Source organism: Alosa pseudoharengus, unplaced genomic scaffold (genome assembly GCF_046254945.1).
Source record: "Alosa pseudoharengus isolate Yale_2024_CS ecotype anadromous, Long Island Sound unplaced genomic scaffold, YU_APseudo_1.1 YU_APseudo_1.1_scf_12, whole genome shotgun sequence".
Classification (NCBI taxonomy): domain Eukaryota; kingdom Metazoa; phylum Chordata; class Actinopteri; order Clupeiformes; family Clupeidae; genus Alosa; species Alosa pseudoharengus.
In genome coordinates, this window is record NW_027468587.1 from 16,613,944 (window position 1) to 16,742,163 (window position 128,220).

Genomic DNA, 128,220 nt, shown 5'->3' on the forward strand with positions numbered 1-128,220 from the left:
ATAATAAAATTAAAACAAACCAATTATAATGGGATTTCTAGATTAAATATTCTTGGGCAGTTCGTGGGTAATTTTTTAAATCTATTTGTTTTTTGTGTCATTTTGTTCCTTCCTACTAGTGTTTTTTCTTTTTTTACTGATTGTAAAAAATTTAAAGAAAGAGTTGCAATAATATCTAAAAGACTCGGGGAGGGGAAAACGTGGGAATTGAAGTACTAGAATTGTTTTGGTTCAATGTAAATAATAAAAGCTTCCCATTCCGATGTCCTGCTGCTAGGCTTCAATCAGTTTATTTGCGTTCGGTAGCATCCAGTGTGTTTGTGTCTATGAATAGTGCCCCGAGTGCAGCCCAACATCGTAAAGCACTCATCCACACGCTGTGTAACTGCTCTGCTTGTAGCACTCTGCTCAGGCCAGAGTGGGGACTCCAGGTTGCTGTCGGCTGGAAGTAGTGGTTGTGTCCCCTGTGGATTCACCTGATGTGCATCGGCTATGGAATTGTTCCTTTTTTTTTTTTTACTTTCTTTTGGTCCCTCTTTCATCGACTCCCTCCGAAGAGAGAAATTATTCACACATTGCTACATGAGATCATTTTTACATCTTTTTAGGTGTTTGTTTTGTTTGGTTTTATTTTTATTTTATTTTTTCACTTTTTTTCCACACACACACAGTTCCAGGGGGTTGCCTTTGCTCTGGTTGTCATAGTGAAATTGATCTTAATTGTTTACTTCTCACAAGTTCTATGTTCTTTTTTTCCTTGTGTTCTCTGCTTCTTATTCTGCATCACTGCTTTGGCTTGGTGTTTGTAGTATGAGGTTGCAATGACAGAGGGACAGTATAACAGTCATTCAGTTACTGCAGTGGAAGGACGACACTGGCCTTGGAAGCCGACTACGGAACATCAATATTGAAATCTCTTAAAGACGACGAAGAAAAAAAACACGGAAACTCCAAGGACTCAGAGACACTCTCTAGGGTATTTATTTACACAATGCGGAAGCTAACAGAAGATAGCCTTCCACCACGAAATGCAAAAATTGTATTTTTGTTTTTCTAAGTCAAGGTTTATTCCTTCAATTGTAAAAAAAAGAAAGATGGATGCTGTCTGAGAATGAAATGATGCCTTTGTGATTAAAGGAGTAAATGAACGTGTTTAGTCTTGGAACATTTTTGTTTTCAATAATTTTTTTCCTAGATCTAAGGTCATGGAAAGTTGGTGAATTTAAAACTTCAATGGACAAGCCTGTTTGTAAAGTGGTGGGATATGATTGGGTCAAAAATATGAATGTTTAGTGCTTGTCTTCTAGTTTGTTAAATATAATACTGTGTTGTGTTTACATGGTGATTATCCATGTTTTCACTCAAGAACCCGGTTAGTTTTTTGATTTGGTCAACAAAAAATAAGAAATGGACAGCACAATAGCACAATTGTTGACTTGAATGTTGATGTTATCACAGATGTCATGGAGTTGGCGCCTATGTGATGCACTTTGTTGAGTGTTGGGGCCCACTAGGTGGCAGCACAGCGCTACTATAAGCATGCCAAATGGAACTGAACTTTGCATTTGATAAGAGATGTTTAGAGCCACAAATTGGGAACAGAATTAGCTCCGTGCCAACGGAGAAAGCAGTCAAATGACCCCATATTCTATTCCCTGGGCCAAACACATGGAGAAGTATAAAGCATATCACTATTTAAACTGTAGATAGCCTGAAAGACACTCAACATGAGTAATAAACACTGTAATTACACATCTAACAGTGGTAACAACTACTAAGACTAATGCTGTTACTCAACTATAATGAGCACAACATTGGTTAAGAATACTCATAATCCTCTTATTTATCTGTAGGATGAAGAGAGCACAATCCTTATGATGGCCAAGGCATCTTTATTTAAACAAATACACAACTTAACCCTCTCACTCACATGGTATAATTTGCTGAATATGACAGTGGCTGATCTGAAAAAGTGAATGTGATTTGCATAGGTTCTACAATGGCAGAGTGCGTTTGGTCAAAGCTCTGTACATGGTACATTGTGTAACTATGCTTCTCATTCAGGTAAAACACACACGCTCACACACACATACACATTCAGTTAATCCTACTGGAACAAGAGTTACAGGAGGAATGAGTGTCTGCAATATCTAACATTTCTCTGGCCTTCAGTTCTAAACCTCTCTCTGTCGTCACACCGTGTAAAAGTGCTTCTCTGTCTGAGTAAGGCTGGACATTAACTTGTACAGTAGTGTCGAACTTTTCACAAAAAGTGTTGCAGAGCCAAGATCATGTCCATAGTGAATATTAGTTACTAATCATATATCAAAATAAAGCAGTAAAAGTAGTAATAACCATAATACAATCACTGGCACTGGGTAATTTAGTTTGCATTCTGTTTCCATGTACATTTTTTGTCATCTTTTGTCAATTAAGGATTGAAAAAAATCTTAACAAAACTGAAAGCACAGACCATCCTTATAATCCATCAGCTAAATTGGAGAATGGTAGACAGCAAGCAGGTCAGCCATTACAAAGACTGACCGGCATATGGCCTCCTCGGTGGAATCCAGTGACTTCTTTTTAGCTGCAGACAGATCCAAATGGACTGAGGGGCTAAGAGTATCCCTGTGAATGCATTTGTTGTCACGCTGCACTCCAGATGTCTGTGCTCTTACGACAGCAGAGAAACTGTCCTTGAACTTGAAACAGCAATGCTATTCAATCAGTATGAACGCAATTTAACAACTATTTCTGGGAATGTGGCATGTAGAGAGAGAGAGTTTATGAATAGAGATGAGATTAAACCAGTCTGAGCTTTAGTAGCATGTGCAGGGATTACTTGTGAGCCCGCAGTAAATGCCCACAATTCCCAGTCAATCTTCTAGACGTGCAAGCCCTCAAACATCTTTCTTCTAAGGCTCTGCTTTGCGCATAACTATGGAATGATGACCTAACCCCGTGGTTCTCAAAGTGTGGGACGGGCCCCATAGTGGGGAATAGAGACATGACAGGTGGGGCGCCATGAACAGGAGGACATTAGTTTTTTGTGCCTATCTTTACAGTTTTTTCTGATTGCTTAAGCACATTTTTTGTAACTGGCTTTTTTTGCAAAACTCTACACACAAATAGCAAAACATTGTAGTTCTCTTGCAAAAGCTAACACACCTTGCTTAACTCTTCACACCTTCATAAAAATTGTGTTTTTGTAAACAGTAAACACAAGCCATCACAATAAGCACACAATGTGCCAACTACACACTGATGGTATGAATAAAAAACACATCTGGCTTTTGCTTTCTCTGTGCACAAGGTAGACTGTGTCAGTTTGAGGTCATACTTTTGTCATAGTTCTGTAAGGGATCCAAACTTCAAGTATTGGTGTTTATTTACACACATCAAAACAAACACAAGTGTGTTTTTCCAAGTCAAAACACAAAATAGCAATTTCACTGAGACAAAAAAATCAGTCTACATCGTGTCGTCTCTCTTCTCACTCTTCCTGCTCCCTCCATTGTGCCCATTGTACATTACCTGTGGCTTAGTTATAGTGCTTATGATTGTAAAGTGAACTAATTATCTAAAACAGTTTTCACATGAGAAAGTATGCCAGAGGGTTGGAAAAATAGTGTAAATAATAGCCATACATCTGTATAGATTTGCTAGGAGTGTGTTGATCATTTGGAAATTGAGTGTAAAGCAGTGAGTTGTGTTTACAGTTCCACAAAAAGAGTGCTGTGCAGTGGATTATGCCTACAGTTGTGCAAAGTGTGTGTTACAAAATTGCAAACTGAGTGCAAAGCAGTGTTTGTGTTTTTAGTTTTGTGTGAGTGGTTTTGCGATAAGTATTAATAGTTTTAGAAATTGTGCTATAAGAATCACGGTTGTGTTTAAGCATTCAGAAAAAACTGTAATAGTGCCTTTCTTTTTGGACATGGAAGATCATAGATTCAAAACAAAATAGCCATACACGGACATAGGAGTCATAGACAGGCCGACATATGAATTATAACAACAAATTAGATCAGCAGATTGAGACGGGAAATGGAACCAAAATGCAAAAATAATATTTTAATGTTACCATTTAACCAGGGTGATGGGGTCAGGTGGGGCTTGAAATTTCCCCACCTCCAAAGTGGGGAATGATGGAAAAACTAACCCTACCACTGACCTAACCAAGCCGTGTGTTAGTGAAACAGCATCTTGAGTACAGGGACAGAGGACTAATACTGTTTTTAAAAAGTACACTGGTACAGTCTCCTGTTCAACTCTCCATCACATGGAAATACAGTAATGACATGCGTGGAGTCCCCCCTTATAGGATTAGGAGACGGCTGATTGAATTATGGTACTTGGTTGGCCAAGCCCTGGTTCACCGGATGACCATTTCAAGATGGCATATGTTGCGCTGGCATCGATTCAATCGAGCACCTTGTTCACCTCTCCGCTGTCTTCACTGGCTTCTCTCATGCTTTTGCCCACAGAGGACCAGAGATGTGGCTTCATCATTATCATCACTCCTACATCAGAGGAGAACACTTCCATTACCTGAAGAAAGGTTCCTCTGCAATATGGTTTATGCTTTTGTTGTTCTTTCTCCTCCATGACCATCTGATTGAATTGCTCATCAGAGCCTCTCTCTCTTTCTCTCTTTCTGTGTGTGTGTGTGTGTGTGTGTGTGTGTGTGTGTGTGTGTCTGTGTGTGTGGTGTGTGTGTGTGTGTGTGTGTGTGTGTGTGTGTGTGTGTGTGTGTGTGTGTGTGCCCTCGAGCACCTATGGAGTTGGCGCCTATGTGATGTCAAACATCTGGATGTGCTAATTAGCTGTTGAAGCTGGGGATTAGGAAGCTAATGACTCTGTGCGTGGGTGAAACAGAAAAACATACAGTACTTTCTCAGCCCTAACTTTCCCCAAGTCCACGTCTGCTTCTGCCTGCCTGATGACCACAGCAAGGCTGCATCCACACCGTAGCGAACCTGTAAGGCCTCTGTCTGTGCCTTGGATCACTGGCCTTCCTAAGAATAGCCAGTCCACACAGGCCTGCCCGTCCAGTTGAGATGACAACAGTGACTGCATGTTTTTTAGGGTTGTATGAACGAATACCATTGAGATTTCCATATTTCAAGTTATCCTTAATATCTCCTTCTATCACACTTTAAGTTTAAAATGTGATCAGTAAGCGTGGCTTATATAACACTGGACTGCATGGGGTATGAGGTGACATTCAACATGGCCACCCTCTTACAAACACCTGGTGGAAAAAAAATAAACAATACTGCTATTAAAACAATCTGTAAATATATTCCTGCCATTTGCAGCCTACATGTTATGTGTTCCTTGTCCTCTGCTAATGTGTTCCAGGAGGGTCTACACCAGGGTAATGCGTATATGGATATTCGAGCTCCCTGCTCATTTCTGTTGGTTGAGGCTACTTGTTTGGCACTAGTCACTTGGAGCTACACACGTGAGTTTATGGGAGAGTTGGGTGGCCATCCTGCTGGTGTCCCTTTTGATGTGCCCGCCTGGTCTCCTTTTCTTCTGGTTGGCCAGCCCTCCCTCTGTAGAGCCGCACCCCCTTTGTGGGCTGGGTTACGTGATTGACAGCTGGAGTTTGGCGTCTGCCCGTGGTCCCCGTCAGTGAGCCTTCCACAATGGATTGTGATACACCCAGCCACCTCCCTAAACGCACAAATCATGCCAAAAAAGCGAGAGAGAGAGAGAGAGAGAGAGAGAGAGAGAGAGAGAGAGAGAAAGAGAGAGGCATTCAGTGGTATTAACATCCTTTATTGCAAACTTATAATGGAACCAATCGTGTCTGGTTACATATTCACACAAGACTATTGCTCAATGATGAACCATAACCATGGCTTGTTTGAAATTCTGTCGCCTGAATCTCGGTGTTGCTCTGTGCCTGTTTTTCAGAGGCATTAGGCTGTGAGGGGACAGGCAACAGCGACGGGGTCAGGGGACGTGCAGGGAGTCTGAGCCCCATCTGCTTATCTGCCCCAAACCACCCCACAACACCCCACACCCCCCCTCTCTCCTTTCAGCTGCTCCCACCACTTCATAAACTGCATTTCAGTATGGTAGCATTACACTTGCACTGTGTACTGTATGAGAGCACTGGGACTGCATTACGTAGTGTTGTTGTACTGTATATATATACACATTATTATGGCATTCCGATTCCCATGACTGATCTTAAGGGCGTTTGTTAAGGCTGTCCTTGACAAGGACAACAAGGAAGCGAGGACCCTAGGACTTACTTATTTGCACCATCACCATGACACTCATAGAGCACCTTACAATGCACACTGAATTACAGGCTCAGTCCCTGCCCTGTCATGCTTGATCATCCTTAAGCACACTATGTTGATATTTGATTTAGTTTATATAGTATGTTTAGTATTTAGTATTTTAGTATCATGTTTATCTTCTACTGTCTCTATTGTACAGTTGAGTTTTTTTTTTATTGTATATTACTTTTTCTGCTGTAAGTGCATGTTGTGTGTGATGTCTGTATGCTACTGAGACCTTGAATTTCCCCTTGGGGATCAATAAACAGGCAGACGACATGTCAGAACGTTTCATAAAAAGAGCCTACAAACCAGATATAGTAGCTCAAGCACGGTCCAGAGCTCAATCTTTGAACCGTCCTGACACCTTGATTAAGAGGGGACGGAAGAGGAACACACAATCTCGCCCTATTTTTGTTATACAACATAGTACAGAGGCTAACTTGATAAAACGAATCATTCAGAATAACTGGGCCATTGTTAATTCTGACCCTACCCTCCAACAGGTCTTTCCTGAACCCCCCCTTGTTTCTTACAGGAGGGCCCCGACCCTTCACAGTTTTCTTCCCCCTGAGAAGAAGGAGAGTTGGCTTAAGAGACCCACGATGCATGAATTGCCCCCATTGTGATAATGTCATTCCTTCAAAAACATTTGTGGATTTCAAATCTAACAAAACCTACAAAATAAGAGATTTCATAAATTGTAACACCACATTTGTTATTTACCGTCTATCCTATACATGTAAGGTGTTTTATGTAGGGCGCACAAAAAGGCGTCTATGTGATCGTTTGGCAGAACATAAATACGCTATCCGGACAAGCAACCCTGATTATCAGATGGCCCAACACTTTGCACAGGTTCATAAAAAAGATGATTCTCTATTAAAAATAGAAGGGTTAGAACATGTAAGGCCTTTGGAGAGAGCGGTGATAGGATCCGCAGACTCAACCAGCGCGAGACATTTTGGATCCATCAGCTGGATGCGTTAAGTTATCCTGGCTTGAACGAGGACATAGAATTTAAGTGTTTTTTATGATGTTGTAATATAAAGTTTTGCTCTCTTTCATGATCTCATGTAGTTTTGTCTTGTCTAGGATTTTCCATTTCTGGGTGTTCTAATAATTGATAATTGATTTGGTTTGTTTTCTTCTCTCTTTTTTCAGATAGTCTACGTTCTCGGTTTGTTTTTTGGTGTTGTTGTGTGTGTGTGTGTAGTTTTTGATTACTGTGTGTGGTTTTCTTGCAGACCTGTTTACTCATTAGGCAAATTGATTATGTTAGATCTTATTGAGTTAATGAAATGATTGTATTGTGGGTGGGACTTAACTTATAAGTCTGTGGCATTCTCATTCATGTTGCTACTTTGCACTGAAGAAGACCATGTTCGGTCGAAACATGTTGGCTCAATATTTTAAATGACCTAAGCCAGATTCAATAAAGGCTTTTTAAAGAATTCCTTCTCCTCTTATATATTTGAGTGCCTGGGACCTGCTATTGATATTGCTTTATCTATCTATCTATCTATCTATCTATCTATCTATCTATCTATCTATCTCTCCGTCACCTCTTTGCTGAAGTGTTTGGGCTTCCAGGGCGTGTTGGTGGCCGCTCGCTGGCGCTCCTCACTCCGCTGACGCTCCTCCAGCTGGTGCTTGTGTTCCGTCGCCACATCCATGTTTCCCGACTTCAGCGCCGACGTCACGTTCTGCCATAGCCGCCTGTCAATCAAAGACACAGCGGAGCTTTATTGGATGAGGACACAAAGAGCCAGCCCTGTTTGTGTTTACAGTTTTTCTCAGTCACTTTGGTGCTTTTCTCACATCACTATTAACATTTGCACAGCAGTTAGTGCATTTCTCAAAACAATTAGTGCAAACTGCAAAACCTAGTGGATAACCTGCAAAAGCACGTCACTTGCTCAAAATGGATACTCCATTCCTCAAAAGCAAGTATTTATTTATGTCAAGGAAACTGCCAGTGTCATCAAAATGAGAAGTCTTGACACCATCGTTTATGAACAAGATAGTCAAATGGCTTTGTCATGTTTTCATTATGACAGTTTATGCTCTCAGTGTTTTCCCATGCAAAAAAAGGTCAGAACTCGGTGACACTACCTGAAAATGCTCAAGACAGCACTATACAGTACTTGTACAGCCATTTGAAAACTACAGTAAAGTTACAAATTGCTGTAGTTAGGGAAGTAAGTGAGTACAAGACACTGAATATGTACGTTTCACAGTTTTACTGTGTATGTTTTTTGCAATTCTACAGCATTGTGACAGAATTTGATAACTAGTTCACCAATTTTGTATGTAATGACTCAAGCAATGAAATGAAGACTATTAGTTTTATTGGGAACGACTATTCAGCATCCATAAGTATAGTTAAATTTGACTGACATGACAAAGCAACTGACACATGTTCAAAAGCATTTGCAATTTGTTCAGAGGAAGAAGAAATTGCTACTATGATGTGCACAAATGACTAAATATTGTGGAGGTTGAACTAATAGTTATGAGAATTTTCATTCTGATCTGAGAAAAGCACCAAAGCGACTGAGAAAAACTGTAACAGAGGACCTGCAGAGCCTAATAATGACTAGATGTGTGGAATAGTGTGAAAAACCAGAGACTTTATAATGACTTAGGTAAAACTAACAATGCATCAAAACATAATAGTTATACGATCCATATCACTGTTCTACAGTCATTTAGTTGAACACCAGTGCAAACTTAAACAAAGGAAATGGGCCAATCCAAAAAAAAATCACAGTCAACTACGCTCATATGAACATCAGTTGGCCATGCAATTTATTGGTGACATTGGAGAGTAGAATTTTTTTTTTTTTTTTTTATGTTTTTGTTTTTGTTTGTGTGAGACTTTGTGTTTTGTTTTTGCTTGTGTGAGTTTCCACACCGGCAACTGCATTTCTGATACACAAACAAAGCTGCCCTGCACTTGCAAGGGTCATGTCTGCATCTACAGTATAATCCAGAAATTGTAGCTTGACCAGTGGGACTTTGGCCATGCTGCTGACCCCATGTCCATCCATCTATCCTTTCCGCTGGCCAGAGGAGCCACATGTAACCTGATTAACCCGACCCAAGCACCACCCATGCACAGCGTCCAGTGGATCAGATCAATGCCCCAGTGGACAAGTGGAGCGCTCAGTGACTGTGTGGCTTGGTGGGGCTCGTGTCATGTCACTCACTCACACTAGAAAGAGACGCTGCCCCACATGGATGTGCAGATGAACTGGGGGGAACAGGGTCGCTGCTGCTGCTGCAGGGTTCCAAAGCAGCCCTCCCTCCAGAGCTGGTTCCCCCCTGGTTTTAGATCCTATTCGATCCTATTGGATTAGGCATTATGCGAGTACCTCCCAGGGCTGATAATATTATCCCGCTGCGCGCTCTGACGCTCGTGTGATTATGCATTATAGTCGCCGCCCCCGGACCGCCCAGTCCAGCAGAGCTCTCAGCCAGGGCCCCTGTACAGTCCACCGTCCGTCCACACAACCAGCTCCTGTTTCCAGCTCGTCTCTCTCTGTGGGAGCGGCGCTAACGTTGTTAAGGGAGCAGCAGAGCTCATTTAGGATGAGGGGCTGTGCGTGTGCTGACTGCTACAGGAGGAGGTGCCCTTGTGTAAGAGCTTTGCCAAGATTTTGTGTGTGCGTGTGTGTGTGTGTGTGTGTGTGTATGCCAAGGGGTGTTACCAAAAATGTTACGAAAACTCACAGAGCTCACTGATCACGCCATCCCCTGTGGAGCCCGTCCCGTCATGCTATCTGACGCTGTCGGTGGAATTAGGAGCACGACCGTCTCTCTCCACCCGCAAACCTTACCCCCCCCCACACCTCTTCCTCCCTCTCTCTCTCTCTCTCTCTCCTTCAACCCCCCTCCCCTCCAAACCCACAGGACTGGGCACTACCCCTCTCTCTCTCCCTCTCTCTCTTTCAAACCATCATCTCCTCCACCCCCACCCACGAGACTGGGCACTACCTCTCTCTCTCTCTCTCTCTCTAGCTCTTTCAGCTTGGCAGAAAGGGTGGTGGAGGTGGTGGAGGTGGTGGTGGTTGGTGGTGGGTCTGTCTAGCGAGGTCTGTGCTCTCAGTAAAGTTTAATTAGCCGACTCCAGGAGAAGTCTGAGGTTGCTAATGACCGTCACACACATCTGAGCTTGGGCAAACTCGCCGACTGACTGTGTGGCACAACGAGCGTTTGAATGAGGTCAGCGCTAAAGCTTGTCACTCTGTTGTAAGGGAGTTGTTGTTATCCCCCAAAGTGATTACAGCTGGATTTTCAGCTGGAAGAAAATATAGCATAATATTATGCAGGGATCTAGGAAGGGGGCAGTTGTGTAATGCTGATGTAAGAGAAAAGAAAGCATGCTCAGTAGGGAGGAAAAGACTTAAGTGAGAACCGGGGCCTTACATATGCAGTGTAACAAATCCTCTTTGAAGCTTGTAATATAACAGTCACACAATATTGTTGATGTATCATAGCTATAATCATAAATAAACTATGCGCTAAATATGCCTGATACAGTAGTTTAAAATGGCCCAATCCTCACAGTACAACTATTAGTATTGGTGCTAATCTGAAGCACTTTAAAACAATATGCTCACAAACTCAAACCATTTCAGTACAATAAAGGTCCTTCCTAGCCATGTTCTCAATAGCCCAAGATGGACCATCTGGATTCCATAAAGAACGTAACCAGATGAGACTTCCCTCAGGCTCTCTCCCTCACCTCGACTCATATGGCCCTTGCTTTTCCGTGGGCCTGATCTTCTTTTTGATGACTGGCAGCTTGCAGGTGTCAATCACTTTGGTCTCTCCGCTGCTATAGGTGAACTCCAGGGTTCCGTTCCATTCCCCCTGTGCCTTGCAGACGATGGTGCCAGTGGAGTTCTGCTTGACCTCCGCCGTCACCCTGTCACCACAGGACACAACGTCTCTGGTCACCAGCAGTGAGATTAATGGCTACTGATGTCATACTCAGCACTATGACAATAGGCATTTAAATTGTATAGAGCTGAACTACAGTGTATTTAAACACACACTATGTTGTATTGTAAAAATGGCATATACAGAGCAGATACACACATGCATGCACACAGAAACACAAAATGACTGACTAACCAAACTGTTAATAATGCACTCACACAAGACATATTCACATGTGTACACACACACACACACACACACATACACACACACACCTGTGTACTTTGCCTCCGTAGAAGGGTTTTGTGTGGAAGGTGACGGCAGCGGAGTATCCGCTTTTGGCACAGGTGATGGACACTTTGCCTCCCAGTTCCACCCAAGGCACAGTGAGGATGGAGCGGGCGTAGGCCGAGGGTAGCGTGAACACGTACACCTCATCATGCTCCAACAGGTGCAGCGCCCCTGAGAGAGACAGAGAGAGAAAGAGAACAGCGAGGTTAAAGATAGACTCCAGCACCCTTAAATTATTACACCCTTAAATCTCTTTTCAGTTCCTCTATCGTACACATTCCGAAATTTTCTTAATGAAGAAATGCCCACATGGCCTTAACATGGCTTAAACATAACTCTACACCCTCTCCACACAGTCTTTACCTGCTACTGGCTGCTGCAGCTGCATGTTAGCTACAGTAGCTTATTACCACCCCAAGTACTTAGGATTGGTTCTGTACCCTTATGAAACAATAATGGACAGATGTTTATATCGGCCCACTTGGGCTGTGATTGGTCGGAACTTGGATCCAAACAGAAATCCTCGGCAATGACATTGACTGCTTATTTTCCTCATGATATGTCTTGTAAAACATAGCAGACATCACACCATGTTAAAAAGGTTTACAACTTGATTTTCACGGGGTCTTTAATCAAAGAGTATTGGCAAGTTACAGTCCGGGCGATTAGTATTGCTCGGCATAATATGACGTAAAGCCACAAAATGTGTGTCTGCTAGGGAGTGGCAGAGCTCGTCACTTACATCAAAAAAATCTCATTAAAAAACGGTCCAGAGGTTGTCACATACTCTGATTGGATATCAACTGAAAGTTCTAACAAAACTAAAGGCCACACCATTCCACATCTCAAAAAGTTCAATCACATCAGCCAAAAGGACATTCTGAAGTAAACTCTTCACAGCTGGATTGCACACACAGCAACACTCTCTGAATCTGCAACCAAGGAAATACCCCTTGAGAGCTTAAGAATCACGCAAGGGTCTGAGAGAGATAGAACCCATCATCGAAGGTCATTTCAGTGGAACCTCCCAGGGTTCGGAGTGGACATAAGGTCACACTGTGCTGTGCAGTGCTGGACAGATGTACTGGTCCAGGTCTGTCTCTACGGGCCTGGCCTCTTCTCATCCACCCCTCCCCACCCCTCCACCCTCACCTCCACACTGAGCCCACAGCTCCAGTTACATAACAGACAGCTGTGTTGTGGCAAAATCTGCTGCAGGCATATGTCCAGGTCTCACAGATACACATCTGTTTCACCATAACAGACGTGGTGGAGGGCGAGGGCCAGGGGTTGTGGATGAGGGGCTGGATAGAGGGTGGTGAGGGTGGGGGTAGGGGGGGAAGTGGGTGGATAGAGTGGGCATGGCCCGGCTCCATGCCCCCTGGCACCGGCTGGGTCACAGCGGGGGGGTCCAGCCTTGGCAGCACGTGGCAGGCAGAGATGGTGTGCTTCAAAGCCGCAGCTAGCAAGAGGGCGCTGGCTCAGCATATCCAGAGCAGTCACTACGGGCCAGCTGCAGGGTGGACACACTCAGCACTAAACTCGCTGAGCCCTGGGCGTGATGTGCTGCTGATGAGGAAACTGTGTGGTATCGAGCCAAAATGACCAGTGCAGGAACACGTCAATTATCATTATGTCAAAGGACACCATGCTTTTTCTGTGCTCGTCCTGATGTGAATGTTTGTGTGTGTGCTGTGTGTGTGTGTGTGTGTGTGTGTGTGTGTGTGTGTGTGTGTGTGTGTGTGTGTATGTGTGTGTGTGTGTGTGTGTGAGAGGAGATCACAGGTGCGAGAGCAGCAGCTGGGCCTTCACATCCTCTCATCTTCTAACGCAGCGCGGTGAACTGCACTGCTCAGGTACGCTGGGTCAGACCCCCCCCCCACACACACACACACACATACACAAAGCGCTCGTCTGTTGTGTTCATCAAACACCCAAATCTCTCCGAAGAAATATCGTCTAACACTGAACAAATACCCACAGCAACCAATAGCTGGCACAAATAACTGGAACAGATCAAAAGAATCTGTCAAAAAAAAACCTGGAACGGATCAAAGCCATATAACAGCATGGTCAAATGGCAGGTATACAAATATAATTACACAACTCAGAAATGAGAACAGTTTGGCCCAAAAAAAGGGCAGTAAATGACTGAAGATGCACTGAATACCAAAAAAGGCACCAAACCCTAAAGCCAAATAGATGAATCACACTCATGTGGAGTAAATAATCACACCAACATGTTGTGTCCTCTTATGTCTGGAGGTTATGAAATGCACAGATGAAAGCACAGCAGAGTGGTGGCAAAATAAACAGACAAATAATAACAAGGCAGCACTTTCGGAGACGGTAATGGTTGCATGATTCCATTACTGAAGGCTGCAGACGCAGATCCCCTTTAAATCCCCTGTAAACTTCCCCCTCTCATTAGCATCACCTGATGCACTCAGGGGGAATCAGCACGTTCCATCTAGTTAGTAATTAATGCTGTCCTAATTACGACTCGCTCCTAATTGGCTAATGTTGGCGCGCGACGGCTGTTGTTCCTGTTCCCGCCGTGATCCGGGTTCACTGAACATCTGTGACGCAGCCAGCGAGCGGCTTTTGGGTTCGCGGCTGCTGCTGCTGCTGCACGCGCATGCCTGCGTGCCTCCGCTAGCTCCAGAGCCAGGGGTGTCGGCGGCTGTCCCACCGAGCGTGAGAGAAAGCGCAACCATTTAGCGTCCTGGTGCTACGAGGCTTGCAGCGCTTGCCGGTGTGTTGAGTTGAGTTCGCCTCAGCGAGAGAGTGACTGACTGACAGATGGAGGAACACAATGTCTGCACTGGAAAATACCCCCGACCCTCTAAGGGGGGGGACGAGACCATCTGATCCAGGAACAGCGTCAGCCGTAGAACACACGTGTCTAAAAGCATCAGGAACTGCAGCCTTGCTGTTCTGTCCAAACAGTGTGGGGGAAATATGAGGGCCAGAATAACTCATTTCAATAGAACAGAGTGCCTAAATAATGTCAAATTCCCACCACGTATTATTACAGTTCTGTTCAAGTCAACAGATCAGTTCATGTGGTTCTCTCGCAGCCACCTACCTTCTCCCACCATGGACACTCCGATGGACATCCCCATGAACTTGCTCTTGGTCCACACGTGCGCGTTCACACACATCCTGCGTTCTTTGCACTCGCAGTAGAACCCCGACACCGGCGGGTGGTGAGACACCTGCTCGGCCACGTAGCGTAGCCGGAGACGGTCCCCCGCTGCCGTCGCGTCCCCCGTCCGCCCCGCCTCGCCCGGCCCCGAGGCCGCGCTTGCTGGCTGACCGGCGGCCGGCGCGTTGGTGGTGGTCCTGAGGGGTCGGACGCGCTCCCGCGGCACGTCCCAGGTGCAGCGGAAGCTCTCGCCCAGCACGGGGTTGTAGGGCTTCTTGGCCACGGCGCCCTTGCGGCCCTCGTGGAAGGAGGTCAGGTAGTACTCCACGAAGCGCACCATGCGCTCCTCGGGCGTGGCGCCGCCACCGATGGCCAGGAACAGGTCCGGGTGAGCCATGAAGTTGGCGTACATCTCCAGCAGCGAGCGCTTCTCCAGGATGAAGGTTGGCAGCACCACCTAGGAGAGAGAGAGAGAGAGAGAGAGAGAGAGAGAGAGACAGAGAGAGAGAGAGTGTGAGAGAGAGAGAGAGAGAGAGTGTGAGAGAGAGAGAGAGAGTGTGAGAGAGAGAGAGAGAAAGAGAGAGAGAGGGGGGGGGGGCATGAGTCTGAACCAGTTTACACAACAAGTCAGATGCCCTGGCAGAATTCCCGTAGAGTAATACTAAGTGTGGCTATAGACAGCTGGTGTTGTAAAATGCCAAGGGCTTGATTCATTGGTCTGAGCCTGACTCCCTGGCCAGAGCCTGTAGTATAACCTCCAGCTTCCTAAATGGTCTGGAGCTTCAGCAACCCCAGCATATCAGACTGAGGGGTAGGACCGAACACAGCCCAGTGTTTTAGCCTTCAACATGGCCAGAACATGCAAATTCAAACAAACAAACAGAAAAGTGGAAGCAGTGTTAAGAGAAGAGAGCCGCTCAGTACCAGCAGAGAAAATGAGTACATCGTCCAAATACTAGAGAATGTAGGTCAAATACTCTGTATGCATGTAAAAAATGATGATGTAAATACAGTTTGTGTATATCAAAAACTGTATTGTGCCTAGGGGTGCGTCAAATGTAAGGTTCAACTGAATTATTGAATAACTGAAAATAAATCTGCTGTGATATATAATCCTCTCTGTCCAATACTCATTCAGTTGTTGTCCATGTAGGAGATCTATTTATTCCCATCGTACGATGTTGGCAAGTTATTCAGGTGTGCTCTGCATTAACATACCTGTGTCATGCGTTATCCAACCAGAGTGAATGAGTGAGTAAAAGGAGAATAGAGAGTGACAATAGAGAGAGAGAGAGGGAGAGAAGAAAGACTGAAAGAGAGGAAAACAGAGAAAGAGGGAGAGAGAGAGAGAGAGATAGAGAACTACAGTCCTCTCCACTGATCAATAGGCCAACAGCAGTGCACTAATAGAGAGAGACAGCAATCTGAAGCTCATTTAGCCTGCAGCACCCGGTGCTCGTGTGACACCGGCCGGTGCCTTTATCCAGTCAATACTAGGGTCATTCCACCTTCCTCCAGAGCCTCTCCCCCTTCCCCACCTCCCCTCCAGCCACAGAGGGCAAGCGGCCATACTGTCACCCATCTCCACCTCCACCTCCACTGCCCTGATACACCTGCATCGATCTCCAGCTCAGGGGCTGTATAGTTAACTGCAGCCCAGTAAATTCAAAAGGCCCATTCAGAACTCAGCCCTGTTTAGTCTACTGAGGAGTCCACTAAGGGAGCAATCGGACAATACAAATAACAAATAAACCAAAAGAGTTCAATACAAATAACAAATAAACAAAAAAAATAATAATAATGAAGCAAATGTTGAATGGAACTATGGCAAGGAATCTTCTTTGTGAAGAAGCAAGACAAACGCTAGCCATTAAGCGATTCAGCCTCCTGAAGGTATCAGTTTGAAGACTGAGGATTGGCAAATAGAAAAAGGCTCAGCCATCAGGAGCGATCTCTATCAAAGTATTAATGAAAGTGATGAAATAGGATATCACTCCCTCTCAGCCCATTAAGTACGACAGGGCTAGTTATACAACCGGTCTTGTTCTCAGCAGTCAAGATAGCTTTAATTTCCCCTTCAGTCTGGCTTGTGTGACACCAAAAGGACTTGCTGGCTTTTAAATGAGAACAACGCAGCCTTATCTGTGTAATGGATGAGCTTAAAACTGTACAGGATGTGCAAAGGGGCAATTCTAACTTATTATGGACGATCAGATCTCTGTCAAAGACCTTCCGCTGCAAAGCTAGAGCACACCTGAGCACTCGGGGGGCCAATGCACATGCATGCTCAGTCCCTGAGCTCAGCTGGGCGCTGTGCTTTTCTGCTGATTGTGCTTATTCACGGGGAAAAGAGGGTGTGTGTCTCTGTGTGAGTGTATGTATGTGTGGGTATGTATAAAGAGATGGAGAATAGGAGACATCATCTGTGTATATACATCTGTGTGAGTGTGTGTGTGTTGTGTGCATGTGTGTGTGTGTGTGTGTGTGTGTGTGTGTGTGTGTGTGTGTGTGTGTGTGTGTGTGTGTGTGTAAGAGAGAGAGAGAGAGAGAATTAGAGAACAATGTAAACTCATTGTAAAAGAACACAGAATATGTGGTCACTGCACGACAGGTGAGGTTGAGACAGAGATGCACTTCCTCTTACAATGTAGATCCTTTACATAAGAAGCCTTTTCTTCAAATTTTCTTCAAATAATTCAGGAATTCCAAATCTGAATGCACTTAATGACGTATCAAAGTTAAAGATACTATTAGGGGAAGGAGATAGGGCATATCTTGCTGCCCAATATGTATCAACATGCTACAACCTGAGGGACAATGGGTGACCTATACGGACAAACAAACACTCTCACACACACACACACACAAATGCACCATCATATACTACAATTTATTTTACTTTATTTATTTATTTATGTATTTTATTGTTATGACAATCTATGTATATGTATGTGTGCCCAGATTTATTGCATAATACTGTCACTGCTTTGACGATATGAGTGACCTTGTCATGCCAGTAAAGCATTTTGAATTGAATTGAATTGAATTGAATTGAATTGAGAGAATTAGTCAGAGTCTGTGTGGAGGCCTGGGTCTTTGTTGAAAGCCCTGCAGTAAAATCAGTCACACAGGGCAAATCATTTGTTTCTGTGTTTTTTTGTCACCATGAGCGACTTAATGTGGCCATTGTTACAGTGCAGTCAGACAAGATAAGCAGTCTGATACAACGCCAAAAAGATTAGCCAGGGAAATACCCAATTAGACTGTACAATTTTAAATGCTTTTAAAGAACTAAAGCCATTCAGCAAGTGGGAAAGAGCGTGAGTGGGAAAGAGAAAATGATGTAGTGACAGAGATAAGACTAGTGATGGATTATCTAAAAATGAAACTGGGTAAATGTGTGTGTGTGTGTGCGTGAGTGCATGTGTGCGTGCGTGCGTGTGTGTTTGTGTGTGAGAGAGAGAGAGAGCGAGGGAGAGAAAAATTGAACAAGGGAAGCAGAGATACAGAGTTTCTAGGATTACCTAAAAGTGAAGGACAAACAAAAAAAGCCCAAAATCCCACAAATCACACTGAAATCATCACAATCATGACCTCCAATCCTCTAATCTCATTTCAGATCCACAGCATTCGTGCACCACTCTCTCTCCATCCTCCCTCCACCTTCTCTCTCTCCACCCTCCATCCTCTCCACCCTCTCTCTCCACCCTCCATCCTCTCCACCCTCTCTCTCCACCCTCTCTCTCCACCCTCCATCCTCTCCACCCTCCATCCTCTCCACCCTCTCTCTCCACCCTCCATCCTCTCCACCCTCTCTCTCCACCCTCCATCCTCTCCACCCTCTCCCTCCACCCTTACCCTGGTGAGGTCCATGCCCAGCTTGAGCTGGGACAGCAGGTGGAGGATGATGCTCCGCTGGTCATCCAGGACGCCCAGGTCCTCCTCCTCATTGTCCTCCGTGTCGGTGGTCTCCTCGCTGGGGTCCACCGCCTCAGGGCTTGGGTGCTCCTGTGAGAAAGAGGGGGAAACATTTTCCTCAGGACATCTGTGATCAGTCTTGACTTGGTTATATGTGAAGAATGCATTGTCATGGTGAACTAGGCAATGAACAAATGAGGCTATAGGCCATGAGGCCATTCTCGGACAGTGGCCAGTGAGGCCAAAACTACCAACAAAACAAAAATAACAAAATGCCAAACTCCTTTGTTGTTTGTTATTATTGTTAGAATTGTCTTTTGTTGCTTTATCTTGATTCATTTTCGATTTCTGTTCCACATATTTGTGTGTGTAATATGTACAGTATATGTAATGTGCGTGTATGTAATTGAACTTTGGCAATAATTTGCCAAAACAGCTTTCTTGAATTAAACTGAAACTGAATTGTTTGGCAATGGGGAAGAGTCGGTGACTTCTGTGCAGTAAAGCCCCTGCTTTGAAAGGGCAAATGTATCATTTCAACTTCTCAGCTCACCACTCTGATGGTATCCATAATGTGAGAGGGCAAAACTCCTCTCCTCTTACCACCCCAACTCCCTTAACCCCCAAACAACCACCCACTCAACACACACACACATACACACACACACACACAAACACACACACACACACACACACACCTACATCCCTTTTAATCTCGAGAAAATACCAAAAATGCCTCTGACACACTGAGAGGGAGTAGAGCATTGTATGCCTCAAGGCAAGCAGTATGAAGCGGGCAAAGACTGAACTCCTCTGGGGGTACCTGCCCTGGGCTGGCCTGTGGGGTACTAACTCCCCTCTTCCCTCCTCTGGGGGCAACTGCCCTGGGCTGGCCTGTGGGGTACTAACTCCCCTCTCCCCTCCTCTGGGGGGAACCTGTATCCCTGGGCTGGCCTGTGGGGTACTAACTCCCCTCTCCCCTCCTCTGGTCTTCCAGCCTCACCACGGCTTCCCCTTTATCCACGCAGCTAGCGTAAGGGAGTAGATCAAGCATGAAATTAGCCACACGTCCAGAGGAAGAGCGATAAATGCTCTTTGATTAAATCAACAGAGAAAGCGGTTTTGTTGGCTGTAGCAAGTGAGCATAAGAGAGCGAGAGAGAGAGAGGTGGAGAGAAAGAAAGAGAGAGGGAGAGAGAGAGAGAAAGAGAGAGAATGGGGAAAGTGCTCATCTGTGAACTCCTGAGCGTTAATTGCACTATCCCTTTTCCTACTCTCTCTCTCTCTCTCTCTCTCTCTCTCTCTCTCTCTCTCTTTCACTCTCCAACTGACGCCTCTTATTTAAGACAGTCATTACCAGTAATTTGAAGAGCAGAGCGAGGAGAAACAAAAATATGGCCGAAGCCATGGTTCCTTCCTCTCTCTTTCTCCCTCTCCCTCCATCTCCCTCTCTCTCTCTTTTTCTCTCCCTCTATCTTCCTCTCTCCCTCCCTCTCGCTCTCTCTCTCTCCACCACTGCTGCACTCCTGAAGTGCAGGCACAAGGTGCTCTTAGTCAGGATTAACTAATGTGTTTGGTCTCTCCCACGGTCACTGTGCTGCGAGCCGTGCATTGTTCCTAATGCATAATGTAAGGAAGCGTCCTAGAAGCGTGTGCCCCAAAGCACTCTGGGTAGAGAAGAAAAAGCCTTGCTCGCTCGCTCTCACAGGACTCTAGCCCTCCCTCACCACCCCAACTTCCTATACACACACACACACTCACACACGCCCACACAGGAACACACACATCTCACCATGTATGGTGCTGACAGATGATAGAAGATCACATGACCAACGGACTAACTGAAGCATCCCACAGGATCATTTAGAGGATTTTTTCCCCTCCCTTCACCGTATGTGAGCAGCGCTAAGCAAATTCTTAAGAGACGCCAGATGGGTAGACTCAACTACAGCCCCAATATGATTACAGGCACTGGGTTGAATAATAGTGCTACATTATGTCACCAAGACAATGCTATTTTTATCAGACCGAGCCCCTTCTCCACTTCTGTGTCTTCTCCCATTTTTGGCAGAAATCACAGCATCATCCTTTTCTCATCTCTCTCTGTCTCTTTCTCTCTCTCTCTCTCAATTTCTCTCTCTCTCCGATTCTCTTTCTGTCACTATCTATCACTCACACTCTCTAGCTCTCTGTCTTTTCCTGCCTACATATTTCACACAGACGCACAGACACACACACACCACACACACACACACACACAAGCATGCAGACATATGCACATATGCACTAGCACGCACGCACACACACACACACACACACACATTTACACACCTCCTGTCTATCAGCTGGTTGGGAGGGCCCCTGGTGCGCTCCTGGGGAGCAGGTAGGGGGTTCAGTGAGGCGGACAGGAGGAGATGATAGAGGGGACCGCTTCTCCTTCAGCCCCAGCTCAGCTCCGATCTGCCCTCTTCCGCCTGAATATTTCATACACTACAGGAACATGGCCATGTGCTGATCCCCCGCTCCACCCCTCCCTCTCTTGGTCTCCATCTCCCCCTCCCTTGGTCTTCATCTCCCTCTCTCTCTCACAAGCACATTTTCTAAGTGAACCTACGGTTCTCTCTAACGCTAACATATCTAACACTCAATAACTTGCTCTCTTTATATTGGTTGTGAAGTCATAGCAGGCCATATTGAAGGTCAGGTCAACTACATAAGCTAACAAACTCAAACACATACATACACGCAAACTCAAACAAACACACGCGCACACACTCTGTGAGAGAGAGAGAGAGAGAGAGAGAACTCTAACTGGCACCAGTCAATTAATCAATGGAAACAAAAAGTATGGATGTTTAAAGCTGCGGAGCAGAAACGAATCTCGATTTCCACCAATCACCAGCATTCACACTCATTATGAGCTGCTCTCATCCAATGGTCAGCCAAGTTTGGGTTAGTCTACTCACTCCAGCACACTGCTGTTTGTGACTCACTCAAAATGCCACTGGATTCACAGTACAACGCTTATTGTATCAGCTATATACCACATGAATACTTTCATCAACACCACACCTCCAAATATTATATGATAACTTATAATATGTACAAGTTCAGTTCCACTTTCACAACCAAACACTAATATATACAAATACTCATAGGGTTTAAGCCTTTCATGTCTGGATAAAGTTATGAGGTACAGTTCTGGATTAAGTTATGAGGTACAGTTCTGGATGAATTAGGTACAGTTCTGGATTAAGTTATGAGGTACATTTCTGTGTTGTTTTCCCATTGACAGCATACAGACAGAGAACTCTGCAGGCACTGGGTCACTCCTCCCTCTGTGAAAGCAGCTCTTTGAGTTTAAAAATAACGTTTAGCCATGTCACTTTTTCCAGCACGGCAAAAACTACCACCATATTAGCTCACAGACGGATGATGATGAAAAAAAAAAACCCTTGCACAAACCCAGTCTGGACTTGTCTGCCTGGTGCAGCCGTCCCTCTCTACAGTCAAACCTGACCAGAACTAGCTTAATACCCTAAGGCTGTCCTGTCAATAACAAAATCAGCAAGCTAGCTAACTGGCTAAACACAGCAAAACAAGTAAGCTATCGGAATCAGCATGCAAATTCCTAAACATTTGACACAAACAACATAAACGAGTATGGAAAACTCTTACACTCATCTCGAAGAGAGTGCCTCACTGTCCTCACCAGGAAGTTTCTGCCGAGCACGGTACGCCTTCAACTCAACGCTGTCCAACTCTGCCCTTATCTGAGTGCCCACATGACCCCTGGGCAGGAAACTGTGCCCCCCGCCCCTCACCCATGCCCTCCACCCTTCCCCAAATACCCACCGACCCACCCCACCCCCTAGACCTCCAGGAGACACTCACACTCACGCTCACACTCTGGCTGGAGGCTGGCGGCGGTGGCGGCTTGCTCACTATCCAGCTGGACTTCATGCTCACCATCCAGAGAGAAAGAGAGGGAGAGGGAGAGAGAGAAAGAGAGAGAGTGAGAGGGAGAGAGAGGGAGGGAGAGATAGAGAGAGAAGAACGAAGGAGACGACAAGAGCACTGACACTGTGAAACAACACGGAGTGCTGTCGCCACAGAGACAGTGAGTGAGTTTGTGTGTGTGTGAGAGAAATAGAGAGAGAAAGAGAGAGAAAGAAAGAGAGAGAGAAAGATGGATGAGAGGAAATAGGTTGAATGCTCAGAGATCGTGGCTGCCTGCTACACTTCCAGTGGGAAGATTAGCAGTGATGCTGACAATCCTCTCTGGCCATCCCACTCTAAAAGCATCCCCCTCCTCTCACCATACACACACACACACACACACACACACACACACACACACACACACACACACACTGTACCCTCCTCCCTTGCCTTGGCTCCACCCCTGTGATGACGTGGGCACTAGTCAGTAGGCGAGAGGCTCAGCTGGAAGACCTCTGTGGTACAAAGCTCTAAGCCTCCCTCATCGCCTCCCTCACTGTCTCTCTCTCTCTCTCTCTCTCTCTCTCTCTCTCTCTCTCTCTCTCTCTTCCAATACACACTCCCTCCATCACTTTTCCCACTGTTCTTTTCCCCGCATTCTTTATTCTGTTCTTCTACACAGACCCATGCCCATGTCCTGTAGAACATACATTATTCCATACTCTTAATGGCTTCCCTTTAGCAGCCTGTAGCCGTGTGAACTGTCAGATTGGTATCCCTGAAGATATATGCTATGATGAGGGAGTATCCTACTATCCCACTTTCTCTCTCTCTCTCTCTGGACTTTTCTGTCTCACCAGTGACTCTAGTAGTTAAAGAAGTAGCAAGGCTCGAAAGAGAGGGAAGGAGTGAGAGAGAGAAAGAGATAGAGGAGAGGGAGAGAAGGAGTGTGTGAGAGAGAGAGAGAGAAAGAGAGAGATATGATGGCTCCAGTGATCCCTCACACATGAAAGAGTCCCAGAGTTTCACTCCGGAGCTTCGCACCAACAGTCTCTCATGAGGCTCCTCCACCTCTCTGCTGCTACCTGTCCTCCATAATTCCCATCCAAGCACAGATCCCCTCCACCTCTGAGCTACCCTACGCTAAGTCCTTCACCCACCCAAGCATCCATCCATTTCCCACAGCTACTGTACCTCAGCTTCCAGGTTCTCAGGGAGGCCAAAGGCTCCTTCAAACGACCAGAAACCTGCAGACTTTACCCTGCCGCACCTCCAGCACATATAAGCTGTCAGCTCCAGCTTGATAACATATGCAGCCTGCATGGCACTATATGTAGGGGGCTTTCTGACTGCATTAGAGGGAAAGTGACTAGTAGCGTCTAGGCAATCTGGGAGAAAACTTCACCCAACCCAAGACAAATTGCAAAAAAAAATATTTTCGTTGTATTCAGTTCATGAAACCTTCCCATATCACATACCAAAAGTCCATGAAAATCCAAGTGGTGGAACACTGACTAAATCGGCATCATTTGTGCATAGGTCAAATGCCAAAAACTGTACTTTTGTCAGTTTTACTGAACTTAAAGTACATGTGATATGTGAAAATTAGGTCATTAGGCATGAAACATGGTACACTTGTACAGTTTGAGTTGGTTTGTCTGGGTCTGTCACAGTTAGCAAGGTTAAAAACAAAATATGTTGCAATTAGTTTTGGGTCGGAGTTGGACCTTATTTTGCCTGGACTATGGGCAGCATTATCCTGGGTGCAGAAATATCAGGACTAACTTTCTACCATTTCCATGCCAGTGGCAAGGCACAATGTTTACGTGACTATTCATTCAATAGTGGACCTATTGCCCCAGCAAATTGTTTTTTTTATTTTTTTTTATTAGGTCAACACAACAAAGGTCGATGCTTTTATTCCTAAAAAATATTTTAGTACCTAAATGCTGGTTTGGACAATAAGTTATTTTAACAATGCTATGCCCATCCTTTATCCTTAGCATTATAAAATGTGCGTTTTGCACTGGGATTAACTAGGCCATAGATTAATTATTGAGATTAAAATAGAGCCTTGGATGTGTACAAGTTTGCATGTTTCTGTTATAAAATCCCTTTCATAATACAGAGTAGAGGACGTATGCTTCGCTTTCTAATTAAAATAACCAAGACCAACCAACTTTACCATTTTTATGCACTTCTCCTAGTCACATGTCCCCAATGTGAATAGCAAACACACTTCATCATTTTTGATTCAGCTAAGTATTGGCCCTTTTTCTTACCCTAAAAAGCCTTCTGACCAAAAGATGGACCCTTTTAACACTTTTAATCTAATGGAGGAGAGCAGAGCCCTAAGCTAATGTACCCAAGAAGAGAGAAGAGTGCAGAGGGGAGTAGGAGTAGAACCACAATTCTCAGCTGATAGCACGTTTTCATTCAGGAGCAAGGCTATCATGGCCATGAAGGTAATCACACACAATGTGTTCTGAGTTTCGTTTTTATGTTCATGACAAAAAGTCTGTCAATGTGTCTAGGCCGGGTAGCGGTCTGTGGTTCATCACAGTTGAAAAATTAAAAAATACTGACCCCCTTCAATAGGTGAAGGGCATTCATGGTCATGTTTGACTTCTGTTTAACTCAAACAGGATAGATAGATAGATAGATAGATAGATAGATAGATAGATAGATAGATAGATAGATAGATAGATAGATAGATAGATAGATAGATAGATAGATAGATAGATAGATAGATAGATAGATAGATAGATAGATAGATAGATAGATAGATAGATAGATAGATAGATAGATAGATACTTTATTGATCCCCAGGGGAAATTCAAGATTTCAAGAATATGTTTGAGTTCTGTTTAACCTGGGCTCTGCACCCATAGCAATGGACATTCACACATGAGAGAAAGAGGGCCTCTATATCACAACATAACAGAATTAACTGTGTGTGTGTGTGTGTGTGTGTGTGTGTGTGTGTGTGTGTGTGTGTGTGTGTAATCCCTTTGGTATCCCATGACATGATTTTATCCCTCAGGCTGATCTGCGACGAGCTGCCCAGCACATGACTACTCCACCCCCCGAGCCCTTCGTCAAAACACTCCTCAACTGCTCCTCAAGGAAAGAGAGGGAAGAAGAGTGTGTGTGTGTGTGCGTGTGTGTGTGTGTGTGTGTGTGTGTGTGTGTGTGTGTGTGTGTGTGTGTGTGTGTGTGTGTGTGTGTGTAAGAGAGAGAGAGAGAGAAAGAGAGAGAGAGAGAGAGAGAGAGAGAGAGAGAGATAATGCAGGGTGCATAAAGAGTTATATAAGAAGAGAGGATGACCTTTGTCTTAGAATCTTAAACCAGCCAGATCATACACAGGGATTTCTTAAGTATTATGGATTACATAGCAATCATTACAGTGTAGTGTCTATTTGTGCCATCTTGGATCACCGCATGTATACTGATAAAGAATAACAGCTACAAGAATAAGATAAGGAATAGGGAGTGTGAGAGAAAGGCAAATTAAGAGTGTGTGAGAGAACGAAAGAGGTAAAAAGTAAGAGTGAGAGAAGCAAAGAAAAAGTGTGTGTGTGTGTGTGTGTGTGTGTGTGAGAGAGAGAACAGAGTGCAAAACAAATTCCAATCAGTTTGTGATAACTACTTACCAGAATTTAAAGATAGAAACCCTGATTTCTGTGACTTACCTAACCCAAATGAATTTCTATACCTGTTGGGAGAAGACACGGACAGCTGTATTACTGCTGCCCAATATGTCCTTGCCTGTCACCAGCTGAGAGACACAGTGATTTCTATATGTGGACACATGTCCAATTCTGACACACAGACACACACACACACCTTTTAAATTGAAATGAATTGATGAAAAAGAGAAAGAGAGAGGAGCCCAGTAAAATGCACAAACTCAATCCAATGTACAGATGGGCTACAGACAGTTCAGAAAAATTCATACAAGCCTTAAATTCACCAAAACTAAATAACAAAATAACTAACTTTACTAAAAAACCCTTCTCTAATGATAAAAAAAATGTCAACATGGCCGTTCAAGAGCTGAACCTTATTTTCCACACGGCTGCAAAAAATGCTGGGATAAAGAAAAGCCAGAGAGCAAAAACCAAAAAAAACAAATGTGATAAATGGATATGGATAAATGGTACTAATATGAGAAAAGAAGTAAGACAACTGTCAAACCTAAAACACCGTCACCCCCATAACACAGATTTAAGACAACAATATTGTCTGACCCAAAAAAGTTACAAACAAACTATCAAAAGAAAAAAACAGCACTACACCAACAAACTTATCTATGAGATCGAAGACTCTATCAATAAAAATCACTTCTGGGATATGTGGAATAATTTGAGCATAAAAGAACCAAAAAAAGTACCCATTCAAAATGGTAACATTTGGATTGAGCATTTTCAAAAGCTTTACAGTGAAATACAATTAACAGAAACAAATCAAAACCAGATCAAAGAAAAATTGCAAACTTTTGAATTGGTATTTAAAGACAACCAAAATCCACTGGACTTCCCCATTTCCAGTGAAGAATTATCACAAAAAATTAGATCTTTAAAGCCTAATACATCTTGTGGGCAAGATAACATCAGGAGTGAAATGCTTAAGGTGAGCACACCCAAGATGCATAATGCAATGCTCAAATTATTCAATCTTGTTCTAAGTTCAGGCTGTTTTCCTGACATCTGGAATCAAGTAATGATGATTACACCAATTCATAAAAGTGGAGACAAATAGGACCCTAATAATTACAGAGGTATCTGTGTGAACAGTAATCTGGGGAAGGTATTTAGTAGCATATTGAATGAAAGAATCCAAACCTTCCTTAACAAGCACAATACCCTGTGTAAAAACCAAATTGGCTTTCTTCCAAACCATCATACTACAGATCACATTTACACCCTACACACCGTAATCAACAAATACGTAAAAGATAAGAACAATGGGAAAATATTTACATGTTTTGTCGACTTTAAAAAAGCATTTGACTCTATTTGGCACAACGGACTATACTACAAACTTTTAGAAACTGGTGTAGGGGGTAAAGTATATGATGTGATCAAATCAATGTATTCAAACAATAAATGTAGTGTAAAAATTGGCAAAAAACAAACAGAAGTCTTCACACAGAAACGAGGAGTGAGACAGGGCTGCAGTCTGAGTCCAACTCTGTTCAACATCTACATCAATGAGTTAGCGGTGCAGTTGGAACAGTTTGCAGGCCCTGGACTCGCCCTCCAGAACACAGAAGTCAAATTTCTGCTCTTTGCAGATGCTCTGGTCCTCCTATCCCCTTCTGAACAAGGCCTCCAACAACACTTGGACCTGCTGGCAAAATACTGCCAGACCTGGGCCCTGTCAGTAAACCCCACAAAAACAAAAGTCATGATTTTTCAAAAGAAACCCAGATGTCAGGAACAGCCGTAGCCTACTGGTTAGCACTTCGGACCTGTAACCGGAGGGTTGCCGGTTCGAACCCTGACCAGTAGGCACGGCTGAAGTGCCCTTGAGCAAGGCACTTAACCCCTCACTGCTCCACGAGCGCCGCTGTTGATGCAGGCAGCTCACTGCGCCGGGATTATTGTGTGCTTCACCTCACTATGTGTACACTGTGTGCTGTGTGTGTTTCACTAATTCACGTATTGGGATAAATGCAGAGACCAAATTTCCCTCACAGGATCAAAAGAGTATATATACTAGACACACGTTCACTCTTGGTGGCGTCCTAGAGCACACAATGCAGTATACTTACCTCGGTCTGGCCATTACTGCATCAGGAAGTTTCAGCATGGCAGTGAATGCACTCAAAGAAAAAGCCCGCAGAGCCCTCTATGCAATAAAATCTAAATTTTACAATATAAATATATCAATATCAATCTGGTGCAAATTATTTGACAGCATAATACAGCCTATTGCGCTGTCTGGAAGTGAAGTTTGGGGTCCACTCAGCATGCATAACTGCATGGGACAAGCATCCAACAGAAGCCCTACATGCAGAATTCCAAATTCCAGAAAACACCAAACAATGCATGTAGGGCAGAATTAGGCCGTTACCCATTGGCAATACCTATCCAAAAACGAGCACTGAAATTCTGGATGCACTTAAAATCAAGTCCCAAAAATACACTTAATTTTGAGGCCCTAAAAACCCAGGAACTGAACCCTGATAAGAGCCCCTTGTGCCAACTGGTACTGAAGCTCACTAACTCCATAACAAACACTAATATACAACATGCTCAGAACAGTACTGCTTCAAAATCAGCAATTAGTGTAAAAAATGTAATCAAACAAGCAGAAGAACACTATTTGAAACATTGGAGAAATCAAACTACCAGTCAAAGCAGAACGAATGTCTATCTGACCCTAAATCGAGAATATAAATTGGCAGAGTATCTCGAAGAGATACAAAGCAGAGGCAAATCCTGACCAAGTACAGTCTAAGTGACCACAATCTTACAGTGGAAACAGGCAGGCAGAGGAAAACCTGGCTGCCCAAAGAGGAAAGAAGATGTGGTCACTGTCAGACAGGGAAGGTTGAGACAGAGGAGCACTTTCTTCTTCACTGTGATAAATATAAAGACATAAGAGATGCATCTTTCCCTAGTCTTAAAACATATTACCCAAACTTTGAAGCCATGGGCACACACGAAAAACTGGCTATCCTTTCAGGAGAGAGATATTTAGCCCCTCTAGCAGCAAGATACATTTCACACTGTCATAAGCTGAGAGACTCTAGCATAACTTAATTTTATTTTGTTTCATTTATTTATATTTATATTCTTATCCCTATAGAGAATATATTGTCCTGTTCTAAAGCTATGCTTATCTGTACATGTATGTACGTATATGTGTACGTATAGGCTATGTGTGTCTGTGTATATATGTATGTATATATATATATGTGTGTGTATGTGTGTGTGTGTGTATGTATATGTCTGTGTTGTTATACTGTGATATAGTGTACACTTATGTCTATGTCTACACATAGACACTTAGTTTTTCTATGTCTTATTCCATGTTCCCTCCATACTTTGTATGACTGCTTTGGCAACACAAATGTCTTATTTGTCATGCCAATAAAGCATTTTGAATTTGAATTTGAAATGGAGAGAAAGGGAGAAAGAGAGAGAAACAAGCCTTTAGCCTGGTATGTAAGTATAGAAGAAGCTTGTTTGTGTTGGTGTGGCCCATTCCCCACAGAGAGAACAGAGAGTGGACTACTAGAGCAGTGTTTTTCAACCACTGTGCCGGGGCACACTAGTGTGCCGTGAGAGATCATCAGGTGTGCCGCAGAAAATTACCCAAATGTCACTCACTGGTCCAGAAAAGCAACTGTTGCATCAAAGAATTTATAACGACATGCTCTCATTGATTGTATGATTGCACTATTTGTGGTATGCAGGCATTGTACAACAGGGGCCCCATATCCAGTATTCACAGAATCATCACATATCCAGTTCATAACAACAATTAAATTAGATATAGTCACGAACAAATGAAACAGAGTGCGCTTGTTTTATTGAGCAGGTCTTGCATAGAAGCCATAATAAGGCCATATCTGTGTATTATTTGAAATTTTAGGCTATAGTATGTTAATTTTTTCTTCACACAGGATGTTAGTGTGCCGTGGGACATTTTAAGTGTCAAAAGTGTGCCGTGGCACAAAAAAGGTTGAAAAACACTGTACTAGAGCACTAGAGCCATGAAGCAACCCAACACTCCCTTATGGTACAGGCTAGCATCAATACAGTAAAGTCAACAGTAAAGAAGCTGAAGACGCGAGTTAAAATAATAAAGACACCCCTTCAGGAAAAGCGATATAGGCTATGGGAAATAATGGGAAAAGTTCTTAAAGAAGATGACAGTAAGTTATGGTCTATGTAGGCCTTCTTCTTGCAAAGCCATTTAAAAGTATGACAGCCAAAACGGGCAGCCTGCAGTCTACCGGTATAGGTTTGCGCATGCATAAAACTTTGTGTTTGTGACTTTAAACAGTGGATGTGCTTTAGTAAAGCTTTGTGCTTCATTCAGCATTATAAACCATTTCTTACGCTAACGTTTTGACCAACAATGTATCTCTCTTGCCTACCTTGCCTCACCATTTCTGTTTTCGAAAGAAAGATGTATGTCCATGGCCTTCAAATCTTATCCTTGTGTTCTAATCCTTGGTGGTTGCGTGCGTGCTTGCGCTCTTATTGTCATTCTCTCTCCTGCGCAAACAATAAATAAGCGGGTTGGATCGCGGGTCGGGTATAATTTTGTCCTAATTAATATTCGTGGTCCTAGTTGCGGTCGGGTTGATTAAAATATCGGGCGACCGCGGGCCGCTTGTGACCAAACCCGCGCAACACTGACACACACACACATACATATACTGTACACACACTAGAGCCATGAAGCACCCCAACACACCCCACACCCTTATGGTACATGTGCACTCATGCATACCGACACTCTCGTTCTCTCTCTCTCACACACACACACACACACACACACACACACACACACACACACACACACACAAACAGACTGACAAAACACGCTCACACACACACACATGTATTGTATACAGATGCACACACACACAGACTCATACAAAAGCACTTGTACTCATACATGAATTAAGGCAGGCACTCACTTTTTCCCTCTTAACACCACCCCAAACACCTCCACCACAAGCACGCACTCATGCCCGCACGCACGCACGTACACACGCACGCACGCACACACACACACACACACTGGCCCGGTCTCTATTTCGGTCTGTATTTCCCTATTTCTTTAAAATCTACATTCAACATAAGTGGTGTGTTCAGCAGAGAGAGAGAGAGAGAGAGAGAGAGAGATAGAGAGAGAGCACATGTAGAGAGAGAGAGAGTGAGAGAGAGAGAGAGAGAGTAGAGAGTATGCAGCACAAGCTCCAGTGACCCCAGGCTCTCATCCACAAATAAACCGCTTCAGCTCCCCAGAGTCGCCGACCCGCTGCACGACCACGGGAACCAGAGATAAACGAAGAGACAGAAAGAATGAACCAGAGATAAAGGAAGAGAAGGAAAGAAAGAATGCACAGATCGAAAGAGAGGAGCTGGGAAAGAAAGGGAAAAAGAGAGGGAATGGTTGCAATTTAAGGGAAAGGCCACAGAAAAGAGGAATCGCCTCAAGTAGGGAGTGTTTGGGATGCTGAATGTCATGGGATGTGTGCCAATGTGTGTGTGTGTGGGCAAACATTTTTACATTTTCACATGCACTCGTGTTGTTTTGGAGCTTGACTTCCTGTCCCGTTGGAGTTCTGGCAGTGATGCTGGCAGAGAGGAGGAGGGGTGAATGTGTGTGTGTGTGTGTGGGGGAGAGGGGGGGGGGGGGGGCTTTAATGAATTAATAATCAGCTGGGCCGTCCTTATGGGAGTGCTTACGCACAACGAGCTGGAAGGTTCCACACGCCTGACATACCACATTATATACACCCTGAGCCAACTTCACATCAGTCCACACATTTAAAAAAAGCCTGCAACACTGCCATGCTGCATCTGTACAACCTGCTATGGAGAAACATGGTCAGAGCCGGAGATGGGCATCCCGGGTCATGAAAGCATGAAGCATGAAGCAAGTCCACCCCAGCATCTCACACCAGCCATGGACACAGTTATTGTTAAAAGTGTCAGACTGTGTGAAATATGAATGGAGTGAATCCAAAAGCTTCTAAATGTCTGGTTGCAGATGAAGGCTGGGAGAGGCCGAATAACATGACCAGCCACAATACATAGCAGCAGTAACAGCACTACACACACACTGTCTGAGTGCAGGAAAGCACAGACTGCTTTTGCTATCCCCCCTAAAAAAACTAAAAATGCACTGGAAAGTGCTTGTTTTTAAGCAGTTCTGACAGAAGCAGTTGTTTCGTCTCCAAACACACAAACACACACAACGCAGCGGGCCTTGGAGAGACAGACAGGCGGGGCTGGGATCCTGACACAGTCACACACCAGCGAGTCGCACCGCGCGTGTGTCTGAAGGGGCTGAGCTTGACAGGCTGCAGTGTGTCTCTGTGAGGCCCCTCACTTATACTGCAAACACACACACACACACACACACACACACACACTTTTTGTCTCTCTCATTCTCATTTTTGTCTCTTGCGTGCATGTTCTCACTCCTTGTCAACAGTGTTGTGTCAAACTGTCAAAATAATCTTAGTAAAAGACGAAGGATTGAGTCTTGGATGTGGCCCATGTATAATAACCTGCCTATGCACACCTCCACACAGACACAGACACACACACAGACACACACACACACACATACAAAGATATGCATTTTCACACTACTGTCCATTTTGAGGATTTTATGAATGTGAATAAATTAAATAAATAGGGTATTTCTATATTATGTACAGTATGTATAGCATATCTATTATTGCAAGTTTTATCTGTATTATAACATTTTCTACATGATCAATTTCTACAAGAACTTACACATATATACCAGTTGTAAATGAAAATTGCTGTTGTGTCTTTAGGACTACATAACAATAAATGAATCAATCTCACACACAGGTAAAGTTCACTCATGATTCATCATTTAGTTTACTTTCAGAATGCAACATAAAGTATCACTGTGGTTAGCGAATTACCAATGGGTATAAACATATATATGGGGGAGTGATTCCACCTAAAGAAATAGATCATTTTAAACACTACTAACATAATTCATGTGTTATTCACATATGTTGTCCTGAAATCCATGTCAAGAAGCAATCAACTTATGTGGAGCAGAGCTTAAAATAACTCTAACCCAAGCATCCACTTATCTACATTACCCTCCCATCCTCCCTGAAAATAACCCCCCAATTCATCCAAGCGTCTCCAGTGCCACTTCTGACTCCTGGCCCCCGGCATGTTATGCACTTAAGCATGGAGCCATTGTACAGACCCTCACGGCACAATCCCCACTTCCCCACCATGAGCGTCCCAGAATCCTCTAGCATCCTCTACTGTTCACGAGTCACAGTGCAAGATGGCACAGCTAGGAAAGCCATCATTCAGTGCGTGGGTGGAGTGTGAGTCTGATTAAAAATTGACTGAAAACATCACAGGAGCACAGAGACGAAACTGAATGGAATATAAAAGAGAAAGAAACTTGGAATAGAAGAGAAAAAGCTGTTTGGGGGCAAACAAGTTATTCTGCTGCCATAATGTCTACATCCTACCAATCCCTATGTGTGAGGATTTAAAAGATAGGTACAGTACATACTATACACCTGTAAACACTTCACCTCTACACTACGAATCCCTTATTTGTGAGGACTTAAAAGATAAGTACTGTTACGACCCCCTGTGCCCCTTCAGGTCTGACATGGCCATTGCATGGGCAATGCAGCCCTAGCTTGCCCAATTAGCTAATCATACACACCTGGTGAAGGTGTGTGGGTATTTAAGGGGTTGTTTCTCTCTCTTGATTTGGACACTTTTTCAACCTCTGGGTTGTCTCTCTCCCACTGGCACTTTCTTTCTATCTTGGAACATCATACTGACGTTGGCATACACGTACCCACATGAACACCCTTGCATACATGCTTTTACTTTCCCCTAGACATCTTTTGGTAATGCTTATTTATTGCTTTTGGTTAGTTTTAAATAAATACTTTATTGGTTAAAGTTATCTCTGTTGTCCCGACTCCCTCTTTATGTTGCGGCTTAGAGCCGGATCGTAACAGTACATACTATACACCTGCAAAACACTTCACCTCTACACAACTAATCCCCATTAGATAAGTACATACTATACACCGGTAAACACTTCACCTCTACACAACTAATCCCCATTAGATAAGTACATACTATACACCTGCAAAACACTTCACCTCTACACAACTAATCCCCATTAGATAAGTACATACTATACACCGGTAAACACTTCACCTCACTAATCCCCATTTGTGAGGATTTAAAAGATAAGTACATACTATACACCGGTAAACACTTCACCTCACTAATCCCCATTTGTGAGGATTTAAAAGATAAGTACATACTATACACCGGTAAACACTTCACCTCACTAATCCCCATTTGTGAGGACTTAAAAGATAAGTACATACTATACACCGGTAAACACTTCACCTCACTAATCCCCATTTGTGAGGACTTAAAAGATAAGTACATACTATACACCGGTAAACACTTCACCTCACTAATCCCCATTTGTGAGGACTTAAAAGATAAGTGCATACTATACACCGGTAAACACTTCACCTCACTAATCCCCATTTGTGAGGACTTAAAAGATAAGTACATACTATACACCTGTAAACACTATTCCTCTGCACTACTATAGCTACTCAACAAGTCACCTCTACACACATACACGTCTCCACTTTTACATACTACATGTGTATATGTGTATGTGTACACATTATCTACAGTATATACTGAGATATACACCATATACCATATGCGGTATGGAGAGAGAGAGATAGAGAGAGAAACACATATACTCTGTTGAGGCTCCTGGCCTACAATGATAAAGCATTATGTTTTTTGTAAAGATTTATGAGCCTTTCATCTGTTTTACACTGAGTTTTATGGCCTCCTAACCCACGGCCAAACATTACACGCCACCCGGCAGATGGATCACTGGATTCACCCGCTCCACTGCTTCCTGTGTTTATTGTGCTTTTTATACGACTAAACATGCTGAATGATGTTTGTGGCTGCTAACGCAGATCACAGAACAGTTAAAGCATGTATCCTAATCTACCAAGAGTTCCAAGAGAATCTATCCAGATTAAGGTTAAGTCAGGTTTCATGGGCTTGTCACCACTGAAAACATGCAACAGAGATTATTAGTAGAATTTACTTGTAGGAGCTGGAGAACCTGTGTTGAGAACCCAGCGGTTCTCATCATGAACCGTGATATTACAGTATTAGTAGAATCTACTTGTAGGATTTCGAGAACCTGTGTTGAGAACCCAGCGGTTGTCATCATGAACCATAAGATTATTGGTAGAATCTACTTATAGGAGCTGGAGAACCTGTGTTGAGAAGCCAGCTGTTCTCATTATGTACCGTGACTGTAAGAGTTATGAATAAACACATCTGCTAATACATATGATAAAGGAGAAATTATTTGCAAATTGATCATCAGCGTTGATAATCAGTTTGCCTAACAACATCTCTGTAGAGTGTGGCTGGCATAAAAGAATCAAGCCCTGATATGACTCATTATATGGTTATGGTTATTATGGTTATGGTTATTATGGTTATGGTTATGGGACTTTGCAGACGCCTTTGTCCAAAGCGACACACAAATACAAAAAACAACATAATATTTAAAATATAACAGGGAACAGATTAGAATGTTGGTCAAACTATAATAAGGAGAATAGCAATAATAAACAACAATGTCAATTCAATCAATAGCCTAATAAAATAAGCAATGAAAATGAGGGGAAAAGCAATCATAAACAATAGTGTCCATTCAATCAATAATATAAAAAACAATGACATGGTAAGACTATATTAAGGAGAATATCAATAATAAACAATAATGTCAAATTAATCAACAGCCTAATGGAAATAAAACAATATTATACAAACCATAACGCATAAGAAGCGCTTAAAGAACTAAGTGCATGTTGAACAGGAATGTCTTTAAACCCCTCTTAAACGACCCAAAACTACCACAGGAACAGAGAGCACTGGGCAATTCATTCCACCAGCATGGAACCACTGAGGAAAAGAGTCTTGAATTAGACCTAGTGTTTATGACTGGTTGACATAACAGACGCTCATCAGAAGACCGCAGTGGGCGGTTGGGGATGTATGCCTTGATTATTGAATTAAAATAACTAGGAGCAGATCCAGTCAGTGTCCTATAGGCCAAAGTGAGAGATTTAAATTTAATTCTGGCTACTATAGGGAGCCAATGGAGAGTAACTAGGAGAGGAGTTACATGTGTCCTCTTTGGCTGATTGAAGACCAGGCGTGCTCCAGCATTCTGAATCAACTGTAATGATCTTATTACACAAGCGGGTAAGCCAGCTAATAGTGAATTACAATAGTCCAGCTTGGAGATGATCATGGTTTGAACAAGAAGTTGTGTGGAATCTTGTGTCAGATAAGGTCTGATCTTCCTAATGTTGTAAAGCATAAACCGACATGATTTTGCGATAGAAGCTACATGCGCATATATATTAGTGATGGATGACAGGCCCACGTCACCTAAATGAGTCCCATTAACTACCAGAGGCTCTCCAGCTAATGAATGGAGATGAACAGCTAGATGACATTGGAATCCATTACAATGCCAATGAGGGGCAATTTGCATAGCTTTGTAAGGAGATGATACTTCTCACTATATCATATGCCAGAGTATTCATGGACTCTAATAGCTTTTTTTGCGAAAGTCCAACAAGTACTTCTCATCCCACACAATAGACTCCAATGCAACTTCGCACATATATTGTAATAGTGAAAAGCACTGTCAACACACAATTGCATGCTATTTATCTATATTTTAGGGTATGTCTGTATACTGATAATGCAACCACCTGACAGGTTCCAAAGGCCACATTAACTGCCATCTCCTGGTGGTGCTATCCAGACACCGCTGTGACAGATTGCCCCCTCCTAACTCCAGTAACTCCATCAAATCCAGCAGGGTGCAGCAAGCTGTATGTATGAACCCCAGTGGCCAGCCTCTCCCTCTATCATTCTAATTTCTCTCTATCTTCCTTTTCTTCCTTTCTCTCTCTCTCTCTTTCTCTAACTCTCTAGTACTCCCCCTTACTATCCCAGACTCTCTACCATTCTCTCCTTTTCTATCCCTCTCACCCTCTATATCCCTCTCTCCCTCTCATCCATCTCTCACGTGCCGAGGCTAGGCTCAGATTGATGGGGCTCATTTCATCGGAGCGGCACTGCCATGAGCGCTCTGGCACATCAGCATATTTCACCGTCCTCCCCAACCCCGCCCCACAGAATCACTACCATCAGCCTGCATGGCTAACGGCTAATGATCAAATGTGCAGTGTCTACTCCGACTCCGACTTAGAATGCAACAGATAAAATGGATTCATTGGTCAACCACACAAGCATTCTACATGTAGCCTATTTATAAGTGGCAGCATGTCTCACGCTAACATGCATGCATGTGCAAGTAGTATAACAGTAACATGCCTGCATATGCTGTGCAGAAACAATGATAAATTGTGGCCTTTTAGAGACGTGACATCAGTCTCCACCCTCATTTTAAAGACTATTAAGGGGCAGAGGATAAATGGTACCAGAGCCGATTGTCACCGATAAGCCATTGGCTTTGAAATGGAGGCAATGGCACTAAACTGTCACCTTCATTGAAACCCAGTTTTGGCAAACCCTGTGCGAGGACAGGTTTTTTCCCTGAATAACAGCAATGTGGAAATGGCACTGTGCCAATTAGTTCCCTTCAAACAGACAGCAAAGTGAAGCTCCAGTGAAGAGGAGCCACGGTGTTGGGGAGAGAGAGAGAGAAAAAAGAAGAGATGAAACAGAGTCTGGAAGAGAAAGTTTCCGAGAGAGTGAGAGTGATGACTCATCCTGCAATAGTTCATGTAGTGAGGGGGATCCTCAGTTAGAAGCGAGAGAGAGAGAGAGGGAGGGAGAGAGAACAGAGAGAAAGAGGGAGCAGAGAACAGAGAGGCAGAACAGAGGAAACTAAAGCACACCCAATTAGTTCTCTTCTCTCCCCAGAACAATGAAAGTGGAAGTTTGCCAGCTGAAGACAATAGTACAAAAAAAGGCAGATGCATGAATGAAATAAAAAAAGAAAGAGAAACCTGAGTCTAGAGTCTTCAAAGACCTGTCAGCCTTTGAGGGCATATTTCAATTATTTTTCAAACTTCTACTTTCCCCATAATAAGCCCTCTATGGTCCCCTTACAGATGGCAAGTGCATTGCCTGAATGAATTCAAGGACAATTCTACACGAATTCAGCAGAGACTAGCCTCTGCAGGGGCGTAGATTTGCGTGGGGACGGACGTGTCCACACCAATGTCAGATTACGACTGAAATGTCCCCACCAATATTCAGGTTGAAGTGGGGGGGGAAGCGCTCACATGCGCTACAAAGAGTTAAATACTTTCTCACTTTGCTGCGGATCATCTCGTACAGATCGTGTAATTTGCAGTAGCCTATAAGGGTAAATCGCGCTGATTTGAAGTTACCTATAATAACTACCAGTGAGACGCAGGAGACGCTGCGCTTCAGCTTCACTTCACTACAAGGCATATGAAGTGCGTCCAAATTCATCCATTCTTCTCTGTTGAACTCCTCGAGTAGGCTACTCATCACACATGTGTCACATGAAAGAGCCTTTTCTCAGCTTTTAAACGGTGCTATAGCCACTATTTGCTGTGATAAACAGTTCGCGAGAAAAATTCACTTCAAGAGATTTAATAATTATTCTGCTTAAATGGGTCAATGCATGATTTCATAACAGACCAAATAGAAAATAAATGTTAAATATAGCCTACATATGTATACATATTAAAATCAGATTATGTGCTACACAGTATAGATCAAGTTGGACAGTAGCACATTTTAATCATTTTATATATCTATAGTGGCTGGTGAAAGAGTTGAGTGGCTTTTCCTTTTTTTTTTTCGGGGGAATTAGTGGGTAGTGTCCCCACCAAAGCTCAGACCAAACCTACGCCCTTGAGCCTCTGACAAGCAAAACAGAGCAGAGGGAAATAAACACAAGGAGCAACATCATTAATAATGCATCAGGCAGGAGGTGATTTACTGTGGGAAGCTAGAGAAAAACTAAAAGAGCTTGCTTTCTCTCTTTCTTGCTGTCTCTCTCTCTCTCTCTCTCTCTCTCTCTCTCGCTCGCTCTTTTCCTTCCTACTTAGAAAATTTGATTGTCTAGGGGAGTGGGAATAGCGTAATGTCCAGAGCATGACGTCTTGAATAGGCTACTGATTGGATTGTAGGAAGAAGTATTTCCAATGGATAGGAAGTAGTAGCCTAGTATTTGATGCATTGGGTTTGTACTACCTCCATATTCTACTACTCTTCATTCTATTCTTACTGTTCTGTTCTTACTCTTTTATGTTTTTTTTATTTTTATTCTTATATGTTAAGTGAGTGTTGTAGCCTAGAAATCTAGACACACCCTAGCGGCAGCAAATGTAATTTGCAGACAGGGTAGTCTAGCAACTCTCCGTTGGCTTGTGAGCTGGAAAAATGAAAACTTCTATAAGGCCAATCACATTATGTATAGAGTCGGCGACGGTTATGCATGAATTTCCTGCTACTTGAAAACAAAGAAGATGGATGCTGCTGCTGGCGAACAGCGGTCTTTGAATCGTGACTCGAGTTAAGCTTTTTTTAAATTAGCAAAAGTTTGATCAACTAGCCAACTAGCTCTGCTGGTGGGAAAATGCATGCAACTCATGAGTTGTAGCGCTATCCTATTGCGTGCTGAGAAAATTTGAAAGACAAGCGTTTACCCCGCCCCTCAGATTGAGCACTGCCAATGGTAAGTTCCCAGACCCTACATCTTGATGTGGGTCTAGCTCGTCAGGCTATGAGTGATGTACTTTGAGAGCAAAGATCAACCGGAGTCAAATTCCTCGTTTGTTTACGCAAACCTAGCCAATAAAGCTTTTTTTATTCTGATTCTGATTGTATGTGTTGCATATTCTGTGCTGCATTATGTGTTGTAAGGGTGTAGCATTGTAAAGAATTCTCACTCCTCAAACCTCTCTCTTCTCCCCTCTTTTTTTCTCTCTCTCATTTACCTCGGAGGTCTGCAGTGGGTCCTTGTTGCGGGGGGAGGGGGAGCGGAGGTGGGTCATGCCGGGGGAGGAGATCGCTGTCGAGCTGCTGCTTCGCTTCTGATCGGCGGGGGCCGTCTTGCCACCGCTCCACCCAGAGACGCCGTCTGGAGATGGAATTACATAATGAGTGTCTGGGTCCAACCACACAAACACACCCTCACGGGCACTCAGAAAGGAGACTTAACACACACATACATCCATTAATATACACATATACACACACTCTCTATCTCTCTCCCTCTCTCATATACACACAGACACTTAGACACACATCACACACACACACACACACACACAGAGAGAGAGAGAGAGAGAGAGAGAGAGAGAGAAAGAAAGAGAGAGAGAGAGAGAGAGAGAGAGAGAGAGATTATCCTAAATGAAAATGATGACATATGCATGCAATCCAAAATATGGATTGTCCTCTGGGTTAAGATGATGCTACTAAAGATGAAGATGATGACGCCACTTCTGCTGCTCACAGCCAATTCTATCAGTAGCATCACAGTCTTCATCACACTAGGGGTCATCCCCACTGCCCTAACAATCATCGATTCGTTTTCAGTTCATTTTATCTCATCCATGTCTGTTTCTTAATATCGTCAGTCCTCAGTCCTCTTCTCTTTTCATCTCTTCTTTTTCAATTTCACACTTAAAGCGATGGTTCGGAGTAACTTCACCCTAGGGTCCTTTGCACCATGACCCGAGTCAAACACCCTCCCAGAACCTGTTTTCCCTTGGTCGAACCCTGGTCGAGTAGCTCTCACAGAAACGAATTACTTTCTGCAGGCGTAATGGAACCAACCTAGCATCTCGTAAATTACCCCACTAATAATGCCCTGAATGGTACGAAACTTCTACAGTAGTACAACTATGTTCTTTACTCATAAAACGAGGCATTGAAAAGTTTGTAAGTACACTTGCCTGATGGATGCTACTATCTCCTACTATCTGCTACTATACGCTGCGTCGACGTTACTTCCGTGATTTGGGAAAAGCCTGTAAAAGTCCTGGCAATTCGGTGGTAGCATGTCCTGACAGACAAACCAAAGTATCGTAAACTTGTAAAGTGTATAGACAGGTTATGACAAGGCCTTTTTCTGAAGGAAGGACACATTGCCTGACTGTGTTCCGGTAGCGTCAAATCAGTGGGTGAGTTCGGTCTTGCAGCGCTGCACAGATCGGGCTGAATCTTAGAATACGAACATGCATCACGTCTAGTCAGATTTGCACAGCGCTGGAAGAAGTCCAACGCGCCGACTGATTTGACACTACCGAATCAGAAGTAAATTTTGATGTGTGTAACCCGTTATCAACCACAAATAGACCTCAGGTTGTTTTAACTCCGGAACTTCCATTTAATTCCCTCTGAATCTTCTTCTCAATCTCCTCCTCACTATTGTTCTCATCCTTCTTTATTCATGGTGTTGAGTGTCATGGCCGCTTCATGAACAGTCTTTCATGCTCACCTGCAGGCAGGCTCTGGTTCTGGTTCTGGTTCTGATTATGATTGTGGTTGTGGCTCGGGACCTGGTTGTGGGCCAGGTGCTGGGCGGCCTGTGAGACATTGTGCTGCAGGATGTTGAGGCACTCCCCCAGGCAGCTTAGCGTGGCCGCCGAGGTGGCCTTCAGCAGCAGGAAGTCCTGGTCCAGTGAGGACATGGGTCCGCGGCTCGGCAGAGACTCGATGTTGTGGACCAGGTTCTTCTGCTGGTCCTCCGCCTTGGACATCACCTGGGACACACAGGGGGAGGGGGGACACATGATGACTATGGGTGATGTCTGATGACAACCAATCGGACAGAAACAGTATGGTAAGGGTGGAAGAACCAATCAGAGAAAAAGAATAAGTGTGATGAGGGAGGAAGAGTCAATCAGAGAGGAACAGTTAGTGTGATGAGGGAGGAAGAGCCGATCAGAGAGGAACAGTTAGTGTGAGGAGGGAGAGAGAACCAATCAGAGAGGGACAGTTAGTGTGATGAAGGAGGAAGAGTCAATCAGAGAGGAACAGTAAGTGTGATGAAAGAGGAAAAGCCAATCAGAGAGGAACAGTTAGTGTGATGAATGAGGAAGAGTCAATCAGAGAGGAACAGTTAGTGTGATGAAGGAGGAAGAGCCAATCAGAGAGGAACAGTTAGTGTGATGAAGGATAAAAAAGCCAATCAGAGAGAAACAGTAAGTGTGATGAAAGGGGAAGAACCAGGGAGTAGATATTGAGAACATGGGAATATCAGATATGGTTACTTGGCTCTATGAAAGTTCTACATAGTCACTGAATGAAGTACTGACTCACAGTACTTATGGGAAGAACTGCTAAAAGCCCAATTATTGCTGTCTTCAAAACAAAATTCAACTGAAACAAATTACCTGACATACATGTGCAGTGTTAATAGTGGAACTAGTGGCCTTAGCATCTGTTCCGTTCCATCAGAACCTCTGACCGTGGGCTGTGCACTGACTAATCCTGTGAAGGAGACCTCTTCCTGAGAAACACTAAATGCTGCACTCATAGCCAGGAAGCATTTGGAGTCCAGCCAGAACACTGATTTACTGGAAGGACCACAAAGAGTGTCTATCTGTTTAGATGGAAAAATGTGTGTGCAGTGCTGGCACACCGGAGCTAGTTGTCTCGGTCATATTGAGGGGGTGTGTGTGGGTGTGTGTGTTTGTGTGTCTGCGTGTCTATGTATATGCATTTACATTGTGCATTTGCACGTAAGCGAGTATAGGCTTGTCTTTATGTATGAGGTAAATCCCTGCTTGCTCATTGCCAGAAGACAAAGCTGATTGTCAAATTGAGGGACTATTTGCAGCAAACCTCCATGATAGCTGTGACTCTGTCTGTCAGTCATGTTACTGAGAGACTCCAGAGCTTCTCAGATGATCCTTAACTATGCATATTCAGTGGAATACAGAGAGGGAGTCCTCCAGTGACTCACTCCATCTTTCCCACAATGCAACAGTGGGAAAGAGAGGGAGAAGTGGTACGAAGCGTGAAAGAGCAGAATTTAATTACTGCTCCTGGGGCTGATTTGACCCCCCCCCCCCCAATCAATCTCTCTCTCTCTCTCTCTCTCTTCTCCCTCTAGGCCCTCTTCACTCAATTCCATAACAACACTATTACAGCAGTGCTGCTCCATGTCACTCAGGCCCATATGCCCATTGCATTAGCGGTGGCAAGGTGGTGTGTAAGACGTTAGAGCCCCCAGGGTCACACTTCCGGGACCACACAGGCACCCTTAGTGTCTGTGACTGACAGGTAAAATTTCAGCACTTTGCTCTTTAATCAAAGGAGAGAGGCAGCCGCCATGGAATCAAATGTGAGATTTAACCTTCAGATCAAAGGCAAAACTTTTGAGTTGGACATTGGGAGGATTGAGTCCCTCACTCCATCACACTCTATAACAGTTTCATTCATCATGATGATGATGATTATAGGGGGGTTGCAGTGGCCAGTTTTGATTGTTGGCGGGGTTACAACCCCCCACCCCCCATATTTTATATCTATGCTTTGGATTGATAGCAATAAATTTATGGTTTAAATGGATAATAATTTAACTTCAAGACTACTTTTAGTTAGCCATGTAAGCCTTCTTGGTTTTAAACAAAGACACCCTCCCCTCCCCCAATCAAATGCTAATGTGCTGGTTCAAGGCCTATCAGTTACACAGGACAAAGTATATTACCTTAATATAATGTATCCATGTGTCATGAAATGTAAATGTATTCGTGTTTGGTATCATTCTGATAGTCTCAGTACAAGGATTGTAATGATTTGATTGTGAGAATGTTTGGAACATTCTATAAGTGATATTTCTGATATATATGATATCTCTCCTCATGCTATTCTGATAAGAATTGATAGATGTGAAGTGGGTGTGAGTAGGTGTGTCTGATACCAAGTGGAGAGCCAACCAAGTGGGCTTGTTTTTGGCGCCATTTTCTTCTTTGTTTAAAGCATTTAAAAGTAACTAAACTGCAAGGTTTGTCAGATTTGGGATTTTTAGACTTGGACTAAGGATGTAGAGCGGAAGAGAGGAGAGGTTGGCTACAGGCCAACCTAGGCCTTTCAGGCCTGGGCTAGGCCTACATAGACCATGGACCTTTTTTTTGTACTCTCTCTACTTGTAACAGAATAAACCTGATTCCTGAGTTTTTCCTGAAGTTCGCCAGTCTAAGATTAATATTAAGTAATTATTCACCACAATTACTTTCAGGATCTAACCTTGCCCTGCCAGCAGATAGACAGTTAGAGACATTTAGATAGAGAGACAGGCGGACAGACAGGTTTTAATCTGACAGACAACATTTAGGATTTAAGGTACAATAGAAGGAAGATAATATAGACTTAAAACTATCACATACTTTAATTGAGTTTTTCAACTACACTCTGAACTCTGCCTACTGCCATGCTTGTTCTCATTCGACATGTGAACTGCCTATCCTACAACACATAGCTAAAGGTGTATCAACTATATCATTAATATGTCAATGTGACAAATTGCTCATCATGGGGAGTACATCTAGCAGTATATCATGGACAACATAGCAAATCCCAAATACAAAATCGTTTTAAACGATCAACATTCTCATTGTAATAACTGAATCAGCAATAAATCAGTTCAGCTGAGTTAACCTGATTGATATGCTGCATGCGGTGGACGTGGAGTGACCGGCTCTGACATTGGGCTCTGAATAATGCAGCCGTACAGGCAGGTCACCGCAGGCTCCGGCTTTCGCCCGCCGGCCGCTCCGACTCTCGGATCTCTGCTATTATGTGCCACAGCAGGGCAGGGTGTTCGCTCAGACATGACCACTGATTTCTCCTTCGCTTCGAGCTGCTGCCATGCTCATATCCCAACCTTCATGCAAAATTGATATGCTTCTTTTTGTTCCCCCCTCTCCCTCTGTCCTTCCCTCCTTCCCTCTCTCCCTCGCTCCCTCTCTCCACGTCTCCATTTTTCCTCTTCCTTTTCTTCTTCTAAGAGGCATAAAATCAAGCCGTGCCTCTGTAGTTGCAATGAGAGAGGCAAGAGGTGTCAATCATGCCGACCTGCACAGCGAACCAGAGCTGGCGCGCTCCTCCCCACATCTCAATCGCTCACATCCACATCGCAGGTCATTACTCTGACAACTAGACACGGTCCGTCGGCGAAAACAACAACAAGCTCAATGATGCTGTTTTTGTGAATGGGATTCTGTGCTCGACTGCCTGTGGTGAGTGTCTCTCATCTCAAAGTGTCATTCTAGGGAGATTTGCCTCAGAGTGTGCACTGTTTGTGCACCACTGTTGATAACGAGAGAGCGTGGTCTGGTGTCTTTAGGACTAGGGGCCTTCTCTCTCTTCTCTCTCTCTCTCTCTTCCTCCCTCTTTCCCTCTCTGTGTTTCTGTCTATCTCTCGGCTGCATATGCGAATCTGTTCTGTGGCCTTTTATTCTAGCTGGTCACACCAGCACAGTTCCCCACTGAGCTCAGCTCACATTAAGAGGCTTTTGTTTGGCTTTGTACCTGAGGAGTCAGCAGAGAGAGAAAGTGCACCATTTTCTGTTCTGTTCTCTCTCCCCCCCCTCTCTTTCTCTCTCCCTCTCTTTCTCTATCTGTATTTATAGACTCATATCTGGCCTGCCTACTGCTGTCAACTTGTGTCTCTCTTATTTTGCTTACGTAGGCAAGCGCCCGCTGGTCTCCAAGGCCCCCCTGGCTCATGGGCTGAGGCCTGTAAAAGGATACCCTTCAGCTCAGCCCACTCTCTCCTCTCTGCCCCACCCCCTTCCCTGTCCTGTCTAAACCCTGCCACTGCCCTTGCGGTCATGAGACTGATACAGTGAAGAGCCGTGAGGGTGAGGAGGTCAAGCCAGAAGAAAAGAGAGGAAGTCCGTGTGGAGCCCTCACGTGTAAGTTGTAAGCTGAGATAGTGCCCTCGGCCATTTTCATTAACAGATTTTCTGAGGCGGTTCGTACTCATCTGGCTTTTCTGGGCCAGAGTATGGCTCAGAAATAGTTCCTCATGTGTTGGCTCTACAAGGCAAGAAGGTTTTTCAGGGGCTGGTCCAGAATGAGTTCTTCTCACGTGGAAACGATAGCCACATCATCTTCAGAAGAGCTTAGTAGAAAGGACCTCATCAGAGGATTCCCATGACACCATGAAGGATCCATCTAAAAAAAAAAAAAAAACTATTTTCTCGCTCTAAAAACTTGGCAGCCTGGATGCCGTTCTGCTATCTCAGGCCTTTTAGCTGCTAATAACTACTGAGAATCCTTCACACAATTACAGCGCCCAAACGTCTCCCTGTTATAGCTAAATCGCAGCTGGAGGATTCACTCAGAAATGAAAATGAAAATTCAGTCACCAAGTGGGAAAGAAACCGACACACACCCCCAGCTGACTTGTTTGCATGCCTGCCCTACCCCCACCTCCCAGCCTCCCAGTCTCTCCAGCTCTGCATCCCGGTGACACCCAACGACCTAAGCCACCATCACCTCACGCCCTGCCCCTGCCTGACACCTCCTTGCCTGTGCCTGTTGAGGTGTCCACGACTCTGGCAGCCTTGACAGGGACATCAAGGAGGTGGTCATCCCCCAGCCCCCACCCCCACACCCCCTCAATACCAGTGCAACACTCACCTCCATCATCACAGGCTATCGTATCCCCACCATCACTGGATATTGCACCCCTCCCCCACATGGCGATCACGAACAATGAGGTGACAACGACCTCAGTCAACAGCCATCAGACACACAGATCCCAGATGCACCCCTCCCCTCCCCTTACACCCCCCATCATCACAACAGATCAAGTGAGAGCCCAACTAAAGAAACTGCGCATCAATAAAGCAGCGGGGCCTGACAGACTGTGTCCAAGGCTACTCAAGGCCTGTGCTGCTGAACTGGGGGAGCCACTGAAGCACATCTTCAATTTGAGCCTACGCCTTGGACAAGTTCCAACACTGTGGAAGACATCATGTCTCACCCCTGTCCCTAAGAAGCCACACCCTAGTGAGATTAATGACTACAGACCTGTCGCTCTTACATCACATGTGATGAAAACAATGGAGCGATTGGTCTTAGGTATGCTCAGACCCCAGGTACGCCATGCACTAGACCCGTTACAGTTTGCATACCAGGAGAAAGTGGGCGTGGACGATGCCATCACTTATCTTCTATACAGGACACATTCTCACCTAGACAAGGGGAAAAGTGCTGTGAGAATCATGTTCTTTGATTTCTCAAGTGCTTTTAACACCATCCAACCCCTCAGACTGGGAGACAAGCTCTTGCAGATGGGTGTGGACGCTCACCTGGTAACCTGGATTACAGATTACCTGACTGAACGACCACAGTTCGTCAGACTGAAGAACTGTCTCTCTGACACTGTGATCAGCAGCACCACAGGGAACTGTGCTCTCTCCAGTCCTGTTCACCCTGTACACATCTGACTTCTGCTACAACACCAAGTCATGCCACATGCAGAAGTTTTCTGACGATACTGCAATTGTGGGGTGTATCAGGAACGGGCAGGAGGAGAAGTACAGGAGCCTGGTGGAGGACTTTGTGCAATGGTGCAAACTCAATCATCTTCAACTCAACACTTCAAAGACCAAGGAGATGGTGGTGGATTTCCGCAGGTCTAAACCCACTCTGCTACCAGTCCCCATTGATGGGGTCAATGTGGAGGTGGTTAGCACCTACAAGTATCTGGGTCTCCACCTGGACAATAAACTGGACTGGTCAGCCAACACTGATGCACTCTACAAGAAAGGGCAGAGCAGGCTGTACTTCCTGAGGAGGCTGCGGTCCTTCAATGTGTGCAGCAAGCTCCTCAGGATGTTCTACCAGTCTGTTGTTGCCAGCGTCCTCTTTTATGCAGTGGTATGCTGGGGAGGAAGCACAAAGAAGAAGGATGTGGGGCGACTTGACAGGCTGGTAAGGAAAGCTGGCTCTGTAGTGGGAGCTGAACTGGAGTGCATCACTTCAATATCTGACAAAAGGACCCTGAACAAACTGATCAACATCTTGGACAATAAGTGTCATCCACTCCACAGCACTATTGTAAAGCAGAAGAGCCTGATCAGCTGGAGACTTCGCTCACTGCCTTGCACAACAGACAGACTGAGGAAGTCATCTCTTCACCCCCTCCATGTTTGGATACTGTCTGTCCACTAGCCACTTTTTACTACTGTCTTTCTGCCTCACTGTTTGCGTGCTATATTAGCACATTAGCACATATGCATAACCCCTCCCTCCATGCCACAGCCGAACTGTGGCCACACTTATACCTTTTCTTAAAATAGTTATATATATATAGACATATAGATATATAGACTTTATTCTTGCACTGTTGCACTGTTGGACTTACTCATTTCCACTATCACCATGACCACTATCACCATTGCACTATCACCGTGACACTCACTCACACAGAGCACCTTACCTTACCTACTGTAACTATGCACAGAGAATCACAGGCTCAGTCCCTGCCTCAGTCACTGCAAGCGCCTCTTGATTGATTAATCACCACTATGTGGATACTGTTTTTAGAATTGATTTAGATTAAGTGTTAGTTAGTATAATTTGTATTTTAGTATATTTAGTATATTCTTTATCTTCTACTGTCCTTATTGCTTAGTTGAGTTTTTATATTATATACTTTTAATTACTTTTTCTGCTGTTAGTGAATGTGTGTGTGTTGTCTGTATGCTACTGAGACCTTGATTTTCCCCTGGGGATCAATATCAAAAGTATCTATCTATCTATCTACTGTAGTGTTCTTAATCCCAATATACAACATGGCGCATGCAACCTCCAGTGGGGAATAAAAATGACACTCTCCACTTAAAGTGCTTCTATAAATATGCACCTGGGCAGTGGTAAGTAGGTAAAAAACATTAACATTATAGTGCCTCCAACCAGACGGCAAATCACGACTTCAAAGCCGCTAGCTGAAGCTAAACCAGTCTTTGCTCTGACACACACAGGCCGCTATCTCAGCCAGGCAGGAGAGGAGCTGTCCAGGGTCTTACTCCAGATTTGCTTTTCCTTTTAGAGAGGACGTGCACACACACACACACACACACACACGCACGCACACGCGCACACGCGCACACACACACACACACACACACACACACACACACACACACACACACACACACACACGGCACTCCTGGTCCCTGTGGGGTCCTGTCACATCTCTGAATAGCTAACACTCAGCCACACATTTGTGGATGTGTCAGGGGGAGGCCGTATTCAGGCTTAACATCAAAGTCTGTCGACAGAGAGAGAGAGAGAGAGAGAGACTAGATCATAAATCAGAGGCAGTGGATTTGAAGTGGGTTGAGATTGCAACCATTGGACCCAGGAGTTGCAGCTGCAGGTTGTCTTTGAAACTGACAAAAAAGTTTTTTTCAGGAAACCATCAGTACATACAGTATGCCACATCTCAGACAGGAACGGACTGGGACAAAAAAACGGCCATGACATATTTGGCCCAAGCGACCCTCAAATCGGTCGGGCACACCTAATTAAATACAAAATCCTTGCATTACCCTTAAATATGCATATAGATTCAACCAAGTGTCGTGGAGCACTGAAATTGGATACATGTAGGCCTCACTAGAGCTGAAGATGTTTGCCCGAACCCGACGGGACCCGACGGGTTCGGGCTTAATTTCTGTAGGCTATTTTATTTCTTTGTTCCAGCTTCCAAGTGGCCTAGCCTATGTTAGTCATGAATAAATGATGTTAAAAAATGTATAAATGACTCATTCTTGACAAAAGGCAAAAGAGCTGCGTGCGCACGGACATTTGAATAATGTCGGGCTGTAAACGGGTTCAGGCTTTTAAAAAGCTGTCAGTCTCGGGCTCGAGCTCAGGCTGATTTCTGTCGGGCTCGGGTGGTAGCCATGGTAGCCACCTTTTCAGTACATTTCAATACATTTAAACTAGGTATACAATGCTCAATTGATAGCAGCACCAAATTACTGTAGCCTATGTGTAAAGAGCTAAATTACCTAGATTGTTGTAGACCTTATTGTAATTTATACCAGTACAACAGAGACAACACAAAATGAACAATAAACTGTTGCTGGAAATATTTCATTCCTGTAGGCTATACTACCTACATTGCTGGTACATTTTAGAACAGTAGAGCTACATTAACTCATTCCCTTTAATGTCTTTCAGTAGCCTATCATAATAGGTTATAGCTTAGTGGCATGTGCATGAATATGACTTGATGTTTTGCAGCCTACATTTCCGTTAGTCTACAGTCCTTTAGCCCATCTTTACCAAGGGAACCCTTCCGAGACACTCAATGGGGTTTTAAGCCCCCACCGTCGACTTCAAGGCAGCTAACCCTAACCTTAACCTTAACCCTAACCTTTGCCTAACCCTAGTGCCTTCCATGCAGCGCTGCCTGGAAGACAACGTTGGGGGCTTAAAACACCAAAAGGCCTTTTGGACGCTCTACTTTGAGAGTCCAACCACCACTCATGCCGTCAATTTAGAATTTTGATGGAAAGTGATTAATCTGATCAACAATAAACGTTGATTTGACACTGTTCTGCTGTCCGGGTTTGCAAATCATCGATTTAGAAAACTTATGTTGCACTATTTGTTATTGTGATCACAGCAGTGGGTTACGGCCTTACTTTATGATACCATTACCATACGATTATATTATCGCAATTAATAAACCATCATAATCATCGTCAGCTCAAAAATTATTGGCTGTAAACTCTCCCCCATTTGTGTGATCTACGAGGCCCGTATCCATCGGAAAGGCCTAAAGATCCTACAAGATGAGACTCACCCTGCCAACTCCCTTTTCTCCATCCTCCCATCAGGGAGAAGATTGAGAGCAATTAGAACAAAAACCTCCCGCTTTCTCAACAGCAAATACTGCAGACCATCAAATCTCTAAACAGCTCTCCAGCCCTCAACCAGTATCTCAGGAAGATACTTTCCACATACTTTGACTTATATTCAAGTGCTTGACCGCTTTTGAAAGCAGAGGCCTAGTAGATTATTTTGGTACCAATAGATTGACTGTGTGATCAACTGTCAGTGACAAAGGGTAGAATCATAGTTTTTTTAGGCGGTTTTGTACATCTCTGGAAATTACCACATTCTGCCCTTCTGGGTCATTTATTTTGTCTTGGAAACACAACTGAGGCCCACTACCAGGTCTTGTGAGTCTGTATCTCAAAGTAGATCAATATAGGCTGGAGAGACAAGTATTCTCTTTCTCATAAACCACTTCAGGTAGATGTGTTCCCTTCATTGAGGATTCCTCTTAAAGCAACACAAAAGAGTTTTTTGTACCTTAAAATAATGTTTCCAAAATCGTTTCAGTGGTTCATCAACTTGTAACAGGGTGAACGGCACTTCTGCATTCGCTTCGCAGCCCTCTATCGGCTATAACCGCACTATGTAAGTTTGCCAGATCGGGTAGCGGATCTGTAGTTCGATGGAATGAGACATAAGAAACTACAAATTTGACTTGCGTTTGATGTCGCAATACATTGTACTTTCATAAATCATGCAACATATTCTACCTTGTCTGTGGACATTGTTATTTGTAAAGCCGGTGCTGGATAAACAAATAGCGTGCGTGCGACAGAGGGAAAGTTCTTTGGTGTTGCTTTAATACTCCTACCAGCATTTCTGGTGATACCATGCTTTATGTAAGAACATCTGTTGGCATGGAGCATAACTCTAATAAATAATTCATTCTCACAGGAGTAAGATGAGTCATTTTTTGAAGAGGCTCCTGAATAATTTCAGCCGTTTTGGTTCCTCATAAAATACTGAAGCAGGACTTATTTCTAAGACTCTGGGGTCTTCAATTACTGTCTGTCACTTCGGGTTTGCTGGTGAATGAAAGAATAACTTTTCACTGGAGAGAAACATGTCCTCACAAGTCAAACATCAGTGGAGAGGAAACTGCTTCAGAGCCCAGGAACAGAGAAGTCAATCAAGACAAAAACATATCTAAGGATACATATTTAAGCATCCTAGTGTCCTCATAGAAGAGTACTTAGAAAGCAGTAAATAATCCTATGTGCTTCTCATGAAAGTACATACTGTTATGAATGGCTAAGCATACACCACAACCAATAACTCATGTACACCTTGCAACAATATACTAATACAATAAGTTAATTGCACTTAATTTTTCAAAATAAATAAATATCATGTGCTGCTTGGACCCCTATAAGGACAAGGTTAAAGGTGCTCTAAGCGATGTTGGGTAACGTCACTTCTGCTGACGTTCAAACAAAACAGAAAGCTACCCCCCCCCCCCCCCCCCCCTAGTGCAATTGAAACTCTCCTAAACGCGCATCTCGTCGGTGATTGCCTGGAACAGTTTGTTATGTTTTTATTAGGGCTGTCAAAATAACTGATTAATTTCGATTAATTAATTTGAGAAAAAATAACTGATTAAAAAAATTTGTGCAGATTAATCGATTCCGTATGACCTTTGACCCCGAGCCATTCTAATCAGTAAAAATTAGACTGTAAAATGAAGGAGAGAGAATAAAACGTGCTGCTTGGATCATTGATTGGAACATTTACTTTTAAAAAACGGCCTGATGGTGTTGATAAAAAATAAAGTGTTGAAAATAAAGTCCTCTGCAATGTCTGCAGCAAGGAATTTGCATATCACCGGAGTTCATCAACTCTATAGTCGCACATCAATGCAAAGAAATAAGTGTTGACATTGAGGGGAGTATTAATTTATTTTCATTGTGTCCCCTAGGTTATATCTGTGGCCTAAAATGCCTTGTATGTAAAAAAAACTTCTTCCCGAAGCACTTTATTTTGAATTTATTTGAATTTGAAGCACTTTGAATGTATTTCCTCAGCATATTAGGTCATATCATAGATTATTATGGCAATTATTACAGTGAAAATAATATTACAGTGAAAATAATAATAAAAGAGTTTTTGAACTTTAATGTCACTAATGCCGATTATTCAATGATTCATTTGAATTTAAATATTTAAAATACTTTCACAGCAAAAATTATATATGCGATTAATTTAGATTAATTAATCAAAGAGTATGTAATTAATTAGATTATTTTTTTTAATCGATTGACATCCCTAGTTTTTATGGTCCAGGCTGGTCCAAGTTTAGTTTTTGGGCTGTCCACAGAGACCGTGTTTTTTTTACTGTGTATTCAGGGTACAGGCAGCTAGCTGATGGTGAGGTTTTTGCTGTATGTTACAAAAAATGTTTTAGCTTAGAAACCTCATAACATTGCTTAGAGCACCTTTAAGTACACAATATGTTTGAACTTGGGCCACTATCAAGCATGAAAATAAAAAGTCCATTAACTTTTTCACCATTTTTCACATAGATCTCCATTTCTCAAGGTCACTGAGTACTGTGGAAAAAATGAAAACAATCGGTTTTACCTAGCTCGAGTTGCTGCAGCCAGCAGCTAAAGCAGCCAGGCAGCTAAAGCGCTACACCATGGGGGCATGTTTGTGAACCCCCATGTTCATGCCCCCCTCGAGCTAGGTAAAACCGATTCTTTTCCTTTAAGATATAACTTTACAAAGTTGCTTTTGCCACTACATAAACGTTGACAAATAAAGTGCCCATCTAAAGATGCTCTAGCCTCAGTGCAGTGCTCTGACAATGTCAAACGGGCGATGATAAACCTCTAGTGCTGAACTGTCTCTTCAGGGATGCTGACACAACGGTTAGAGACCAGCCAGCCCCAGAGAATAACAACAGCACAGCACTGAGCAAGACCAGGCAAAGTGCAAAGATTAGACAAAACAAACACTGCATATCAAACCATCACCAAGACTGACCTTGAAAGAGTGAAGAAAAGGTGCTTTTACTTTCCAAAATGACCCTGCAAATGTACTGATTCTACCAGAAGTGTTCCAGCTCTTGGTAGATTTTATGCAAGCAAGCAGCCTACACTCATCCACCTTTGTTTTAACTTATCTTTTGTTTCCACTCACTCCACTCCCTCTGCACACTATATGATACCAGTAACACGGCAGGCCTTTAGCAGGTGCCCCGTCTCTACATCCAAACCAAGTGGGGTTTTCCCCTCTGAGCACCCCACCCTGCAAACCCCTGTCCGGTTCCACCCTACCTCTTTGACCTCCTGGAGCTGTCCGGGGTCCAAGTTCTGGCTCTTGGCCCGGTGGTCGATGGAGGTGGGGCACTTGTGGTGGGTGAAGGAGAAGATGGAGGTGGGCACCCCGGAGAGGAGTGGTTTCTGCTGGACACAGGGTGGAGAGGAGGAGGTGGCGGAGGTGGTGGTGGTGGTGGTGGTGGTGGTGGTGATGGAGGTGGCTGGAGGAGGAGGAGGAGGAGGAGGAGGTGGTGCTGCTGCTGGAGGGTGGGGGGAGCCGCGCGTCCAGCCTGGGGCAGCGTTGGAGGAGGAGGAGGAGGAGGTGGAGGTGGAGGAGGCGGCGGTGATGCCCTGAAAAAGACAGGAGCAGCAGGAGCAGGAGTCAGACGGGGGACAGTCACCGCACCCAGTGCCCTTCTTCCCTGCGGCCATCCTAGCCCCTCCATCGGCACCGCGCTCCGCTGCTGCCACGCGCAAGGGCATCTTCAGCCTCACGCCACCCCCACCAGCAGCCACACAGGGAGGGAGGAGGGAGGGAGACAAAGAGGGAGCAGGGAGAGAGAGAAAGAGAGAGAGAGAGCACAGAGAGGGGGAGAAGGGAGGAGAGAGAGAGCAAGAGAGAGAGAGAGGGAGAAGGAGAGAAAAGAGGATGAAAGGAGCAACGAGACAAGAAACAGATCAGGGAATAGAATAATGAGAGGGTAGAGAGAGAGAGAGAGAGCACGGAATAGGGAGGCAGAAGTGGGGAGCAGAGAGAAGCAAAGATGGAGAATAGAAGCTTGTGAGAGAGCACTACCCAGCACGGGAGGGAGAAACAGAGCGAGAGGTGGGGTGGGGGCGGTCAGGCAGATGCATGAATGAAATGCTGAGAAAGCCCGGAAGCGTGAGAGCAACAGAGAGAGACAGAGTGAGAGAGAAAGAGAGAGAGAGAGAGAAAGAGAGAGAGAAAGAAAGAGAGAGACAGAGAGAGAGAGAGAGATAGAGAGAGACAGAGACAGAGAATACAGACAACATACTGCCAGGCAAGAGAGAGCTGAGCAATGACACAGAGTCTGAAATCAGATCATCTGCTCAGAGAGCATCTATCAGCTCTCAGCATCACAACAGATACAGTAGTCATATCATCTTTAACTGCAATGAGAGGCTATACTACAAAGTGTTTCTCTTTTAGGTGCAGTGCAAACAGTAAGTGCGAATGGGAGCTAAGAGCAGACTTAAAGGAATTATCCGGAGTAAAATGCACTTCAGATCAATTTACGGATGATTGGGAGTACATACGTTGAGTTGACACCCAAATCATGTCATTCGGATGTGTTTTGAGAAAGTTCGATGTTACCGTTTTTAGTCAAAACTCGTTAGCCTGGACGTGACGCGGGCATGTCATTTCGCCGCTACAAAACGCTATTTTTATACCTCTTCTACAGTTCCAAACAACATTACACTTACGTGGTAGTGAGTAGAGGGTCCCTAAAGCCAAACCGAAGTATCCCGAGGTCTTTATGTGGTCGGATAGAGAGTCCAGAATGAATCTCATCAAGCCAGTACCTTTCCGGAAATGTTGCTGCTGCAGCTGGCATCCTTAGGGGAAAGTCCGTAGGAGTCGATTGCCGAGTGTGGAGTAACACGCTCTGAAAATTCACAATTTCGTCGCCGTTTTTTTTTTTTTTTTAACATAGTATGAAGATGGCAGCAAAGATTGCAACATTTCCGGAAAGGTACTGGCTTGATGAAATTCATTCTGGACTCTCTATCCGACCACATAAAGACCTCGGGATACTTCGGTTTGGCTTTAGGGACCCTCTACTCACTACCACGTAAGTGTAATGTTGTTTGGAACTGTAGAAGAGGTATAAAAATAGCGTTTTGTAGCGGCGAAATGACATGCCTGCGTCACGTCCAGGCTAACGAGTTTTGACTAAAAACGGTAACATCGAACTTTCTCAAAACACATCCGAATGACATGATTTGGGTGTCAACTCAACGTATGTACTCCCAATCATCCGTAAATTGATCTGAAGTGCATTTTACTCCGGATAATTCCTTTAAGTCAGAGGTAATTCCTGGGATCTCTGCTTCATCTTTATGGGAGGATTTCAGGGAAGTGGAAGAACTTGCATAAGCCTTGAGTGCAGTAACATCATACGATAGGGTGCCGGGCACTCATGGCATTCATTGCCACTGTCAGATATTCATCTATAGTTGTAGTCATTTTAATAATAAATAACAACAAATATGCTACTACACAACAGTCATAATAAACTACATCCAGCCAAAACCTATGAACTCATGGATTACAGTTATAATTAATGAATGCTATTATCCTGCAATCTTAATCGTAATCATCAGTAATGAATGAAATACAAAACTATAATACAAATTGCTAAGTTATTACATGCTATATTTACACGCTATGGCAGAATAGCCACATCATATAAACATTGCTTCCCTCTTCTTGAAGCAGCGCTAAATAGAAGCACTCCACCACCAGACCAAAAGTACCCAGCACAGCAGTATCCATCTCTACAAACTGCAGTACTACACTTTCTGTTCCACAGGTCAACTTAAGGACAGGATTCTTGACTTTGCTGACAAAACAACACATTATCACAGATTGCAGTGCACTAATCATGGCATACATCAGAAACATTATCGCAGGAAACACAGGCGGCCAGGCAGGATCATTTTGGTTAAGTTCACTGGCACAGATCCACGTTCGTTGGATAAGAGAACGAAGGCTGGGCACAGGCACTTCAACTCGCAGAGCATTCTGGGAAATAACAACAACAGCTAATGTCCTTTCTAATTTCACTCTTAGGTTTTCCAGCCACATACACAGACTGTAGCTCTCAGTGGACCAGTGAAGTATCACATGTGGTGCTACAACCACGTCTCATAACGACAGGTCAGAGGGGCATTACAATTGGCTTGTAATCATTTTGTGTGTTTTTGGCTGACTTGCATTTCGCTCTGGAGTCATGAATAAAGCAGCTGCCCACAGGCCATTACGGCGAGTAAATGGCTGGAGAAATCATAAAGGCTCTTGGTTGATGTTGTCCGTGTGAGGCCAACATGCCCTGAGACCCTGAAGAACCATTGGCAGGCCTTTATAATGATGTGGTCAAAGCTCACCACCAAAAACAGGATTTGCCCTGAAGGAAAACTCATTTCTGTGAGTGGGAATCACAGAATTGTATAGCTTCTCGGTTCTCACAAGGCAACAGACTACGACATGTAGTTGTCAAGACCGACACTTCTGTATCTCTACATAGATTACTACAAACGTTAACATGCAACTAGAAAAATCCTATCACCAGAAAAACTCCCATCATCATTTGTCCCCATCATGAGAAAGAAATAATAATTACTCAGATGTTTGCATATTTATCCTTAATCACCATCATTGTTGTCATACATTTGTATTATCTCCACAATAATGTATATGGTCACATCTAAAGCTGAGGCTAAAGTAGCCTAGATCCACTTCATTCTATTTCACACAATTATTCCTTGTAGCTGAGGATCAGTGAAAAGCACATTTGAGCGACACTGTTGCAGGTCTACATATAGGCAGTAGCATCTGAACTAGTTGAGGAATATTTCAAGACAAATGTTCTGTGTTATCCTACTCTGTGACTGCTGTGAAATTCCACCATCATTTGATCAAAATGATCAGGGACTGCAAGATAAGACTAATCCTTTATTATTTGCAATATTTTCTGTCATGTAAAATAATACATTTGGAACACAGCCAACGTTAACCAGACTCTCCTCTGTGAGATATTATTAGAAAATCAGTGGCCCATTAAATTCTTGAGAAAATTAAGTGGCTCCCAGCAGAGTATGCCAAACACAATGATAACTTATGTAAATGCCTCTAAATGTAATGGGAAACACAAGATATATCGGTGTTTGGTGTAACTGTGATTAAATGGAATGTATTTAGCAATCTTGTGGTCAATTACTTTAAAATATTGTAAACAGAACTGCACTTTGAGCTTTTAAGGTCCCAGGCTGTATACGCTGCCAAGTTATGTATTAGCCTAACATTAACCACACAAGACACGCAAGCTCAAGAAAACTGATTTACTTCTGTGTGAACCTTTTAGTTTAATGTCTACCACCCAAACACCCATAAGTCTGTTACAAACAGAGATAAACTGATCAACTGAATAATTGACCTATGGCACTGTTCTTAGGAAGAATTCACTACACTTGCTGGTTAAGATAGTACTGCTTTTAGGAATAATGCACTAAAAAAGTGCTGGCTAAGACAAGAGGAAGAGAACACCACAGGTGGAGTCACATGACTACTGGGGGACACATGCTGTGGTTTGGCCCAGAGGTCAAAGGAAAAAGGAAGTGCCTCCGCAGAGAGACACAACCAAGGGAACATCACTCGCACAGATACCACGGCCTGCTTAGGCTAGGGCAGGAAATGACCATAGGCAGCACGGCCAGAAAGACCGACAGAAACCAAGAGGGAGAGACCAACAGGCAGACAGACAGACAGACAGACAGAAACAGAGACATAGACAAGTGATAAACAGGGAGTGAGTGCTGAAAAAGACAGACAGACAGAAACAGACATAGACAGACAGACATACAGACAGGCAGACAGACAGACAGACAAATAGGGAGAATTTGGTGGAGAAAACTACCAGAGAGATGGCTAAGAGAAAATGAGAGGGTGAAAGAAGAACACAAAGACAAAGAGAACAAAGAGAAGAAGACTTTAATTGGGTAAAAGTTGGTTTCACATTACCTTGGCACTGCCATCTAAGTGTTGCCTTGTACAGAGCTGTAGTTGGGTCATCCAGAGCTGCTGCTCACGTGCATCAGACGCTGTGGGGACGGACAGAAAACCAGACCATCAGACAGACAGACAGACACAGGTAGACAGAATGACAGATAGACAGACAGACAGACTGTTGGGTATGCAGGTACACAGTCAACAGTCTGTGCTGTGTACAAATACACTAACAATTACACTAACAATTTGTCCAGTTAGGCAGGCACAATGAATTATTGTATACAGGCCAGTAGACAGAGGAAAGGGAACAGCAGACAGACAGTTCTATTTCTATCGAGTATTTCTGGTAGACTAACATAAGCCAACTGGCAAAGAAATACATGGTGATCACTAATCAACAGTAAAGCAAATGAACACCAGCAAACTGATGCCAGCAGACTGGTCCAAAAAAAGACTTTTGAGGCTGCAGGATATCTGAAGTGCTTTCAAATGGCCGTAGGAACAGATGGCGATCTGGGCCATTTGATAAAACAGATTTAATGTTGTGTTTAGTTTGCTACTTTAGAACCACAATATCCCATCCCACCCCTATGTTATCATACACCATTATGTCCTTGTGTACACTCTCTCTCTCTCTCTCTCTCTCACCGACACACACACACACACACACACACACACACACACACTGCATCAGCTAGGTCACACACACACACACACACACACACACACACACACACACACTGTATCAGCTAGGTCACACACACACACACACACACACACACACACACACACACACACACACACACACACACACACACACACACACACACACACAAGGGCAGAACATGTGACTTGGCTGTTGACCTGCTGCTGTATGATTAACCAGTGCTCTGTTCCCACTGTGCAGAACTTTGTTTAAAAACAATACATCACAGCCTAGCGGGAGCCCACAGTAACATTCCCTTCTAAATGAAAATCAGCTGGCCTACTTCAAGTCTCCCTAGACAACTCTCTCAATGACCCCCGCCCCCCCCCCCCCCCCCCCACACACACACACACACACACACGCACTCCCCTGTTGAGTTTAGAATTAAGCCTGTCAATTCTGAGATGCATCTAGGCTTCATGTCTTATGCATAACATCTGCACCACAAGAGACATGCTATTCTTGTATTGTGTGAGACAGTGTGTCACGTAAGTGTCAGCCAATATCTGTCTGTGTGTGCGAGCTTGCAACAATTATCACATATCTCTGTGAGCTTGGAACAAAAGCCAAATGTGTAATTTGACTTTTTAAATATTACAGATATAGAAAATTAGCCTGGCCATGCCCACCTAGATGTCCTTTCAGGGAGATGCTTGTCTGGAACAGCAGAATTCACTAACGTTTCCATTGAACCCCAGACAGGTCAGGCCAATCAGCGACGATAGGGATTGACGCTATAGTTTCGAAACCGAAAGGTAGGCCTACATACATTGTGTCCTGACCGCCGATGCTGTTTATTATCAGATTGTAAAGTTTAGGCGAAGTAGGATGTAAAGTTAGAAATCCCTGATCAATGTGATTGGTGAGGCTGGACCAATGATTTCAAAGTCAACACAAAGTCTACACCTATCCCGATGCTAGTGTTGGAAACGCTTCCCAATCATGAGTCCACAAAAGCTATTCACAAAGTTTTCTGTTCAAAGTGGTATGTCTGGTTTTAACCAGATTAAAAGGAAATTAATGATTTATAACCACTTTAATAACCCCCCCCCCCCCCCCCCCGCAACTCCCACCCCATCAACTACTCCACTGATGTCTGCAGTCCTCCTCACTCAAACGTAAACTTCGACACGATCACAAGTTAAGATGATGTGCAAATAAGTGAGAGGCAGCACTGTCACTTCCCTTCAGATGGCGAGATATTACAGCGTTCGCAGGAAGCGTGGTGTGGCACGACACAAAGCTGTGGTCCCCCCTCGGGGTTTGACTGCTAAGGTGTGAAATGAGAAAAAGACGGAGCCGCAGATTGGCAATTTGGACACTGGACCTGCCAGGGGGCTCAGATGACCCCTGTAGTCAGCCAATCATGGACTGTGGAATGACACCAGGGTGTGTGTGGGTGTGTGTGTGTGTGTGTGTGTGTGTGTGAATGTGTGTTTGAGAGTTGCACGTCAGCTTTTTCCCACACACCACTCCCCCACCTCCTTTTGCAATATCTCACAGATGGCCTCCATTGTCAATCAATACTTAGCAAATTAAATGTTTTTTTCAGCATTTGCTGACGAACATCTACAAATTAAATTATTTACATTTTAAGTCAATCTGGGGGTAAAAGCAGGTCACGCTAAGGGGACTCATTGCTGGGGGAGTGTGGGAGGGGGGGCACGCATACGAAAGTGCAGTGATTCTGCAAATAATCTGTCAATGGCTGTCTTGCTGAACAGAACCAATTGCATCCACAGTTGCATGCATCTCATTTTATTCCCCTCCAAGTTCGCCTCCATCAGCAAACATGGAGCTGTGCATCTGAGCGCACCTCTGGGGCTTTCCCCCTCTGAAATATAGATCCGCCACTGACCCAGACCCCCCCCTGTTAATTCACAGCCATCAATAACGCTGTCCTCCCTAAAACACCTATCAAAACGCTCACCTCGCCACCCACCGGCTATAAACCCATATTTCACGCGGCCCTCGCCAGCCGGACAACTCACACACATCTTCAGCAAAGTACACTGTTAGGGAGAGATACAGGGGCTGTGGAGAAGAAAGAGTGGGAGTGGGAGAGAGAGAGCTGGAGAGAGAGAACCTGGGCAGGAGAAGAGGGAAGAGGGATCCCTTTGAACTGAAGAAGGTGACGACGAGCAATTTGTGTGGGTGGATGAGCGAACAAAAGCAAAAGCATCCATGCAGATGAAAGTGGAACGGAGAAGAAGCTGTTGATGCAGTAGGCGATTAAAAAAAAAGGAAAGAAGAGGAATCACAAGTCGACGACAGCAGAAGCAATCTTAACGTTAAAGAGGAGAACAACTTTAGGAAAAGAGGCATCTGTGGAAGGGTGGAAGTGTGGCAAGTACACAAGATCATGTCACGGGAGAGATTGGGAAGCAAGATTAAGGGCAGGTGAAGATGAACACAACAAAGAAAGAGAAAAAGGAATGGATGATTTAAACCAGTGGTTCTCAAAGTGTCAGGCAGGCCCCACTAGTGGGGAATAGAGACATGACAGGTGGGGCACAATAAATACGAGTAAATTAATTTTTTTTGTGAGCCTATCTTTAATAATGTATTCCTTTTTTGAGGAAGATAATAGATTCAAAACAAAATAGCCACACACAAACACAGGAGTCATAAACAGACAGACATATTAATTAAAATAACATCTGATCTGGTAGACTGAGACGGGAAATGTAACATGGAACCAAAATGTCAGAAAAACAGAAAAAGTTTGAGAACTACTGATTCAAACAAAGGTGTCAAGGTGACAACCCAAGCCAGAGCACACATACACGCACACATCAACCCCCCTCCCCTCTCACCTCTGAGCTTGAAGATCTCTCCATTGGTAGCGTAGATGCAGAACATGTGGGGCAGCTCGTCGTGGGGCACCACTGATGCCCCGCAGAGGGGCAGAGAGCCGCGGGGCTTCTGGCTCTGGCTCTGCTCACTCACAAAGTAGTCCAGCTGCCCCTGCTCCGCGTCCAGCACAAAGTACCTAAGGAGGAGGGGACACAATGGGTTTCCATGGGGACAGAGAATATAGAACACACATACAAACATCTCTGTAGAATTTGACCATCTGGAGTGGTCATTCTCAAGGGATGAGCTGAAAGAGGCACTGAGGGGCGGACTGGGGCACTAAATATTACCGGGAGATTTCAAGCTCCAGCAGCCCCTTTCCGACGGGGAGCCTGGCTGTTGATGGGAGTGTGACCCAACATGACCTGATTCCTATTTTGGGGGAAAATCCAGGGCTACTCAAAGTATGTCATAGCTGCTCATCTAAAATCTTCAGTCTGCACCCATCTGTACCCAGACATCGACCATGCCTTTTTCAAGCGCACAGTAATCAGCCCGGCCTCAAAGCTTTACTGGCTGACAGCGAATTATCCCGATTCTCCCGATTACCACTCTGCTACTGGGTGGATGCATATTTCATACTCTCTATATGGATGGCCATTATTACTGCCATGCCATATCCGCATTCATACAACTGTGAATATCAGCATATTTTCCCCTGCAGGTCATATCCCAGTGCATGCACTGATGAAAATAGACATGTCCATTTCAGCTCAACGAATAGGCTGTGAAAGGGGCTGGAGGTCAACTCCCTAGGTGAATACATTCTGCTGAAATTTTATTTTCTGTGTGTCACTTTGGGTAAGAGTGTCTGTCAGTCGGCTAAATGTGGTCATCAAGTGGAAATGTCACTGTCAAGTGACAACAAGGGTGAAGTGAGACAAGGGGGAAGGGTGTGGTTTGCAAAGTAAAATGGCGACCTGTGTATATCAAATCCTGGAATGTTACAGAGAGATTGCAGACAGATTGTAACATTGTGCAATGCTGAATTTATAGAAAAGAATCAAAGTCAGTGAGTCTTTGTTTTGCTAACAAGGAATGAGGAAGAACAACTAGGAATGAGGAAGAACACCACATTATAATATAACAATTACACTGAGATAATACCTTTGTGTTCTCACCATTTACCGGTACTTGTTATATCGACTAACTAGCATGATTATGGTTGCCAATCACTCAACCCTGGGAGATAGGACTATTGACTATTTTCCAATCAAATTATTTGGATTTGAACTATTTGGGGGTTTGCTATAAAATGCTATGAACTAGATTCAGAATCATGGATTACGTCTGGACGATTGCAACTCTTTTTGCCATTCCAGTTTGTGGACATGCTTTACATTCCAATGAGCTCAGAGATCCTAAGAAGCAAGTCCATTTAAATGACAGGCTGTCTCTTGAATACTTTCTCGCCCAAAGCGGAACAAGCTGCACCTGTTCAGGGCCCTAGCAGACATCCTCTGGGAAACATAAAAAAAAGTTATTGTTATTTTCTCTCAGGCTTTAAAGTTGGGTTTCTTCAGTAACTCTTATCTGCTGTGTGTCCCTCTCTCTCTTCATCCTTCTCTCTCTCTCCCACATTCTCTCTCTCTCCCTCCTTTTCTCTCTCTCTCGCTCGCTCTCACTGCAGCAAAGCGCTTACTTAGCCCATCTTGGCATGACTGCAAACTTTTCCTATTTCACATTTTCCCACTTAGTCGTATTTCCTAACGTCATGGTAGTCTGGAGGTGCCATGAGCCGTGTACTGGTGGCTAGGCATCCTTAGACACACAGTTGGGTGTGTGTGTAGTGGAATGGTGGTGGTGGTGGTGGTGGTGTGTGTGTAGTGGAATGGTGGTGGTGGTGTGTGTGTGTGTGTGTGTGTGTGGATGTGTGTTTGGGAGGGGTATGTTGTTTGTGTTTTGTGTGAATAATTAAAAAGGATAATTTGCATAGTTGTCATTCAGCTTTGCACAGTTCCTGTCAAGACTCCACAGTAATTCTCTCTGGGCTTCTAAAACCTGTCAAGTATGTTAGTGTGTGTGTGTGTGTGTGTGTGTGTGTGTGTGTGTGTGTGTGTGTGTGTGTGTGTGTGTGTGTGTGTGTGTGTGTGTGTGTGTGTGTGCGTGTGCGTGTGCGTGTGCGTGTGTGTGTTTGTGTTTGTGTGTGTGTGTGTGTGTGGACCCAACACACCCTGGATCATATTACTTCAACACTAGCTAATGGTAACACCATTAACAAGACCATCTATTGAATCTGCATTCAATTCTTGCCTCCCATTATGTAAACATAACTAAGGAATTTCTTACAGATCATTTCATTGCGTAATCAATTCATTGCCCGTGGAAAATATGGTCTGGTGTAATAGGCAGATGAAATTAAGTGAGCATCATTATGATAAAACTTTCAAATTGCTTTGATAAAACTACAAAACTTAGCCCAAAACTGTGGTCTTGTCGGGGTTCTGGAGCTAAAGAGATGGATAATTAAAAGAACACAGACTGAGATCAGAGGGAAAAATGTGTATAAATGATACAGTCATGGAAACAGGAAGGTCAGAGAAGGGGTAAGAGAGAATTTGAAGAGACATCTTTGGATGACAAAGAAATATGCTTCTCTACAACATCAAAGGAATGACCCTCTTTGATTGGGAAAAAAAGTAATTTCATACAACTTATGACATTATTAAAAGAAAGTCAGTGAATATATATATTTAAAATGTGCCCTAATTTCTACATTTAAGTCACTGAGTAGAAACAAAATGAATTTCACATAAAGGTAGACAAACTCCAGGACGAATTAATTTACTGTTTCTAAAAGAATTACATATGTTCTTAGAAACATATGGCCCATGCCAACAGAAGTGTATAGGTTCATCCGTGTAGACAGGCTACAGAATGGTAATCCAGTTGTTATAGGGTATAGTAAAACCCTTATCCTCACATTATATAAGCACTAGGGGTAATAAATAGACAAGCGGTCTTCCCCATCCCTATATCCATGAGTAAGTAACCTGAATAATGTAATTTACTGCTTTGCTATGATTGAGATGACTGCAGTACCAGTATTCAGTTGCATCTTTGCTTAAGATGCACCTATTGAGCTTGCTACTAGATGTCTAGTGGTAAAAAGAAAAGCACAGTCACACACCAGCCTTGATCTGCAAAAAAAACACACAGACACTGTGCATCAAAGCATGGCTACAGACTGCCTGCCCAGGCAGTGTATCAACGGCATATTACAAAACATTATGAGTGATAGGGCCATTTGGAGTAGCCATCCCTCCTTTACACGTTTCTTAGCCGCTCATTCAAGGCAGGGGATGTGACGAGGAGCAAAAGGGTGCATTTCAAGAATTAATCATTGTCCCTAGTGAGGCCACTGCTGACAAGGGTCAATGTGAAATTATTTAGCCAGCTTTGTTTACTTCACCCCCCCCCCCCAAAAAACAAAAAGAAAGAAAGAAAAAATCCACTGGGGTGGGATACACATTCCAATTTCTGTATGTCAACATGTTTGGCTTCCTTGGAATAGCCCTGAAGTTGCTAGGAAAGACTGCTGGCTTAGATTAGATAGCGTTCTCCATAAGCCTTCATTGCATTTCTGTAGAGACATGCATGTATAGGTGCACAAACGTGTGCGCGCGCACGCGCACGCACACACACACACACACACACACACAAACATAAAGACACACACACAAACACACACATAAAGACACAGACATGCACACGCAAGCACTCTCTCACACACACACACACACACATACACATATAAAGACACAGACTCACACACTGTACACAAACAGGCACACACATAGACACAGACACACACAAGCACACGTACACGCACGCACGCACGCACGCACGCACGCACGCACGCACGCACGCACGCACGCACGCACGCACGCACGCACGCACGCACGCACGCACGCACGCACGCACGCACGCACGCACGCACGCACGCACGCACACACACACACACACACACACACACACACACACACACACACACACACACACACACACACACACACACACACACACACACACACACACACACACACACACACACACACACACACACACACACACACACACACAACCATATCCATCCATCCATGTGACATTTATGGACATGCAGCAGTTGTCTAATATAACAGCTTGCTGCCTTAATGGTGTTTCCTGAACCAGTGAAGCAACAGTAAGTGTGTAATCTGTAATCTCTAATTTGGAGCTAGCACGACTGCATGCTTTCCTCATCTCCAGGGTCCTGCAAGGCAAGACAAGCCAGTGCTGAGCAGAGCTGAGCTGAAAACAAGCAGGAGAAGCAAAGGAGCAAGAGGAGTGGGATTTCTAGTCATTGATGACTCACACACACACACACACACACCCTCCGATTAAAAAGACCACAAATGAGATTTGCACCCCAGTGTTTGTTCGGCGAGTGTTCGTTCAGATAACACAAGCTTCCACCCCCACACCTCCACCTGGGCTCTCAAAGCAACACCTCCTTGTCCGTTTCATTGATTCGTACAAAGACTAATGATATGTGCTGTCAATACGGCTTATTGTTTCGCTTGCTCCACTTCCACTGCCAAACCCCCACCTACTAGCTTGTCTCTCTAATGTCTTATGAGGGAATAGGAAGGGGTTTCAGGGACGGAACATGGCATGGACCCAATATTTGAAGGTGATCATTTCTACATGTTGTGTAGGCCTATGCCTTTCAGATTGTGAAGACAAAGACTGGCTGGGGAAGTCCAAGACATCAATGCATTCCAATTGCGGTTTCATAAGCATCTTTACAATGTGAATGGAAGGAGGCAACACAATTGAACTCCATTGAGAATATACTCTATATGGGTGACTCAGCCCTGAGCTAGGATTAAAATTCTAATAAAATCATCTGGATGATTTAACATCTAAAACATCTGGACACTATGATTTAAATTAAATGTGCAGGCTAAACCACACTGTATGTGTGAGGAATTTATCCATTTGTGCTGACCAGCATTGCTTTATTCGAAGACCTGTTTCTCTTCTACACAATACTTTCTGATCCAAAAATTAGGCCTATCGAGTCTACTCATTGAACTGAGTTTAATCGCAAAATGGACAAATTCTCAGGATAGCTTTCCGATGAGGATTCAATGACCTGCTGCTCCTAAACATATCTGACATAACATTCAGCTACCAATCCCAGGCAACATACACAAACTGCTCAATTTTTCGAGGAATGCTTTGTGCACTGCCTGAATCAAGAAAAGATTCCACACATTCCGACTGTTTATAAACCCCAAGAGCCTTTTTTGTTTCAACATGTTGCACAAATGCCCTTTGCTCGGGAAAAAAATGACAGCTGGTCAGTAAACGTGGCAGAATGACTTATTGTTGGTTTTTCTACTCACAATAACATTCTCGTGAACTACACAACACTCGACATGGATAGACTGGAAAATCTATCGATAGCACAAAGATTATTCCTGAAACATTGTTAAAAACCGCCCACTGCCGTTCACCACATGTTAACAGACGCTGAAGTTATGCAGTCATCTTATTACTTGTCTATGCTGAATGAACAACAAAACAACAGACTTAACAGGATAGAAGGCACTAGAATGTTTCGTGCAAGACATGCTTTTAGACTATGCTACCTGTTCTGCCAGCCTTGAAGCAAATTCGTGTATTTACTCAAGACCCCCTCCAGGTGCCGCGTACGCTGGGACAAGTCGCAGCTGTCCGCCGGTGCAGCAGCCCTCACTCCGACCGAGCCTGGACCCTGCGAGCCTCCTCTCTCCAGCTTCCTTGCGGTATCCACACGTTCAAAAGGTAATTTCGTTTTATTTGCTGGAGATGAGGGATGCGACCTACTGAACGCCATGGTTTGTAATATATTTTAAGCCAAGAGCATCAGTGTTAAAAGAGCTAGAGAAACAGGCTATGCGATTTGGTCAACTTCCAGTCTGCATCAGTATTTTCTGAAGACTGTCATCTGAGCGCGCGGGATTCCTTGATGCAGCATAGTGCCTTTCTTTTAAAGGGGGGTTTCTGCTGGGAATCACCCTGTAGTCACTCCCTCCGCCCCTCCACCAACCGGATACTGCACACGGCAACACACGCTGCGTGTTCTTCATGCCTCAATTTGTTCTCCTGAAAACACCTGAAATGACCACCGACTGTGGCCAAACGTCTGTCAGTTAAGGGTTTAGCAACAGCCTACTAAAACATTAAATGATATAGGCTACTAAACTGTTGTGAGTGTGTGTATCCTTCACTCTCGTGACCTGACCTGATAATTAATACATCGTATTATAACGTAGGCCTATTATAAATTCAAATATGTCTCTTTGAGACACATGACATGGTTTAGGCTATAATTATTTATGCTGGCCTACATCTTTTGAGCCGTGTGAAAATATTTTACATAAACTAAGATATGCATAGGTTCATATATGACCAAATTATACTTGTTAGATATACCAATACCAATTTATGATAGCGCAACATCCAAAAAAGGTGTTTCAGTCAAAAACTACACTACCCAGCGTGCTTTAGTGCGACAACATCTGATGACGATATCATTCATGGTCTTGTAAAAACTCCCATTGGTATTATCCTTCAGCCTTTCCACATGGTTGAGAGCCTTGTGTAATTTCTAGCCAGACTTAATAGACAGGCTGTTGTACAATTTACTGCTATATTGTACATTTGCATTAGTAAAAGCAGGAGCGGTACAAATATATTTGAGGTTTGTAACGTTAGTTGTAATGGCTGTACCTTTGAAAGTATGCATCGTTGGCTCAGGAAACTGGTAAGTTCTTGCAGCAATTCATGAAGCAGAAGTGCATAACTTGCGTTTTAGTAGTTTAGCTTGCTAACTACATGTGAAATTACTCTGTGCATTTTTGATTTTGTTGTGTAAGCTTTGCAATATACCATTCGTGGTCAAGCAACCTATGGGGAAAGGTGATAACGTTAGTGAGTTGCAAACAGTCTCAACAGTGTTAACGTTAACTGTGCGTGTAAAGAACGTAGGACGGCTAACAGGAGCATTTGCCATGGTTGCCCTATTTCTCATTTATTTTACATAGGGGCTCTGCCATTGCAAGGATAATTGGCAACAATGCAAAGTCGCTCCCGCGTTTTGCCAGCACTGTCAACATGTGGGTGTTTGAGGAAAATATCAATGGCAAGAAGCTGACAGAAATCATCAACACCGAACACGAAAATGTCAAATACCTCCCTGGATACAAACTACCAGAAAATGTGGTAAGGTTTGTTTGGATCATGTAAAACAGGTTGTCTATATTATCTGTTACTACTATATATCACTCTGTCAGTCACTCATTCACTGGCTAATGCCTACATCAGGCTACTGGAATTATTTGTTGAGTTGTGATTATGTACTTAATCTATTAGGAAGACCAGCAGTGTGTTTTAAATGGCAGAAAACGTGATGTCTCCTAGCAAACACTCATCCCACTTCAGTATTCTATAGGACATACCCTGTACCTGAGATGGCAGTAGAAGCTATAGGCCTTACTGGACCATGGAAAGCTACGAACCAAACATGGCATAGGAATTAGTGAAAACACAATTGGGCATATTAACACAAATATACAAAAATGCCTTGTTCTTACTGCAAAAATACAAAATGTAACATAGTCACAGCTTGGACACATTCACATTCTATGCAACTATACTCATCTGTTAAGTATGTCTAAACAAACAGTTTTCTTGGCAGTTAAACTTACATTCAGCATTGTACATTTTACCTGTTGCGATACTCATGTGTAACTTGTTTCAAGATCATGATCTGAGTGTATTAATGTTGGTTCCTTGGTCTGTGCTAGGTGGCAGTTCCTCAGCTGCGGGACGCCGCAGACGGGGCCGATCTACTGGTGTTTGTGGTCCCACATCAGTTCATCCGTAAGCTCTGCGATGAGATGGTGGGCTGTATATCTGAGAAGGCCAGAGGAATCACACTCATCAAGGTAGGAGTCAGTGAAGTGAAGGATGAGCAAAGTAAAGCAGGAGCAGAGTGACATATTTCAGTGAATTACCCTCATCGGTCTGCATTTGTTAGTGTGAGCCAACAGGCAGTAGCACTGGATGCCTAGTTGTGGCATCCTATTTCAGGGCTACTCTAGAATCGACTCTACTCTATCTACTAAATGGAAGAACATTGGTAAAATTAGTATGGTTAGCACACTGTCTGACATTGTGGTTTTTGCCTGGGTCAGAGTCTTGTTATTTTATTGGGTAACATTGAGCACTGTAAGGTCATATGTCTGTGAAATCAGGCCTTCAGCAGTTGGGAAGGAAATGTTTGCCATACAGGAACTGACTGAGTGGCACAAGGCTAAATTGGTCAGTGATCTCAGCTGGATGTGTGGGGAACATTTGATGAAAGGTTTCATGTCTGGTGAAAAAAGCAGTCCTTTAAACCTATTATGTAACCACTGGCAGAGACCTACTCTGATCTGGCCATTTTGGGAAAGAGCACTGCTGTAATGGACTAGCCAGATATGGCCACACTGATAACAGCAAAAAGCTTTTTTTGTTTGTTTGTTTTCATAAATTGCACGTCACATTTTAGCAGAGATGAAAGATGACTGAGCCGATCTGGTGGGTGCAGGGATAATATGAGATCTCTAGATGGGGTAATTTTGGAGGGGTTTGGTTTGTGCTCACATCAAAGGGATGTTAGTTACGCTTTAGATCATGGACTTACTCATCCAACACAAAGTGAGCCGCTAACAATTTTATATGCACATATATCTCAGTACCTATAGCACTGATAGAAAGTGAATGATGTGACTTTGTTCAGACTTACTTTCTATATTGGTAAATAAATATTTAAACTATTTAAACATAAATAGTTTAATTTGAATATGGCTCTTGAGACCTTTTATTGTTATTGTTTGTTTATTCATTGCATATGTCTTGAGTCACAAAAGGTGTGCATGTTCTGTCTTAATCTTAATTTATCCTCATGTATTCAAAAGGTTTATGGCATGAGTTTACATTATCCCCTAACATTTACATGTGTTAGCCAATTAATTCATCAATCCCTAGCTTGATAGTGCAGCATGCTCAGGTGTCTTGTGTCCTGATGTTGACTTCCACTGCTCTGCAGCATAGCTCAGCGTGCTTCCCATTTCTGTCCGGTGCCACGTGCTCATATTTTTGGAGTGGTGTCTGCTGTCCTCGCCCTCGCGTACCTCCCCCTCTGTGCTGTACGTGCGACCCATATTCAGATAAACGACAGAGGCCGTGAAATGTTTGTGGGCTGTTTGCTGTTTGCTGTCAGGGGAAACATGCTGCCATATGTTTGGGTGAATCTTCACCGGCGAAAGGCCCATCTGGCAGTTCTGTGATGAGTAATTTACAGACTGAAGGGTGCCATTGGTCTCCTCTCTTTTTAAGGCACTTTATTTCCCCTGGTGTCGAAGTTTCTTTTTCAAGTCAAGTCAAGTGGGTTTTATTGTTATTTTGAACCATACACTGTATATAGTGAGACGAAGCAACGTTTCACCATGGATCAAGTAAAAATTACATTTTTTGACAGGCTACATTTAGTGCATACACATTATAAAGTACTACTTAAAGTAGAGCATTTTAGACAGACAAGGGACAGGACAGACAACAAAAGACAGGGCATAAGTAGCTTCTAGACTAGTAACAGAGCACTGATTGTTATAAGTTAAATTCACATTGAGGTGTAGGTAGAATATATCTATCTATATCTATATATATTTATTTATTTTTTACATTTTTATTTAATGGGGCATGAAACAACTAAGCCTTCAAGATGCTACATCTTGCCGTTGTGGCTTGAAGGGGTGACCGAGGAAATTCTTCCCCAGTTCCAAAGTCAGAGGTTTCTGTAACTCTCTGGCCCTTAACTTAAATGCTGGGGAAAGTGCAAAGTCAATATAGGTTCTTATGCATGAAGTAACAGCATTATCATGTGGCGTGACAACACCACTGTTTATGGTTAGGATCTTTCTCATGGTATTAGATTTGCAAATAGATTTTGCAGTTATTAAGCAAGCTTTATTTAGACTTTAGACTAAAGCATTTAAAGTAGGGCCGTTTGTGTCTCAGTCTCATTATCTTGGTCTGCCCATACTTCCTCTCCTTAGGGTATAGATGAAGGACCTGAGGGCCTCAAGCTGATATCCGACATCATCCGGGAGAAGATGGGGATTGATATGAGTGTGCTTATGGGGGCAAACATAGCCAATGAGGTTGCGGCTGAGAAATTCTGTGAAACTACAATTGGTGAGCACTTTCCCTATTAAAAAAAACAGCCCCAGCCAACCTAATTTACCTTGATAAATAAAATAATTACCTTTTAGGACCTTGACAGGGTTCTTGACAAAATTGGACTCTGTCCATATTGCCCTGTAGGGTCCAAGATCATGGAGAATGGGCTGCTGTTCAAAGAGCTTCTTCAGACCCCTAACTTCCGCATCACAGTGGTGGAAGACGCAGATACGGTGGAGCTCTGTGGGGCTCTGAAGGTAACAACGAACTTTATCAGCCCATCATCAAACTTTACCTATGTGGATCCTATACTCATTCTACCCTTTTTTCAGATTTGTGGTATTACTTTGTACAGTACATTCAGTGCTTATCTGATGATGTAATGTACCATATGTCCATACAATGGCTCATTCTCCATTACTCTGACATTATCAGCACAACTTCTCTCATGGGCATTGGAGGTCCGTGCACTACTACAGAAGCCTGGACTAGACCACCTACAGTTAAGAACAAAATTGTTCATACCCCTCCCTGGCAAATATTGATTTAATGTTTAATGTTTTCTCTTGACCAATATGTTTGTTCTGACTGAAAAATACACTGCCACATGGCTAAAGGTTGTAACATGGCATCAAAAAAAGAAGCGTTTTCATCTTTTCCAACATTATTATGAAAAATTATTTCCCGATCCCACCCCATCTCTCTCTCCCACTTGCTTCCTGTCACTCTCCACTGTCCTGTCCAAATAAAGGCAAAAAAGCCCAAAAAATATTCTCTAAAAAACAAAAAATGGCATGTCCGAAATTATTCATACCCTTTTTAAATAGTCAGCGGAAACATCTGTATTTGCATTCATAGCTCTCAAAATGGTTTATATAATACCTACCAAGTTTATCCATGTCTCCACAATGATTCTAGACCTGAGTTTTGAGGCAGGGATGATTTCTTTTTTTGATTCCATGTTTCTACCACATTGTCTTACAACCTTTAGCCACTTGGCAGTGTCATTTTCAGTCAGAAAAAACATATTGGTCAAGAGAAAATTAACCAATAATAAATCAATATTTGGCAGGGGTATGAATCAAATAAATCAATATTTGGCAGGAGTATGAATAATATTGTTCTTAACTCTAAATAAATGCTAAAGTAATGTTAATTAGGGAAACATGTCAAAATCCACCAAAACCCACGCTTAAGTTAATGTCTGCTCCTCTACCCTTTAGAACATTGTAGCAGTGGGGGCGGGCTTCTGTGATGGGCTGCAGTGTGGTGACAACACCAAGGCTGCTGTGATCCGCTTGGGCTTGATGGAGATGATCGCCTTCGCCAAGCTCTTCAGCAAAGACGGCACCGTCTCCTCTGCCACCTTCCTGGAGAGCTGCGGTGTGGCTGACCTCATCACCACCTGCTACGGGGGACGCAACCGCAAGGTGGCCGAAGCCTTTGCAAAGACGGGAAAGGTCAGTTTTGGAATTTGTGTGTGTGTGTGTGTGTGTGCGTGTGTAGACTTTGTAAAGGATAAGCTAGCATGTACTAGTTTACATGTGTGTAAAGTGTGTGTAGGATATAGAGTGAACATAGCTGGACTGCAATATGAACAGTCAAAACACACCCCTATATATAGTTTTGCTTTGGATAATTTGTACTTTTATGTTATATACTGACCCTTAAATATCCCATACTTCCACCATATCAGAGCATTGAGGAGCTGGTGTTATATACTTACCCTTTAATATCCCATACTTCCACCATATCAGAGCATTGAGGAGCTGGTGTTATGTACTGACCCTTTAATATCCCATACTTCCACCATATCAGAGCATTGAGGAGCTGGAGAAGGAGATGTTGAATGGGCAGAAGCTGCAGGGACCTCTGACCTCCGCTGAGGTCCACCACATCCTCAAACAGAAAGAACTGGTGGACAAGTGAGTTGATGGTTTCTGAGGGAAGAAATACCGTCATTTGTTGGTCAAGAGTTTGCTAGCTTTCATACCGTTCTGATAGCAGTTGTCCCGCTCCTTTCATTTGAACCGCCATTACTTTTCCTTACCGTATATGGTTTTGAATTTCATCAGTTGCGGTAGCAGTACGGCGGTAGTTTGTGTTGCAGTTAAGGATTTCGTAGAGAACAAAAATTAAGTCTGAAAATTAACCCAAGGGGAAACAATTAGTGCAAAAAATTAGAATTTCTTTATGGTAGATGTTGCCGATTGCATAGCCATCACTCCATGTCTCAGACTTAAGTATTTGCAATATATTATGTAAGGAATCACTGAGTATTCAGCCTACAAATGAAATGAGGAAACATATTCGGAAGTTCTGATCACAAGTCTCCCTCTTTCTCTGGTCAAGGTTTCCACTCTTCACTGCCGTCTATAAGATCTGCTTCGAGGGCAAGCCGGTCCAGGAGATGATCACCTGCCTACAGAGCCATCCGGAGCACATGTGATTGGTTCCTGAAGTTCTCTCCATCCACGGATGACGACCTCTCACCACCACTGCCATTCATACCTCCTCTCTAGTTGCGGTTGAAGAACGTCCTCAGTTTTTCGAAGCTCCTAGAACTCAACGGACACAAACACATGGCCTCTCATACCTGACTTCCTGGTGGGTTTCCATAATTATCACTGCCTAGTTATTTGAATTGGAGGCATTTGGTATAAAAAAGGCGGTTAACCTGTGGTAACACATTTCTGGGATAGGAGCTATGTTGGCCATATTAAAGTCTGGGTGATAACCTACTCATTATTATATAGTTATAGTTCTATAGTTATACTTCTTCTAACCCCATCGTCGGTCCTTTTTTCTTCAAAGTACTGGTTCAGACACGACTTGTTATTTGGTGTCTCTTGAATGATCCCTTTTCTGTGCTTGACTGCCCCCTTGTGGATAGCATTAGGTGCTATGTCTGACAGGCAGAAATATGGGAACAATTAAACTTCTAAAGATATCAAGAAATCCAGTGACACTCCATAACAACATTTAAAGTGTTTATTTCTGTTTTGTATTGTAGACAGCTGTCATATTTAGGCAGCAAATAATTAGTGCATTAACAACTCATGATTGCATGAGATTTGTCTTGACACAGTTATGGTTGGGGTTAAATTGTTATGGGCAATCCTATTAAGACATCTTTTATAACCCTACAAGAGATTTTAACACACTACACTGCCATTTCCTTACAACTTACCTTTCAGTAACGATATATGATCACTAGATGTACTCAAGAGTTTGTATAAGTTGTCAGTATTACATATTTTTTATTAGCATTACTCATATCCTTGGATATTACTAGCTCAGTAACAGTATTTGGGGCCTGGGTGCATTGAAATACATACTTATTGTTCTTTTAAAGAAAGACTTGAAGAGTAAAGCACATGGTGCAGTTACATTATGTGAAGTATTTGCTTAAAATAAGCAGTATATCAATGCACTTATTAGTTATATAATTTCTAAAGAAAATAGGGTAGGTTAAAAGAGCTGCTCTAAACTTCGGGAGTTAGTTGAGATGGATAGGTGGCCTATAAAAACAGCAGAGAAATGCCTTGAAGCCTCAGAGGTGAGGACCATGACCTAAAGGGATCTGTCCACCGCTCTGAGATAACTTGAACAGATTTACTCTGGCTGCATGGGTGGCTGTGGTGGCAATTTGTAAACTGTGATTGTGTGATTCAGCATTTAAGGTGTTCTATGTTGTATTGGTGGTCAGAAAATGTTATTTGTCCCACTGCAATTCCTTTATAGGAATGTATGTCAATTGGAAAGCTTTAGATTGCACAGACAGTTCTCTTCTCAAATTCTATTATAGCTGTCAATCTTGTTTTTTTTTTTTTTATGACAACAATTGCATGACACTTTTAACAATTAACCAGAAAAAGATACGTTTGCTCATATGTTTAAGGCTAAATTCAAACAGACATCTTCAAAGACGTGTTTGCCCTCAGATTTCAGTGTAGGCCGTCTACTATGTCTCCTCCATCATGTCCACCACTGAAATGCAACCACACATACATTGAGCAGCTTGGACCTAATACACAAAGGGGTGCTATCCCATAAGTGGATTAAGCCTAGTCCTAAAAACATTTGTGTCTCAATGCAAATCTTCATTGTACTCCTCATTTAGTCCAGAACTAGGCTTAATCCATATATGGAAAACCGGCCCGCCGTGTTTTAAACCTGTGTTGTAAATCACACAGATAATAATGTATAGTTTTTTTTTTATTTCTACTGTTTCTCTGTAAAGGCCAATAAGGTAAATAGTATTGTACCTGACAAGTTTCGGCTACCTTGCCTCTGTAGCCTTCATCAGAGGTGTCACATGAGCACCCCAGGGGACACGGCCATCCCACCACATGAGGTGGGATGGAAAACGCCATATAACACATCTCAGACGACGTCACACCAACATCACGTGACCCCTCTGATGAAGGCTACAGAGGCAAGGTAGTCGAAACTTGTCAGGTACAATACTATTTACCTTATTGGCCTTTACAGAGAAACAGTAGAAATAGTATATCAGTAGGCCTAATGAACCTCTTCAATATACTAATGTATAGTTCCTCACACCACAGTGTTTTATTTGCAACGGTATATAGCCTCTCTTCTGCTAGCTCCCCCTCATATCACACTGTTCGTTCCGGCTTAGTGAAATCCTTTTATACTTTTTTGAATCCTCTTTGGTCACAATGCAGCTGTTGAGATGTTTTTTGTTTTGTATTTTAGGTCACATCACGTTGCCTTTTTGTTACTTTATTTTGCTTTATGAATGTATCCTCCAAACCATCCTGGTATCGTTCCGTTCCATTGTAAGCCCACAAGGCTTTGCTTTTGGGTTATCTGTGATCTGTCTGTGGATGAAAAGTGTCGGTCATGTGGAAAATGATTACAGAAAAAAATAAAGAAATCTGTATTCAATGTAGACTAATGCATGTTGTTTTACCCTCCAGAACAGAAGTATGCTTTGTTCAAGAAGATGTTTAGGTCTTATTCTTTTAATTATTTTTGACATTAACCCCCCCCAGCAGGTAACCCATTCTATCCCAAATCTTGGGATGGCAAATACATTGATAATAATAAAACATGTTTTAAAAAACAGCTCCTTTGTAGAAGCTATATGTATACATCCAATGAGAAGTGCAGAGGCCTTTCCTTTGTGGCAGTGTATCAACCTTTGGCCCTCACATGTTGCATTCTGCAAGCATCTACCATTGTGCTTGTTCAATTATTGTTTCACCAGTGTATATGATGCGTTGGACCTGTTTATACATTGTTTAAAGAAATTCAGCCCCCACACAACTCATCCAGATGGGCAGAGGTTGTCCCTCCAAATAGAAACCATTTACATTATCTAAAACAATTTAGAAAATAAATCACAACATACAAAACAACACAATGAACTACATGAATGCTTAGACATCTGAATGTAGTCGATCAGGAGGACCCTGTGGAAGAAGAAAAATGGATATATTACTGTATTGGCCAAAACTTCAAAATTAGCCAAGATTCTAGACAAGCCAATAATACCAAAGACCACTAACCTGCTGCTAGTGTGCAGTCATTTCAGTCGTCCTCCTCCTCATCACCTCCAAATGACAGCAAACTTTTGTTTTTCACTTTCGCCCCTGATTTCGACTCGCTCTTGTCTTCTTCGTCCTCATCGTCGTGCTTCTTCTTCTTCTTGCTGGAACTGGCAGAGATACCCTGGAACTTATCTGAGGATGAGCGCTTTGCAGGCTTCTTAAACACGATCTTGCCATCTGAAGGAGGTTCATCGTCTGAATATGGCATAAAAGTAAGCAAAGAGTCTTGGTGATTAATCTATTTTAACATTGTTAACAACTTAACACATTCGTATCGTAAAACACTGGGTATTATTACCATCTGCCACCATAACGCTTACCCTTTGTGGAACCCTTCTCTTTCTTCATGTGCTGCACTTCATCAGCACTCAGATCGCCTTTCTTGAGAACGACAATTTGTGGTAACTCGTCCTCCCGATCACTATCACCGCTATCATCATCGAGCTGGGGCATTTCTTGTCGCTACAAAGAGACAGGGAAGAAAAATATTTAGAAACATGAGCACTCCACTGTCAACAATCGTGTAGCTAACGTTAATGTTAGTAAGGTTAGCTGGTAAAGTCTCGCTCTACGTTTTTACCTTCGTGTCGACCGTTGGCCCTTCCTTATACCCGACATCACTTTTGAATTTCTTGAGAAAGGATGGCTCTGCTGGCTTTACCCATGAAACATTACCCTTTTGCCCCTTTTTGCTCATTTTACAAAAGAAATGGAGCAAATACCAAAACCAGCGAGGATTGTTGCCGTTGGTTGTTTGCTATCAGGATGTCGCCTACATTTCGCGACAGAACGACGTCATCAATATGCGTATTTTAGTGACCAATGGGAATTAATCTATGGAATTTACACGGATTTGTTGTCTTGAAAGCCTTCAAGAAAATCTAAACATTATCTGGTTAAAATAGGTAAATATTAAGTATTTTTGGTGAGGGAGTTCACTTAGCACATGTATGTGGATACCATGACTGAGAAATTGCACAGCAATGTTGAGTAAGTTCTTGAACATACCACCAGAGGTCTTTACATCAGACCCTGATTGGTTGGTGAGTGGTATGTTTCACAGTAGGAAGTGAAATGCTTCATCAATGCACTTCTGTTTGATAAATTCCCACTCGGCACCTTCCCTTGGTCGATCGTGTGGCTGGAGGTGGACTCAGTAATGCAGGGAAGTAATGCTCTCTTCTGAGTGAACGGTATATTTAGTGGATAGAAATGTTTTCCGGAGTTGTGTATGGGCTACTCGCTGGCTTCCTTGGGGCTGTTGCCTCCACTTCAGCCAAACTGTCCCTTGGGGCTGACTACCTCAAAGGTGTGTGTGAAACCGGTCTGAAAACCTGGGCTGGGGAAAACAGGATGTTCCAGCAAGAAAATGAAACTGCTCCATGCGACTGGGTAAAGTATGCGCTAAATCGTTTCAGTGCAGTGATTGCTTATGTCCATGGCTTATATGGGACATTACTTATATGTCGACTAATTTGTATGGATTTGACACACTGACACGCAATTATCATGGTAACATGTACGCAGCATAACTGCCCATACGTTTTTTTTGGTTACTTATGGTTAAACTTATTTTTTGGATAATTTTATTCAGTGGAGGCATGCATGGGTATGGGGTAGGGAAGATGTAAATGAGTGGAACTGAAGTTAAATAAGGCATCCCATGCATGTTGTGTACAGTATTAGTATAAGTATAGACAGTATAAGTCTCTGTAAGTGTAACTGGGCGTTGGTGCTTATGAAATCTCTCGTCCCCTGCCAAGCTGCACATCCCTTTACGACTGCTGTGCGGGGGTCTGCTGTTCACCTGTAATGCTGTGATGTGGACCTTCTTCGCCAAAGCTCTCAGGCTCTCCTCGTCTTCTGCTCAGGCCACTGTGACCACCACTGCCTCCAACTTCATATCCTCAGTGAGTACACTACTCGCCTTGTACTCCAGTCAGATGACCAGCATCTGCAACCACAACTGACTGAGTAAAGTCCATGCTAGAAATTACTGTGTTAACTAAGAATCTCTTAGAGACTATAGTGTTCAATACGAATAGCAGCAATCAAATAAATCAGAGTATTGGCTACAGACGATCCCGTTTTCTCTTAATTCCATACAGGCATTCCTTGGGAGGCTGATTTTTGGCGAGACCCATGCTGCTCTCTGGTGGGTCGGCATCTCGCTCACTCTGTCAGGGCTGCTCATTCTGCATGGTTCCACAAACCGGGAATCACAGCCAGCCGTGGCCACAAAGAATGAATGAGACCGTATGTGATGAGCTATGAACACACACCCCTGTCCCTGTTGACCAGTTCAAATGGATAGCATGGTCAATGAATGCACAGATAAAGTGGTGAGATGAAGTGGGCTACTCTTGAACAGGATGGATAGGACTAAAGGCTCCCCTGAATGTTCTTTTAATTATAGAACAATGCATTGTGCATGGCCACTAAATTATTCACAGTGCACAGCAGCCCTTGCACTACTGTCAGCATACTGGGTCATAAGTATGCCTGGCAGTGATGCATTTGTTGCTGTATTGAAAAGAATGTAACCTGCACTGCAAAAATGAGTTTCTATGTTACCATTGTGCTACAAACTCTAAGACTCAAAGATCTGTATTGTTTAGCAGTATAACACTGAGACTGACACAAGGGAACATATCTACTGTGCATGACACTTGTCATAATATGCATAATTTGTTATTCACTTTGAACTTCTTTTGTGGTGTTAGTACTTTTCATGTTTCAGGTCATTTATATTTGTTTTAAGGCTATACTCTTTTTCACATAAATTGTTAATATTGTGGCAAATATTGGTCCACACAAATGTGATTTCCAAATACAGCTTTTGTCTATATCTGCATCTAAGTGTCACACTTTCAAATAGTAGGGTGGGACTATGGGACTTAAAATTTGGGACGCTAGTCATCGGGGAGAGGATATGTTTGGTTTCCGGGCAAACTCCTGACCTACATGGATCCAACCTGAAATGACGTCTTCCAGGGAAGGTTTCACGTCTATTAATAGGTGTGCCAGATAAGCGACGATACACTGCCTGTAAAGAGGTTGGGATGCGCTGTGACAAAGAGTTGGAACAATTTTGATTATTCCCTTTAATGCAAATGTATTTGAAAATAATATTATTTCAGAATAAACACAATAATGCACACTTTCAGCAAATGAGGGTTATACTGGTAAAGGTTATTGCCAGATTATGCCTATTCAAAACATCTGTGCTTTAAACATCTTGGTGCATACCATGTGCATCAGACAGACAACCATTGAATTGGATAGTGAGTGTTGGTTTAGAAGGAAGTAAGGCACATGGGCCATTTAAAAACTATCCATAGTTAACTATACACAAAGAAAAAAGTCATCTCAAAATGTCATCATTAAACGTAATATTCTCAATATAAAAGGCATTACAGAAAGTTCTTCAATAAACGTGCTGTTTGGCTGAAACAGCCTTGCTTGTGCATTTGGTAATGTAGGTACTGTAATGGTCCCGGCTCAGTCCCCTGCGTGGACCAGGAAAAGGCACTGTGGGTGTGTGACATGTCGTCATTAACCTGGCTCGTCTCAGCGCTCGAAGGGAATCTCGATCACGTCCTCCTCGATGATGTCCCCTGGCGGCGCGGGTGGGACTTGCTCCGAGGGCGTCCTCTTGCAGCTGAGCTCTGCGAAAGGATTGAGCCAGGAGAGCGAGAGCGGGCCCCCGAACGCAGCCTTCATGGCCTCCCAGCACGACAGCTTCTCCCAGGTGGCATTCTCGCCCTTCAGACGCTCAATACCCTACGACAGAGCAGAGCCGTCAGCCACATCACATCCACAGGACCCCAAAACACACTCACCTTAACAAGTTTGTGTACATAGTTGAAATGGTGGCATATTCTCAGACAGATGTGTTGCAATGAATGCAGTACTTAAAGGATACATCACAATTCAATTCCAATTTAAAATGGAGAGCACTATGGTGTTGAAGTGGAAAAATGGTCCCTCCTTCATAGGAGGCTGGGAGATGAGTAAATGATTTGGGATGCAATGCTGTGGACTCAGGCAGTTTCTACCAAAATGCATGAATTGGAGAGTATGCATCAATGTTATATGATTATGGTTTAAAAAGCACACAATGCATGCAGCATGCTTTTTTGGTTTTAGGAGTACTTCTTCTTATGTCAATGTTTGTCAATGGTCAAGACTGGTTTGGTTATTGGACAAACTACTCAAAAGACACAGTGACATGCTTCTAACTACCAGGGCTGGGATTTTTGGCTACGTCTCCTCTATCTTAGGCCAGCCAGGCTTACCTGCACTGCCCTTCCCACCAATCAGAAAGCAGCATCTGGTCTACTCAAAGGGGCTATTACAGGGTTAAATTAAGAAAAGCACAACATGTAGCCAATTCAGTTAAATATAGGTCAGTTTGCAGGCCTAAAAGAAAGCATGTCAAAAAGTCAACAGGTCAAGAGAAAGAAGGGTTAAAAGAGGGGAAGAGGAGGAGAAAAACAGTGAGTTGACATACTGTAAGGAAAAGTAAGGCTGGGATAGATCATTTCCCTCTCCATTGAATGAGTGATAACCTGAAATCAAGTGCAACTTACTAACTGCCCTGTAATTCTAATGAACAATTTAAAAAGAGTTCCAAGCACAGTAGTACTTTATGTTATTCATCTCTTGTTCTCTCTTGGTCTTGACAAAAGTATTGCATAACTATAGAAGCAACCTCACATGAAAATACTGACACAATTACAAGAAAACCAATCAGGTTGATCATTTATTGTTTGATATGTATATACAGAAAGAAGTAGAAAAGCAGTACTGGAAGCCATCTCACAGTTGATTGTGCATCAAGAGCTACTTTCACTTAAATCAACGTAGTTTCACTAAAGTCCACCATAGGACTGACAAAAAAAACAACCTGTGTAAAATCAACACGAACATGCTTTTTTATGTAACGTAACAAAATTCAAACAAGATTGTCCCTTTTGACGTATTAATAAACACATGTTATTACAAATTCCTTCCCTCAGTTCACATGGTTCCAGATGTGTCTGTCATTATCAAGACTAAACTTCCTTATTCTTCAAAAATGTGCAAAAAATAAATATTGCAACTTATACTGTGTTAACAGAAAATTGTAAGTATTAATGTATTGTGAAGCCTAATTTGCCTTGGCATTCTATGCCAAATTCCATAGACAAACGGGTGTAAATCTCTACTGATGACATGACTATGCTCTTACAGAGTGCAAACTAGAAAGATGCAATCCTCTTCCCAATTCATCATCCATCTAAGATGAGGAATGAGCTCATTCATTAACCAAAAATAGAGATTTTCCATGCAAAATACCAACCTCACCCCACTCCAAACGGAGACTTATTTTATGAAGTAGGCATAGGTATTTTGCATTAGTGTTACCAGACTCGTCAAACAGACGCAGGAAGAGAGGAGAGAGAGGAGGAGGAGGATTGCTTTTAATGACAAGACCAATGGAGAGTGGAATGTGAACAGAGGGAAAGACACTACAGATGGCAACAGGAAATCCCCAAAATAGAGAAAAGTTTCCAGACCAAGAAACACAGTTTTAAAAAATATATAATAAACCAATAAAAAATAAAGATAAAAAAGGCAAAACTGGCAAGTCCATATTTTTTTTTTCCTTTTCACATTTGCACAATCTCTTAGGTAGCACCATAGAAATGGGATGTTTTCTATGGGCAGCACTGTCGCTGCCGAGAGCACGGCCTTTAGAGCTTAGTGAGCCGGGAGATACAATCACGTTAGGGTGGAGCTGACAGGTATCGGGGAAAAGGTTTGAGGGTTAAAGGGGCGGGTTGCCAGAACAGCTCAGTCTTTTATATGTAGTGCCAGGGCATTGGACAGACCCTCTAGGTTTGCTTTCCCAAAGCTCAGACCACATACTGGTATGGGTCGGCTTTCCCGTGGCCAGGCTTGGCAAACGGGCTAAGCCATGCTATCGAGAAGGGGTGTCCGAATACCGCCTTCAAGTTCATCCACTTAGTTTTTTTAGCCCATCTTCTCTCTTCCTTTTTCAACTGCTCTATGCCCTAAAAATGAGAGACAACCGCAACTTCAGTGTGGTGCAGACAAACTTCAAATATAACCACAACGCACACCATTAGGCATCATCAAATATTACCACACGGCACACCATTAGGAATCATCAAATATAACCACATGGTGTGTGCTGATATTCTAGGTTGAACACAACAGTGTCTTGTCCTCCTGGAGGGTTTATCAATGGAGTGCTTAGTTCCCTGCACAACATTTTCCCCACATTTGTAGGCTAATCAAGTCCTACTAGATCATAAAGCACACAACAAGTCTGAAGAGCTAACTTAATAACAAGCAAACCTGGAACATCAGGACACTAGCTTATTCTAGGTGGAGAAGGGTGGATTAGGACAAAGACAGAAATAAACAGCGACAGTAGTGGCAAGAGTTAGAGAGTTAGTAGCCAGTAAGCAGGTACTGTATGTGTGTACAGTAATGTCAGAAAGATGTGCACTGCAAAGCAACTCCTATTTGAGTTTATACTTGTCTAATTTAACTTGTCTAAGACATCCAACATCATGATGGCTGTTTTCAGACTCAGGCCCAGGCCAGTGGTGCAGGGGTCATATGACAGCCATTTAAACTATTTTAAGAGACACAGAGATCCCACACAGAGATGGACACAAACACCGCATCAGCAGGGAAGGTGTACAGGATGTAGGCTCATAATTGCATCATCAGGTCTCGTAAAACTATTGGCAGACGTGTCTTGTGACACCAATTCCTGAGCACGGATTTGAGTGAAATTTTGTAAGATTGGTTAGCAAGATTGTTATAAATTGTAAATGTTGTAAATAAACAGCAAAAGGTATATGTGTGTTGCATGGTCTTGGCCATATATTCTCATGACACAGTTAATCACAGAGTGTGCATGATACAGTATTTTACTTATATGCAGGACTTTCCCTTTCTCTATCAACACTGTTGGCACCCTCTTGTGGTTAAATACTAACACTATACTTCCCTGCACTGCAACGTGGAGGGCCTGGAACCGCATGTATCAATCAACGTTTCTAACAATCCATCCACGGATGAATGAACAACAGTGTGTGTGTGTGTAGTGGGGGACTGACTGTAGCCCCTCAAACCAAACTGGACCCTAACAGGGTAGATGTGGGTACGTTTATTCATGGAAGATTCCTAAACATTTGACAACAACACTTATCTCCTTCATTGACAGCTTTTTCGAGTAGTTAGACGTTCAAAGATTTTTGCATTACTGCATTGATGCATCAAAGATAAGTCTAGTTATTGATAATAGTGATTTGAAATGTAATTACTTGAGAGTAATATTATTGTAACTACTCCATTATGCACTTGACATGTTATTAACAAAAAGTAGCTCTACCCAGATAGTGATTTCTGATAAATTATCACTGATAATCCTGTGGACTGTCGGGCTGTAGCCAGATACTGCAACCCCCCACGGGAATCCCAGACTTCAGGGGGGGGGGGGGAGGAGGAGGAAGAGAGGGGTGTGTGAGGTTCTGTGGGTCACTTACCGTCTCATCTGTGCAGATGGAATGGACCTGGGTGCCAAACATCACAGAGGTGAAGATGAGGAAGAGGAGGCCCTCAAAGCAGAGGAGGATGAGGAGGATGACTGTTGCTGGTGGGGAGAAGGAGCTGCACTCTAGGGGTGGGGGTGGGGGTGGGGCAGGGTGGAGGAGTGGGAGGATAGGGGGAAGCGCACAAACACACACACACACACACACATACACCAAAACACACACATTCGTACACTCTTACATGAGGGAAACCACTACTATACACAAAGGGCACATTTTATACAGTTCACATGATCTCTGACTTCAGACAAGCTTGGGGCCTCTGAAATGCAGGAGAAATTGGCAGGCAAAAAGAGGAAAGTGATGAAATACGTGACTCTTCTTATCTCAAGTCAGAGCATGGACCTACATGGACAGGGGACATTAGCTACATTCTCTCTCTCTCCCTCTCTCTCTTTCTCTCTCTCCCTCTCTCTCTCTCGTTCCCTCATCTCCATATAACGATCAAATATTAGAAGCTACATGCTGAGGTTGAAGTGTGGAATAAGAGAGAGATAGAGCTACTTGGAGAAGGTTTGTGGTAAAGCCTGTGGTGCGTCTGAAGCAAACTCATCCTGTTTGACATTTTCTCGCTAATCACAAGGGAACAACAAGCTATGAGAACAGAGCAGGACTGCAGCTAGTTCACCATGTGCTTCCTCTTGGTCACGCTGAATTAGTCTCCAACTCAGACGACTCCACGCTCCCTTGTAAACTACAAACTTCATCAGTCACAACTATGCTGATTCAATGTTATATATCTCAGTCACCTTGACAGTAGGAGGATGCATGAATTCTGTGCCTCAGAAGTACTCTGTTTCGCTTTTGTTATGCTACTGACCCTATATCAAACTGGACCTCAGGCTATCACTTGCCCCTCCTCCCCTTCGGTTCTGTACAGGGCTCCCAGGTTAGTCTGACCTTCAGTGGTCTCTGCTTTAACACATCCTCAAAAAAGACTCCAGGGAGAGAATATGTTCCAGACTGCAGTCATGTGAGGTCTCACGCAAGCATTTTTACATGGCTCTGAGCTAGGTGCTATGACAAAAATGGATACTCTGAGCGGTCACTTACTTGTCCAATCATCCTCAAAACAATACAGGAAATGGAAGACGACCATCATCAAGCAATGGAGAGAGATTAGTGCGATGTACATCTGGAACACAAATATATTGAGGATTTTAATTGAAGAGACTACATACATAAACTTCATCACTATACTGTATGTATCCACTTGTATCCACTATGCTGCCTTACAGCATATCTACTACCCCCATGGACACGTACTGATACAGTATACACCATAGCCTTTCACTGCATTGCCTCCACCGACACATACTTTTATGGGTCACATAATGTGTAAGCTACTGGATTCCAAAATTAATAAAGTATCTATCAGTGATGTGTGAAGCGTCTTGTACGTACTGTGAAAAGCACAAAGTACTTCTGGTTGCTTTCTCCAACACAATTGTTGACCCATGGACAATGATGGTCCATTTTTCGAATGCACCTTTTGCAGACACTGGGATTTTGAAAAAGATTAGTGGAAAAGAGAAAGTGAAGATTAGGTGACACATTTTACTACATCTGTTCATTCTATGCAAAACCAAATGGAAATGTACAGCCATGCATTGACCTACAGGCTGAATGTCTTCATGAGTGGTATACGCTGAAGCTTTTAGAAAGCTAAATCAGAGAAAACTGAATTTAAAACCCTGGCTGATCGACTTCTATCTACTGAATGTGAAAAGAGAAGTGATTTTTCTCTACTGCTCCCATTATCTTTGTGACTTTGTCCAATGTTTCTCCACTGCTTTGACCTTCCTCTGCTCTAAATTCAGGGGGACAGCCTAGCAACACCAGGCGCATCCCTTCAGACAGAGAGAACTCCAGAACCAGTCTGTTTGCCTCGGGCAATCTGTACCTGCAGTGGTGCGCTCGGTCAGGTTTGATGCTGCAGCACTTGGGACACTTGTAAACCACCTGACCGGGCTTTAGCTGGAGGCTCTCGATGAACTCCTTGGTGGCATTTCCTTTTGGAACGGCTCCCTGGAAAATGTTCAAAGATATGCTAAGCCACTTCTGACCAGGCTTGACCAAATGCCACAGCATTTAGCGTTTAACTTTTCATTGACTTTGATTAATGTAAAATTGTGACTGCCGCCTCTGGGTTTGCACTAATACTGTAATGGGGCAGAGGGCAAAGTATGCATCTTGTTTGCACTGTATGGTGTCTAGATCTACTGTGACAATGAAATGAGAACTGGTGGTGCCCCTTTTATATGCAGGTGTGTACATATTGCTGATGACATATGGATTATATTGTTCTGAACTGGAAACTCACTGGGTCTGTGCACATTGCCCTGAAGTGTGATGCCAGGGCAAGAAAAGCTAGTCCGTTGAAAACCACCCCGTTGAGTATGCTGTAGGTTAGATTTTTGGAGGGTAGCAGCATGACGAAGAGCACCACGAACTCCGCGTAGAATACCAAGAACCAAGTGATGACGGCGCACACGATGCCGCACGCGTCGCGCACGAACCACATGGCACTAGTGTCGTCGCGGTCGTTCAGGCGCGGTGGCGGGACGCACGGGTCCAGCTGCAGGTTGCTTGCCTGCCGCTCCACGTCCCTGCACCTGTGCACCGGACTCTTCATAGCTCACCAGGACTCATTCTGGTCGAGGGTGAGGTGGGATGGACATGGGGGTGACAGGGAGGAGAGAGAAACATGAACCGTGAGTTTGACTTTGCAAAACGGGTAGCAACACAATCTCCTCAGCTGGGCAAAACTACGCCAGTCATTCATACTGCAGTGCTGGCAAAATGCAGGATGAATACCTCTCCTGTTTACAAAGGGATATGTTGTCAAGAGGACATACAAGGTTATATTTACATTTAGGAGGAAAACACATCTTGCTATCTCAATGATCACAATAAATCTGCATATGAGACACATACGGGGTCTAGTGCAGCAGCGGGCTGTGCTGACCGCTGTTGCTCCGCACTGACACAGCAATGTCAAGGGAGGACAGTGCTGGACCCATCGTCCATGCTACTCTGGCTAATCGTTCAAATGAGGGAAGACATCCGCACACACATGAATCCAGATGAAACCAAATATTGCGCTCGCTCCCAGGCAGCTTGGAATGCACACATCCGATCCTTCTCTCCGACTATTCGACATTTGGCTGCTAGAATAACCAAAGCAATCAAGCTAATTGTTGTACCAAGAAAAGGGCCATTTGTATTTGGCGCACTTAGACTAGAAACACTGTTCGATTCTAGAACACACTGAGATAATTGTTTTACTGTTTAGTGTTGGACATTTAGCTAACGTTAACGCTCAGTTTGTTGCCAAGACACTTACTTGATGTCGATACGTTGAATATCGCAGTAGCTTCCAGGGCGAATAATACCAAAATGCCGTAGAAAAACAGCTTTTCCCTTGTGGAATGGAAGTGATCCAGTTACTTGGAAGCTATCGGACACATAGCCATTTTATGTTTTGTCTGAAATAACTGCATCCTTGTGTTTTCGGCCATCCACACGTCTGACACCCTCCTCCTCCTCCTCCTCCTACCCCTCTTGAAAAACAAGTCACACCCCTCTCTTAAATGGAACGGCGATACCGATATCGAAACTCCAAAACAAGAAAGTAGTTGACATTGAATTGTTCAGCTTTGTGAGCAAAAGAAGGGAAATACAATACAACGCTTGCTTCTCTTCGGTCTGATGTTTAGAGGCAATACCTACAAACTCCACAATTTGCTACCTGGCTCAAAACATTTCCTTATGCCTGTGACCGCCCCGTAAAGATCGCCTCATGCTTCTGTCTCCGTCTTCTGACGGGAGACCAATTGAATTGAAAGGAACCGTTTTGACGTATGAGCACTGTCAGAGATTTCCGTAAACGGGTTCTGGTAGCCTACTGTATGTATGCAGTAGGCTAATCATAAAAGTCATAAACAGTCTGAAAGTAAAGGGTTAATGCATAGGTTTGCCTTCGCATTCCTTCGTTCAAGGGTTTTTATACGTTTGTATTGTGGTTTGTTCTATTTTACCTATTGTCATAAAATATATTTACATCTAAAAAAATAAACAAAAATGTTTTCTGGAAATTAAGAGGCAACTTATACAGTAGGCTACAACTTGCATGTTATGTGAAACTTCGTTTCGATCATGTATATTGTACTTATGAAATTGCATATATGAACGTTTAATGTCAGTACAGAGACTACAGGAAAAAAATGTTGGATATTTTACGAAAGAAAATTAGCAGGCATGCTTTGGTCGTCCATGAGTTGGGTCCTTGTAATTCTGTGCACTTCCTTGTTGGTGTAAAAATGGCATCCAAGGTGCAATGAGAGCGGGGACGGCAATTCTCCAGGATTGATATGAAATCAGGGACGAGGAAGCTGTAAGATTTGTGGTGCATATTGTTCTGTGCTGGCAGTCGATATGCAATACATTGACTTGGTCAGCTTTGTCACAGCAGGGAAAGTGGGGAAATACGCTTGATTAGCAATCGGCTGAATCCCAAAGGCGTGTAGGAATTGCTGTTAGCAAGCTAAGCGAGACAGTGACTGCTTAGCTAATGAATTCAGCGGTTGCAATTCATTTGTATCGATCTGCCTGGTAAGTATGCATAGTAAAATGTGACGGACTGTGTTGTTTTTTATCGAGTAGCAAGCCAATGTTGTAATCCGTTCTCGTTAGTCAACACAGATCGTGCTAAATAGATTTAACGTTGCATATGGTCGGGCCACCTAGCTGGTAACGGACAACAGTGGGGAAGCAAACGTCAGATAGTGCTGTGTAGAAGATCATATTGTATCGAAAGCAATGCTGGCTAAAACAATTTACCTTTCTGGATAAGAATCTGTGGCCATTATATTATGTGTCCTAGTGATGTAGGGAAACTGTTTCTTTTATAGCTGTAACGAGTGGAGATTGCTTTTTTGCTACTTTATTGCTAATAATTTTTTTTTACTTCTGGAATGATGTTACTTTAGTTCATCATGAGGAATGTACTTACTCCACAGACATTGTTTTTCATATGCAGATATATTGTCAAACATGGCCATTACCCAATTCCGCCTTTTCAAGATATGCACATGTCTAGCTACAATACTCTCCTTCTTCAAAAGACTAATATGCAGGTAAGAACGAATTACGAAAATTGTATTCATGCTATGTTCGTGTCAGTTCTCTAGTTCTCTGATGTAAAGGCAGCATTAGTTGTAGACGATGCCAGTTGTCACGATGTATCAGATATAGAACCACTAGGGTGCACTACACAGCCGAGGTGCAAGTGTGAGTATTTTTCAATAGCGTGTGTTAACCTGTGGTTTTAGCCACTTTTTAGAAATAAGTTTGATAATATTCATGAGCTCTTATATTTCCTATTGGGTAGGCTTCAAGGTCACAGCACAGAAGATATAGAACATGCATAAAATAAATGAAGTAAATTATTTGATATTACTTTCAGATCACGCGTAGCATATTTTCAGTTAATACACTATTGTGCATCACTGTTTACTGAGTGAATTTCAATTATCTGCATTTTGTTTGTGTTTGGGACCCAGGACTGGGAGGTTGCGCAAGCTAAGCGGTGACCAGATAACACTTCCAACCACTGTTGATTTTTCATCCGTGCCCAAACAGGTCAGTAATTTTGTGCATTTCACATTGGCTCCAAGGACAGAGCCCGATAAGCATATTACATTTACAACATACACACACACACACACACATACACACACAGTTAAAACTCATGCAAACCCATTCTGTCCTGCAGCCAGAAATTGAGGAGTGGAGTTCGTGGGATGAAGATGCTCCAACCAGCATTAAAATCGAGGGTGGAAATGGGGTAGTGCCTCCACAGCAGGATGATGCTGAAGAAGAGGAGCCAGACTACTTCAAAGACATGGCACCAACCATCAGGAAAACCCAAAAGGTGCAGTTGCATGGTGAAATCATTAGTTTCAATAGCATGGGTTTTTGTACATTTATTATTAATTTATGTTTTTAAGAGCATGTTCTACCAGTTACAAGATACACACTAGGGTTCAGTGTTTCCCACAGAATTGGATTCAATTTGTGGCGGTAGCTGACTTTGACAACGGGGGGGTATTAAGATCGTCTTGGTAGTGTATAGGTCAAATTGAGTGCCTGTCACTTTTTAAGACGTTTGAGGGAACCCTTGCAATTGTAACACAGTTGAAAGGCTGCTGATGTGTGGATGCAATTCATAACGTTTTTTGCATAGTTAAAATGAAGGTTCGTACTTCTCCTTGGGACAAGCACTTTTGAATTTTGGAAAACACTTTTCCATTTACATCGGGATTTTGCAAACATTCAGTGTCAGTCAATAAAATGAGCCCTTCAACGAAATTGACAAGCAGCTGTAAGTAGGCTAAGCATTCTAAATTCGACATCCAAACAGTATTGTAACGTTAGCTTTGAGATACTGCTTGATTTCATAACTTAACTTAGTTTAGTCTCTTCAATGTAGCCTACTATGTTGTGATAAGACCTTAGCAGAGTTCACTTCAATGCAGCAGTTTTGAACAAATTTGCCCAGCATGGTCACGATGCTAAGCGGATTTAATAGCAATTTAGCCAGACGTCTTCTATGCAATGCTTCTATGTGGCAACAACAATCCTTCAATCGTGAATATTTTGTTAAATGCACATGCAGAGGAGTGGCAGCGGGCTACGAGAGAGAGCGGGGCGGGGCAAGGAAAGGCTGCGTGCGTAAAAAGCGCAGCTCAATGGCAATGCAAGGATTTGACCTTATTTTTAAATTAAATTTAATTTAATTAAATTAAACATAGAATATTCATCTGTGGCGGCCGATTTTTATTCCGTGGCGCCCCGCCACAGATTAGTCAATGTATGGGAAACACTGGGGTTGCACGATTTGGGGAAAATATCTAATTGCGATTTTTCTGACAGATTGCGATTTGCAATATGATTTTTGAATGTCAATTAATTGATTCAGTTCAATAATCCAAATGGCTCTTTAATTTGTGCCACCCTGATTGGTGAGCACACCTGGTGCACAAGAGGCATAGCACCCTGACCGACTATGAAGCTCACCAATCAGAATTTCTGTGCCCCTCACATACTACACACACCCACCAACCAGAAGTGGCATAGACAAGGAGGATGAAATGAATATCAAAGTCAGAAATGTGACAAAATTAACTGTGCAGTGCACAATTATTTGTAGCTTTTGCGATTAGGTAATTGCGTTGGTTCACATAAGCTGTGTTCAGATTTTACACTTGTTCACTCACTCACTCACTCACTCACTCAATATGTAGTGAACGATTTAACATTTTGAATATAGCTATAGCCGCATTTTCCCTACATCTGTGTAACTGTATAGGTGACTAGGGTTGCAAAATTCCGGGAATTTTCAAAGTTGGAAACTTTCCATAGGAATTAACGGGAATATATGGGAATTAACTGGGAATTTTTAATATGGCTAGTTAGTCTATAACAGGGAACTTAAATGTAGTGGACAAAATCCCATCTTGAGCATAATATTAGTTAAAACAACCTGATTTAATGCAATTTCAGTCGAATTTCTACCCTGCACATCAGTCAATCACATGCACACAGCAATCAGCATAGACTAGACATAAAGGAAACTTATGGTGCGTTCATGTGCATGGGAAAAAAAGGTTTAACCAATCGGATTTTGTTGTTGAGTAGTGTGGTGTATCTTCGGCAGTTGAGTGTTGCTAGTTTAGCACGCTAGTAAACAATAGGCAGAGAATGGGATTCCCTTTGTATGCTAAGCTAGGCGAAAATACGAACATACAAATCATATTGCTTATTACGAAACAAAATGTTAATGTTTGTATATGAAACAGTTTGTATGAATTACCCAAAATTTCCAGTTAATTCCCGTAAATTCCAATTAATTCCCATAATTTCCTATAATTCCATTAAAGTTTCCAATTTGGAATATTTCCAAAATTCCCCAGCTTAACTTCCCATGGTAAGTTTCCGGAAATTTACCGGAAATTTTCCGCCCCTTTGCAACCCTATAGGTGACCCCATATAAGTTTATAGCACATGAAAAGTCATGGGTTCGATCCCCAGCTGCCACCGTTGAGCAGGGCACTTAACCCCGAGTTGTTCCAGGGAGTCTGGCCCTGCAATTACCTTGACATCTGTAATTTGCTTTGGATAAAAGCGTCAGACAAATGAAGAAAGATTTGAAGGTCACTCTTCTGATTTCAGATTGTGTTGAAGAAGAGGGAGCCACTGAACTTCTCTGCCCCAGACAACTCCACAGGCTTCTCCAGCAGGCTGGCCGCCACACAGGACGTGTCCTTCATCACACCATCGGTGAGTGGTAGCGCTAGCACTAGCCGTACACGCCACTCTCTGCTGGCGGTGAGTGGTAGCACTAGCAGCATGCTAGCACATGCCGCTCTCTCCTACCGGCGAGTGGTAGCTCTAGCAGCACACGCCGCTCTCTTGGCGGTGAGTGGTAGCACTAGCAGCAGGCCAGCACACGCAGCTCTCTCTCAGGGTTCCCACTGGTCATGGAATTTCTGGAATATCGTGGAATTTTGGAAAGTCTATTCCAGACATGGAAAGTCAGGGAATTTTATTTCGGGGGCAAAGTCATGGAATATCATGGAATTTTGTAGCAGTTTTTACTTGCCAAAATGCATTAACATAAATATATTTCCACTCAGAATTAGTGTATATCTGATTATTAGCTTTACTGCTTGCTTGAGTAGTTGTGGTTAGTCCAACTTTGTTTATTCAATGCCCATTTATTCATTTTTTATTTTTTGGGCTTTTTATGCCTTTAATCAGATAGGACAGTGGAGAATGACAGGAAGTGAGTGGGAGAGAGAGTCGGGGTGGGATCTGGAAAAGACCACAGGGCAGGAATCGAACCCGGGTCGCCGGCGTACGGTGCAGGTGCCCCAGCTAGTTGCGCCACAGCTGGGCCCAATGCCCATTTATTCATCTCCCACTCTAAAAAAGTAAAAGATTATTGAACGCTACAAGATTTTTCTGAAATCTTTGGTCGGTATATTGTACCATTTATTATATAGAAGGTCATGGAAATTCAGATTTTTTGTCAGGGAAAGTCAGGGAAAAGTCATGGAATTTTACATTTGTCTTAGAGTAGGAACCCTGCTCTCTTGTCGGTGAGTGGTAACACTAGCAGCACACGGCACTTTCTCCTGGCAGTGAGTGGTAGCGCTAGCAGCACGATTAGGTGTGTCCAGTGTGGAGTATGACCGCTGATAAGATTGAGTGGCATTGATCAGATAGAAAAAGTCATTGTTGTTGAACACTGGAATGTAGTAAAGCATACCGTATCTACGAGGGCAATTGCTAGAATGGTTCATTTGATATGATTATCCCTATAATGTTTTGGCTTCATTTGAAGCTGCAGAGGGATATGCTATTTGGTTCATGTGTATAGTATAGAAATGGGAAGAATCTCTCCTTTAGACATTCTCTACCACCACAAGGACATGTTTTCACATCATTTGTGTCACCTCAGGACTTCATGAACTTTTCCGATTCAGTCAAAAGTTCAATCAGTTGGCAAATTATTTTGAGATGTGGGGGTCTTTTGAATGTTTTGCAAGTTACAAGTTACTGTGGTAGAAATGTTTCTGTCTGTTTTCATTTCATAACTTTAATTAAAATTAGAATGGGGGTGAATTCAGCACATTTTTATTTTTTCATGAATATTCTCATATAGCTGTTTTGCTGCTCATGCCATGCACAATGTACATTGTTGTAGCAGTATTTTAGTACATGTTTATGCTGTATTTGAGGTTGCTTTCCAGCAGTTTTTATGCAGAAAAAGGACAATTATGCAGTCAGAGGCTTTTTATATTGGAATTCTGTCCTATACTGTTGTCCTTGGCTTACAGCCTGTGGAAGTGTAAAAAGCTTGTGGTGGAAGGGTGTGAAGTGTGTGTTGCTCGTCATGTGTGCAGGCGGAGCTGGGAGACATGGATGCCTGGCAGGAGGACCCGAGTGCCTGGGAGGACGAGTCCGACGCTGCCTGGGAGGCCGAGGAGGTGCTCAGGTAGGCTGGGGGCCTGGGGCAGAAAAATATCCTGCCTGCTATGTTAACTTGCGGGAAAATTCCTCTCTTCCTGTTGCAGAAGTAACTCCTAAACTCATGGCTGTATCCTTATCTCTGACCTCCTTTCTTAGCTTAACAAATCTTAACTATAGGACTAGCCTTTCTTCTCCTTCTTGTTCTTAGTCCTCCTGGGGGAAGGGGGGCACTTTGGATTTCCATCTGCTTTTTTTGATGTCCTCTGCACCTTTTCTCTTTCCTTGTCCTCCTCATATGTCTCCCGTTTGGTTGGTTTACTGTGTACTCAGTCCTTATCACAAGGCACCTAACCTAACAGAGTTAGCAGTAAGTAATTCATGGTGAACAGTTCTGTGCCCTCATCTGGCATGAATCCCCCATCTCAAATAATGTGCTACTTTGACTATATCAGATGCTAACATTTTTTTAAATAAATGTTCAGTATTGAGACAGTAAACTGCTAGTTAGCTACTATGCTCTTATTCAGTTATCTTAATTTTAAATATAGGCCTACCTCAATACTTCGCTGAGAAATAAATGAGTGATCTGATGATGGTGATGTTATATTTCCATGAATGCGTTTGTTGCATTTAATTTAGCTACCTAGCTTACGGATGTCCCAGTGACATCGTTGAGGTCTTTGGGCTTTCAGTATAGGCTTGATTAGTATAATAGAAGGAGTACTTATGTTCAGACGAATGAACAAAATTAACGAATTAATGCTTGTAAGTCTCCTTATTGTGTACACAAATTGCGAGTCGTTTGAACATAATCACTGTTATTTTTGAGTGAAAGAGAAAATGCTAAATACAGGCAAAATGTATTAAAAAGGCATTAAGTAAAGTTATAGACAACATGCATCAGAATGCATAGCAGTCAGTACATTCAGTATTTCACTTTCGTTTTGACCTCAATGAATACATGATGTGTATTTTAGCAATAATATTGATGAATTCTGTCTCATGACTCTCTTACAACAAATTATTGTGTGTATAAAAACATTCAGTAATTTATTCATTCTTATACAAAATACAAACACTGGTAGCATTATGTGAGCGGTGGTGTCACCTGCTGAGATTTGAGCACAGGGGCTTCAAACTTTAGCCACCAGATGGCAGCATAGGATACCGTCACACTTAAACATGGATTGCCCTTGATAAGACTCGCTCATAATAGCAACCACAAAAGTCACGACAATGCGTCAGTTAAGATATCTTCCTCCATATAGCACAAGCTACTATCAGTGTTTAAACGAGGGTCAAACAGGGTGAACTGTGTTGAGGAGAAACTGTGATACTAATCTGTTAATGACTCATCAGTATTTTGGGCTTATTCTTGAGGAGGATAGTCTGCAGCAGTGCCTTCCCTGTGGTTCTCCCTCTGCTTTTGAAGCACAAATCCCCCCTTGACAGTCGGGGGCTCGGAGGCGCAGTGCTTTGAAGTTTCTGTATCTCACGTGTACGTTCGCCCTGTTTCTCTCTCTCTCTTTCTTTCTTTCTTTCTTTCTTTCTTTCTTTCTTTCTTTCTCTCTCTCTCTCTCTGTCTCTCTCTCTCTCTCTCTCTCTCTCTCTCTCTCCATTTTGGGTTGCAGACAGCAGAAGTTGGCCGATAGGGAAAAACGTACCATGGAACAGCAGAGGAAGAAGATGGAGAAGGATGTGCAGAGGATGATGAAGAAGGAACAGAAGATTGCCGTCAAGCTTTCCTAACATTTCCTCTTTTCGTAATGAGCGCTGGACACTCACGGACAAAAAAAGAAATTCCTTCGTCGTCCGTTTGGTTAATTGCAGTCACTTGACATACAAAGTAAAATCCATCCTTGCTGAGTGTTTGGTTTTTTTATTTCCTTTTTTTTTTTTTTTTTTTTTTTAATTGTCCATTGCTATTTTTTAACCCCCCTGGCCAGAAATTCTACCCAATATCAGTGTGAAACCACTGACTGTCTCCCTGCTCTTGCAGTTTTATTGTACAACTTACAGTAAGACCAGTTTTTCTCTCCCCTCAAGTAAAGTGTGTGTGTGTGTGTGTGTGTGTGTGTGTGTGTGTGTGTGTGTGCGTGCGTGCGTGGATGTGTGCATCTTTTTCCCCGTAACTACAAGTGCACCCTGGAGAGAACTTGATGACGCCCCATTTCCTTATTTATGAAAACTTGAAGTTTGAGTGGGATAATATCAAATGGACAAACACTAAGTCTTTTTTTTTTTTTTTTTTCCTCTAATACTTTTACCCCCAGTGCGCACTACTCCCGAGAGTCTTGCTGTGCATGAGACACTTGGATAAATCAGCTCACAGGCTTCGTGGATTGTATAGATTGAATGGAGATGTGGATGTAAATGGATCTGGATCTGGCACTTGCCAGTACATACTGTCACTTAGTTTGTAGTATTGCTGGAGAATACAAAATTCGTCACTGGTTGAAATCTCCACTGCCCCCAACCCCCTTGCTGTATGCCAATGTAAAGGTCATCTCGTATTAAACCCTGATCCATATTGAACACTGAATCTCGGTGGAAGGCCAATGTGCTCTGCTTTGGATATACCGAGAAGAAACGGACACTGTTAGGCTTGTTTCAGCAATACGTTTTTGTTTTTAAAATGCTATTTAATGTGTATGTGTGTTGGCTGTGTTTTGAATGAGCTGTAGATGTAGACGTGAGAATGCATGAGGCTGATGGGGGCGCGTGAGGACAGCAGCACTGCTACGTTGTCATGGCAACATGGGACAATTTTTTTTTTTTTTTTTTTTTTTTTTTTTTTTTTTTTTAATTGTTTGGCTGATGAGTCTATGGCCACTCTCTCATTGACTTAGACCCATCTGCTAGGTGACATAACGGGTATAGTGCTCCTAGTCAAAATCCATCCGCCCATCTCAAGATGTCACCCTGCAGTATGGTATAAAGAGAACTGAGGGAAAGGCCTTAACCAGTTTCATTTGTTAGTCAACAATGACTGGCTGTGGTTTGTTGGTGTATGTATGCGATCATTCACTAATTCAGGGCTTTTCTGATTGAGCTAATTTTTTGTTACAAAGGGATGTGTTTGATCAAGATGTTGCAGGTGGATCTCAAGTAGTGTGTTTTGCTTGGTCAGAACATTGTATGGTTCATTTTGCGGGAGATAAATTTCCCGTGCATGCAGCGATGCTTGAACCTGCCGACCGAAAGAAAGAGCAGTTTCAGATGATTGGCAGGTGATATGCCTTTTGTATCTTTATTTTTTTCTTTGCAAACTCATGACCGGCCAATTTGTGAAACAAATGTAGCAAGGGGGTGAAAGTTGCATGATTTCTCATGACAAAAGAAATGTTTGATTTTTTTTTTTACATTCTTTTTTTATTTTGCACATTCCTTCGTTGTCAGTAATAAATGTGTGGAGCTCCACTTTGTGTGTGTGTGTGTGTGTGTGTGTTGCACATTCAAGAGACTGTGCCATGTATTATTAAAACAACCTTGAGTTTTGGATATGTGACTTTAAATTATTCATTTGGTAGGTTACGTCCAAATAATAATAGCTCTATACTTCAACCAACAGTTTTAACCTTGTCCCATCTCTCATTTTTTCTCATTATAGAGCATCATGATATATACATCAGATCAATTCCTAAATAAAGAATATATCTCTCTTTCACCTGTTCATGAGTTAATAGAGATGAAGTGTTATTTATTTTCACCCTGTGTGTCCCAGACGTTTTCCTGCCTATTCCGCTGTTTTCTCCAGACATTTTCCTGCCTGTTCCGCTGCCCGAGTGCGGAGGCGGATAATGCTTGGATTTTGTTCTTCTCTAGATAAGTAGCATCATACTGATTAACTTGGGCAGACAGCTTGGCCCGGCCCTAGCCCATTTCTGTATTACTAGTGACATTATGATCCCCATCTGTCTCGCTTAATAAATAAATAAAAATGTGAGATGAAAAAAAAAACACTCCCAAACCAGACAAGAGGGCTGGAAGGCTGACCCACTTTTCCCTTTCACAGTGTGTGTGTGTGGTGTGTCAGCCTCCTTCATCCTCCTTGACTGTCAGCAGCCACATTGGGAAACGTGCCACTCTCATCGCTACAGTAGTTTCTAATAACATGCCCTCGGGTTATTGAAATGGATTTGCCAGATAAACTAGGGGTTCTCCTACAAGAATCAATCTAGGGTGATGTTTTGTTTTGTGTGTTTTCATTTCTCTTTCTTTATTTTAATTCACTGTGCATGCCTTTGTGTCAGATGCACAATGAGGATTCTGGGACACTCGGCCCTGTGTCCTTGACTGAGCCTGGAGGACTGTGATGGTAGGATGCAGCTTGCTGACGCACGCTCGTTCACTCGTCTGCTGTGACGTCTCTCCCACTTTGCTGCGTTATTTTCCCAGAAGCCTCGGTGGGGGCTGACGTCTCCAACCGAAACGGAGCCGCCCGAGTCTGCCCGTGTTCTCTGAACCGAGCTAGAACTCGGTGTGCCCAGATTACAGCCGAACAGTGATAATTGCTTTGGCACGTTGCTGTGTGTGTGTATGTGTGTAATGAAGTGGAGGCCCAGGTTATGCAACTAAAAGTCCCTCCATCTGGCCACAGGAAGCAGTGTCATACCCCTCTCGCTGTAAGAGTCCCTCGGGCTGAGTTGACATCACTGTGTGCTATTTCATGTTCTGTTTTTTAAATGAAGGTGGGGAAAAAAAGTACACAGCCTCATAAGATCGAGCAATGTTTTAGGAGATGTGTTACGTAAAGAAAACAATGCTGTTGCCGTCTCCCCCTCTCTCAGACGGAACTGAGAGGTTCAGTACCTGCCAGTTGTTTGTGCGACACCGAGAGCACCATTAAGGAACTACTAACACTAACGCACTGCACTCAAGTCACCCTGGTGGAATTTACTAGACACTAAAATTCCCCTTTTAAACTTTACAGGGGTTTGCATAACACACTCTGACAGAAAGAACATTTTTGGAGTGTGCATAAGAAATTACCTTCCTTGAGCATTTTAACGACTTTTCCTCTTGGGTCCTCAGTCAGACTCAGAAAGGTAGTTTTCAACTTGGTCCTCTCCTCCCTCCCCCTCAAGAGACTGCAGATCAGTCATCCAGCCTGCAACAAGATGTTACCACTGTTGCTTAAGCGAGCTATCCTCTTTTGAACGGATTTACGACTAATTAAATCACTGCTAAACTGGAATTAACAAAAAGTACTTGAAATTAAAACTTTTCTCGATAGCCAAAGGCTGATGGTATTTTCTCCATTTAATAGAGATTACAAATAAGCTGTCCACCCTGTATGGAATTAACAAAGGAAGACATTGGCCCTTTACCTGCTCATGCAATAGGCATAATTCTTCCTTTTGACAAAGGCACGAAAAGAATGGCGCTCATTGCTTCTTAAAAAAAGGAATAGTCTGTATGTGTTGGGGTTCCATGCTTTAATAACAAATATATTAGGACATTTGATATAAACAAATTATATTGCACATTGCTCAGGCACATCACAAGTGTTAAGTTGTACTGTAGCATTGACTTGTCATCGCAAACAGGTTGGTACACAAATAGGAACATGTAAAAAGCTCTAACCTCAAGGAGAAAAATACATGTCACCAAGCACAAATTGTGAGGGACAAAAAGCTTTGGCAGGAGGAACACATTTTTGGAACACTTCTTTTACTGAAGCAAAACATTAACAGCGGTCCTTAATTTCACTGGAGTGCAACTTGACAAGAGTCAGTCAATCACACAACTCTCCACTCATTCTTCATATAAAAGCAGGGAACAAATGAACTAGGCCAAGAATTGCACAAGTACAACAAATCATCTAAACAGATGATCAATTACAAATTCATCAACTTAAACAACATGTCTAAGAACTACTAACAAAAGAAACACACAAATCCCTAACAAAATAAACACACAAATCCCTTTCATTTAACATGTTTTGCCTTAAACTACGGCAACTTTACAAGAGTGCAAAGAAACAAAAACAATGCAGCAAAATATATTATGTGATTTTATATACAACTGTACAAAACAAAGGAAACACACAATAACAAATTATCTAGGTTTAGCAGACGATTAAGTGCTCTTGTTGGGGTCAGATAGTGCATGCGGGGGAGGATGAGTACCAATCAGATGTCGGGGCCGTGAGTAACATGGCGGAGAGTGTGCAATCCCATGATGCAACAGCCTCGGATCAGTGAGGCGATATTGTACACCGGTGCTCCCCCACCAATCCCGTGCCGGGAGTACAGCCAGGCCACGGTGGGGATCACCGGTGCCGCCACCGCCACCAGATCGACCAGGAAGCTGTTGCTCCAGTACCGCCTCTCCACAACAGTCACTGACGGAGCCCCGCACGAGTCCACCCCCTTCTGCACCCCGAAATCCAGCTCCTCCATGAAGCGCGGGCTCAGCGACTCCGGCTTGTGCTCGGAGCAGTCTAGGCCCGAATCGCTGGAGCTCCCCGGGGTCACGGAGGGAGCGGGATAGGCTGGGGTCCCGTCGGCGCTCTTAGCCGGGTTGGAATCGTGCAGGGCTGGGAATTGTAGGATGTTGCTGGACGAGAAGAGAGCAGAATTGGGGGCTCCGTCACCCTGGAGCTTCAGCAGCTGCAAAAGGAGTGCTTGCAGGTCGGGAGTGTAGCCCAGGTCCTCGGTTTGGACCTCTTTGTGCTCTGCTTTGCAGAGTATGATTGTTGCCTGTGGTGCTTGTGGTGGTGCTTGTGGGGGTGGTTGCAGTAGTAGTACTGGTAATGGAGGTTCTGGAGAGGAGGATTGGTCGATGGTGTGCTCCTCCAAATCGCTGTGTCCCAGTGCGGAGAGTTCAGGCTGTGGCATGTGCTTGGTGCTAGTGTTCTGGCTGCAGTCCATGGCTGTGGACATGAGGACCTGCTCTAGGATGTCTGTCCGGTTGGCCATCTCATCATTGGCCAGTAGTCCAATGTCCGCCATCTCCTTCTGAGGCCCCTCTCTCCTGACCTCTTCATCATGTTCCTCCTCCTCATCCTCCCCCTCCATCTTGTATGTAGGAGACTTTTCTGGCGAGTCACAGATATAGTCCAGGGTGGGTTCATCCAGGGTGGGTTCATCCAGGTTGGAACCACTCTGGGCCAGCTCCATGCTATGCAGGAGGGACTCCAGCTTGCGGTTCTGGATGTTGATGTCGATGAAGTACTTCTGGATGCCTTTGTCCTTCTCCATCAAGCTGTTCTTCATGGTCTCCACCACCTGGCGCAACTGCTTGATCTCCTTGCGCGCCTCCTTCAGGGACAGCTGCGCCTCCACCCGATGGCACTCCTCCTCGATCCAGTCCTCCCGCATGCGCCCCAGCTGCCCCTTCAGCTCCTCAATCTCAGACTCCCTGAAAGAGGCAAGAAAGTTAGCCATTTTTTTCATGCAACATTTCCCTCAAAGTCTCCCCAAAAAACAGATGGCTAGAAAAAAATAAATTAATTAATTAATTAATAAATAAATAAATAGTTGATCAGAACTCCTTTCTTGTGTGGGCACAACATAGTGTAACGGAGGCGAACTGAGCTAGCATGCTAGTTGCCCGTGTAAATCCTCACACCCCTAACCTTAAGAACGCTTCTAACCGCTGAGTTGGAAGCCTGGGCTTTTAGCTCAGTGGTTAGAGCGTTTGACTCTCATGCCGGTGTGTGTTGAGGTGTACGGGTTTGAGGGCCATGAGCGGCGGTTACGACCTCGGTTACAATAGCAACAGGTGAGCCTCTTGATGCAACAGCCTCAGGACAGCACTGTGACTCCCTTGTGGAGGTAGTCCTTCACAAACTCAGCAGCTTGTCAACAGCGAAGGGTGCCAGCACTGACAAAATAGATGTCTTCAGTCAATTTAGACAAACCCCATTATAAAGCTTTGTTACAGGCTACTGTTAAGCTTCATAAGATGAATACAAATTGCAGGCTACCGTTAAGCCTCTGAGCCCCTCTCCGTTGAGCTGAATATAAATGTTAAGACCAGATACACAGACTGAAGTTAAATCCAGAGGTGTGAATGTCTGGCTTCAAAAAGACCCACCATATTTGTTCCAACCATTCACTAAACTAGCGGATTCTAACCTACACAACTTTCTCAACCTGGTGGATCAGCTTAGTGAGATCACCTGTATTACTGTAATACACAGGAAATTACTGTAAGTGCACAGGTAGAACAAATACATGGTGGGAGTTTTACTTACTGAGGCTAGACTTTTACAACTCCTGAGGATAAAGAGAGAATGAGAGAAGAACCCTACCGGTCATGGACAGTGTTCTCAGACTCTCTCAGCTTGCTCCGCAGGTGCCGGATGGTCACTTCCTTCTGTTGCAGCGGGGTCAGGTATTGCTCGGGGTTTGGGGGCTTGATGCCATGATTGTCTCCGCACGAGTGGTACCGTGTGGTGCGCGCCCGTCTGTGGGTAGAGAGGAAATGACACGTCAGCTTCCACTCCCAGTCCTTCTGCGATGCCATCCTCGCCTAGCCTAGCCTAGCCCTAAAGCAAAACTCCCAGCAGGGCAGCATTGCGATGCCACTGACTGAATAGAAAGAGACCACAGTGGTGCTGATGCTAAGCTGCTTGAGTTTCCAGTGTTTGCTTTGCTCCCTCTTCCTCATGAGGTGGAAGTAACTAGGCCAAGCAAAAAAGGGGAGTAGATGCTGCTTAGGGTGAATCATCCGCCTTGACATATGCAAATTAATATGTCCCTATGCTTCTTATGTGCCAATGAGCAAAAAAAACATTCCTGGTCAATTTTGAAGTAAATTGGATAATATTTAGGTGGCCCACCATAGTGGAAGTAACTAGGCCAAGCAAAAAAGGGGACTAGATGCTGCTGTAACCCTCAAACATTACAAGCTCAAAATAGAGCTTCAGAGAAAGGACAGCCTGTTAGGTCACCTTGTCAATTACAGTTTGACTTTGCAGGGCTGACATTTAACCAGATGCAAAAAATTATGCTGGGACAAAAGATTACCATAATGCAAATAAAAGAGGGGAAATTGCATTTGTTTCTCTAAAGGGCATGCGCTGGGTACTGCAAATCTGTCTCCTCAGGATACATCCGGTGTACCATTAAAGAATTCAAATCATACGAAGTCTGAATAAATAGATTTTCAATGTACAAAACACACATCTGTTCACGTTTTAAACCGAAACATTAACTTTTAGAGGCATCTGAGAATCTTAGGTTTGAAGGTATGGGAAGGAATGGCAATATGCATCTATGCAGAGCAGTGCTCTGTGCAAGTGCGCAGCAACTGAGCTAGCATAATATCCTAGCAACCTGGTGCTCCAGCTTTGATGTAAGCTTCTGCATCCCTGCCAGAAATAGAGCGAGAGAAGCAGAAGGGAGCACAGAACGAGGACATCTCTCTCTCTTTCTCATGCGCACGCGCTCTCACACACACACACCTCCCTAAGTCAGGCAGAAAATTCCAATTCGGAGAAGCGATTTTGTGACCCAAGTCTGGCTCAGCACTGCTTTGCCTAACTGAGTTGACCAGGCATAAATAAACAAATAAGAACTCAATTAAATGAAGAGAGACTCCCTAACTACTGATAAACAACCCCCACCCCCAAGTTAATCCTAATGTCAAGGAATGTATGTAAATGTGTTTCTAGCACTTCAGGCTTGTGGTCTGAGTTGAAACAATCTTTTGACAGGACCCCATTACCCTAAGCCATTGTTGGTTTGCATCCAAGCAACAAGAGCTCAAAGCAGCCAATGAAATGTGACCCCAGTTCACTACTGAAATCCTAGATACAAAGAGCCTAGTCAAAATTGACTCAACAGAATGAAATATTAATGGGTCAAGTCCTTGAATAACCAACCCCACCAAAACCTCCCATTTTGCCATAGCAACAGCAGGCAGTATCCAGGAATGGTGAAAAATAAATAAATAATAAAAATCACAAGCCAGCCGCCCAAAAATATGAACTCAGCCATAACCAGTGTAATCCTCATTTTCTGTCAGACGCTGAAGGATTATGATTAAAAACCTGTCTCCTGACCCATACACCCACGCCTGTCTGACTGTGCGCCACACACACACACACACACACACACACACACACACACGCACACGCACACGCACACGCACACGCACACGCACACGCACACGCACACGCACACGCACGCGCCCCCAAGCCCAGGGCAGAGCAGCCAATGCAGTACCTGGTGGTGGGACTGGAGTTGCTGCTGCTGTTGGTGGAAGAGGAGGGGGCTTTAGGGGGTGTCCTGAAAGGCGCATAGAGCTCGGAGTCTCGGGAGGCACTAGGGTTCCCGGGTGGCTTAAACACAGGCAAGCTTCTGATGTGGGTTCCGCGACTAAGAGAGCGAGAGTGAGGCATTAGCGATCAATAAGGGTGCCCGTCGTTGACAGCTACACCCAGCAGGCTGTCAGTTCCGTGGAACAACTCAGCCAAGCATTTGCAAGCAAATTACCAAACAGATGGTCCTGAAGAAGTCTATTTATGCCATCAGCATGCTGTTAAAGACATATCCAAGGTCAAGGGACAAATGACTCAAAAAGACAGAGGGCATGAGAACAACATGGTGGACATCAGGCAAGGCAAACAAAACAAAATACAAATTGCATCATCTTCAATTAATGGTTCAAGTCAAGTGCAAAATACCTGCGTGAAGATAGCTTTTTCCCTGTGGAGCTGGACAAAGTTTCTCTGGTCTTGATGCTTCCACTACTGGAGGAACTGAAGTCTGCCTCACTACCTGCAATGACAGGTGTCCAGGTGACACAAAGTGGGAAAGCTCAACAAGGTGACACTTTCAAGATGCACTCAACGCCCCACATAAGCATAAGTAGAGACAAATCTCCAATCATCAAACTTCTCAGAAGTCTCAAAATACAGCTTACATGTAGCATTTCCTCGTCTACAGACACGGAGCTCAGCCAGGTCTACATACATAGTCATGCATCTCACAGGGACCATCCTGGCTATTCAAATACTCAATTGGTCAACAACCAAATGTAGCCATGGCTAAAGAATCAGCCTTACACATAAACACACTCAGCTCAACTCAAAATCACGACAACCCGTGATCAGTATGTGAACAGAGTCAAAAAGGCTTTGCACTCTTGCTCAGCACCCAAGCACAATTTCAGTGTCAGCGACTAGAATTAAAGAGGACTGTCTAAGAAGATTGGGTTACAGACTTTCCATGACCTGGTGCACTCACACGAAGACAGGCTTGGTCTCAAACCGCATACTTCCATCAGCACGTGTGCACTGAGCGCTTCTGTCCGTAATGCCCATTTTTTGACGGTTAGTATTGTCCCAATATCTGCACTATATACTTAAACTAAGTATTTGAAGTACGTGGTTTGAGACACAGCCAAGCACTCAACCCCACAACAACAGCGAGAATTTCCTCAATCAGGACTGTGCTGATGGAACTGTAGAATGTAGCTCAGTGGGTTCTAATGCAAAACCTAATTCTAATTTCTTCCTCCTGTCCTAACCCCTCATTCTTATTAATTTGATGCAAATAGAGCTTGGGGTGCACCCAACATCCTGAAGCACATGACAGGGGAGAACCAGCCTGGTAAATCATATCATTGTCAGAACAAAGAAGGGATAAAAGTTAATTCCTGGATTACACACCTACATCTTTTAAATCCACCATACTACAACACATCATTATTGCAACAATTGAGGACTTAGGTCAATTTCACCGAACAATGCCTTTCCTGAATTACGCCAGTGAGCTACAGCCATGTGTCTGTGGTTCTTTGTTGGGTCATAAATTCACTTGGAGGAAATGGACTGAACACCTCACCAGAATTATATAATTACAGATACCAACCTGAGAAAGTACACTTCTCATGTGACAAAACCATAGTGATGTGCTCTATTTTCCCCCCTCAAATTCTGTGATGAACAACAAAAGTCAAACACTGCTATGCTATGCAAAGCAATCCCTCAACACCTTGTGAGATCAACTGACGGTCAGTGCCCTCTGCCAATGGAAAATGAAAAAGAAATAACTACCACTAATTAGGCTGATTGGAAAACTGAGGTTCAAATGGCATACCAATCAACAGCATGCCAATCAGAGCAATTAGACGCCACCTGTCACTTTACTTATGTCCCACCCGTTTCATGCCAGACAAGCACACGGCCACACACAAGTGCCAAGCAGCAGTTGACTGAGAACAAAACCAGACAGAAACACTACAGTCACCATTAGACAAAAATACATACACTGTATAGCTTTATCAACCAACACTAGCCAGAGTGTGTTACACAACACGTGCAGGGATTAAAGTGAAAAAAAATCGTTTGACTGAACTTTTTTCAGGCCATAAATCATACGTTGTTCATATCTACCTATAGAGATAGCACCCCTTTTGCGGTCGCGACCTATTGGTTTTTAATGTACAAAAAGATGCAAACAGCAAAGTAAAGGGAGTATTCGCCTAATTCACATGGCGGCCATTGTTTAAACCAAAACGAGGCTACAGGGTACACTTACTATATAATTAATGCCACCTACAGGTGAATGCATAGAACATAACAATCCTATGGTTTGTGTACCCTGTAGCCTCGTTTTAGCCGCCAATGGCCATGTGAATAAGGCGAATTGAGAGTGTTCTTGATTGAGATTGAGTTTTCCTGATGAACAAAAATATATTTTAGTACCATCCCTGACCATTGCCGATTAGCCATTGCTGTTCTTTTCTACTGCAGCAATATTGTAGAAAGGCTTTAACACACTCTTATTTAATTACTTCAGGCCAAAAGTGTTTAAAGGGGAGATTTTTTTTCTTGTTAATATGCAATTCAACACCAAGTAAAATCTATAAAATCAAGTTTGCAAGACTTCCCATTTCCTCATCAAAGTAACGAATCAGAACATTCTAGGTATTGTTCATATTTCCATTGTTGCCTCATCCGCATTTAATGAAAACATGGTAATTTTGAGTTTTACAGACAACTCAGTTTTCCAATGAGCAGCAATACTGTGTGTGCTCATGCAGGAGGTCTGCGCATTTGATAACGACAATCTGGAGACGGCGCTTTTGTCTTCAGCAACAGATTGTATAAGGTTGACAAGAGGTTGCGATATGGTGAGGGACCGGTCGTGTTGCGCTATGAAAGAACATGCGTAGCCTACTTTCTAAATGTAAAAACGGTCAGCCATAGATAAACGTAGCCTAACTCTGTCGTGGTGGCTAGTTGCACCAGGTAGGGAAGATGAAGTGCACGAACGTTAACCTTATGTACGGTCTTCTGATTGGTGGCGCTAAAACGCTAAAACGTTTTCCTATTGCATCCATAAACAAATTTCTTGCAGCGAACCGCGCAAAATCAAACCCGTGGCACTTTAATGTCTTTACACACGATGGCTTGTTAGTTCTCCCCCGTTTCCAACAGCTGCCCATCTCCATTTATTTTTTTACTTTTGACACCTGCCTTCCTTTAGCAACAACGCATCCATGACAGCTAGTGGCCTTGCCAAATAGACGCACACAAATCATGACGCTAATATGCGAGGTTCTGGTAGGCCTACTGGTTATGGTTTTGTGCTATAAATTAATAATATTTTATAGCAAAGTTTTAAGTTGACTATTTTAATTGTATGGTTATTTTTTTTCAACATACACTCACAATACTGTCGTTAAAAGTGAGGCCTAAGCAAAATAGGCTACAAGGCCGTCTGTGCGTCACAAACACGACTGACCCCCTTACTCGACAGTTCGCGATGATGACAATATTATTATTATTTTATGTTAACACGCTCAGTCAAAACCTTCCGTCGCAAATTGTGAAAAACATTGTTGTATGTCATTACAGACGGGATAGGCTACGGTTTATATTGCGTTGCTTTACACATAGCCTAATGTTAGTTGCATTGATTAAAAACTGTAACAATAATAGTAGCCTACATCGGGTGTAGGGGTGTAACGGTACACAGAAGTCACGGTTCGGTTCATACCTCGGTTCGGACATCACGGTTCGGTACGAGTTCGGTACAATGGAGGGAAAAGCAAAACAAAAATGCAGAAAGCTTTTTTTTATTGTGCATGTCTCAGGCTGTACCACCTAGTGTCATACAGTCTCTTCCCTGAGTTATCTGCAACAGCCTGAAGTGTGTAAGATGTAGGCTAAACAGTACAATAAGTACCCAGACTCCATCTGTAACTTGTAAACAAAATAAGACAATCAGCCATAAAACTGAAAATTGGCCTACAGCATCTCTTATTTCTGAAAGTGCAAATTACATAGAAAAATTATTTTTAAAAATCCACTTAAGCAAGACCTTCAACATCTGTGTTTAGTTGTATATGGAAGGGTCTACAATTTGCCTCAATATTTTTCATTGTGTGTAAAGTAATAATCTAGCCTACTAACTGTGAAAATATCACACTATTTTGCCTTTTTTTAAAAAACGAAATTGCTCCTTTCATTTCATAAACAGACTACAACTAGAAGTCACGTGACTTTGCCCTTTGACGTTAACTCACCGTACTAGCATGGTTTGTTTATTAGCCTGGTTAGCGTTGTCACTTTATTTTACTGTCTATGCACTTAACACTACCAGCTCCTCATGTGAGAAGTTACAAGTTACCCCAACATAAAGGTAATTACCACGCGATTTACATAGCTTTCTGTCATTACGAAATCATTTAATTTAAGCCATTGGTTTTGGCCCTATTTGTATGTGTATCCAACGGCTGCTGAAGCGCAGGGGAAGTTTCTTTCCCCTCGTTTCAGTGATTGGTAGCCTACATCATCTGGGTGATGGCTTCGAATATGTGTAGCATTTATTCCACTCACATACCCAATAACTGCTGAACAACGCTGACACACAGTTTCATCTTATCCACCACTCTTTCGCCTGTACTAACGTTACTGTAACTGAAGTTCTCAAACTTGCGATCTTAAATAGACCAGCGGATCCTCTAACTCTTGTGGGTCTAACCTTAGTGCTGCTAATGACTGACGGACTCGACTGACGACCTGACAAAAAAAAACATAGGTGCCAATCAGAGCTTCAGAGCTAAGGCGAGGCTACAGATTAGCGTTAGGTGTCGCTAAAGAACTCCCGTAACTCTCGCTACTTAACAGTAATTGCGCATGACATTAATTAATCCGCACACGAGTTTTATGTATTTTTATACCGTGTATTCTCCGTGTAAATTCATGCACCGAACCGTGACGCCCGTACCGTTTCGGTTCAATACGAATACATGAACCGTTACACCCCTAATCGGGTGGCATAGCAGGCTATCTGTTCTAGTCATAGGTGACACCCAAAATGAATGACCTCCCCTGACAAGAGTTCGCGATAGTAAGAAATTGTCTACATTGATGCACGAAAAGAACACAGCCGCTTCTTCTCCGAATTCGCACATAGAGCTCACAATATCATATCCAAAAAAGTTAAACGGATTGGCCAACCTCATCAGTTGTCTCGATTGTGTCACTATAATCCAACTTTTAGACCGTTATAGTCCTCCATACGTGTTCTTTTTTTTAAGCAAACGCCCGAGAAGTGTGTACATAAACAAAGCGAAACTCATGGCTGACGTAGGCCATCTTCTTGAGCGGTCACTGATTGAGACACAGAAAGTTCTCAAGAACACTATTAGGTCTTTAAACATTTACCTAATATTTGTAGTTGCCTTAAAAAAGGAAAAGCAAAAGGTGATAAGCCCCCCCCCCCTCCTATTTTTTTTCTCATCGGATCTGCATCGATCTCAAATAGACATTTCTAAAATCAAATTGACGGAAATCCGTCCTACGACGGATAACTTTAATCCTTGCACGTGTCTTATCATCGCCATCTCTGTACTTTGACCCGTCTAGGTGTTTTTTTGCAAGGCTTCTGCATACACTAGTGCACATGGAACAAATAAAGAACGACTGATTTAGTTTTCATACTATTTGAGAAGTTTCTGTCAAAGATGTTGTTGCCCAAAGTTAGATGATGCATGGATTTCAAAAGTACAAAATTACTGACATAAAATCCTTACACCTGAAAATCCATTACACAAGAAGGCAAGGTAAGAATTTTGTTGGGACTCAATATTAATTTAACTACAGGAATTATATGTGAAACATAACTAACTCTGTATCCTTGACCAAACATCAACATTGCTGAAAGGGGCATGAGGAACAGGCACTCTGCCAAAACAACTTTATCAATCTAGCCTACAAACAGTAAGTTTTAAGTTGGTGTATCCAAACTGAAATGTTAACGCCAAGAACTAGATCTGCAGGTGGAGAAAAACCAGGAGGCCCTCATCTCCAGACTCACCTCTGGGTCGATTGGATGAGTGCTGCTCCCTCTTGAGCTTGGTTGGAGGTGTGCTCCATTCAGCCATGACATCCACCCTCACCCTCTTGGTCTGGGCGTTGCGCTCACAGAGAGCCGGGGAGCATAGGGGACTGTTGTCGGAGCCTGACGGTGTCTTGGCAGGCGAGGCGGACTGACTGCTTGGGCATCCAGTGTCATCTGCATAAAAGGTTGTGTGCAGCAGATGCCAATATAGACAGACACATGTTTGCGCGCACCCCCACCCCACCCCCTCAACACACAAACACATGCAGACAATGATCAAAGTTCAAGGTTCGGAGTGTCTGCTCTTAGAGACTGCTGCTCCATGCATGCATACTCAGAGCAGCAGAAAGGGAGGGGGGAAAGGAAGACTCCTAGCCACATGTTTTGACAGCCTTGGTTTGTACAACAGATCTGCCTTACTATGTTTGACATTTACCAACCTTCTGTGTAAGAAATTGTGGATATTAGGATATGTTTGGTCCTTATCCAGTACGGCCCAATTACTTTTCAATGAAAAGTAGCTAGTGCAACGATTTCACAATATAATCAAAACAACGACTGGGTCTTACAAAATGAGAAAAACAGTTTCACTTTCACAGTTAGGAAAACATCAATGACTTACATTACAATGCTGCTAAATTAACCAGTTTGGATACTGAGTGGCCATACGACCACATAATTATGGAACTGTGTGTAGCCTACCCTAGATTATATTGTGGTGAGTTCAGTGAATAACAGTCTTAACATTAACATGCAGAGCTGTTTTATTTGTTACAAAATAACAGAAGTGGTATCTCACCGGAGGAGAAACTATTTGGACTGATTGTTCTCTTTGAGAGCTGTGAACTGATGTCGCATTCCTTGGTTTCCTCCTCAGAAAACGGATGCTCGGGCAAGGGCGAACGTTTTCCTTTGGGTACGGGTGGCGGGGAGAGGACAGGACGGGGGATGCGGCTGCGTGGACTCTGTTTCTCTGGCGACTTCTTTTCCTACGGAACATCAAGGTCACACAGGTAACATAGCACTTAAAGGTTATCGCGAGAGGAAAATAAAAATATTTCAGCATAGGCTAAAACGTCAGTGCTGTGCTCCCAGCCTTTCCAGTCTCACGCTTTACCATCGACAGGTGGCAAGCAAATTGTTGGATTCCTGAAAGAGCACACAGCCATTCACCCTGAATCTGAGTTAGGCTCTGACTAAATCAAACAGTCGTTTGGACAGACTATACAGCCTGCCCGACGCTGTAGTAAAAATATCAGGCACCTCGTAGTCCTGGAAGGGTCCCATTCTGTCAGAACCAGATATTGCTTGCAGACCTGTCAGGGGAAAAACCTGAAGTTAGACCTAGGCGGCATCTTGACACGTGGCACACAGTAGTCAGAAACAAGGGCATCACTGTCTCAACTCGCGACACGGAGCACAGGGCGGGGGCAGCTGCGGTCAACGCGCTCTTGCCAAGCCAGAATGTTGCAATTTTGGCTGAAAACACCCTCTTACGTGTACTTTTTTGCCTCGAAGCAAGGCCTGGACATGCAATAAGCCAGGCTCTTGTTTCAGGGGTTATTGTTTCAATTTAAGATGTAACGTTAATGTCATAAACAAAATCTTAATATACCTGTAAATAACATGCTAGTTGCACTAACTAAGTAACATAGCGACCTATGGTAAACAAATAAACTGACCGTCACCACTGAATCGCTTTAGCTTTAGGCCGCCCAAATTACAGTAAGTCAGCTATCTGTAGTTAGCTTTCCATTCATATTTGAAATTACATTCCATGACACGTTACATGTAGGCTATCCTCATTAACTTTTATTTGTAAAAAAATAAAGATATGACGTAAGGATCTTATGTAACGTAATGAACTTGGCCTAATCAAGAATGCAAGTGTTACCTAATAGGTTTTCACACTCAGTTTTCAATAAACTTTTAATGGAAATTGCAGGATGTCTCTAAGATATTCAAACCAATTCAAATCAACCACAGGAGTCCGTGGTAATACAGTGGAATGCCATGAGCAGTGTTGGTGAGTATGGCACAGTCAGATAGGCCTTTGACACAATTTATGAATGAATCAAGATTGGAGTGAGTATGTTTAAGATGAGATGAATTAGTACACATAGCAACTACATTGAGTTAATTTTACTGCAATGTGTTAAACTCTATTCCTAAAATGACCTTTGATTTAGTTTTTGGAGTATGGATACCTGGCTTCATGAAATCTGTTACAATAATATATTATATCAGTTATTATTTCACATCCAGGTCATGACTGCCTTTTGAACATTTAGCTGTAAACACATTTCCGTGTGAATGTTGCTTCGTCCATGGCATCCATCTTGTTTCAAACAGCTTAAAAGCATTGCTTTTCATTAATCTTAATCAGAGCTTCACACACCAAGGGTTAATCCCAGTCCACCCCTCCTTTTCCAGGGCCTTTTTTCCTTGTGGCTGTGCACTGCGTGCATTATTTTTGTTCATCTGCTCAATAATTTAACATTTATGTCACGCTTCACTGATTTTGACATCATCTTTTCAATTCCCATCTCCAGAAGACTGGGGTCATGTTTTTGGCTCCTCATCTTCAGCGGTTAAGGGGGTTAGTTATGTAAGAGTACATGCCTTTATTTATTTTTTCTTTGTCATCAGCAGTGACGTAACTGACCCCAAAGGGTTGCGTTTTCACTTCACTGACTCCTGCTCTCTGGTCTTGTTTAAATGCAGGCTCCAGATGCTCTAGCACGATGCTGTCATATAACTGCAGGCCGATCCTCCATCAGCACAAATGTTGAAGAACCAGTCGTTCTGCTTTTTTTCCCTTTTTTAAAAAAAAAGGTAAGCCCCATAAAATGTACAAGGTCTAGGTCATTCTACAAAGCATCACTACCTTATAAGTCTACCCCTTTATTGAATGTTTATGGCTGTAAACCTGACCAGATGGCACTGTAACAGTCACAAATTATCTGAATCAGAAGTCAGAAAGAAATGGCAGCTATGATATAGAAATATGAAGGCAAAGAATATGCCTTTAAATGAGAAGAGAAGAGCATGTCAACAAGATCAAAATGGGCAGAATTTCTAACACAAATGGACACGAAAGTCTGCTGCCCAGTCAAAAAGGATTCTCATTACGAACAATTGAAAAGGATTCTTCTCAGTGTGAAGAGTTAGGCCTCAGCACCGTGGCGAACATGTGTGAAAGACGCCCATTTCTGTGATGAGCTCCGTTTCCGTCGCCGCCACCCACCACTCCGCCTGCCGTCCTCCCCTGAACAGCATGCCCGCTTCTCTCTGAGCTGCATCAGATTAGACTTTGCCAGCATGGCGCTCCAAATCCGTGCCCTCCTAGCAACAGACTTAACAACAGAGAAAGAACTGCATACGAAAGCAGGCCCTGATCTGACCAATTGCATTAAGCAAGTCATTTCGCAGATCAAGTGATTGCCCTCTGGAGGGAGGCTGAGGGTGGTGCTTATCTTGCAGTGGAGAAACCCTCTGTCCAAAGCATTAGTGTTTTACCTCTGGCTGTTACCTTGATGTTGAGCAGTGTCAGCCTACCAGCTACTCTGGGCGTTGGCAAAGTGCGGCATGTAATTTATTCGCACATTGTGAATGTTGTGTCTTGAGTTTAGACACTGATTTGCCCATTGGAGGTAAAATGCCACTAGCTAAAAAATTGGATTTGAAAATTCATGATAAACCAACATGTAATACCTCTTGAAGATCACCTGGTGTAGTGTTGGTGTTATGACTGCAAGCAGACTCAATCAGAATTTGAACCGGGCTGCCTGAAGCCTGTGTGAGGTATGTACGCTGGCAAACCTAACAAGCTGCAGGGTCACAAGCTGCCAGTTCAAGTGCATAACCCACACAGTACACAGCCTTCACTAACTGCTGTCACACACACTGTCTGACCAGCTAGGCTAAGAAGGCAGCTGCCTGCTGGAGCCAAGTGCAGAGTACACATGGCTGAGATTTTTAACCCTTTAAAAAGTGAAGGTGTATGCCATGTGTAAATGGTCATATTACCCTCAAGTTTTACCTCACAATGGATTGAATCTCTAATAGGTCGACTCCATGGTGGTCCAAATTCAACGCTATTTGTAGTGACACAGCTTCACTGAGTCTCTAAGACTGACTGTTTTGATCAACATAATGCTCAATGCATTGATCGGGCTGCAAATGTAGAGAATGTTTGGGTATAATTTAGACCTGTTACAGCTGACAGATGTAGTCCAAGATACTGTAAAGAGTAAATGTAGTTGAAAGGCAAGTGAAGGTGTTGGTGCTTGTAAGTTGGAGTACACTTCAGTTAAGTAGGACATTTTGTTGGAGGGAGTTTCTAATTTGACGACTCATCATTTTTTTGTACTAAGTTTTTGCTGAGTTGTAATAAATTCTGAATATGACTATTTAAAATGGTATGAATTATTAACATCCAACACATTTTTGTACAGTCTCAAGTAGCTACCTCCAAGCTCCAACTCTTGAACTTCTCTGTGTTTAGAATAGACAGAAGTAGGTTAATTGTCAGACTGATGTATTGGGATAAATCTGTGTAACAAGTGCCCTGAGGTATTGATCTATTCAGGCAATTCTGTTCACCTCAGTTTTACATGACGGAACACTTCAAACAATATCAAAGCACCACATGCCTGGTATTGTTGTGACCATATGGTTGTGACGATTTAAAACCACCAATCCTTCCAAAGCAGGTTATCTACATCATGAGATATTTAAGGAAGAGAGATGAAAGACACATATTCAGAGATATGAATGGTGATGATAAAGATACAGAAGGTCAACATATGGACTGTGTGGACAATCTGGACATTGTATGAATATGACGCTGAAATGGATGACCAGCGCGGAGACAGATGGTGCTGAACATGTCAAACTGTTTTGGTTTTAACCAGCCCCACCTTAACTTAGTCAAAACAACAATGCCATCACACAAAGCATCGCTGGAATTCCAAACAGGCTACTATTTCTCATATGACCGTTTTGCTAACGACTTTTAACTTTACACTTGATACTGAATAACCACAAAGTTACAAGAAGATAAAGGCTATTGTAATTGCTTTCAATTGTGGAATTTGCTGATTGACAAAGTCGTTTTTTGTAGCTACCCAGCACAACAAATGAATGACTATAACTCAGTAATGTAGTAAAATTCAACCTTACTTGCCTTATCTGTCGACGAAGATTGTCTCTACGCAATGGTGCGTGTCACTCCCGTGTCCGCTTCTAAACAACAGTACACGACCCTGCCTCAATCCCTGTTTTTGTCTGAGGTGGATTACCTCAAACGACACACAGCGCAAGGGATGTATGCCAAGCGATGTCCACGATGCTGTTGCGCCTTAATTCCTCCTACAATGTTTTGCTGTGGCTGCGAGGGTATGTACAACGATGCGAGAGCGCAGAAGGGGTGATGCTGAAGCAAACGAATGACTGTGCAAGTGCGACGTAGAGAATGTGGCTAATGTTCCAAGTGTGTTATGTAACACAGCAGGTTTTTTAACCCTCGATCGACCATCAGCAGATGGTCTTGCCATCACTAGACCACCGTGCGGTGCTGGTATTCTCCACAAGGCTACGTAGATGGTTCAGTTGTGTAGCCTAAGTATTCAATTTCGACTGCCTCTCGCAAAAGCTATGCGATAGCGATCCAAATGCTTGACAAATCACGGCGTTGGCTCTCCATGGTGCTGAAGCAAAGATGTCTCACCAGAGGTGTTTGAGTGATGGCGCTAGACTAGGCCTACTTTCCCCAATATCTAGATGTGCTTATGTGACTTAAATAAAATGATGTTCTACAGCCAATATTACTTTACGTATCCAAAATTGTCTACTAAAATAGTGTATCCCCAATATTTAATTGAATATATATGTTATACGTTCTAATTAATAAACCCTACCCGTCGTGAAAGACAAGGTAGCCTGAGGTTAGTTAAAACAATCTACAGAATTCCAAAGAATGATATGGCAATAGAATAAGCCAGATGTCTCGTGCGGTGCCCACTGGCTATCACATGGCAGTTAAGATGTTTTTGTTTTTTTGTAGGTGTTAGACAAAAGTTGCGCTCTGTTGCCCTCTGCTGGTGAGACCTGTAGTATAACAACAGAATAGGCCTACGCACATAAGTGTGTGCGTGCATGCGTGCGAGCGAGCGTCCATTGCATTGCCTAATATATGTGTACCTGCTCTCTGACAGACAGAATGTCACACCTGACCCCACACAGACACAGCACACCAATTGTTAAACTATAGAACTGCCTGGCCTTTATTATGTGCCAAGGTTGTTTTAAACAGGCCATACAAAGGTAGGTTGATGATACAACCCATAACTTACATTCTATCATTTGAATTCCTTATTTGAACCCAACACTCACATTACTACATTAAGAAAAAGGGGACCAGCTGTCTGAGTTTTCTTTTAGACCTGCCAATTACACACACACACACACACACACACACACATTAACTCACTCACTCACTCAATCAAATACAACTTCGATGTGTCCCCCCCCCCAAAAGAACTGCTGTTATCAGTTCATTAATATAGGCCGATTTATTTTAGGTTGGCTAGTCGCCTAATATTTTTAGATTAGTGCAGAATTGTCGAATGACACGGCTGCTAGGGAATCCGTTCAGGCTACTTGAAGTGTTGATTCGCACAGGGCTACACACACACAAAAAAAGAAAAGTGAAAAGACTAGTGAAAGACTAATCCTAGAAGCCTATGCTGTCTTTAATACTGCTGATAAATAATTTGCTATGACCCTGCAATTTTTACTTACACTAAAATAAATATTTAAGTGATACAACAAGAAATAGGGACAAGATGGTAAGCTGACACATAAGTCAAGAGCTGTTGTAGCAGCTACATATGGTGTTGATTTTCTACCGTGAACTAGCTTTCCAATTGGCCCATTATGGGTCCGGTGTAATGACCGGTAGGAGGCAGCAAATGTCAAGAAACTATGCTATTGTCCCTTCCATCGACCTACAATATTCACACAGCGTGCGAGGACACCGTTGCTTCGCCAGTATGCATAGGCTACTTATGTATCAAATAATGGGTAACCGAAGAATAGACCTCTAGGCACCTGCCTATATCTTTTTTTCCCATCAAATGATCGCCTCTCCAATCATTTGACTGAAAGTTGTAGCCAATGTATGTCCTATGCTTTTAAAGATGAAGATGTAGTCCTAAAACTGGATTATAGAATAATAATAAAAAATACAAGTGATTTCATGTAAAATACTGTATACAAGTGTAGATTGTAGGTTTTTTGTTGTGCCACCGTCAACATAATCCAGGCTTTAGACGATCCGGTTAATTTTCACTGTTGCCATAGTTCTGCGAATATTTTTGTCGACCTGTTAACCTCTGTCAACATGTTAGCCCACTTGTAAGCTTGGCATCCTGTGAGGTTGCTTACGACGCTCTGACATGCCCCTCCATTCCTCCCTCCCAACACCGTCGGAGGTGTCTCTCTTTAGTCCCAACGGTAGGATCGAAAGAGCAGGGAGAAGTTCGCCAGTAAGTAGGTCTACGAGCGTCTGCGAGTGGGCGTGTTTCCGCGAGCAGTTAGTGGTCTCTTCACTTGCGTGCTTTAGTGGAGGACACGAGCGCACTAGCTTGTGAAGCGCGACAGACCAGCTCGTACGTGCAGCCTGTCTACGGTGGAAAGTTCCCTAAATCCGGCTGCAGTGTGGAGAGGACCTCGCCAAACTTTTTGGACACTACCACCATGGATGCCTTTCGAGCAGTGGCGTTTTACGCGCTGTTCGTTTTTCTTTGGAATTTACCGTGTTTCCAGTCCGCTGCTCTCATCTCCTCCACCGCGCCGAGAAGGAACAGGGGGACCAGAGTCCCATATGACGGACAAACGTCACACAAATTTCTCAAAGAAATCTTTGCATCATCTCCCGGTCTCAGCCGTCACCGGGACGAATTCAAAGACGCTATCGTGCCGCACGATTACATGATCTCCATATACAGGACATATTCCGCAGCTGAAAAACTGGGCATAAATGCGAGTTTTTTCCGGTCTTCAAAGTCTGCCAATACCATAACAAGTTTTGTGGACAGAGGAAAAGGTTTGTGCTACTTCATAATTTTCCCAGCCGTGCACGACAATAACAACCTGCACCATACATGCTTATGCTATCAATTTAATTAACTCGCTTTATAACTAACCAAGGTAGGCCTACCAAGCGGTCGAAATTGTATCCTTTTCAGTTTAATATTATTTACATGTGATTCCTAGGAAGGCCTCATTATTGTCCCCATCGATGTGAACTGTCTCAACGTAGACAGTCTACTTTTTTTTAAATTGTTACAAAAAAACCCCATCTATATTAGGTTGTTTGGAACTGTATAACTTTTGACATTTGAGTCAGTGACAGGCCAACAGGTATTCGTGGTTGAATTGGAGTCTACATATTAGGCTGATACTCAATTAGTCTTTTCCTAAAACATTAATGTTATGGGAATGTCTTTGTATTACTTTCATAAACGGCTGAAGGATTTTCCAAATGTTCGAAAAGGTTGAGGTTCTCAATTTTGCACTAAGCTGTAATCCTGCAACTAAGTACTAATTGAGACGTTTTCTAAATGAAGGCAATAAATTGTTCGTACCATCCTCGCGTGTAAGCAGTCCAACCTGTTAGCACTAGGCACCCTGCCTGACGTGCGCCGCATGACCTAAGGGACTGTATGCAATCAAGTAGCTTCAAAGTACATGAGAAAGATGTTAAATATGCCTCTGATGGCAACATTGTAACCTTTATTAATGTTATGTTATTTATACATTCAACTTCTTCCTCTAAACGGACATCCTCTTGTAAATGTATATAAAACTTATGGAAAGCTAAATAATTTAATTGTTCAATTTAAACGTTAATCAAAATTCCACAAATAAAAATAAATCGGGGATTGCTTCCTGGACGACTTTGTAGTGATAGTAGCCTATGCGCAAACCTTACAAGGAAAAACATTAGCTGATGTCAGGCAAAAAGAGGGCCTTGGAAGCTAATTGGTGTAGCCTACGTTTGGAAGAGGCGCAAGGAGCCTATCAGTGAGTGTCATCAGGCGTTCTTTTCTCTCGGTTAGTAAAAGCTTTCGCTTTAAGGGGAGGATTGCAAACTGATTTGATGAAAAAGCTTCACTTTCCCCTCTGATTTTGATTTGATGTGTCACCGGTTCTGACCTTCCACCGGACCCTCTGAGGGTTGCTTAGCATCAAACCGCTGATTGGAGTATTTGAACTCAGTGATCTAATTGAGCGTTCATGTCATAACATATCAAACACTGTCTATTCTCCCATAATGAACTAATCCAGCCAATGGCACATTATCAAAAATGACGAGGAGAAAAAAATTAAAGAGAACTTCCGTCCCCATGAAGTGGTTAGCGTTTACTGCTTCCCTGTACAAACGGCAGTTTAATTGTGGGAAATATATTTTTCTCTTTTCCTTCTTTGTTTTCTGTTGAACAAACAATTTTGGCATAAAGGTTTGCAGGTGTTCTCTGTGTGTTCACACCACATTTAGTCAACAATGAATATTTAAACTCTAAATATTTAAACTCTTTATGGCGTCCTATGTTAAGTCGTCATGGATAGACTATACCAGCACCACTGAACCACAATAAAATTATTATTAGACTTGAAGGCATTTGTAAGGCCGCTTTGTAACGTGCTCGCCATGCCATGTCATTTAGTGATTTCTGGACAAGTAATATTTAATTATGATAACATTCTAATCTCGATTAAACAGGAAATTGTTGACTCGGAATTCTCAAGATTTTGGGTCGTTATGGACGCAAGATCAGACAAGAACAAACTGAATGTATGAAAATTACTTTTGGCACTTGAAGTAACTCATTAAAACGCAGATGGTGCTTGCTGGCCCCAGTAGCCGCACCACGAGAAGTCTCTCTCTCTCTCCCTCTCTCTCTCTCGCGCTCTCTCAGACTCCTAGGTCTACACTAATGCACACACACACACATACACACACACAGACACAGGATTTTATAATTGATCAAGATTATAAAATGCAATATTGCAAATGATTTGAGCGTCAAATCATTTATCTATGGGAAAGCAATACACTATTCAGTTGATGCCCAATAGAAACCTGCTTAACAATCATTAGGCTACACTTTAACTAGCATTTCCTCCGTGTTCTGATCACTCTCATTTTGTGCAAATATAACTTATTTTGAAATAAACGTCTGTAACGTGTGGACGTGATCACAATAAGTTATAATCAGTTGGAACACTTTTGAACCAGGAATGTTGTCGTTGGCAGGGAGAGTGAAATATTAGTGGGGAAGTATTTTAATAGGGAAGGAGGGAATTCAGAACTGTTAATTATTTGGTGACCTTGTATTCGATTTGTTTGAGGTCTTATAAAAAAAAACGCTAATGCATACCATACGCGCGAAGCAACTGAAACAAACACGAGGTTTCAATCTACTTTTACTATTTAACTCTGCTGGGTTCACGCACGGGAAAATACAGGCGATGAGATACAAATGTCTTTTGTGAGTGATCTCTTAATCGCTTATGTATTAAAATCCGAGGAGCTAGACGGCACGATAAGAATACAAAACAAACCCAAAACACTGACATTTGGCTTGTTTATGATTACTATTTCAGAAGATTTTTACCATTGTGAAATCAGACGAAAACATGGATAGTGTTGTACTTTCTTTATATTTGATTGGATTTTGACATAACTGATTGATCTCTAGATATTTTTCAGCTCTAAATTCATAGAGCCTATTGTATGGCATTTATATGTGAGGCATTCTGACATCCAGCTTGTTAGCCATTCGCCCACAATTTTCGAGGTCTCGAATTCACTTGTTATAAAGTTACAAGGGCTCAGAGAATTGGGAATTTAAGTACTGCGCCAGTAAAGGCACGTGACTGCAGAGTGCATGTGCACTCGTTTGCTTTCAGACAATCCATATATTCGTTCGCACCGAAATGATGCAAGTTGGCCGCAAAATTCCGAAAGGGAGAATAATGCATTAATTGTGTAGCCTATTGTTCAGCCGAGTGTACAGTATGTGTCCTTTAGTCTGCATGCGCTGGCAGCATCCGCACTGCTTGTAGGCTGTAACAGAAGGCCGCGTATTCCGGTGGACATGTTTTGGAAAGCAAGGGTTGTTTCGATTCGTGGATTCAGATTCAGAACTATAAAATGTGTAAATGAAAAATATAAGAAACAGCCCCTGTGACACTGGAAGTTAGCCTCAAGTTTAATCTAAATTCCCAAGGCATGTCGATTGTATAGGCTAGTGAATGCCTTCTGTTTTGTAGGCGCATATGTAAATGGAATGTAGGCTATCTATTTTTTCACTGTTAAATGTTGTAGATCACAGTGGTTTGAGATCCAATATCAAAAGGGGAAGAACGCTATAATTCTTATCAGATAATGTGTTTTCAGCACACCAACAGGCCATCAGTCCACTCTATAAAATGCTATTGGGTTAACATTGTATTACGGTTACATTCGATTTAATAATAGAAGCATTTTATGTAGAGGTATTCTGAAAGCTCAGTCAGCCCATGCCTTTCAACTAATTCTGTCTAAAATGATAAATTAATCAAGAAAACAGGAATCAACCCGCATATTAGCTGATGGTCTTTTTCACTTAAAATTGTAACAAATCGTAGGCCTACTGAAACAACTAGGCCTACATTGGAAGAACATAACATACTCGCCTACATCTAATCGACCTTCGCATTCAAATTGGGCTTTAAATGTTTGGTCTATCGCCCACTCTTCGGTAGGCAAAACACACTTCTGGCGTTTCGGCCGTCCTTACATGCTTTTCTATTGCTGGCTGATGCTACAGTCGCCACTACTATTACTTTTCTTGCCAACTACTAACACTAATGATGATTATGATGATAATAATAATAGCAATAATAATGATAATAATAATAATAATAATAATAATAATAATACTAATAATAATTTGATAAACTTTAATTATGCCAAGTATTGCTATCTCGCCTGGTTTCCCCCTCTTTTTGATTTGCCGAGGTGTCACTCTGAGTTTGGCTCAGGGCTAGCTGGAGAGTGGGCACAGAAAAACACGAAATAAGGCCAGCTATCTGGCCTCTTTGTGAGAATGTGAGCCCTCCCCCTCATCCCCTCCATACCCTGAGCACTGTACGCCCTAAGTGAATCTGACTGCAATTATTTCTTTTTATCTTGCAGACGATCTCTTGCACTCTCCTTTGCGAAGACAAAAGTATCTGTTTGATGTCTCAACCCTTTCAGACAAAGAGGAGCTGGTCGGAGCTGAATTAAGGATATTTAGAAAAGCTCCCGGGTCTTTCCAAGCGCCATCACCAGGTCTCTACGGCATCCACTTACTCCCTTGTCGATCAGAGAGGCTGCTGGATTCCAGAACCATTGATCTACAGGAATCCAGAAAATCCGGCTGGGAGGTTTTGGACGTTTGGGGAATGTTTAAAAATCGACATCACCCGAGCCAGGAGAACCAGCTTTGTCTTCAGCTCAAGGGCACCATTGGTAAATCAGACACGGAAATCGACTTGAAACAGTTGGGGTTTGACAGGAATGGTCGCTCCCAGCAAGAGAAGGCTATCTTGGTGGTATACACGAGGTCGCGGAAGAGGGAGAACTTGTTCAATGAAATGAAAGAGAAGATTAAGTCCAGAGACTCGCGGTGGTCCGAGGTGGAGGAGAGCGGCCTACAGTTCAAAGCCAGGCGCAGGCGGAGAACCGCGCTGAGCAACCGCCACGGGAAAAGGCATGGGAAAAAGTCCAAGTCGAGATGCAGCAAAAAGGCGTTGCACGTCAACTTCAAGGAGCTCGGGTGGGACGACTGGATCATCGCCCCTCTGGATTACGAAGCCTACCACTGCGAGGGCCTGTGCGACTTTCCTTTGCGTTCGCACCTTGAGCCAACTAACCACGCCATCATACAAACTCTTATGAACTCAATGGATCCCAACAGCACACCCCCGAGCTGTTGCGTCCCGACCAAACTGAGTCCAATTAGTATATTGTACATTGACTCTGGTAATAATGTAGTGTACAAACAGTACGAGGATATGGTGGTTGAACAATGCGGTTGCAGGTAGCGTCTTGTATCCCCCTGAAATGAAGACATTCTACTTAAAAAGAAAAGCAACAACTAGCCACAACAGCGTAAAATAAACATTACACCTGAATCGTGCAAAGAGAGAAAAGCGCAAATGCTACAGTCTGAAAACACGTTTTCCGCTACATGAATGTGGGCCTATCATCCAAAAGGGATCATTACATAGAATGCATTTCTTGCAGTATAAACACGACTATTTATTCTGTCGATTTAAGCTCTGTCAAATATCACAATAACCATGACACTTTGTAGTATACATGAAAATAATAATTTCTTCAGCCGCTCAGATCTTAGTTCTGGAGTCAAATTGTGAAAAATACCTCCCCTTGGGCACGTTATCAGACATGGACATCTCAAAAAAATCAAGAAGTTTGCATCAGGATATCTGGATCACCTCCAAGTTATCAAAACTTGCGTCCTCATCTTGATGGATGGCAACAGATGAAAAGTTACGCTCGTCATCTGGACCGCGAGGTTGTTCTTTCCCTTTCAACTGCGTGAATTCAAATGAACCAGGTGTGAAGCACCTGTTCAAAAAAACAAGCCCATAGCGGAGGGGGCAAGGCACAGTAACCTGTTGCGTCCCACTCCTAATGGCTCTGAATGCGCTGACAGCTGAGGGGATAGCGGAACTTTGGCCACCGACGCCCTCTCAATGCTTAGGCACACACTGTCAAACGCGTTATCAGGAGGACTTTTGCTTTTTACGAAGTGGTGAATGTAACCTACCAAACACATATCTTGGATCGTGGAAAAGAGACAGCTTGCGCGCACAAGTTTCCAGGAGTTTTATCCTCCGCGCACCTGGCACTCGGGGCGCGCAGCGTGCAGGGTAGTTCTCCAGAGGCCTTGAGACTGTATGTGGTAGCCTACAAATGACTGCATAGAGTGCAAAAATATAATGGAATATGACACTAGGGTTGAAACAAGAAAATATGAAGTGCCTGGACGTTTGAGTGATAGTCATGGAGCCTATTAAAGAGCTTCGACGAAAAAGACAACCAGACCACGTAGCTAATTCCATGGGTAACCACATCGTCGTCGACACAAGCAAGAGAATATCTAATTTCTGCATATTTACGAAATGCACTTCCATAACAACTGACTGCCCCAAATCCAAGTGGTCAGGAGAATATTTTTTCCATGACAAATCAACTGACGAGCAAGAGACTCGCAAACGAGATGATATTTAAATGCACATTAGCTTTGAATGCACTGCTGTTCATTATTTTGAGATGTAAATATTTGTATAGTTTAAACCTCTACAAGTGCAACGAATGGAGAAATGACCAACCACATTTCTTTGTAAATATACATACATTATAAATGCACTCAAATCGTTATAATTTCTATTCTATAATTATTTTATTATTTGTGATGTACAGAGTTTCATGATAATCGTGTATTTCTTTGATAAGATTAATTTAAACTGTATTCAATATTTGCTGAGAGTGGAAATACCATTATCAATGTCTACCTCAAAATTACATAGGTTCTGAAATCTGAGGTGCATTCAGCTAGTGTTGAGTTCTTTTTCAATTATATAAATATATATTAATGGATAATTATCCACACTTACTGTACTAATAAAATGACAAAATATATATATTCTCTGTGTACCTCTGATGACTTAATTCCCCCTCAAAAATAGACCACATCAAGTGAGACTGAAGATTATTGGCTTTCTTCTGTCTTATGAAGTTTCAGATAAGAACTACATCCACGCTTCAGGAAACACAAGCTTCTCAAATGAAATGGTCACAATAATTAACGTTTTATTTGATGTTGTCTGAACTTGTAATGTTTTGTGTTGACATTGACTCATTAAACCGTACTGAAAAGGGTCCTAGAGAACTGCATTTAAGGTGTACAAAAATCACTTATTGACTTCTCTTCAAGTCCATTAAACATGTCCACATTTAAAGTTGGTCTTTCATATAACCTTCAGTTTCTAATATTAAAGCAGTATTAATAAACTGCAAAAACAATCCAATGTTATTTCCAGATTAATAACATCCTTAAAGGAACATTGAGTTAAGACACTTGAGACACCATGTCTGGAATTCCATCTAACTGTTTCACCCTAGCTGTTTCAGAAATTCCGAACTTTGTTTTCAGTCAGATTAGGCAAAGAGTTTATGTAATGCAGCATTTTAGCTGGACAGCTTGTGCTAGGGTAATCCATTTTTTCATACTCTTGGTTATACATAATGTTTGTTTGTGTGTGTGTGTGTGTGTATGTGTGTGTGTGTGTGTGTGTGTGCTTTCACAACCCTCCATTTTCTTAAGTTATACGTCTTCATACCACATCGTCCATATGAATAGTGCAGTGATGGCACTGAGTGCAGCCTGTGCCATACGTTTGGTGCTTGGCGAGGAGCTAACCTTTAACATGTGGGGAGTCATGCTAACAGAGGGAAATACAGGGGCTTTCTGTCTCATATGGA

At 43.1% G+C, this 128,220-nt stretch overlaps 8 protein-coding genes across 10 annotated transcripts; 4 read left to right on the top strand and 4 right to left on the bottom strand.

The window, feature by feature from the left end:
• Window positions 1-1,872: 1,872 nt before the first annotated feature.
• On the bottom strand, window positions 1,873-68,762 carry osbpl10b (oxysterol binding protein-like 10b). The gene is made up of 11 exons (XM_076280277.1): window positions 68,432-68,762; window positions 62,756-62,931; window positions 59,246-59,325; window positions 41,850-42,114; window positions 40,345-40,487; window positions 18,541-18,690; window positions 14,623-15,139; window positions 11,519-11,705; window positions 11,047-11,229; window positions 7,862-8,015; window positions 1,873-5,679 (listed from the first exon to the last, which is right to left on the bottom strand). The coding sequence occupies exons 1-11, from the start codon at window positions 68,656-68,658 to the stop codon at window positions 5,635-5,637; spliced, it is 2,127 nt and encodes a 708-aa protein (XP_076136392.1). The 5' UTR covers window positions 68,659-68,762; the 3' UTR covers window positions 1,873-5,634.
• A 637-nt stretch (window positions 68,763-69,399) lies between these two features.
• gpd1l (glycerol-3-phosphate dehydrogenase 1 like) lies at window positions 69,400-77,942 on the top strand. Its single transcript, XM_076280279.1, has 8 exons — window positions 69,400-69,588; window positions 69,869-70,046; window positions 70,631-70,771; window positions 72,926-73,064; window positions 73,194-73,306; window positions 74,273-74,509; window positions 74,868-74,974; window positions 75,402-77,942. The coding sequence occupies exons 1-8, from the start codon at window positions 69,545-69,547 to the stop codon at window positions 75,496-75,498; spliced, it is 1,056 nt and encodes a 351-aa protein (XP_076136394.1). The 5' UTR covers window positions 69,400-69,544; the 3' UTR covers window positions 75,499-77,942.
• Window positions 77,943-78,024: 82 nt separating this feature from the next.
• On the bottom strand, window positions 78,025-79,410 carry kiaa1143 (KIAA1143 ortholog). Its single transcript, XM_076280284.1, has 4 exons — window positions 79,209-79,410; window positions 78,949-79,090; window positions 78,587-78,823; window positions 78,025-78,490 (listed from the first exon to the last, which is right to left on the bottom strand). The coding sequence occupies exons 1-3, from the start codon at window positions 79,323-79,325 to the stop codon at window positions 78,609-78,611; spliced, it is 474 nt and encodes a 157-aa protein (XP_076136399.1). The 5' UTR covers window positions 79,326-79,410; the 3' UTR covers window positions 78,025-78,490; window positions 78,587-78,608.
• A 91-nt stretch (window positions 79,411-79,501) lies between these two features.
• On the top strand, window positions 79,502-81,482 carry tmem42a (transmembrane protein 42a). Its single transcript, XM_076280285.1, has 3 exons — window positions 79,502-80,020; window positions 80,392-80,538; window positions 80,737-81,482. The coding sequence occupies exons 1-3, from the start codon at window positions 79,841-79,843 to the stop codon at window positions 80,878-80,880; spliced, it is 471 nt and encodes a 156-aa protein (XP_076136400.1). The 5' UTR covers window positions 79,502-79,840; the 3' UTR covers window positions 80,881-81,482.
• Window positions 81,483-81,704: 222 nt separating this feature from the next.
• zdhhc3a (zDHHC palmitoyltransferase 3a) lies at window positions 81,705-90,098 on the bottom strand. Of its 2 annotated transcripts, none has more exons than XM_076280280.1 (7): window positions 89,609-90,097; window positions 88,586-88,915; window positions 88,166-88,290; window positions 87,667-87,763; window positions 87,316-87,397; window positions 86,197-86,327; window positions 81,705-82,411 (listed from the first exon to the last, which is right to left on the bottom strand). In XM_076280280.1, the coding sequence occupies exons 2-7, from the start codon at window positions 88,895-88,897 to the stop codon at window positions 82,199-82,201; spliced, it is 960 nt and encodes a 319-aa protein (XP_076136395.1). In that variant the 5' UTR covers window positions 88,898-88,915; window positions 89,609-90,097; the 3' UTR covers window positions 81,705-82,198. The 2 variants fall into 2 exon arrangements, with proteins under 2 accessions (XP_076136395.1, XP_076136396.1); XM_076280281.1 differs by lacking the exon at window positions 81,705-82,411 and adding an exon at window positions 83,381-84,687 and having other exon boundaries at window positions 89,609-90,098.
• A 61-nt stretch (window positions 90,099-90,159) lies between these two features.
• ebag9 (estrogen receptor binding site associated antigen 9) lies at window positions 90,160-99,801 on the top strand. 2 transcript variants are annotated; one of them, XM_076280283.1, is made up of 7 exons: window positions 90,160-90,658; window positions 91,304-91,400; window positions 91,827-91,905; window positions 92,039-92,197; window positions 94,498-94,605; window positions 96,234-96,325; window positions 97,932-99,801. In XM_076280283.1, the coding sequence occupies exons 2-7, from the start codon at window positions 91,318-91,320 to the stop codon at window positions 98,047-98,049; spliced, it is 639 nt and encodes a 212-aa protein (XP_076136398.1). In that variant the 5' UTR covers window positions 90,160-90,658; window positions 91,304-91,317; the 3' UTR covers window positions 98,050-99,801. The 2 variants fall into 2 exon arrangements, with proteins under 2 accessions (XP_076136398.1, XP_076136397.1); XM_076280282.1 differs by having other exon boundaries at window positions 90,165-90,876.
• A 1,950-nt stretch (window positions 99,802-101,751) lies between these two features.
• sybu (syntabulin (syntaxin-interacting)) lies at window positions 101,752-113,963 on the bottom strand. The gene is made up of 7 exons (XM_076280286.1): window positions 113,874-113,963; window positions 113,410-113,599; window positions 112,587-112,784; window positions 106,940-107,033; window positions 106,479-106,631; window positions 104,561-104,716; window positions 101,752-103,665 (listed from the first exon to the last, which is right to left on the bottom strand). The coding sequence occupies exons 1-7, from the start codon at window positions 113,895-113,897 to the stop codon at window positions 102,435-102,437; spliced, it is 2,046 nt and encodes a 681-aa protein (XP_076136401.1). The 5' UTR covers window positions 113,898-113,963; the 3' UTR covers window positions 101,752-102,434.
• A 6,408-nt stretch (window positions 113,964-120,371) lies between these two features.
• On the top strand, window positions 120,372-127,066 carry gdf6a (growth differentiation factor 6a). The gene is made up of 2 exons (XM_076279445.1): window positions 120,372-120,720; window positions 124,861-127,066. Exons 1-2 carry the CDS (start codon window positions 120,372-120,374, stop codon window positions 125,751-125,753), a joined length of 1,242 nt encoding a protein of 413 aa, XP_076135560.1. The 3' UTR covers window positions 125,754-127,066.
• Window positions 127,067-128,220: the final 1,154 nt, after the last annotated feature.

What these genes read in the sequence shown, in the direction of transcription:
- osbpl10b (XM_076280277.1), bottom strand. Translation starts at nt 68,658, where the DNA reads ATGGCGTTCAGTAGGTCGCATCCCTCATCTCCAGCAAATAAAACGAAA. An exon ending in AGAGATCTTCAAGCTCAGAG is followed by an intron (nt 59,326 to 62,755) that starts GTGAGAGGGGAG and finishes CCGTCCCCACAG; the next exon opens with CGTCTGATGCACGTGAGCAG. An exon ending in TACGGAGGCAAAGTACACAG is followed by an intron (nt 11,230 to 11,518) that starts GTGTGTGTGTGT and finishes CTGTGGTGACAG; the next exon opens with GGTGACGGCGGAGGTCAAGC.
- gpd1l (XM_076280279.1), top strand. Translation starts at nt 69,545, where the DNA reads ATGGCTGTACCTTTGAAAGTATGCATCGTTGGCTCAGGAAACTG. An exon ending in GAGGAATCACACTCATCAAG is followed by an intron (nt 70,772 to 72,925) that starts GTAGGAGTCAGT and finishes TCCTCTCCTTAG; the next exon opens with GGTATAGATGAAGGACCTGA. An exon ending in AGCTCTGTGGGGCTCTGAAG is followed by an intron (nt 73,307 to 74,272) that starts GTAACAACGAAC and finishes TCTACCCTTTAG; the next exon opens with AACATTGTAGCAGTGGGGGC.
- kiaa1143 (XM_076280284.1), bottom strand. Translation starts at nt 79,325, where the DNA reads ATGAGCAAAAAGGGGCAAAAGGGTAATGTTTCATGGGTAAAGCCAGCA. An exon ending in GGCCAACGGTCGACACGAAG is followed by an intron (nt 79,091 to 79,208) that starts GTAAAAACGTAG and finishes GTCTCTTTGTAG; the next exon opens with CGACAAGAAATGCCCCAGCT. An exon ending in AGAGAAGGGTTCCACAAAGG is followed by an intron (nt 78,824 to 78,948) that starts GTAAGCGTTATG and finishes TGCCATATTCAG; the next exon opens with ACGATGAACCTCCTTCAGAT.
- tmem42a (XM_076280285.1), top strand. Translation starts at nt 79,841, where the DNA reads ATGTTTTCCGGAGTTGTGTATGGGCTACTCGCTGGCTTCCTTGGGGCT. An exon ending in AAACTGCTCCATGCGACTGG is followed by an intron (nt 80,021 to 80,391) that starts GTAAAGTATGCG and finishes TCCCCTGCCAAG; the next exon opens with CTGCACATCCCTTTACGACT. An exon ending in CCTCCAACTTCATATCCTCA is followed by an intron (nt 80,539 to 80,736) that starts GTGAGTACACTA and finishes AATTCCATACAG; the next exon opens with GCATTCCTTGGGAGGCTGAT.
- zdhhc3a (XM_076280280.1), bottom strand. Translation starts at nt 88,897, where the DNA reads ATGAAGAGTCCGGTGCACAGGTGCAGGGACGTGGAGCGGCAGGCAAGC. An exon ending in GGGCAATGTGCACAGACCCA is followed by an intron (nt 88,291 to 88,585) that starts GTGAGTTTCCAG and finishes AACATTTTCCAG; the next exon opens with GGAGCCGTTCCAAAAGGAAA. An exon ending in CCATCTGCACAGATGAGACG is followed by an intron (nt 82,412 to 86,196) that starts GTAAGTGACCCA and finishes GCTCTGTCGTAG; the next exon opens with GGTATTGAGCGTCTGAAGGG.
- ebag9 (XM_076280283.1), top strand. Translation starts at nt 91,318, where the DNA reads ATGGCCATTACCCAATTCCGCCTTTTCAAGATATGCACATGTCTAGCT. An exon ending in CCATCAGGAAAACCCAAAAG is followed by an intron (nt 92,198 to 94,497) that starts GTGCAGTTGCAT and finishes TTCTGATTTCAG; the next exon opens with ATTGTGTTGAAGAAGAGGGA. An exon ending in GAGGCCGAGGAGGTGCTCAG is followed by an intron (nt 96,326 to 97,931) that starts GTAGGCTGGGGG and finishes TTTGGGTTGCAG; the next exon opens with ACAGCAGAAGTTGGCCGATA.
- sybu (XM_076280286.1), bottom strand. Translation starts at nt 113,897, where the DNA reads ATGGGACCCTTCCAGGACTACGAG. An exon ending in CTCATCCAATCGACCCAGAG is followed by an intron (nt 107,034 to 112,586) that starts GTGAGTCTGGAG and finishes CTGTCATTGCAG; the next exon opens with GTAGTGAGGCAGACTTCAGT. An exon ending in AAAAAGCTATCTTCACGCAG is followed by an intron (nt 106,632 to 106,939) that starts GTATTTTGCACT and finishes TCGCTCTCTTAG; the next exon opens with TCGCGGAACCCACATCAGAA.
- gdf6a (XM_076279445.1), top strand. Translation starts at nt 120,372, where the DNA reads ATGGATGCCTTTCGAGCAGTGGCGTTTTACGCGCTGTTCGTTTTTCTT. An exon ending in TTTTGTGGACAGAGGAAAAG is followed by an intron (nt 120,721 to 124,860) that starts GTTTGTGCTACT and finishes TTTATCTTGCAG; the next exon opens with ACGATCTCTTGCACTCTCCT.